At 41.9% G+C, this 140,088-nt stretch overlaps 1 protein-coding gene across 1 annotated transcript; it reads right to left on the bottom strand.

The window, feature by feature from the left end:
• Nucleotides 1-42,915: 42,915 nt before the first annotated feature.
• NDFIP1 (Nedd4 family interacting protein 1) lies at nt 42,916-87,812 on the bottom strand. Its single transcript, XM_019739096.2, has 8 exons — nt 87,316-87,812; nt 64,662-64,749; nt 60,111-60,241; nt 56,406-56,493; nt 55,393-55,517; nt 52,713-52,779; nt 49,741-49,846; nt 42,916-43,937 (listed from the first exon to the last, which is right to left on the bottom strand). Exons 1-7 carry the CDS (start codon nt 87,376-87,378, stop codon nt 49,743-49,745), a joined length of 666 nt encoding a protein of 221 aa, XP_019594655.1. The 5' UTR covers nt 87,379-87,812; the 3' UTR covers nt 42,916-43,937; nt 49,741-49,742.
• Nucleotides 87,813-140,088: the final 52,276 nt, after the last annotated feature.

The raw sequence follows: 140,088 nt of genomic DNA, 5'->3' as shown, positions 1-140,088 counted from the left end.
GTGGTTGGAATGCCAACAGAAAAAAAGAGACGGGAGAGAACACCTGAAGGCTACACAGAGGACAGGAAAGTAAGAGGCTGGGATGGGGGTGGCCCCAAAGGGGCGGCTGTCCCCTGAGCCTGGGGACATGGTCCGAGAGGCCTCTTCAGTGGACTAGGCACTCTTTTCAGGCACTCTTTTCTTTTCATTTTTTAAAAAATATATCTTATTGAGGAATATTAGGGAACAGTGTGTTTCTCCAGGGCCCATCAGCTCCAAGTCGTTGTCCTTCAATCTAGCTGAGGAGGGCACAGCTCAGCTCCAAGTCCAGTCTCCATTTTCAATCTTCAGTTGTTGGGGGGGGGGCGCAGCCGACCATCCCTTGTGGGAATCGAACCGGCAACCTTGTTGTTGACAGCCCACACTCTAACCAACTGAGCCATTTGGCCGCCCCTCCGGGGCTCAGTGGCAGCTCGTTGTCTTCAGTCTAATTGTGGAGGGCGCAGCTCACGGCTCATGTGGGAATCGAACCGGCAACCCTGTTGTTCAGAGCTTGCGCTCTAACAAACAGACCGCCCCAGTGGATTAGGCACTCTTGACATGCACCATCTATTTGTTTCTCTCTTTTGAAAACTAGTTGAAACTGTTGTTCTTGAGTAAACCCCGCAGAGGTCTGTGGTGCCATCCTCAGAGAGAGAGCTCCCTCTGGTTCCATGGGAACGTTTTTGGGAGAAACATCTTTTGAAAAATTGTGCCAGCTTGCTATTTAACATCAGTATTGAATAAACGGAGAGGGACCTGCTCCTAAACTCCCTGAAGGAAGTCCTGGCATTACGACGGGACATTATCACTGCCCATGACCTCTGCCCAGGAGAGGGTACAAAAGGGACTGCAACATCCTTCCCTCAGGCCAGACTCACTGCCAGCAGAAGCCCAGGGTGCTCCCCTATGTCTCAGGAGCAAAGGGCCAGACCAGTGTGGTGCAGCGTCATGGTGCTGTTAATTATGCAAAATAGAAAATAAATGGACACCAGAATAACCCTTTGACCGTCTCCATATACCCTGGAGTGTCCTGCATACCTACTTCATTGCTTAGAGACTAATACAGATGGGGACCTGCTTTATCTTTTTTGTTTGCTTTCAATTGTACTTGAATCCAGACGAACTCAAAGTCCTCTCGACACTCCTCCCCCAGTTCCGATCCCCTTCCAGAGGTAACCACGGTCAGTGTTTATCTTTCAAATCTGTCTCTATGCGTGCACGCACCTATATGTGCACAGATGGAAATAATTTTTGTGGAAGTATTTTTTAGAACATATGTCCATAATGCCCTGAAACTTGCACTGTTCACACATCCATGTGTCTTGGAAATCTTTCCCTCAAAGCAGAGTGGTGGCTTTGTAATGCAGCAATTTGGCAAGGCTGAAGCACGTTCCTGCGTGTTTCCAGTTAGGGTGGGCCAAGAGGCATTTTGCTGAGACTTGAAGGGCAGATGTGATGCAGCAACCTTGTTCCCTTTTACTCTCGAAAGGTGAGAGCAATGTCGCCGGGTGCTCTTGTGGGCGCCGCATAGCGCCCTTTCTCTCCTGACCTGCAGCTGCTCTGCCTTCCCTGTGTCCTCTTTCAGCTCCTCCATCTCCTGGGCCTGGTCAGCTTCCTGTCAACAAGTTGGAGGCAGGGAGGCTGACAGGGGTGTCAGTGGGCTCCAGCTGGCCCTCACTCCCCTGCTTTACCGACATCACGCTTCTCTACCCGCCTGCCCTGTGAACGTCAAGCGCCAGCCACAGAGGAGAAGACAACAGCCTCACAAAGACTGTCCAACCAGCTCTCCCAATGCTGTGAAGTCAAATCCCCATCACACACACACACACACACACACACACAAACACACACACACACGTTGTACTTCCTACCGTGTTTCCCCAAAACTAAGACCTAGCTGGACAATCAGCTCTAATGCGTCTTTTGGAGCAAAAATTAATATAAGACCCGGTATTATATTGTATTGTATCGTATCATATCATATCATATCATATCATATCATATCATATCATATCATATCATATCATATCATATCATATCATATCATATATCATAGACCCGGTCTTATAGCAAAATAAGACCGGGTCTTATATTATTTTTGCTCCAAAAGCTGCATTAGCGCTGATTGTCCGGCTACGTCCTATTTTCGGGGAAACACGGTAGTGCTTCCTCCTAATTGAGCTGATAAGAACATCTGACTATATTCTTCATTCTTCTTAACTACCGTGAAATGCCAGTGTTATTTAACTCTTCCCCTATTGAAGGACCTTTGGGAAGTTCCCCTTTGTCACTCTTATATAAGAAAACACCCTTGTTCGTGGCTTTTTTGTTTTTTAACTCACATCTGTGATTATTTATCCAGGACAGAGAAATGAATGATTCCACAGGTTGGCACATGTCACGTTTTAGCAGGTAAGTCCCGATTGCAGGAAGGCCCCCTTGGCCCGGAACCCACATAGGTAGGGAGTACTGACATGGCTTTAGTATGTGCAGTAGGTTTAGTCTCCTCCCCAACAAGGATACAAAAACATTGGCAGCACTTGACCAGTCAGGATGAGCACCTTCCTGGAGTTCACAGTGTGGCTGATATTAATATGTACCCAACATGGGAATCCCAGACCACACAGTGTGCCTAGAAAAGGGTTAAGGCACGTAGTAAGTAAGTGGGTAGGTTGGCTTATTGGTCTCGATTCTCTACTGGCCTATTGTAGTGGCACATATCCCTGCCTTTCCATGATTTTACGCAGGGCAGAATATGCCTTTCCATCCTTGACATTGGGCGTGGCCTTGAGATTTACATTCAGCAATTAGCCATTTCAAATGTGAAGTGAGCAGAAACTTGAAATATGGTTGTGCAGTTGGGCTTGACTTGCTTTTTGGCCATGAAAAGAATGTGCCTCAGATACCTGCTGATCCAAGGTGGATAAGAGACATGTGCCACACACTTGGACTCAGCCCAAAGCCTGGAGCCAAGACCAATAGAGCCTGGCTCAGGTCAGCTGAACCCCTGTGGCGCAGACACAGCGCAGAATCACACATTTGGTACCATGTCTCTTTAGTCTCCTTCCATTTAGAACAGGACCTCAGCCTTCACAACCCTGACACTTTTGAAGATTACAGGTCCGTTATTTCATAGAATGTCTTTCAATTTGGGTCCCTATGATTAGATTCTGGTTATACATCTTTGGCAAAAATATCAGAGAAGTGAGGCTGTGTTCTTATCAGTGGTACATTATTCCAATTTGTCCCCTTGCTGATGATGTTTGCTTTGATCATTGGATTAATGTGATGTCTGCCAGACTTCGCTGGAAAGTCACTGTTTTCCTCCTTTTAAATGAAAAATATCTTAGGGAGAGAATATTTGAAACTACATACATACTAATTAATTTATATTAGTATGGAGTAATGGTTTCCTGATTTAGTCAGTAGGTAATAAATCCATCACTATCATTATTTATTTTGATGTTTAAGTTGTCCCAGATTTGGCCAGTAGGAGCCCCTTCAAGCGGGCTTCTGTGTCCAAGTGACATTTCCCCATCATTTTTTTGAGCACATTGTTGCTTTTTAGCACAAGATTTTCCAGGCTTTTCTTGCACTTTCCGTGCCCTAATCTAGAAATTAGCCATTTCTCCAAGGAGCCCTAGCTCCTACTAGTGGAAAATTATATTTAGAAGCCATGATTTGGGTACTAGGTATGTTCATTGCTGTTGAGGTATCACCATTCCTGGATCCGCAGTGGTCAGAGATAGTGGACATTTACATGTGTCTATCTGTCTATCTGGCTACCTACCTACCCGCTTGTCATCTACCTATCTGTATTGAAAGCCATGAGTTCTGACAGGTATCTCCAATTCCAGTGCAACACTGCAAGGTTCATTTAAGTTTTATTTTTCACCACAATTGTAACTCTCTTCTCTGACTGAAAAATCTGGCTCTCATTAGTCCTAATATATTTACTTATGTGGTCACTCTCCCGGATGTCACCAATCTGCTGTCACCATCCTTTCCCCAGACACCCATCTTACCCTCTGCCTCCTGTGTCAGGACAACTGTCACTCACATGGGCATGTTCCTCACTCTGCCTGGACTCTGACCCTTCATGCCCAGCCCCCCACCCCCCGTGTAGATTCCTTCATTACACTATTTGGACTGTGCTACCCCATACCAGGCCTCTTCTCCCAGTGGTCACATTCCTCTCCCACCCAGGTTCTGTCTTCCCATCTTCCCACATGAGGGCACCCCCTATACCACCTAGACACCTTCACGCTTCAAATGCTCTGGCCTCCCTCCTTTTTGGATGCCTTCTCGTTCCTTTGGGTTCTGACTCACGCCAGATAGTCTTTCTACATACATACCCTTCTTACCCCATTCAGGGTCCAACCTCATTCTGAACCAGGGCAGCTCTCCCCAGATGCACCACGTGCCTGCCATGCTTTGTCCCACCTAATGGCTTTAGGACCAATCTGTTCAAGAAGGGATTAGAAAACACAGGAAGGGAGGGGAGGGACAGGGAGGGGAAAGGAGGAAAAGGGAGGGAAGGGGCCTCTGCCCATTGGGCTGCTGGGTGAAGAACAGACCGGAGGGAGGAGGCAGGATTAGAAGGAAGGAGACCAGCTGAGAGGGTGTTGCAATAATCCAACCGAGGTAATGGAGACTCCACAGCAGTGGGGCTGCTGAGAAATGGGCAGGTTCTAGATATATTCTGAAGATAAAGCCAATAAGATGTGCTGATGAAATAGCTGGGAATTTAACCAAGGATCACTTATGTTTCCTATTGCTTAATCAAGGCTCTCTGGTTGCAAGAAATAGAAATCAACTCAAACTAGTTTAAGTAAAGAGGATGAATGTATAAGGATTCAGGTGTATCTGTCAGGACCCACAGGCAGGAAGAGCAGCCAGGCCTCCTGAAGAACAGATGCCAGGACCTGGAGACCATCCGCGGCTGGACAAAGCGCCCTGCACCTCTAACTACCTCTAGGGCAACATGGCCATCGTCAATGCTGCTCTCCGCACATCTACTCCATTCTCCTCTGTTGGCAGACCTCCTTCCTCTGTCTTCCGTGCATGTGCCAGAAGATGAGATGACGATCCACCGCTCCTGTTTTACATGCCCTGCTCACAAGACTAGTGGAAACCAACTAGTGTCTGGTCCCCAGTCCCAAATCCCCAGGAGACAGAATCTGAGTGAATCCAGCATGAGTCAGCAGTTCACCTCTTATATATAGCCAGGGGAACAGGCTTCCGTAGGACAAACCTGGCTCCTGGGCCATTTCTTGATGGTGGAGGAGGCACTCTTTAGGGACTAAGGGTCAATGGGCAGGGAAGACACATCCCAAAAGTGTGACCTATTCATCTATCCAATGCAAAGGATTATATAGCCATTGTGAAGTACACAAACACAACAGGACACAACCCATATCTTCAAGCCAACAATCTTGGAAGGGAGCTAAGTAAGATATGAAACAGTAACAAAATGATTCAATGGCACCTAGCGTATAGTAAGCATTCAATATATATTAGCCATTATTATAGCCACTCACCCCCCCAGCCCAAAATACTGATTCAAGACCACAAGGGTTATGTGGCAGGAACTCCAAGAAGCAATGGTGGCCTTCAGAAATGGACAAACCCTACCTATGACCAGGTTCTAATCAGCAGCATCTCAGTCCCCAGGACAGAGGCTAGTGGGGGTAAGGGGAGGAGGGAAATTCGTGGTTATATTACAGCGGACATGACAGGCCCAGCAGAGGGCCGGGGAGCTGTGGTGTCCTCTGATTCTGCAGGCAGTGGGCGTCTACAAGTCCCTGGACTCCCTCACCACTGATTTATGGCTTGTGCAGTCAGCAAATTTATACCCTCTCTGGCTTTGTTTTTATAGTATTGCTTCTCCAAGGGCTGGCTTCATACCTCAGACATATAAATCTGTTAGAGGGTGGTATATAGCCCAAGAGGTCTTTCCCAGGTGGGCAAGATTTTGTTCTCTTCTATAGATTCTTTCAGAGCTCACCCAACCCCCACCCCACACACACACACACTTGCATTCAGGCTGTCTTTATTATTAGAAAAGCCAACCCAGTCTACCGTTCCAGTGTAGCCACCCAATTGTTGTCTACAGGCTTGGAGAGTCAATTCGATTTGCTAATTTTGCTAATACCACCTGCTCTAGTTAATTCTATCATCTCTAAGACCTTGGCTAAAGGGGCTACATAACAACAAAACAGAGGCGGAATCCTCCTGTTACAACTAATTCCAGTTGTCATTCAGATCTTACATGGCTAGAATCCTATTTGCAGTCTAAAGCAATATGGCGCTAGGGCAACAAAAGGAAGTGTCATGCAAATTCTTGAAATTCCTGTTAATTTCCCTTCACCTCTTCCTTTCAGAGTGGAGTTTGGTTGGGGGAGAGCTGTAGTGTTTGATATAGGGATGGGTAAGAAGGGCGTTTTTTACTTCTTAAGGCTAAACAGACCCTGCCCTACCTCCACACCAAGCTGCACGACCCCATCCCTTCCTCAGGAACAATTAGCTTCTGTCAGAGGTAGGAGAGGACCTGTTGGATCAGAGCAATAAAGCACTGTGATCCTGGGCTCTCCGCCAACCATGGAAATTGTTCTGTCCCACAGGCTCCCTCTCTGATCCAGGGACCAAAGATTTGTTCACAAGAAAATACTAAGATAATATGAGTTCCTTATTTTCCTCTACATGGTTCAATCTAGACCAGCACTGTCCAGAGAGGGTTCCACACAACATTAATCCCATGAAATGCTCATTAAAAAATATGTTTGGGCAATACTATCCACAATAGTCCCATCCTGGGATTAATACAGTGGCGTGTACTGTGAAAGAGGTAAGAAGTCCACTAGTTAAGCCTGGTTGATTTGTTAAACCTATTTGACCATGGGACACACATCTCCTGCCATTGCTCCTTCTTTAGTAACATCGGCTCTAAGGACCCATTTCAGGAAATGGTAAACTTGTCCAGGTAGTATTGAATTTGGGAGTCACCACATGTGGCACCATAAAATACTGACATCTTTAGGTCCATCCATGAACCAGGGACATTTTGCACCTGAAAAATGTGGCTCTCTCATATGAAGGTGGCCTCTGCAGCTCAAAAACAAACAAAAAAAAAACACACACAAGAATTTGAAACATGAAATGATTAAAAAAAATGTTTTAAATCAACATAAGCCTACCTATCTAAAGTGAAAGTCGAACTCAACAAGCCAAACAAGATCAAACAAACATGGTGAAAATCTGGAAGACAAAAAGAATCTAAAATTATCTCAAACTCAACAATGTCTACCATGACCTTTTTTTTTTCCCCCCCTTTTTTTAAGGAGGTGTAGCTTACAGTGGCCCATGCTGGGATCGAACCGGCAATCTTGGTGCTACCAGCACTGCATTCTAACCAACTGAGCTAACCAGCCACCCCCTACCATAACCTTCTTTTATTAGCCCAACTCATTTTGGCCTACTCAATAATTTAAGCTCTTTAAGCTTCAGTTTACCTGCCCACGCTATAGGCTTGTTGTGAGGCTCAGAACACAGTGTCTATACAGACACTTATAATATATACTGCAAAACTTGAGACCCCAGATGTTAAGGATGACTCTTATGTTTTGGTTTTCTGAGGTTCCTGTGGCTTTGAACAAAACCATTGATGCCAAGCATTCCTATCACCCAAAACGGGGCACTAAGTCCCCAAAGTGGGATCTGAAAGGGGGTTGTCAAAAATGACTTCACAACCCTTGGCTAACATCCACGTTAAAGGCATCAAAGGAAAAGACTGAAGAAGTTAGAAATGATCGTTTCTGTGGAGAAAATTATTGGTGTGCTGAGGCACCTCTCACTCCTGTTGGCCATAAGACAGCTGTGAGGTTGGAGTTAGGAAAACAAATAGAATGCATAGGAAGGAAAAGAGAAGCCTACGCTTGCTGTCCAAAGGATTGTGGAGAAAAGATGGCAAGCAGAAGAATCCAGAGGTAGACTTGTAACTCCCAATTTTCACTCTGAGAGGTGCTAGCGGCTAGATCACTGAGGAGAATGCGGGGAGCAGAGAAGGTTCTTGCCCTGCTTCTGATGTGGCCTCCGGAAGGGTTACCAACACAGCACGAGGCTGAGGAGAACAGTGGGCCAAGCGGTGTAGCCCCGAGGAAAGGTCTGGGTTCCCACTGTAGCCTTCCTCAGTTCCTGTGGGTGGGTGGGTGGGTGGCACACAGAGTTAAGAGCCAGAGGCTGAGGGTGGAACTCCCGCCAGGGACCAAGATGGAAGGCGAAGCAGAGACAGGAGGATTCACCAAGGGGAAAACAAGTCAGCAAGGATGTCCTGTCAGAAGCTGTCTGAGCTGAGGAGGAATCGACCCAGACGTACAGCGGATGCCAGGAGGGCTCAGGGACAGGGCTAAGCAAGTCCTCTGACACCAATCTGCTCACACCCAAGACCAAGCAGAAGGACAGAGGGACCTTTGCCCCAGACTGTGAATTCTCCCACACCCCTTGCCACACACCCTCTCAGATCAGGGAGAAGAGAGCGAGTGAAACCTCAAGAGACTGTCTGAAAGATCAGACTCCATTGTAAGTTGCACTGGACGGCACTGCCTGTTGTCCCTGCCTCCCAGTACACAGAGGTGAGGTGGGGCTTCTAAAGCCTTAAATAAAAACGTTATACTTTCTCTGCACATGTGAGAGAGGCGTGAACAAAATTTATGGCCCTACTACAAACTAATGAAGGGTTTATTTTTTATTAAATAATGATGTTACATCTTAGTGGAACACAAATCCAGCTCAGTAGGAAGAACCTGTCGACCCAGAATCAGGAATTATTGCTCACTTTAAAAAATACTTTTAGTTCATAAGAAATTCCCAAAGGCTGGATTGGTGGCTTCACGGTGCCAGATGGGCAGTGGTTTTCCACAGAGCCTAAGGTGTGGGCACGGGACTCAGAAGGGCCCGGTGTGGAAGCCCCAACTTCGTGGCCTCGGGCTGCTAACTTCTCTCTCTTGAGGCCAAGCGCTCGCCTGTGAAATGAGTGTGACGCTCAGCCCTACCTCACAGGGCTCTTTTGAGGGCAAGCTTAGAAGGCCTTGGGACAGGGCCTGACCCCTGTGCTCGGCAATTATTATTTCTGCTCATCAGTAAGTGAGGATTATTACCAGTATTATCATTTCCACATCTTTCTGTTTGCTGCATTGTAAGGGACTGCAGAGTGATTGATTTGTTTTTCTGAAACACAGCAGAACTTTTATGTCTAAAATAATGCTGTTCATTCATAGACATCTCCATGGGACTGAGACCCACATGAGGGGCACTGAGTAGTTGTCACAACAGCGCCCAGGCCCATTCCCCCAGGACTGCACCAAGCTACTCAAGGAAGGGGACTGGGCGCTATTCGTCACTTTATCCCCAGGACCCAACACAAGGCCTGGAACACAGAGGGGTACGTGACGTTCCCCAGAGGAGCCTTGCCCTTGTTTGAGATATTTTTTGGCCTGTTTTTTCAGAGGTGTCTTCAGGTTCTGAGCCAGCAGCTTTGGTACACCCTCCGTGGTGACAAGTCTTTAACTTTGAGGATGGGCTTTATTTTTGGAGACTGTGGGTCATTTGGAACCCAGACGGGCAACACGGCGAGGGGGAGCTTATCAAATAATGCTGAGTGAAACCAGTTATGGTCAGATGTGCTAGGAAGCGGTCCACGGTGCCAGCCCTGCGAGTGGGGGAGCGCTGTGGGAAGAGAACCCACAGAGGAGTATGAACCTCTGGAATCAGTGAGCATTCATCAGAGGTCAGCAGGTTAGCTGACTGGAGGTGAGGTCTGATGTGTTTAACTCTGTCGCTTTCACTCGGGGGCTGTAAAAGTCACTGTGGTGGAAAACTCTCATTGTTTTATTTTAAAGAATGAAAGAATAAGTTGTCATTCAGTAATGTGTATGTGGTACACTTCTCTATGAAAAAGGAATAGTGTAGGGACTGTCTCCGGCAGGACGCAATGGAGACTGGTCATAGGGACCCCCTCTGAAGTGGTGAGTGTGGGGGTGGGGAGGGCAGAGATCCAGGGGCAACAGACTTTTCCCAGAGAGCATTTTGTACCTTTTAGATTTTATACTGTTTGCATGCTACTGCCTATTAAACAACTAACAGCAACAAAGCAGGAGGAAGTAGTAGCATTCCTTTCCTCTACAATAAATATTTAACCTGAGTTTTCTCTAAAAAACAAAAACAAAAAAGTAAACAATAAAAGGATTAACAGGAGGCGGGTGACCCCATGGGGCCTGTTAGCACATCCCAGGGCCGTTCACCTTGCCTGGCAAAGAGGGACATTTCACGTCTCCAAACTGTTTAGGTTTGTGGTTGAAGAGAACACCGGGGGGTACCAAAAAAAATGTATACAGGTGGACTCCTTGGTCAACTTGGCTCAAGCCGTAGTTCGCCGTAATCAGAAGTGTCTAGACGCTGATGGTAACCACTTTGAGCACCTCTTGCCATTGCAGAAGTCAAACGTGACTTGTATTCATCTTTTGTTATTGGTATCTATTGAGTATTACAATTTGAATAGTTTTTTCCTTTCTTAAAGTGTGTATACATTTTTTTGGCACCCTCTGTATATACCCCTGACCTAAAGCTGCACAGATAATTTGTAATAAAGAGAATCAATTTTACGAATACGAATCCTGTAACTGACTTTTGAAAGGAGCACTGGATCTCCACTAGCTCCTGCCCTCCCTTCTTGGTCTTTTCACCACTCAGACACTTTCCCTTATGGCAAGAGGGCCGAGAAGGGGTCACATTTAGCCTCTTACTTACCCACTTGGTGAAGGTGGATGAACAGACTATAGCGGTGACCACAGTCCGGCTTTTGGGTCACTGCTAATTGTTCTTGGACTGTCTGCAGTTGTTTGCTTGCTGCTGCTGCTGCTGCTGCTGCTGCTGATCCCGCAATGAAATGAATTAGCATTACGTGAAAATGGGTTGGATCCCCAGATTTTATATCCTAAATGAATGACTATGTGAGGTGCACCATGGAGGACCCAGGGACAGGGACTTTTGACCTTGACATCCCAATGTTGTTCCTTCTGCCTTCAGGAAACTGCTCCCAGGATTTGTTTGAGGTCCACCCCTCCTCCATGCTCAAGGTGAGGTTCCAAAACACAGGCCTGTGGAGGACACACATTGCCAGATTCCCAGGGACACAGGGCTTGAATCAGGGATGGGAAAGCAGCCCCATGGGAGCCGGAGCCCATGAACCGCAGAGGCCTTTGCTGGGAACGCAGACAGGCCTTCTCTTGGGCTTCACTCGAGCCCCCAAGGACGAGGAGCCACATGTCACCACCATCTTGCTCACAAGGTCTGAGGACAGGAGATCCGAGAGACAGAGTCCAGGGTTGACAAATGTCATCTCTGAGCCCTGAATCCAATCTATTCCCATCTCCACCCCAGACATCCTAGTATATGATCCAATAAATACCTTTTGTGTTTTTCCTGCTTAAGCCAGCGTGTGGATTGGCTTTTAAGTCTCTTACAATGAGCGTGTCCTATCTGACCTGATAATGTGCAAAGTACAGGAGACTGAAACTTAGATCCAAAGCTGGAAAAGCAGGGAGCCAACCTGGACCAGCGAGTGGCTTTCACTTAAACCCCAAATCCTCTGTCAAATCATCATTGCCTATATTCTCTCATCTCCCTTTTGTGGGAAAATGGGAATACAAGAGGGAAAAAGCCTGAAAAGCATGTTAATGGGAGGACGTTAAATGGAGGTTTTCCTCCTGATTTCCCTACCTGTTCGTGGGTACTCCCTCCTCATTCCTAATCAGGCTTTTTCAGCCCTGCCCCTGGGCTCGGAGTTCAGAGCTGGCCTCAGGATTCTAGTGAACGGCAGAACACTCACTTACTGGGAGTTTCAGGGTCCTCTGAAAACCTTTCCAAGTAAGTAATGAGCCTGAAGATAGTACAAGGTTAATGATTTGCTCAGCAACACGGCGAAAGCCTTCTCTCAAAGGTAGGTGGGCAGGCAGCGGAGCAGTTTGACAAGGCCCTGATTCAGAGTCGTCATGGGCTGTATTTGCTCCCCCTGGCCCCCAGACCACCTCCCTCTTTCTTTGATGGCGCCAGAGGTACAGGAAATTCATGGGCATCTCCCCAGATTGAACTCTCCAGTATAAAGAAGAATGAAATATTACAAAGATGCTCAATACCACTACTCATAAGAAAAACAAGATTTCATGTTCACCCATTGGGTTGACAAAGATGAAACCAACACTGGTGAGGGGACAGAGAAATGGGTACTCTTGTTCCTCACGGAGCAAAGTGTGTGTTCGTACAGCTTTGTCAATGGCAACTTTGCAGTAGCTCCAATCGGAAATGTGTACTTTTACATTTTTCTTTTCAAATTACAGTTGACATACAGTATTAGATTAGCTTCAGGTGTACAACATAGTGGTTACACATTTATATATACCTTACGACGTGATCACCCCAATAAGTCTAGGACCCATCAGACACCATATATAGTTCTCACAATATTATTGAGTTACTACAATATTATTGACTATATTCCCTATGCTGTACTTTACATTCCCATGACTATTTCTATAACTGGTCATCTGTACTTCTTAATCCCTTTCATCTTTTTCACCCATTACCCCCAACCCCTCCCTTCTGGAAACGTGCCTATCTTTTGACCTAACAACTCCCTTCTCAGAATTAACCTACAAAAAAACACTCCCATCTATTTACAAAGATATATGAAGAATAAGGATACACACACATATTTATATTTATATATTTATGGGAGCCAGTCTCCAAAAATGGTCCCCAGCAATTCCCCTGCTCCCTGTACAGGCACACATGCTGCTCCCACATCGAGAGGTAGAGCTTGAATCTGGGCTTGGCCCGTGACTGGAATTGATCAATAGTAGACAGCAGAAGTGACATTATAGAACCCAGCCCCCTGTTGTGAGAAACCCAAGCCACAGGTAGAGACCAGTTAGAGGGGAGCCAAGGATCTTCTGGTGACAGCCTCAGCTCAGCTCCCAGCCACTAGTCAGCACCAGGAGCTAGCCATGCGAGTACATTTCGGACCTTCCATCTTTGCCAACACCACTGGCAGAAGAACCAGTCAGTAGAAACACGAGAACTAATAAACTGTTGTTCTAAGCCACTAAGTTTTGAGGGCTTTGTTCCTCAGCAATAGATAACAGAAACAATATTCATTGTCATCTTGTAGGAAATAGAGAAAAACTAGAAACAAATTAAAAAGCCATCAATAGGAGAATGGTTACCTAAGTTATGGTCTAGCCATACTGTGCAGCCATTAAGAAGACTGAAGTAAATCTGAATGTAATGACACAGAAAGGCCCCCAAGGCAGGTTAATGAAAGCAAATTTCAGAACAATATGCCTAGTATAATTGCATGGGAAATATTGATTATTTAGATAAATGCATACACACCAAACCATTAATAGTAGTTACTTCCAGAAGAAAGATGGGTTTGGGGAACAAAAAAAGAATGCAGAAACTTCTAGTTTTTTTTATTTCTGCACTTGTTTGATTTTTTTTTTTTTTTTTGCAATGAGTATGTACTCATTCATTTTATAATCTAATAAGAGATGACAAATAGATTTCTAAGCCTTTTCAACTCAGTCCACTGACCTGAGAATTTAGGATGAACCTAGTTTCATGTTAGCTGTCATTTCACTTGAGCACCTGTGACAAACCAGGCAACCCACATAGTATTTCTAATTTTCACAACAACCCAAGCATGTGGGCATGATTTCTCCAATTTCAGAATGTGGAAACTCAGGTTCAGAAGGGATAGGTATCTTTCCAAATGTCACCCAACTGAATGGCAGGACCCGTGTTTGAACCCAGGGGGTCCTACGCCAAAGCCCATATGCCCTTCCAGGTAAGACCGGGCCCTACCCAAGGAGCTGAAGGTCTGCCTGGGGGGAAGGACACGCACAGATGAGAAGCACTGCTGGATGAAGAAACTGCACTCGTGGACCCGGGTTTAGATCCCAGCTGCACCGCTGACCAGCTGTGAGGCTATGGACAAGTGACAGCCACTTGTGTCTCAGTGAACCACAGAACAAGCATTTATTGGGGACCGCCTAGCTGCTAAGCACTGCTCATGCCAGGTCCCCAGCACCTCAGGTGGGAAATCCCTGCCTTCCGGGAGCTCGTGATATAATATGGGAGTCAGACATGAAACAAGTGACCAAATAAATACATAATGTGACCACAAAGACTGATAAAAGCTCCGAAAAGGAAATACAGAAATGCCTCAATTTCCATGTATGTCAGGTGGGATGCCAGTGGTACCAACTTCCTAAGGACTCTTGTGCTGAGCCAATAAAACATTTCATGTGAAATGCTTAGTGCCAAGCTGAGTGCATAGTGAATTCCAATAAATGGGAATATTAACAATATTAATAACAATTTGCTAAATTGTGTGTGTACAGGCTGTGATAAAGCATTTTTTTAAGGATACGTGACAAATATGTGTTAAATGAATACAACAAAGAGGCAACCCATCAGGGCTAGAACAATCATGGAGGACTTCCCAGAGGAGGTGCCACAGGAGCCTGTGCTCAAAGCCCGACCAAGCTTTGTTTGCAAGACAGGCCTCCACCCTGCTTGGGAGGCCCTGGAGTGGCCAAAGACAAAGCAGAGGCAAGGCGAACATGCCCACCACCCTGCTAATGTGGTTAGTTAGGGCTTATCACAGAGTGGAGCGGGGCCTGACACTTTGTGGGGGCTGAGAAACCAGACTCAGAACAGGCCTACTGCTGCCACCACTGGGAGGGCGGTGGGGGTGGGGGCGCAGGAAGGCCTGGGGGAGCACCAGGTTATTTGTTATGGGGTGAAGAGGAAGCTATAAGTGGTCCTCTGTCCTCCATTAACAGCAGGATGGAGTCAGGCTGGAGCCACCGGCTGCGGAATCAGCCTTGTTTTTTAAACACACATGGCTGGCCTAGGCCTTTTAACCCCCAAACACCCCAGGGTTCCTGCAGGAAGAAAACAGTAGCCTTTGGTCTAGAAACTCTACAGCTGGGGTGTAGCTTAGGGCATTTCTGTTCAGCTCCGAAACAAACAGAAGATAAGAATATTGTGATAAAAGGGACTGTGCTCTTATAATGGATTATTCAAAGTCAGGGCGTCTGGGCTGGTTATAATTTGTATTTGAGACTCCGCACTGCATATCCTCAAAGCTAAGAGCAAATAATAAAAATGGATTACTCTTGTCTGCAAAGCCATACGAACTATTTATTTCTACCTCATCCACTCTTCTGAGTGTCCCCCTCCCATCACCAGAAGCCACCTGAAAATATGAGATCTAGAAGTGCTTAGACTCACCCATGTCCATTGTGAACCTCACCCCCTACCATATTCTGCTAGGACTTTTACCACAGCACTCTTTGGTGAGCCGAGGAAGTGATTAGGGCAGTGATTCCCAACTTTTTGGAGGATTCCCAGACTCCTTGGGAATGCATGTGTGCACACCAGGCAGAACCGCACAGCATCGAGGGGTCTACGACTCCTCCACACGCCCCCCAAGCACATTCAAAGGCTCCAAAGATCCCAGGTTGTGTCCCTCTCAGATCAGACCGACTGGTAAGCTTCCTTCTAGCTCTCATTCTGTAACTGCTTTAATTCCATTCTATATATGAGATAATCCTTAACAACCAGAGTCTAATTACAGAAACATTTCAGTGGCTCAGAAACTGAAGCTCAAGTGAGCAGGAGAACTGTTACCACCAGGGTATTCATCAGGCAGGGCCCTGGACAGCAGGTCTGAACCCAACTCTCACCCATGACACTGGGAGGGGTCTCTAGGACCCTAAGGCTCAACAGGATTCCCAACTGCCTCATCAGACCCGCTACTAAGCTGAGGACCAACCAATGAGAAGGCGGAGCCCTTCCCTCGTCCCCAGGGTCACCATCCTCTCATGTGGCCTCAACCCCACACTCCAGGACAGGGGTCAGTAAAGCCATGTGACTGAGCAGAGGCAGCCTGAGAGTCCAGTCCAGATTGGTTTGGGACCCAGACTTCAGAGAAAGGTCAGAAAGTGAACATACGTATACTAGTCACCATGACAAAGAACAAAGGTCTGGAGCCGAGTCTCATCCCAATCCAGCTGACCATTGATGGGGGTTATTTTTCCCAGAGCCTTCAGTGTTTATATTAACCCAAAGTCGGGGTTCCATGCTACCAGCCCTTGCTACACAAGGACCATCCCAGACCTGACAGAAAGCAAGGAGCAAGGCCAAACCACTGCCCCAAAGGCAGTCCCTTTAGAAACCAGAGCGATCAGGACAACGTACCTAATGGAGGCTGGGGGATTAGGACGCATAAGCCTTTGGTCAGGCTCAATGGGAGCAAGCCAGCCCCAAAATACGGGAATGATTACTAACAGACGATGTCCCAACCTTACACATGTTCCACATCCACAAACTGGAAAAAATGCCGAATTAAATATGAAACAGGAAATGGAGATAAAGAGCTGTGCACACAAACACACACACACACAGACTCTTCTAGTTAGCACAGGGATGAAAGCCAGTGGTGGCGATTTTTAATTAGAAAGGAGGACTAATAGCCGGCTCCGAAGGCCAAGGCATCCATCTCTGAAGCACCAAGCCAGACTTAACCCCTGCATCTCCAGGGTGGGTGCCTTGCTACTAGCCGCACTAGTAGAGAAAGCTCTACTGGCCACACTGCTAGAGAAAGCTCACCAGAATTTTCTGAGCCTGGTTTGGTTAATTGAAGAATCATTAAGAAACAGAAGGCGGGAAGGAGGGGAAGGCAGAGGAGGTGAGGAGAGGGAGGGGCAGGGAGGGGAGGAGAGGGGGTCAAGGAGAAGGGAGGGTTACCCCTCCAGCAGGATAGTGCATGCGTAAAGGCATCTGAAGACAGAGAAATGGGTTCAACTCCCAGCTCTTCTATTTACCAGCTATGTGACCATTCTCTTGGTCTCCATTTTTCTTGTCTGTGAAATGAGGATGATGGTACAAACTTGGTGGGGTTGTTGTGAGGATTAAAGGAGACGATGTAGGAAAAAGCACTTGTTTGCCTGGAACATTATAAGCATTCAAGCATGATGGCTACCGCTACTATGAAATTAGTTTCATTATTACTCTTCAGTCTCCTTCTCAACATGTCTGAGGCAGCCGTTTCCTCCAATGAAATACGAGGGGATAAACTTCCTTCTGAAGAGACTGATTTCAAGTGTGTGTGGAGTGAGGGGAGAGTAAGCAGTTGCTCTTCCATAACAGAATGAAACACCACCACCCCATGCCCAACTGACAGTAAAATGTGACTTCTTGCATAGGAGAATCCAACAGGCTGTTCTTTAGGGAAATACCTCACCCCTACAGAGAGAGAGAACTGTAAAATAGGAGCAGAGGCCCCTTCGCCCCCCAGCCTTTCCCACCCATCACACCCCAGTCCCTGAGTAGCATTTGATTCCAGCGTGGACAATTCCATAGGTCCATGGGTTTTCCACCTTTCTCTTTACAACTCTATTTGACAAGGAAAAAGCTCTTCATATTTCAAAGATCATTTAAACAGCTAGTGCACAGAAGACTGCCAGGCACGTAGTAGGTGCTCAACAAATACCTGTTGGGTGGCCAGATGGACACATACAATGGTCCCCACAATGATTACTCTTGAGGCACTCACACGCCCATGGAAAAGACACATAGAAAGAAACTGGTTCCCCCCTTCGCCAAATTGCCAGGGATAGTGTAACAAAACGCAGATGAACTGTGGCCTCCAAATACATTTCTGATTATGAGGTTAGTTTTGGAAAGAATTGAAGTTTTTTTCTCTCCACTTTCTGCCTCTCATCACCTTTACCCACATAACCTTTTTTGTTTGTTTGTTTTATAATTTTGTCTTTATTCTTTTTTAATTTAATTTTTTTTTTATTGGGGAATTTTGGGAAACAATGTTTTTCCAGGACCCATCAGCTCCAAGTCAAGTTGCTGTTTTTTCAATCTAGTTGTGGAGGGCGCAGCTCACAGTGGCCCATGCGGGGATCGAACCGGCGACCTTGGTGTTATGAGCACTGCGCTCTAACCACTTAGCAACGTGGCCGCCCTACCCACATATTCTTCCTAAGACATTGGACCTACAATCTGACATAGCAGGTTGACAATAAATATTGGTGGAATAAAAAATAATTAATAAATGCATCTCCTGATGTCGAGAGCCACACCACCGGCCTGATGCAATTGTCAGAAAGATGGCAGCAGAGCCCCAAGCAAGGCAGCCGCATGCGTTTCCTTCCCTTAGCGTCTTGTACCAGATTGTATCTTCCTAAACGAAATCACAAGGCCAGACCTGCTGTGGGAGTGGAGCTTTGCCAGCTCACTCCAGTGACTCAAGCCATATGTTTTGGAAAAGAACAGCTCACCTTTATTAGTAGTAGTAGAAACTGGGCCAGTAATTTACATTTTGTGAGCACTTCTAGGACAGACACATGCGAGTTGATTTCCCTCCAGTACATACTTTAATTCTCACAACAACTCTATGAAGTAGGTTATATTACCCCCATTATACAGATAAATAAACTATGGCTGAGAGAAGTGAAATAACTTGCCCAAGGCTGCTCAGAGTCAGTCTGTGAGACTCCAGAGGGCTTTCTATCTCACCCTGAGCACTGACTGTCCAGCCTGCACCAGTTCTCAAACCCACCTAACTGCGTCCATTCCTCAAATACCTCAGACGTTTGTTGAAACACTTTCCTTGGCCTGGAAAGCCCTTCCCACGTTGCTCACACGGAATGCCTCCCTCATTCTCCAAGACCGTGTCCCATGCTGCTCCTTTCTGAAGCCTCCCCCAGCCGGCCCCCCCACAGCCAAGGCGGAACCACCGCTCCTTCTCTGTGTCATCAGTTCCGAGCATTGTACCACAAACCCACTGCACTGATGGGGAGGGTCAGGATCCAGTGCCCCTGTACCTCCAGCACGCACCTAGCACGGTCACCTGCCCGCCACACAGCAGGGACACAATCGATGTCCTATAACTGTAAAATTGAGCACATCCTTCCTTGAATAACAAAATAGAAAAGTACAGTCACTACCACATAACACAGTTTCGGTCGACGACAGTGGTCCCATAAGATTACAATGAAGCTGAAACAATTCCTATCACCTGCCGACATCGGAGGCGTCGTGAGCTCTTAGCACGACACACTACTCAGCTGTTTGTGGTGCAGCTGGTGTGAACAAAGCTGCTGCACTGCCAGGCATATAAAAGTACAGCACGTACAATTCTGTACAGTACAGCATACTTGGGAATGATAATAAATGACTGTGTTCCTGGTTTACGGATTTCCTATACTATACGTATTATTTTAGAGTGTACTCTTTCTACCTATAAAATTATTTTTGCTGTACAACAGTACACCGTGTTACACCGGCGGCAGCCTCATATATCTCTTGTTTACCGCGTCTCCTGGTTGCATCATTTTCTCTTGTCCTTGATTTAATCTCGTGTTGTTTAATAAGTTTAGAGTAGTCTAAGCATACACTGTTTATAAAGTCCACAGTTGTGTACAGAAATGTTCTAGGCCTTCACATTCACTCGCTCCCCAACTCACCCAGAGCCACTTCCAGTCCAGCCAGCTCCATTCATGGTAAGTGACCTGTACAGGTACCGTGTTTTATCTTTTATACTGTATTTTTACGGTACCTGTTCTATGATTACATATATTTAGATACACAAGTATTTGCCATTGTGTTACAACTGCCTGCAGCGTTCAGCAGAGCACATGCTGTACAGGTTTGTAGCCTAGGACCTGGGCTATATACCACGTAGTCTTGGTATGTCGCAGGCTGTACCATCGAGGGTTTTGGAAGGACGTACTCTGATGTTTGCACAAGATCACCTAGTGACGCATTTCTCAGAATCTATCCCCATCGATAAGTAGTGCATGACTGTAAACCCCCAACTCATTCTGGGATATGCCTCTCTGGTCCCCTGTCTGCTCCCCAGGAAGTGACTGACCAATGGGGTGGGGACAGAAAAAAAGACAAGAATTAGGCTGAGTCTCGTCAAACAGCCCTGGACAGGGGTCCAGGCTCAGAAAGAGCCAGCGGTGGCCTTCCCATCTTTCCTCAGCAGCCATTGTGATGGGCAAGGAGCTGGTCCAGCTCAGATGGTTCAAGGCCATTTGGGCTTTGGGTCGTCATAGCCCTGACCCCACAGACAAGGCCTGCAGAATGCCACTCCTGCATTCTTCTGTGGGCCTGCACAATCTCTGGCCTCCTTCTCTCTGCGGGTTCTCCACGATCTCATTACCGTTGTCACAAGGGAGCCAGGAAAACAAGTTACCTCCCTGGCTTATCTTCAAGTCCAAGGGCTTTCTCTTCATCAGAACAGGAGGCCATTCCTCCGGAGGTCCCAGCTTTTCTTACCTTTCTTATCTCTTATCAGAGAATTCTGAGCAGACGGAAGAAGAGGCAAAGAGGAAAGGAAAATCTTCCCATTGAGAAACTTGTAAAGGGCTGGGCCCAGGGCCACTGAAAGAGGCAAGGGGGCTTCTTCCTTGATGGAAGAGGGGTGGTGGTGTGGGTGGGCTCTGCTCCTTGTCTTCCAGCAACAGAATGAATGAAAAGACCTCTGGAAATCCCTTCTCGCTCCCAAAATCTATGTTCTTTCCCGAGACTGGTCACAGTCCTTATGTGTAGGGTGGCCATAATTTATGGTCCAAACCAAGATACTTTTTAAAAGGAAAGGGGTCAGACAGGCATAAACTTGGCATGCCCCAGGCAAAGCAGGAGGTCTAATGTTGCTACCTACAGAGTTGAGGTCAGGGAAGCTTCCTCAAAGTTCAAATTTACGTAGCTCCAAGCTGGTAACATGTTCAAACTGTTCCAAAAGATAAGACCACTTCCCAAAGAGATTTTGTCAAGCCACTTCTCTGAGTAACATAAGATACCTGATAAATCATAATGTGATCTATCTTTTGCCTCACATCCTCTGGTTTCTCCTGTAGATGCTTTGCACAGAGGTACACGCCCGAGGCCTTCTCTGAGTGGAGCAGACACTCCCAGAGGAGACGAGATAACACTAAGTGGCCTGTTCTACTGAATAGTTCCCATCAGTGCCCTTCTGAGGGGTGGGGGATCAGGGGAGTTTGGGGGTGGAGGGGAGACAGGGTCTTTAACCAACTTTCCCAGGTCAGAAAGGGGAGGGAGTCTATCCACCAATCACCCAGTAGAGCTTCTTTGTGTAGCATTCTTTGAGGTACCCCACATGGCCCAGGGGGTGAGAGATGGAGTGAAGGGATGGTACTTCCCTTCACTGTCCTTTCTCCAGGCCAGAACGTGGGCCTAGCCCGGCTCCCCTGCCTTCCTGTCCTCTGGCTCTGCTGTAGGAACACGCTTCAGCCCAGGGGTCGCTTTGGGCTCACACTGTTCTCTACTGCACGTTCTATGTGTATATGTCTTTCCTCCCAAACGAGACAGGGAGCCCCTTAGGGGTGCCTCCTCTGGGGTTAGCCTGAGAACGAAGCCCACAGACAATGCTCCGTAAATATTAGGTGAATGATGGATTGCTACCCATTTGGCCCATTATTAATCATGTGAAGAAGAGCAAAAGGAAGGACTCGAAATATTTGGCCACTCAGGAAAAGGCTAGTGAAATCCATAACCTCCCACAGCAGAGAGCCAGGATAGAGAACCCCTGGGGAAAAATAAGCCTACCCCCACTCACAAGGCCCTCCAGCTAATTCCAAAAATGGAGCCAACACAGGAGCTGGAAGTGAACCTTGCTGTTCTCTCCACCCCTCTGCCCTCCCACTCCCCCCAGGTTACACAACAACACGAATGTACTTAATACCACCGAACTCTACACTTAAAATGGTAAAAATGATTAAATTTTATATGTATACTTTACCACAATAAAAAAACTTCGGTGGTGGGTGTTCATTATACTATTACTATTCTTTCTACTTTTCTGTTAGTTTGAAACTTTTCAAAATAAAGACTTTTTAAAAAGACTAATAAACACCGTTCTGGTCACCTGGTCTTTTCTCCTACGTACACCCTAAGTCTTTCAAAAAGCGAATAGGAGGCAAAGTTTCCCCCCCACCCCCCAATCCTCCTTTTCTCTTAAAAGTAAACCTTAAGGACCTTTCTGGACCTCCACAGAGTTTGGCTCAGAGCAGAACGGAGAAAGTCGGTTCTAGAAAGAGCCAATGCCTGATGAAACAAGACACAGAGACTCAGACCCTGGAGTCCTGAGAAGCCACACCTATGCTGAATGCTTATTGCAGCCAGTCACAATTCTAAGGCAGCTCTCCAGATTCCATGAGGTCAGTATGGTGATCCACTCCTACAGCTAGGGCAACAGCCTCAGAGAGGTTAAGAAACTTGCCCAAAGCAGCTCAGGTGATGTGCGATAGATTATAAACAGACATTTCAGAAAGCAGAGCCCGAGTTGATCCGCCCAGGAAACTTTTCTGCCTCTTCCCCTAAAAAGACTCTAGGGTTATAATCTCCAAACATATCAGTATCCACCCCGTTCCTGCAGGGTTCAAGTCTGGTTGGTCAATTGAAAAGTACTGTGACCACCACTTAACCATGAACTCTGAACTGGGTGAGGTTCGTGAAGGTGCCAGAGGTAGAAACTGGTCTCTGGCCTAAAAGCACTTCCAATCCGTTTGTAAAGACAACATGACATAATTAGAAAGAATAACATACTAGACTGTATGGCACCTACACCAACACTACCTTTCGCACCTGGTTCCTCCTGCTACTCTACTTGTCACTCTGCACCGAGGGTCCCCTACCTCTGCAGTGTAGCGACTATGGGCTCCTTAAGCTACGATGCTGCTGGCGCAGAGAGGGTGTGGGCCATACTGAATGCAGGTAGGAAAGAGAGTGACTCAGTGTGCAGACATCATCCAATCCTCCACCTTATCTGCCCGGCTGGGTCCTGGGGACCAGCCACACTACTGTCCTACTCCCCTCTACCCTCCCCACACCCCAATCATTCTGAAATCCTCTAGTTGGCCCAGTTTCTCTTGATTTCCTCCCCAGCTGTGGAGGGGGATGCTGTTGCTTTTGACAGAGCCTTGTGCACAGGTACTAAGGGCTCTGCTGGAACTAAAGGCGCCCGCCAGGCCTTGAGCCCCACCTGGCTATTCCATCCTTAGGCGGTGGGTACCTTGTCAGTGCTAGTCCCTATTTCCCCCAGCCCCTGGCTTCTAGGCCGTCCAGTTTTCTCCATCGGTGATGGGAACTCACTAGGCAGATGAGATCCACTGCCTTCAATCCAGCCCAGAGAGCTGGGCAGGGGAGCAGAGAGAGCATAGGAGGCCCCCCCCCCCACACACACCCACAAATCAAGATAAAGCCTTGTTTGTCTTAGCCGTGTTGCTAAGATTATTTCCTGGGTCAGGCCTGGCTCCCTCAGCAAGTCCTCTGGGCTCTGGCAGGACAACAGCATAACACACAGCTGGGCCCCAAGGACATGGGTTTCCCCAAGAGTCCCAAGTAGGCAAATAACCCCACACAGATCTGGTGCAACTGTCTTTCTGCTGAGGGGGTAGGTGGCCAAATTGGAATCTTAGCAATAGTAGCCACTCCCAAGGAAATATCCCTCCCCCATCGTCTGTGCCTCTGTGGGCTGGAATTTCATATTCAGTGTGGGCTGGTGGCTCAGTGCCACATTTTGCTCCCTCCTTCCCGGGGATGGCACTGAAGATGCATGATTTCCAGGCTCCCACGTGGCTGTAATGACTCCACAGTATTCTTCACTCTACGCTATTCACTGACACAGTTTTTAGATCCTACAACACGCATAATGCCGAGCACATTCGCTTTCAAGGTCTTTTTTCATTTTGGTCAATCAGGTCAAAATCATTAGTATCACAGGCAGAATTTGAAGTCTGAAAATTCTGTCCCTGTTTGTTTTTAAAGCTATACTGCAAACTTTGGAAGGCATACTCAAATTTTAGATTGAACAATTCTGAAGTTACATATTTATATTCACTCAAGATATTTGAATTAAGAAATTCAGTTCAAAATAGTAAACATTTGAAGTTGTCTCCTACCCCAAGATACAAACACTCAATGTAGCCCTATTAGTCCTGATTCCTGTTGTGACAAATTCATACAAAACCTTTCTGACAGGATGCTTCCAAGACCCGCCCTCTCCCTCTGCCCCAACCCCAGCTTTTTGTGAAGCACGTTGTCTAAATACCACTGAACAATGGCATTTTTTACAAGAGCTTAGTTTGTCCTGTTAACTGTGATTAAGTTATGTATATAAACCCTCCTGGGTATAAAGTTTTTGTAAATGCTTCATAATGAGGTAGTGGAGCACCCTGGTTTAGGGGCAGGTTCTGGAATCAGACCTGGGATGGAGTCCCAGCTCCACCTTCCCAGCTGTAGGGCCTTGTGTAGGCTCCTGGCCCATGGGGATGGTAACAGACACCAGCCGGACACATAGTAGGTGCTCGGTACACACTCACTGCTCATTTTGTTCTGTTTGTCCTGACTTTGCAGTTTTCCCTAATTGCAATCCCCTGCAGCAAATGTCACAGATAGAACACATGGGGGGAACACAGAGATAAGCAGTCTGCATAACCTCAGGGGGCCAAGTTCAGCTAACTATATCTTAGCATCACAACCCTCAGTCTAGCATGGACCCAGCACTTGAGCCCAGAGGACCACAGACACCCAGGAAAGGAGTGAAGACCTCCTGTCCTTTAAAGCTCTCATGCAGTTCTATATTTCACTGCCCTCAGCAAACCACCACCCTCCCTCCCAAGACACGTCATCCTGGATTAACCTCCTTGGCTTCTGCAGCTCACATCTCCTCAGCACCAGGGAGGGACCTGCTTGGCCCTGACCCCGGGGTTGCTCTGGTTGTCCTCAAGGTACGAGGGGCACGGCTCACCCAGTGACGGTCCAACTGTCTCTGAGAAACCCAAAGTCTCCTTCCTCTCTAAGTGGAGGTAGGTGATGCTGAGCTTACCTGGGCAGGCTCAAACCAGCTGACACCCGCCCTTTCAACGAAAAACCCAATGGTCAGGATGTTTCCGCAACATAGCTTAATGGGGGGCGGGAAGGGATGGGAATTGGGTCACAACCTAAACATTCAATAGCAGGAGATGATTAAAGTAAATTATGGTACAATCAGGTGATGGAATAGATTCAGCCACTTAAAATGAGGTGAAGCAAGACTATGACAACAGATGCTCGAGACAGATCGAAATAAAAAGCAGGCTAAAAATAGTTTGCACAGTGTAATGCAGTTTGAAAATTTTTTTTTGAACTTTTCCCATGCATATGTGTTGATATATTTTACACCTGGATACACGTGCATGCACCAAAAACAGACTGGAAGACGATGCACCAAAATGTTCGCAGGGGCAACTGCTGTGTGGTAGCATTAAGGGTAATGATTTCATTCTTTGTTTTGCTTATCAAAAGCATTTTCAATAACGGCCATGCATTACTTTTGGAAAGAGGAAAAAATTAACTTTAAAAGAACGTTAAGAATTGCCTCACCTCTAGTCTTTCTGGTTGAGTCACATCTTACAGAGAGAAGAGACGAAGGCCCAGGGCACCAACGAGCTCCCAAACTCCGTTCCACTGACATTCCTTCTCAGTGGGAGAGAATGAGTTTCTCCACAGCGGGCCCATCTCAGGGCCAGGATGGTCCTGGCAGGAGTCACTTTCTAACACGTCCTGACATGTGTTTCCAGTAACGCTCTTTGTGGCCGCTTTCTTCTCTTATCGCTCCTCTGTGACCTTTGCTGGTTACAGACTCACTGGCTGGAGCCAGGTGGATTTGTTTGATTTCTGTTGATGGTTATTAGGAAGAGGAAGTGCCAGAAGGGATTACCTCAAGTTTAAACCTATTTCCAGCAGAGTCCCGGGGCCTTTAATTACACATCTTGGGTCTGTTTGGTAAAGAAGTGGTCAAAGATGTGCTTTTTATCTCCCTTGGAATCTCCTGTGACTGGCAGCATTCCATCTGTGCCTGGTGTTCCTGTAAATTCGACCCACAGGCTCCCAGTGGAAGGAGGGGAGAACGGAATTATGAAGTTGAAAGATGGCGACAGACATTTTTGAAAGTACCATACCTGCCAGTCCTTGGTCAGGCCAAGCCATTTTGGGGGACAGACAGTAGAGGAAGACTAGGAACCACACCCCCAAGAGCTGAAATTCTGTTTTCGGGACCAGAACTGCTGCGGTTCCCAGAGGAGTCTCCCAGGTCAGCTACTGCTGACCCACAAGGATGAGGACGGTCAGAATGCAAAATGCCCAGTGCAATCCAAGAGCAGACTTTCCTTTTTTTTTCTTTCTTCTTTACAGATTTTTTTTTTTCACATCTTAGTACAGGCATTCCTCAGAGATATTGCAGGTTGGGTTCCAGACCGCTGCAATAAAGTGAGCCTTCCGGCAAAATGAGCCTTGAGGTAAAGCAAGTCTTGCAGTAAAGCGAGACTTGACGTAAAACGAGACTTGCAGTAAAGCAGTCATAATCTTTTTGCTGATGGAGGGTCTTGCCTTCAACTTTTAACACACGCAACATCTGCGAAGCGCAAGAAAGCTAAGCGCACTGAAAAGAAGCATGGCGGTACTGAAGCAGTAACAAGCAGAATCGCCATGGACAGGCAATCAGCATCTGGGATGCTGGAGATGCCAGAGCAGCTGTGGGGCAGACAGACACCACTTTTCTGCTACAGGCGGCCTAGTCAGAGATGTGAAGGCCAGTCCTCAAAAAGAAACTTTCCCGCTTGCTAATTTCTTCAGGCCGGTGAAAGAAGACAGACTCCAGGAACTCAACCCCCACCCCACCACCACCACCACCACCACCACCACCACCACCACCACCACCACCACCGTACAAGTATGCTGCTATCCTCTCTTACTTGACAGACAGTTAGCAGGATTGCCAAGTATAAAGTTGCAAAAGGCCCAAGACTGGGAAGTTTAACATGTAAAATGCAACTTTACGGGGGGTAAAAAGGAGGGTGCTCAGTTACTGAGGGTCTTAGCATATTTGGGGTATTACAGCTATGTCAGGAAGTGAGGAATTATTCTTTAGCTGCTTGTATTAAAGACACAGCAATGTAAATCAGATGCAAACACAATTTCAGACCATAGCACTTCGGATTTCCCTTTAATTTATGTCCCAGAGAGGATGGAATTTAGGGAGGAACATTTAGTTAGAAAGAAAATGGGAACAAATAGAGTTATTAGAGGCCTCTTTCAGCCTAAACTGGGACCCCTTACCACTCAAATTCTGCCTCTGGCAGTTATTTCTTCCATCACCCCAGTACCCCACAATTCTCTTCAGCAGGAACACACAGTGACTGAGTACAGATTCTTGCCCCAGTCCCCGGAACCCTCCAACCCCTTCAAGACAAGCTAAGTAATATTCTTTTTCTTGGTACCACTTTCTCATGACAGTAGTGAAAACAGGCCCTGAAAGATACAGAGGGTGGTCTCCACCAGGAGAGCGGCGGCGTCTCTGGAATCAGCCCAGCCCCCTGACAGGCTCCCAGCACCACCCAGAGGCAGCCCAGGCGTGGGCAGGAAAGACTGCCTGGGGTGGGGGGGTCTAAAGGCTATTGTAGTTCACCCCCCGTTTTGCTGCAATAGAGACATGCAGCCTTTACATCTCATCATAACTGCGCAAAGTACAGTCAGTACCCATCCACTGATGGTACCTTAAATGATGTTAGGTGGGGCGTAACCCTTTCCATTTGAAGGGTTATGTAGTTATTTCAGTGTGAATTCAAGAAAAAGGAAACCAGCACATCAATGGTTATTTCATGAATGAGGCTAAGTAATAACAAATCTAATGATATTAAATAATAAAAATTTTAATTAAATAGTAATCTAATAATATAGGTGGTATATAAGTAGGGAAATAATTTCATGAAGCTGATTTTTATTTATTTTTATTTATTTTATTTATTTTAAGGAGGGTGCAGCTCACAGTGGCCCTTGTGGGGATTGAACCGGCAACCTTGATGTTATCAGCACCACGCTCCAATCAACTGAGCTAACCGGCCACCCCATGAAGCTGATTTTTAGATGGCTAAAATTTGGGACAATTCTGTGCCAGTTAAGCAAATTAACCAATGTCCATTAAAAGCTCGAAAAAGTATGTTAAAACATTAGAGACAGCCTTCCATGGTGCTGAGAGCTATGGAATTAGAAAGCCCAGGTTCAGATGCTAGCTTTATACTTAACTCTGTGACCTTGGACAAATCATAACTCTTTAAACTTCAGTTTCTCCATCTGTAAAATAAAAATTCCTATCTCCTAAGACTGTTCTTAGAATGAAATGAGGTAATACTCATAAAGTACTTAGCACAGCACCCGGCATAGAGCAAGTGTTTAGACAGTAGGAGCGATGAGTATAGACTCGTTCTAAAGCAGGCTACCCACCTACCTGTCCTGAAAACTTCCTTCCAGGAAGATGCAGCCCAAAGAGTACAGGAGCATTTAGCCCTGTGGGTCATGTGGGCGTGGATCCACTCCCAGAAAACTATGCGTGCAGGCACACTTGCAAACACCAAAATTGCATAGTTTTAAGGTGTTCCAGTTGACACCTCCTTTAACCATGTCCTCAGCTGACTACCTGGTAAACTAAGAGGGAGCCAGGATACCAAGAGGTATCTCCATCCCAGAAAGGCCTGCATCAGCCCACTTTCTGGATGCATTCCTAACCCAGACTTCGGTTCTCTCTGGGTGCCTCTTAACACACAGGCCACCACAGCTTTATTCTCTACGTGGGCAGAATGCAAATATGGTCTCGAGGACCCAGACACACCACTTCACTCAGTGACTGGCTTGTTCTCCCTGCCCTATCTTGGGACAGTTCAGCCTGGCCTTGCAATTTTTAACTCAGTGCTGATGGCGCTGGGTAAACTCAAGGGACTAGCAATGTACCTGGGAAACCATGGGCCCCGATAAGCTGCTGATATGGTGTGCCTGTGCTTCCGCCGGTTCTATTTAAACACTGATAGACCCTTGAGCAAACAAGAAACCTTTTGTGCTCTGAGCATCCACAACTGCCATCCGGAGTCCATTCTAGACGCGGCCAAGGCTCAGGGTAGGCGGAGTGGGGGTGGGAGAGAGGCAAACCTTTCCTGTACTTTATCAGATAAACGCACACAGGTAGGACCAAGCTGATCTTCAGTCCTGGGGCTCCGAATCTTTGTCCCTGGCTCCTGCCCCACCTCACAGAGATCTCGTAACAATTGAGACTGAGAAAATGTTTTCTAGAAAATTCACTGCAGTTCCTTGAAGCGCTAGTTCAAGCCATGACCCACCCACATCACACTGGTAGTAAGAAGTGAATGACTCAGCTCACAGAGAAGCACGGAGAGGAAGCTGGTGAGTTTACCTGCATGCACTAATGTAAACCGAAAAGGGAGTCAAGGTCAAGCCCACAGAAACTCCCAGAAAATCAGATTGCTATGAAGCCAGAGGACAGGGGTTGTTTCTTTTAACCATTCCGAGTTTGGGTTTATTTAGGAAATAGCATTTGTAACGTTAAGAGTTTTGAATGTGAATTTCTTTCTTGAATACTAAGTGGATTAGAGCGGTGTGGGCAGCATCTGGGAACTCCGCTACAAATGCAGAACCTTGAGCTGCCGACGAGACCTCCTAAAGCCGAATCTACATTTGAACAAGATTCCCAGGCAATTCAAATGCATGCTACGTTTTGAGAAGTACTGGTTAGAGAGTTGTAAAGCTCCTGGAAAGGCGTATGAAAGGATAATAAGAAATTGTAGATTGTTTCCTTTCAGGTTTGCAACAGATCTTAACCTACATGTCGAGTATAAAAAAAGTAAAGTTCAATTTAAAAGAATGAGACTAATAATAATAGACCTGTTAATATAACAAATTTTATTTTCAGTAATCAGTCCTCAAATCTAAATAAAGAAATATTTCTCATGAATAGCTCAATATACATGACATCAGTACGGCAGCTTCAAACACCCTTTGACATGAAAACAGGCTATTCTTAGAAGTCTAAAGACGACAGGAAGGGTCACAGCTGTACACATTAGTGGTATTTTAAGAGATTAAAAAAGTACTCCAGATTTAGCACTATTGACAGAAGGCAGATTTTACTAAATCAGAGCTGAAATGTTTCCATAATCAACATGGATTTTACCTTAGGGAAAAATAAAAGGGTAGGGGAGGAGGAAGAAGTATTGGTTAGTGGTGGTCAAGATTTGGATGCTTGCTCTATGCACTGTGACCCTCCCCAAGTTACTGGACTTCTCTAAGCCAGCTCCCTCAGCATAAAATGAGGACAACAGCACTTTTGCTCTTGAATTATTAGGTTGGTGCAAAAGTAATTGTGGTTTAAGAGGTTAAAAATTGCAAAAACCGCAATTACGTATGCACCACCCTAATATTACAGGGTTAAAGATATTATGCATGAAAAGCACTATAACAGCATTTGGACACAGTAAGTGCTGAATAAATGTAAGCTATTAATAAGAATTTAGTATTGAAATACTGTCTCAAGATGTCATTCTGTGTAATTTGAGAGTGAAGACACCAGGATCTTGTTCTGTGGGTGCAGGGTAGCTCTACAAGCCTGCAGAAACCACTTCAATGGAGCAGTAGCTTGAAAGATTCCTATCTTCATCCAGTCCTGCCTCATTGGCTTAGAGGGGAAATAAAAAACCCTGTAGTGCAAGCTGGGGAGGCTGAGGCCAAGGTCAAAGGCCAGGCCAGGTGGGGTGGCACAGCAGTGAGAGGAGGGCATGAGCCCACTTCATGGAGAATATGCAAGGACCAGAGACCATCTCAGGCAGCTGTGTTAGCGCGAATATTCTGTGCCTCTAGGCCAGAATCCCCCATTCCTACCTCCAATGAAGGGGAGTTGGCAGACCTGAAGCCCTGGGGGAAGAGAAAGGAGTAAGTTAAAAATGGACCAAGAAGGGGCAGGAAAATACAAAGAGGGAATGGAAACAGGTGCACAATGGGAGGGGCAGGTGTTGTATCACTGCTAACACGTCATGCTATGACAACACAAACCAAACTTACCATTCAGATTTACCATTCAAGGGGTAAACAAGTTAACTGCTCTGAGCCTCCTTTTTAAAAGTATAAAATGAGGCTAATATCACTACCCACCTCAAAGGTTTGGCACAATGATTAAATGAGGTATGTGTATAAAGAATGAAGCAGGGTACTTAGCACACAGTAAATGCTCCATCAGTGGTACCCAATGCTTTATCCATCTACAGTGGGCATCTGCAACAAAACAATTAATACACATATTTACTGTCAGGTTAATCCCTGGGATCAAGGAATTTGATGTGAATTTGAGATCAACAGAGAAATTGGGTCTCTTTTGGACACCTATCAATGAAAGACAAAGTTAAAGCCTTTGTTATTAACTGTTACAAAAGCCTAGTCATTCTCCTTAGCAGCAGCATTAGTAGTTGCTTTAAAAAATACTATCTTTTTTTTTTTTTTTTAAGATTTTTTTTTTTTTTTATTGGGGAAGGGGAACAGGACTTTATTGGGGAACAGTGTGTACTTCCAGGATTTTTTTCAACCTCAAGTTGTCCTTTCAATCTTCGTTGTGGAGGGTGCCGTTCAGCTTCAAGTTGTTGTCCTTTCAGTCTTAGTTGTGGAGGGCGCAGCTCAGCTCCAGGTCCAGTTGCCATTACTAGTTGCAGGGGGCACAGCCCACCATCCCTTGCAGGACTCGAGGAATTGAACTGGCAACCTTGTGGTTGAGAGCCGTGTTCCAACCAACTGAGCCATCCAGGAGCTCAGTGGCAGCTCAGCTCAAGGTGCCGTGTTCAATCTTAGTTGCAGGGGACAGAGCCCACCATCCCTTGCGGGACTCGAGGAATTGAACTGGCAACCTTGTGGTTGAGAGCCCACTGGCCCATGTGGGAATCGAACCGGCAGCCTTCGGAGTTAGGAGCATGGAGCTCTAACCGCCTGAGCCACCGGGCCGGCCCCCAAAATACTATCATTTTAAGATTCATTAAAAGTAGTTGAAGAGCAGGAAAATGTAAGATAGTCTCCCGTGTAACAAAAGACTGAAAAAATGTAATGTCTGACATCAGCAGAATGGCTTTTATAAGAGACCTCATCTCACCAGACTACTGGTAAGCGAGTACCGTACTATGTATGTAACAGGATAACTTCATAAAAACAAGACTGAAAAGAACAACAGTTGATTTTGGTGGGTAGTGGGATTAGAGGTAACTTTTAGATTTGTTGGTTATTTTTGCAAAATCAAACCCCTTAGAACATGTATGATGTTCTAAGTTTCAGGTACAATGCAGAGATCAGTTGGGGTGTTCACGTAGGGCAGTGATTTTAAAACCTTTTCTTTTTTTTGACTGCAGAACTGTTTTTGGGTTTTTTTTGGCCAATAAAACCTTATTGAGACCCCAATATATGAATCAGATAAAATGCTGCTTTTATTGAGCAAATTCATTCATATGTTCATTTTTAATCCTTGATCCACTTAGGTCTGTAAATGAAAGCACAAATAACTACATAGGTTGAATACACATTTGAATAAAGACATTTTATTATGTTTTTAATGATTAAATTTATTTTTAGAAGATAAACTCCAATTAAAAGCTTACAGAATCCTAGTGTATCTTGGAAGGTAGTTCAGAGCCATCGAGAGGATTATGAAAATTGGGGCCAGTCAATAGCCAGGTGCTTTTCCATACACACCCCAGGGTTCATGCACAGTGTGGAAGGACAGCAAGCAGAGGACACCCCAACATCTTCTGTTTAATGACCAAACCAAACTAACACAGAGGGACATGGAGAGAGAAAAGGCGAGCTTGGCGACACTGTGACAAAGGCCACATCTGTGAAAAGCCTCACAGACCCCCAATAAAAGGAGAAAACAGGCAAGTCATACCTGGCAGGCTTGAATTTGCGGGATGAAGCCACAGACACACAGGCTGGGAATATCTACCTAGGAGACGTTTTCAGGCATGTGACCTGGAGGGCTTCAGGAAGGAAAATAAAGCCTGTGATTTTCTTTTTGGGTGGGGCCAAGTGGGATGGTGATGGAAGGCAGAAAGTAGTAACTAGAATTGACTTGGGCCAGAGTTGAGGAGAAAGGAAAGGGAGAGGTAGCCACTGAGAAAACGGCTCTCTCTGCAGTCATAGAAAAGAGATGCGTAGGCATCTAGGCCAGGAAAAGGCAGAGAAGTAGAATTACCTAAGAAGTACCAGAAACTTAGTTAGGTTGGCATAGAGGATATGTGAAGAAATCGCAAAGAATTGAAAGCAAGTGCGGAAAGAAACAAGGCAAAGCATGAGAAGTTCAAAGGATGCTTTGAAGACCTAACTCCACAAAAACTAGTGTACAGCAGATTCTGTAATATAATACAAATGGCCCAAGAAAAAAGGAGGCTAGAAAGTGAGCCTATAGGACTCAGGAAAGGAAATGAGAATCAGAGTTGATTGGATTTATAGTGTTTCAATGTGATGAGTGTCAAAAAATTATTTGTCAGGGGGAGGAGGGAGGTTTTGTTTACTTGATGGTAAAGAACGCGTAATAATCTCTTTTATAGTAACCTATGGGGATCAGACGAACATGTATGTGAATATAAGGTCCCATGTAAACGCATGATGGTATTACCAGGAAAGCAAGAGGAAGTCATATTCTCATCAGGGCTGCAGGAATTTAGGAGGAAGAGTGGTATGATTTACCAGGGATGGTCTAATGACAGCCTTTAGGAAAGAAGGAATGAGGCAAGGCAGAACTTAGGAGAGCGACATGGTCCTGAGAAGGAAATGAATGCCCTTGGTTTGAATTACAGTCTGCGCTTCTCATGTCCTACCCTTGGATCCAATGCTATAGTTGGTTGGAGAGTTGCAAAGAGCTGTCTTCCATTGCCAGACACTTTACCTCCATTATTCTCTTTGGAACTAAAGACAGGCCAGTGAAAAAATATTCTAGTTCACAGATTAGGAAACCAGAACTTGGGTAGTGTATGCGAATGGCCTAAGATCACACAGCTGGTAAGAGAGGAGCGAGTGTCCAAGGCCTGGCCTAGTGGACGGACTGTGTGTTCCTCTCTCCCCTGTGCAGCTGCTATTCTAGGTCCCAGTCCTGCAGCACCGGGAAAAACTGCCTCCTCCCCTCTCCTAGACCCCTCGAGGTGGCTTCCCCAGGTGGCAGTACTGTTTCCTTCCTTGAAGGGTAACTGGGTTTATGAAGATCTCTAGGGCCCTTCTGGTGCAAACTAGAGGCAGATAATCATAACTTGCAAAGTGTAAAAAGCTTCTTCCGCCACTACACAAATAAGGCAGAGAAAAGGATGGAGTATTAAGATTCCTTGGATAGAAAAGCACTGTCTTCTGTCCTGCCCAACCCTCTCCCTAGAGCAGAACCTCCTCGTGTGGCCAGGGTCTGTCTTGTACAAATGTTGCATATGCTATAGGCAGCACACGGCCATACACATCATAACCGGCTAAAAAATGAATCTTTATTAAACAGAGGCCTAAAACAACTATATGCAAGAAGCCAGAGCACTTCAGCTACGCAAGATGAATGAATTCCTAGCAATCTACTGTACAGCACAGTACCCACAGGTAACAATACTGTTCTGTGTACTTAAACATTTGCTAAGAGGGTAGATCTTACTCGTATGCTGTGGTCTTATCACACACACAAAAAGATAATAATAAAGAAGGTGGGAGGAAACTTTGGGAGGTGATAGATATGTTTGTGGTGAAACCATCACCGTATATTTATCTCCAAAGTCATCAAGTTGTATACATTAAATATGTACAGGTTTTGTACGTCAGTTATAGCTCAAAAAAGTGGTGTAAAGCAAGTATTAGGGTGGTGCAAAAGTAATTGAAGTTTTTGCAATTTTGAACGTTTTGAATCTCGATGACTTTTGCACCAAGCTAAGAAAAAGAAAAAAGCAAGAGCACAAGTATTTCTAACAACAGAAACTTTTCAAAAGTAGAAGTTCGTCACTCTTAACACAGGTGATTTTCCAAATTTCATCTTAAGTCCTTCTGAGGGGAATAAAATACTGTAGATGGAGGTGAAGCCGAGGAACTTGGAATCTGAAGATGTAGGGAAGGTGTCTTGGCTTCTCTTCAGCTGTCTGATGTCACCAAGGCAGTGCTCTCAAGGACCAGCTTGGATAAACTTATGACCTCTGTTTGGCTCTGTGTTCCTAAAAAATTTATGGGAAGGTCACTAATAAACTAAGTGTGTAAATGCTCCACCATCTAGTTAAAAAATAATAACCTAACTGCTACCGGAGCTGACTTACGCTACATATTTTCTGCAAAACACATTTATTTACCTTTCTTTCTAATAAAATACACCCGGCAATAAATAAAAAGCAGTAAAAGTATCCATGGCTTGCTATTAAAACTTGATATGTTTTTAACGACGATTTTTAGTATACTGGTTTTGGATGGATCAGGTATTACTTAAAAATAAGCAGCCAATGTGGACATGATTGAGACTGGCACTAAGGTACAAACAAAATAATTTGTCCTAAGTACAGTGTCTGTACTCAGAGAATTTAAATGTCTCTCCCTGAAAGATCGGATTGCACTTTAAAATGGTCCATATACTTTTACCAATGAGTCACTTGTATAAAAATGCCGCCATAAAACACATTAGTCTTTTTGTTTTTTTAAAGCTTAAACTACAGTCTAGTTAGTTCATCACACTCTTACATAAATGCTACAGGGGAGGGTGAAAGAGTCTTTGGAATTTCAGGGACTTTTTTCTTTCTTTTTTGTAAAGAAAACCTCTCGAGAGGGTATCCAACCACTTCGGGGAGACATAATCGTATGTAAAGAAAGGTGACCTGAATAAAAGAGGAATTTAAAAAATATCCTTAGTCACTCTTTAAATTTATTCTTCAATTTAGGCCAGTCCTCTTTTATAGGGAGCTCCTAGCAATTAGCCGGCAATCTTATCCTGCGAGTCTAAAGGATTAAAGCAGGAGCACACAACAAAAGGAAACGATTTGCTATCCTCTCCCGTCCTCCTTTCTTAACAAATCAGACTTCATTTCCTCCAGGGCCCTTCTTACCTACCTAATCTTCTTCCTTCTATCCATGGTCTCTTAGGGGAAGGATTCTTTTTTTTTTTTTTTTATTAAATTTATTGGGGTGACAATTGTTAGTAAAATTACATAGATTTCAGGTGTACAATTCTGTATTACATCATCTATAAATCCCATTGTGTGTTCATCACCCAGAGTCAGTTCTCCTTAGGAGAAGGATTCTTAAAGATAATATTAGGGACCGCCACTGAAATAAAATTCCTTCAGAATATACAAGGGTTTGAAAATGGCTTTGGAAACTACAGGGTGGATTTTTGTTTTCTTATTTTGGAATTCTGAGCCAAGTGTGACTTCTTTTTGCTCATTGGCTCTCAAAAAAAATGTAGCAATAGGTAATAAGCCACCCAAGTTAGGTTTACCATAGTTTAGACACACTCCTTTCCCTCTCGCAGACTACTGAGGACTGCTCCCGAAGGTCACCACATTAAAGGGTGCCTGGCCTGGGAACAGCAGACGTGACATCTGTCGCACTTACTGTCCCATCTGTCACTGACATGGGCCACATATAAACCTCTAGAGCTCTTTAAGGGCTTGCTAATTCCATGCCTTTCCCTTTACCCTTAAACCAGTCCAAACAAGGAGAAGCTACCCTATTTCTAAAGACCTCCAAGGAAGAGTCCACAATCACTCTTACCCAAATATTTAGAAATTAATTTCCCCACTGCCTTTCCCCACTGCTGTGCGTACACATTCCTTCTCACAGTCCTGGCATAAAGAGGGAAATATTGTAGCCATGAACTTTGAGAAGACCTACATGAAGACAAAATAATTCTTCATTTTACCCAACAATCAAGTATTTTAATGAAAAACTAACTCACAATTTTACATATAGGTATACATGGTCTGCAAGTTTCTTCTATACAACCTTCTTCTATGGAGTGAAGATTTGGAATGAGTACTTATTATCCTTTTTTGGAAGCTCTGCAGAACTGCTGCAGGAACCAAGTCTGACCATTTATATACCTCTACAGGATGGGTGTTAGAAAAACATTAAAAAGTTTGACTTTAATACCTAAATCTGGGGAACTGCTAAGTCAGAGAAGGGCTTAAGGCCAGAAATATGTGGGAGACCTAGTACAGATTAAACCCCATTTCACACATATACCTCAGTATAAACATACTTAACTACCCCAAGCAAGGCTTTTCTCATCACATGACCACGGGCACACACATCTAAGGCTTGAGTCACTGAGACCTAGAAAAACATGGCCTGCTAATTTTTAGGACACCAGTGCCTTCTCTTTCTTTTTTCTTTCTTTCTCTCTTTCCCTCCTCCCTCCCTTTCCTCTTTCTATTTTTAACAATACAATACCAAATGATGCTAGTAATAAAAGTGTGGGTGAAAATATTGATCTATCCAGTGGCTCACTTATTAATGTATCTGCAATACCAGTTAACATATAAACTGGAAATAAATCATGCATGTAAAAATCCTCAGTGTTGATAACCAGAGGGGGAAAAAACATTAAAATGACCACAATGACATCTAAACCCAGTGACTGCCAAATACAGCCTGTGAAATGTTGTCAAAATAAAGACGTGGAATCAGGAAGCAGATGGCAAAATTCTTTCTAAAACCTCATTTAAGGGAACATTTTAGGCATTCCTGACTGTTGTGCAAATGAAAAGATGGATGTTTCATCAAGTGTAACTCTAGCCGAGTTATGATAATAGGTTGCTCCAATGTTCTCCACTTGGCTCAGGAAGTAACTGGCTTAAACGGGGGAAGCAGCTCTCAGTAGGGGACATAATGCAAACCCTAACATGCAAGGTGAAAAATCACTGCGGCTCAGGATGAATTCCAGAAGTCAGGCTGGGCTTCATAGTCAGAACGCAGCCCTTCTTTAGTTCTATAGTTCAGCTGATGTTTTGTGTCAAAAAATCACCTTCTCTACTTGATTCTTTTTAGGTTTTTGACCCATTTTCTTGTTTCCCAGGCTGCATATACCACTCGTGACCCTTCCCAAAAACTAATGCCTAACAAAGAATACAGTCTTGTCAGAGCTCCAGCACTAATCTTTGTCCGACTTGAAGGAAACCATTTTTCTCAGTTTTAGTGTCTGTAAACTTAGTGTCTGTAAACCTGCAATCACATAGGGATGAGGGAAAGTTTTTGAAACATTTCATTTCCACCATAAACGATAAAAACCAATTACTTTTAGAGCAGGATGAACAACGTACAAAGCAGGGTTGGAAGATGTCTATTTCACACAGCTGCATGCATCACAATTTCTGACCTGGATGGAAACCTGCATAAATGCAAGAGAATTCTCTATATTTAATATATTCTCTATTCAGGTTTAAAAGTTTTACATCTTACGGAATTCACCAGTTGATGAACTTAAAAATTAAAACTCTCAAAATCAGAAAACATGCTCTTTGGTAAAGAAAAGAAAAAATGGGCATTTAAGGAAAAACAGATATCAACCCAAAACTTGAGTAATACCTATTCTGCAAATGACAAATTCTGAGACTAACTAGAGATCTGAGGGGATCAAAATGCAACGCAGTAGATGGACTATTTCAAATTTTATAGACTTGTAACCTGTCCTCAGGAGTACAGCTCTCCATTCATAGATTTGCCATAAGAACTGGTCTTTGTATAGGCTATCAAGTTGTAGGTAATACATGAACTGGGTTATGAAACAGCCTCATTTTAGAATGGGGATGGTATAAAAATCAGTTTCCGTCACTATCTTTTCCTCTGGAAAACCTCTTCATCTCAACCTACATTTACTGTCCCCTTCGAGAATTCCTGGTGTATTTCTGACATGTCCTCCACTTTCGTAGCAGCGCCCTAATCAGGGGCTACCTGTCAACGAGCACTTTCTGAGGGTGTTCTAAATGAGTACAGCTATACACAGACACAAAAGCACACAGGTATATGCAAAAGGGAAAGCTAAACCACGAGTACTTTAGTGTTGCTTTAATAAATGCTTTCACTCAATCCACCTTATCTATGTAACAGACTATAAACACTACTTAGGCTTAAAAATATGCAAAACAAGATTTTTTAAAATGCACAAACCGTCTAGGGAAACATGTTTTACATTTTGTGACACTCTTCACCATCCCTCAAATCATCTTCAGAAAGCCTGAAAAGGTGAAAACCGAAAAAGCTGAAAAACACCAGCAGAACCGGAAAATTAACTATATGTGTGTGTATATATATATATATGTATATATATATATATATACATATATATATACACACACATACATATATATATATACATACATATATACACACACACATAGTTATAGTTAACTATATATAAATATAAATATTTAAATAGTTTTATGTATGTACATATGTGTGTATATACATATATATACACATATATATATACACATACATAAATACATATATATATTAGTTAACTATATATAAAGTTAAACTATTTTGCACGTGATTTACCTGGATTCATCATTGCAGTTTCACCAAGAACCAGATTCGGGTAATAGAAGCCACAATTACTTTTTCATAAAACATTCCCTCACACCTTACATAAATGTACAGTTCTATTATTGGCATGTTTTGAGAGTTATTTATTAGTATTTATTAGAATCAGAGCTAAGTGATTTTTCAATACCTACTATGCCAACCCTTATAATGGCCGGACATCGGACATTGGGTAGAGGTGGGAGGGCTGGATTGAAAGCTAAGGCCATGCTCCATTCCATTCGAAGGGTATGTTTTTGTTGATTCTCACTCCAGAACCCTGTTGCCTCAGGCAACCACTTAATTGAATAAGCATTTCTATTGGCCCTGAAACTCCTTTGCAGTAGTTATTTCTTCCTTTAAATATAAACACTTTATAGCTAAGGGGAGCATATCCTAGTGTCAGAATATAGCAAAGGTCATTTCATCTGTGCTACTAATGACTCATGATGGTCCACAGCTCAAGTCAGATAACTTACACTTACCAAGAATGCAAAAAAAGAAAAAAAAAACACCAAAAACATTGGAATATCATTCGCTCACTAAAAATCTTGTTTCTTTAAAACTCTAAACAAAATTGATCCCATTAGTATATTCATTCTTAACATTTTTTAACATGTAAATTTTAATAACACCTTTTATTCTCACACAAAGCAATCTGATTTTCTGGAAAAGATAAATGGCTATAGAGAATCCTTTAAACATAGTTTATATAATTCCAAATGGTAACAAGAGACATGAAGGACCTCTGTAGTCAAGGAGCCCTTGTTGTTCCTTAGCTAGGAGGGTCAAAGCCAGTTTATTTCATGACCTTGGACAAATAACAGTGGTTCCTCAATATCCCCTTTCAAATAATTTATTTTAAAGACCCACCCTCTTTCTTAGAGGGTTATTTTTTTTTAATTGGGGAAGGGGAACAGGACTTTATTGGGGAACAGTGTGTACTTCCAGCACTTTTTTCCAAGTCAAGTTGCTGTCCTTTCAATCTTAGTTGTGGAGGGCGCAGCTCAGCTCCAGGTCCAGTTGCCGTTGCCAGTTGCAGGGGGCGCAGCCCACCATCCCTTGTGGAAATCAAACCAGCAACCTTGTGGTTGGAGAGCCCGCGCTCCAACCAACTGAGCCATCAAGCTCAGTGGCAGCTCAGTTCAAGGTGCCGTGTTCAATCTTAGTTGCTGGGGGCACTGCCCACCATCACCAACATCCTTGCGGGACTCGAGGAGTTGAACCGGCAACCTTGTGGTTCAGAGCCCTCTTGCCCATGTGGGAATCAAACCGGCAGCCTTCAGAGTTAGGAGCATGGAACTCCAACCGTTTGAGCCACCAGGCCGGCCCTTAGAGGTTATTCTTAATAATGAACCTACTGGGCCAGCTCGGTGGCTCAGGTGGTTGGAGTTCCATGCTCCTAACTCCGAAGGTTGCCGGTTAGATTCCCACATGGGCCAGTGGGCTCTCAACCACAAGGTTACTGGTTCAACTCCTCAAGTCCTGCAAGGGATGGTGGGCAGCGCCCCCTGCAACTAAGATTGAACATGGCACCTTGAGCTGAGCTGCCGCTGAGCTCCCGGATGGCTCAGTGGGAATGTGTCCTCTCAACCACAAGGTTGCCGGTTCGCCTCCTCGACTCCCCTCCCGCAAGGGATGGTGGGCTGTGCCCCCTGCAATTAGCAACGGCAACTGGACCTGGGGCTGAGCTGCGCCCTCCACAACTAAGACTGAAAGGACAACAATTTGAAGCTGAACGGCACCCTCCACAACTAAGATTGAAAGGACAACAACTTGACTTGGAAAAAAGTCCTGGAAGTACACACTGTTCCCCAATAAAGTCTTGTTCCCCTTCCCCAATTAAATCTTTAAAAAAACAAACAAACAAACAAACAAATAAACAAACAAACAAACAAACAAAACTTTACAGGATTTAAAAAAAACCTCAATTACCTAAACTTGGGTTTAAAATTTAAAACAGTGGGAACTGTAAGATGTAAAATTAAAAATAAAAATCTTTAAAAAGAAAAAATAATAATGAACCTACTAAAGGGAGACAGAATGAGAGAAAAATGGAAAGTAACAGTGCCGTATAAACATTTCCACCCTGAACAGTAAGGACTCTAGGTGACCTACGGTACCAACTTCATGCATCTGAAGAGACTTTAATTTTTAGAACATTTAAAAGAAAAAAAATATCCTCCTGACTCTTAAAGCATATCAAACTATAGGTTTACATTTCACAAAGTCTTACAGATGGCCAAATATGTAGAAATAGGAATTCCAAATATTTCAGTTCTCTGAATATACAGAACCAAATAAGGCACAAGGACCTAAAGAATAAACACAAAACGAGTCTACAATGTTTGCGTTAACGTGATTTAGGGCCCTTCTATTTTGACCTGTAAGATAATTTAAATAGTTCTCTCTGATGCACATGTCCACATTTATTCAGCCTGTTAGAGACACATTCATTATGAAACGGATTATAGGCTATACACTCGTCCAAACTCTATTGTTGGTATAATCGAAATCAAAATTTTAATATCTTCAGAGACTTTCGTGAAACCCATTTATCTATAGCAAAATATAACTTTTGAACAAGAACATACTATCCTATTACTTACAATAATTAATAAACTAGTTAGAATGATCATTGATATGTCAGTCCAGGAGGCTCTCAATTTCCTTGTTTGGCTTTCAAACAACCTACGTTTCTGTGCATTACACACGGACACCCCTACACAGACTTGCTGTGCTGATCCCAGATGCTCACGTGCAACAGATAAACACGTGCAGCTGTCACACCACGCTAGTGCGAGTTTGTGTAGTTATTTGACCATTTTGCTGCATTTTTTCTTTATACATTATTTAAGTGGAAAAGGGGAAAAAAATCAAATGGCTGATATTTTAAGAACCATTGGTCTCTAAATTTAACACAACTGAGACAAAAACAGCAATCAGGAGGAGTGAGGAATCTTTAGCCTCAACTCGGTGCTCACAGGACTTACACCAGTTAGCTGTGTTCAACTGAAAGGGCAAATGCAAGGGACATGCAGAAAATATTGGAAATAAATTATCTAAGATTGAAGCATAATTGGGAATTCCAGAATGATTTAACATCTCTACCACTCCTCCCTATTTTATTCCATTATCTTTTGCAGAACCAATTTTCACATACATTTTTAGGAATGCATTAAGTATGATATGAAAGAAGAGAAATTCTCGTGCCAAAAAAGAAGAAAAAAATTGGCTCAAGACCAATTTTTTTATAGTTACTGAATGAACTTTATAGTATGAATGAAGATTCGAAAAAATTGCCTTATCAAACAACAAATGCAAACCAAGAAATTAAACACTAATCTACAGCAAAAGTTGCTACACAAGAGACGTTTATTAATGTTCTGTTGTATTTACAGTTTTAACATAGCAAACCAAGGTGAATTACCACTTGGCAGAAAGCACATCATTCTACATTTATAACGCATCAGTTTCTGCTAACACATCATAAAAGCAAGTAGTACAGTATGTTAGGGATCATCTCAAAAGTGCCAAGCTAATTCTTTCTTTGCCCCTAGTAGCTAAACCCCTCCCTACTCCTAACCCCTGGCCTAATCATCAGGAGATAGAAAAGAAAAAGAAAAAGGGACAGGGACTTGAATCATACAGAAAGTGTCAAAACTGCATTTTAGTAATTAAGCTGCATTTGTCCTTGTCCTTTCTATTTTGTACAGAGACAACACCTTTACACAACAAACAATGGATACTGCAAATTTAGAATACAGACTACAAAAAAATTAATGCTTATTATTTACCAATTAAGAACATATTCTTGACCACACCTTAAATGTATTTTGCACTATGGTTTTGCTTCCAAGTGCTCACAGTACAACTGAATACATTTCTAAATTGTAACAGCAAATATGAATTATGTGCAGAAATTCAGTCATAACAAAAGTTTTAACTTTTGAGAAAACCCCTTTAAAATGGCCAGCGTTATACATATCTTACACTAAAATATTTAATTCCAAATTCATTTGAGATGGAGGATGAGTAAAGCAAGACTGCCCCCTACTGACTACAGGGACAAGGCTCATGCGATTTAAAATGACTACAAACAATAGATAAGGCGTTATTAATACATCACAGACTTGATTGAGAGCTTTTTCAAACATTAACCACTAATGATTCCATGATTACAGAATTCTGCATTAACTATTAAAATTTTACACCTAGCAACAAAGAGAGAGAAATGATCTTTTTCAACAGTACTTTATTTTTTTTTAAAGCAGGTGATTATTCCTCTGTGTTCTGCATCTTGATTCACTTCCTGCAGGTGTTCTCTTGCTTCTTGAGAGAGAATTCATAAACGCAGGAAGGCCTTTGCCAGAAAACATCTGCCAGAGAAGGATATTGAATATTGAAACTCTAGTTAGCTTATTTTGGCTGAAAGAAGGATGTGGTCACAAAAGAAGGCAGGATGTTTAGAGACACAAGAAGTCCATTTTAACACAGTTTTAAGATTACTATACACTGACATCATAACATCAAAATTTCTTGAAGTTATCAAAGACTCTAGAACTAGAAAGAACTTAAATGCTTTCTTTAAGACCCATGAGGTTAGGGGTCTCTCTCTCTCTCTCTCTCTCTCTCTCTCTCTCTCTCTCTCTCTCTCTCTCCAAACCTCCTAACAAAAGAACAGAATGCAAACAGCACTTCCGTCATCATCATCACCACCGTGCACTTACCCTCAACAGCAACGACTGAAATTTGGGGATAAAGAGACAGTACGATCCAAGCACACAGGTCATTTTCCTAATACACCTGAGCTGTTTACCCTGCCAATTCTGCCCGATTTCATGCGAGGAAAATTTCCAGTAAGGATACCAGTGATGTCATACTGTACTTACAGCGTGGCATAGTTAAAAAATGACTCTAAACTCACAGGCATCACAAATACTTTTTTTAATCAATTAGGAAAAAAAGGCAATATATTTTGGGGCACTTATCTCTGGGGGAAAAAAATATCTGTAGCCCCAAACTAATTTTTAAAAAGGGAAGTACAGGATTAAAATAAATGCTCTAACAATAATGTCCCTATGTTTTGTTAAATGTAGTTTTCACCCAATACTTTGAGGCATTTCTATACCAGCATAATAAATTGTTTTGGTTCTCATGGAAATAACAGGAAAAAGTACAAGTAACTAAACAAATGCTAAAGAGATACAGTACTTAACAAATATTTATTGAGAAACTACTCTGCTACTCCGCACCAAATGAGAGTTGGATGGACACATGTATAGCCCTTTAGCTTATTTTTCCATCTTTCCAAATTACTGTAAAACCCACAACCAGCCCTTTTATATCTTTTCTGATTAGACAACTGCGTGAGTCTTTAAAAGGCTTACAAAATGCAGAGAAGCTACAACATTGGAGGAAATAAACACATTCTTTTTAAAACTGTTAGTATTTTTCCAAATTCCAAATTCAGTTGGTGTTTTGATTTGAAGTAAACCAATGATATGATACCAACACAAGTGCAACTATTCTTTAGATTGAGAGGCCTCAAAATGTACAAGGACAAAAACGCAATATATAAGGAACTCTAAAAGCCAAAAAGAAGCAAAAAGAATACTGGTAGACCAATGTCAAATGGAGGTTTTCGCAATGAGCCTGAACTCAACAGAAACCTAAATAACTTTAGTTTTATCAATTTCTATTAATAGATAAAAACTAATGTAATAATTACTATTAGGTCAAAACACTAGGGTTTAAAAGAACGTATCATATGATCCAGATAACTAACTGGCCGCTTTCCTTAGTTCCTGCTGCTTCCACAGAAGTTAATTAGTTTTTCACATAACCCCCAAAGTCATAGTCAGCCAACAAAAATTAAAGATCCACTAAGAGGACCCAGGTAGGTTACTAACGGGTGATCTCAATCTCCAGACCAACTCCAAGTGAAAACTGCTTGAGAGTTGCTCACTGCTCTCTAAGACCTGGAGGCCTGTTTAGATCAACTTAACTCTCAAGTTGTTGCAAAAACAAGGGTGGAACACGAACTGGAAGACAGACAGGTTTTAGGGACCATGTACGTCATTACTAAACTGTAGATCCTATCCTATCACTTCAGGAACAACAGGAATCCAACAGCCTACAGATCACTTAATTCCAAGAGAAAGACAACCATTTCTTCTTGGGCACTATGTGATTTTTTTTTTTAAGCAAAAATTCCATGGAAACATTTTTGTCTTGTTACTTTGTAACAAGAGTCCAACAAATCAAACTTTAACTCATGGAGAATTTTCTTTAGTAAGAGAGGTACTAAAGAGGAGGGAGAAGATTATAGAAAGGGAGAAATGAAAGCATTTCTCATCATATGGAAAAAGTCTGATGGCATACATAGCTCCCCAGGTCACAACAGTCACTTACTACAAAGGGCCCTCTCTAGCTCACTAATGCCAGGACTTACAAACTCTCTCTCACCTTCTATTTCAGATGTGGTTAAAATAACAGAATTTAAAATCGAGCAAGCTTCATATATACAAGTGCTTTTGGAATAGTGTTAGATCCCATTTAACTGTGTGACCACCTACTACTGGAGCTAACCACTCAATTACCTGGCAGCACCAGAGGAAATGATAATCCATAAAAATTTATTTTCCCGTTAACTGGTAAATAAGAAAAAGTATGAATACCTTACATTTTTCACCATTTCAGATAAAGATGTTTCTAAAAGGTACCTGTTTCTTTTTCAACAACATAAAAGGAGTATTTTGTTTTTTCTGCTTCGTCAGTCATACTTCTCCTGATGCCACTGTGCCCACCTCTAGTAGTTCCTTCTAGTTTTGCTTACTGTGGGATAGGAAACCAAATTTCCTTTTTTAAGCTTAAATGGGTTTCAAAAGGAACCTGAGCTGCCCCTGTGACAGTGTTCGGCTTGTAACAGCTACTTTGGCTGATTAGAAAGAGGCCTTTTGGCGTCATTTCAAGGTTTGTTTCAAGGTGTGTACTCTGTTTTGGGTAGCCTGAACAGAAAAGTCACTATGCTTATACCTTTTTCCAGTAAAATGCTAGATCTTAGTACAGCCTAGGAATTGAGTTGTTATTCTGATACAGCAAAGTTATTTTAAAAATTTCCTACCCAGTGTCTTTCTGGCAAAAAGTAAGCCTACAGCTGACATTTAACTAGTGACATCTCCATTAAATAAAGTAAGAAGTCCCAATGAAAAACAATAAAATCTTCATACTTTACATGATATTTCTGTAGTACATCTTTAAACTTAATTAAACTAAATTTCCTCTGAACTAAAGAAAACATTCCGTCCGGACAGTTCTTACCCTGCCTATGGACAAAAGAACTTCAGTCTCATGGGATATTATGGCTTATCCCCTCTGGGGATACTGAAAATTAGTAAGGAAGTCATTAGAATTCTAAATGCTGCTCTAAGCCCCCAAACCTTTCATTTAGAGCTCTGAATCCTCTGGGCATGTCAGGAATGATTTCAAATCAACTAGAATAGCAAAGTCAGACAGAAAAGCAAAGAAACCCTCCTCTGCCCTCCAATGGGGGAAGCTCACAGACTCTGATTTCCTGAGAACTCCTAAAGCACCATAAGGCTCCTGACTCCAAAACGCAGAGACAAGCAGATCTGTAATTTCCCTTCACAACTCCAACAGCTTTATTACTAAGGACTGCCTAGTTCAAATCATAACCCTAAAGATGCTTTTCTTTACATTTAGGATACTCCCATAAAACATCTCATGGAGTTTAGAAAATTAAAACAAAACAATAATGAATTTTATAAACAAAAAAACCCTCACTAAAGTCCTTAATGATTCAGAAAACCTTGAGTTCAGGGTTTCTCTCCACCTGGTTATTTGTTACGTATTAGAAGCAAGATGAAGAAGATGTGTAATCCCCTAATAAAGATGGAAATTTCTCTCTAACAGAAGAATGAAGAGAATAGACAGAGGTGTGACCTCAGACCATTTAGAAAGCTACCTTTCAACTAGACTTATAGAAAATATTATTTTAAAACAAGGAAGGAATCTGTCCCCTTAGTATATTTTGGGCACCAATGGATTAGGGGAAATCTGTAGGTGATTTCAGCGCCCTCTGCAAGAAGGCAAACTGTGGCAATCCCAAAGAATCAACTTTTGAATCTGTGGTAGGTAAGAGTTAAACCTAAGGCTCACAAGTAACTATAAATTATAATCAGACATGGAGAGGAAAAAAAGATGACAATGATAATTGCATAAACCTGCACAGAACATCTGATAAGCCTCCTAAAGTTAGGATGTCTTAGACACAAAGAAAGACCCATCACAGGCATTAGGACCTTGGCCAGCGGGTCAGTATCCATCAGTGTCCAGTCTTTGCAACCTATTTAAAATTCAGGACATGCTACACACTTTTAAACACGCAATAAACATTACCTTTCTTTTGAAAAAAAATCATAAACACGAATGGTACTCTTAATGACTAAAATTTTCTTTCAAATAAAAGTACATATTCTCTTGAAGAAACCAACTTTATAACCAACACAAGACTGAGTCCTTTGTATGCTTTAACCTTCATAAAAAATGCATTATGAATCCACTCCACCCTGCACGTAGGCGAGCTTATCTATCACTAAAGCCTACTGTTACCTGCATAACTACATTTAACTATACATGCAAAGTGCTTAACACAGCATCTGATATATGGGAAAGTTGATAAATGTTATTATTATACCATGCTTGAAAAAAATTTTGTTACATTCAAGAAGTTCTCATCATGTTATTCTGTTGCTTAAAAACCTTCAATGCTGCCCCACCACCTGGCAAATTAAATATGGTAGATACTTTCTTGTTGAGAAACACACATTCTAAGACCTACATGAATCCGTAAACTGAGAAGTCCACTCTTAGCATATTACCTGCATAAACTATGATAACCCAACAGTGAATACACAACAAACTGATGTTCACATGGGGTTAGCCTTGCACTGAGCCAACCGTCCCTGGGCTGAAAGGGCTACTCTACAAATTCTACTGACCCCATTGTAAGTGGCCTTAGTACTCAAGATATTTGAGAACACTGTCTCAACCTGGCTTTCCAGCCTTCACCTTCAATACTCCTTATGCTACAATCAAACTGCTGTCCTTGAGCAAGCACCACACTCCCATGCCTGTATTTCCGCTCTCCACTCTGCCTCAAGTGATTCTGAAATTCTTCCCCACACCATCCAACTCTCACTAGTAGAAATTCTGCCTACGTTTCTGGTTTATCTCACTTCCTACACCCTTTACAAAGCCCTGCCTGAGGCTTTTGATTGGCCTGGCCCCCAGGTGTTGCTGAAGATACCTAGGGGCCACGCCAGGACTGATTCACTCAACAGTCAAGGAACGAAGAGTGAAGTCCAAGAAGGCCTATCAGACCTTGTTGCCAGAAAGGCTGCTCTCCGGTACCCTTTCCCAAGACTCCCTAGCTCTTCTTTTTCGCAGCTACTGATGGAAGATGGAGTCAGCCTCTGGGGAAGACCACATGTGAATGAAAGGTGAGCCTCGGCAGGGCTTGTCCTCCGGTTCTAGGCTGGGAAAAAGCCCCTTTCTCCTCTTCCTTTCCTTGGGTTTGATCCTCGTAGCACCAGCGCGGTAACATCAGGGTGTGACCCTGAAGCAAAGCACCAGAAAGCCTCCCTGACTGTAAGAAATGGAAACCTTGGTGGGCTTGTTAGCAGCCCAGGTAAAAGGAGCTCCTAAAGGATCCCATGGTATCTTCAACTCGGGGTTTCGGGGCCCCATATAATCAGAGCTGAGTGACTAGGCCTCAAAGGCTCCTTCTCGACACTGCCCTCTGGAACTGGCATGACAGTAAGCAGTGACTTTGGGATTTAGGATTCAAAGATCTAAAACCCCAATTCCCAGCCAAATATCCTAGCTCCCTGAAGACTACTAAGACCCCGTCTTCTCTGCATTGTCAGAATATGAGGTAACGTTTTCTCCTACGGCAGTTTTTTCTAACTTACCTTTTTCCACAGCTTTTTGTAGAAACACCCTCAAAACCCGAAACTGCTGAAGGCAAGGACTGCGGCTTCCTTACCTTTTCTATATCCCCTACCCACAGGAGCAATGCTCTACTCTAAACCTGAACAGAAACCTGCAATGCATCACAAGATACACTGGGACTAGAATACATTTTCTTTCCTTTAATACCTTTAATAAATAAAGAGAACTCTGGTCCTGGGGAGATTTGAGAAAGTTTCTGGCATCTTCCGAACTTTTGCATAATTGATAAATCCTCTGAGAAACAGGAGAAAACCTAATTAAAAAAAAAAGAAAAGTTAAAAATGAATTTATAATATCTACATTAAGTCCTCCCCAAAAATACCCCTCTAGGTAGTACTACTTCATCGTTTTTCTGCTAAAAGCCATCGAAACACGAGCAATTTCCTCCAAAATTTCCAAGTTTTCCATTTCTCAGTAAGCAAACAATCTCAAGAACCAAATAAAAGTCTCTTTTGCATATTCAGAATCTAATTGGTCTAAAAAGGAAATAAAAAAATAAGATGGGGCCAAACATTCACATTTGGAAGCCTCATTGAGAAGCACTATCAAAACCCTCCTTCTGAGTTCCAAAAAAGTATTCCAAGAGAATTAACTCCAAAAAAGAGAGATCATAAACTGCTTTTCTCAAGTGAAAACGAGTTTCATCTTTTCCTGTCATGGGATCCTTCCCCCGTTGACAGTACAGAATGTTGTCCACTAGATGTCAGGACCTCCTCACCTATTACACAGCAGTAATCTTCTCAACATTCAACTCCTTTTCTTCAGTCTTAAGAACTACATACAAACAGGGGCCTTTGCCATTTATTCACCAGGCAGGTAAAGGAGTAAGACTGATTTTGCACGGCTACACCAGAATCCATACATTCCCTGCAGTCTGCACCTCTTGGGAGAGACAGCTGGAAGGTGACGTGCCCCTCCAATGGCGGTTCAGACGCTCCGGCCTCCTCCTTCAGAGTCGGTCCCTGAGTCTTAGACACATTTTTTTTAAACACCTTTATGGAGATATAATTTACATACCATAAAGTTCACCCATTTAATGTGTATGATTCACTGGCCTTTAGTATAGTTATGGAGTTGTACAACCAAAACCGTAATTAATTTTAGAACGTTTCATCACCCCTAAAAAAATGTGTACCCAATAGCAGTCACTCCCCATTAGCCTGCTCCCCCTCTCCCCAGCCCTAGGAAACCACTTCTTCTGGACACATTTTACCATATACTTAGTGGTAGAAAACTCTTTGTGCTCAGAACGGAGTTTTGGCAGTAACCAAGACTCATTAGCACTGGGCTCAGTGAACACCACTGTTTGGCACCAAAAGCAACAGGACTACAGAGCAGGGGTCACCCCCTCAAGTGCTGGGTGCTGGGATCCTAGTGAACTAGAGCGCACATAACCTGTATGGAGGGGGCAGCTACAAGTCAGCTCCAGTCAAAAGGTGGGTGCCATGTGGGAGTGTAAGCCAGTTTTGCTAGATATTCCAATTTTTAAGAAAAGTAAAAATATCAGATATTTTATGTGTAGACTCTTGATTTTTTAAATGATGGCAACTAATAACAAATATTCTGAAAATAACTGTAGAACAAACAAACCACAACTTACAGGCTCGATGTAGCTTATGAGCTGCCAGTTTAAGAACTCTGGACCTTGTAGGAAAAACTCCCCAAAAATTGGTTCTCTCCACAAGAGAAGTTCCAAAAATGACCCAAACATTGGGTCCAAATAAACTAAGTACACATCCAAAGCCTCACCATTTTTTTCCTTACTAGTAAGCAGTAAGATAGCAAGAATGATCAATTATAAAGAATTATAAATTTATGTCCCATGAAACTTTAATATAGGTAGAAAATCAGTCCATTACATTTCTTTAAACTATCTATGCTGTCAACAATCACCTGAAAATATGCTTAATGGTTCTTCTTTGATCCATGCAGGATTTGCTTGGACTTTAGGCTTACGGGAAGAGGAGGGGGTCAGCCTTTCTCTTAAAGACACAGTTTGAGAATAAGCAACCAAAGGACTTCCTGCAAAGTAACTCTCCTGTAGGTCATTTTTATTAATAAGCTCCTCAATAATCAAAGGACGGGGGGAAATCACTACTTCTCTTTCCTTAGAATTCCAGTGACTAACAGCAGAGTAGATGATGCTAGTGGGGCGGTGAGGGATGGCATGATGGATGACTTGCACTTTTTAAATAAAACTGAGGGTCAGCAATGCATGGCTCTGTCACCCTCGGTGAAAAAGGTAGGTCCTGACGTATTAAGTACCTGTTGGGCATGAAGCTGTACTGTGCTACCCAGACCCATTAACAGCACTGCCATCGAGGATCTTCATTAAGGAGGCAACAAAAGGCCCAAAATAGGAGATAGAAAAAAGTGATGTCACAGAAGCAGAGCAATAGCTACAGAGTAGCCCTGCTATTATTGTAGAGAAATGATGTTCATTCATCTCAATGTTCATCTTTGCTTTAAAATGTCTTGGAAGAAAAGATTTTAAAATAAATATTTAGAGCGAAAAATACAATCTTAAGATCAACAACCTGAAATGTCTGACATTAAAAAAAAACACAGCCTCTTTCCCATCACAAAATAATTCTTATTCTCACTAATAATGAACTAAAGAATTCTGGAAACCCAATAGTGGTTCTTCCAGAAGTTATGTTTAGCAAGGCTATATATTTTCTGTTTTCTACTGACAGATTCAGCTGAAGATGGGACACATACACTCATGAGTAGCTCAATTGATTACAAGAAGCCTATAAGCAACTTGGGGTTGTGAACTCTCTGTGGTAATAACTCACAAGGAGAAAAAAAACCTACAGGCTATAAAGTCATCTTATGAATATGTCCTACTGGGACACACTGGGAACCTGAGAAGTGTATATGATTAGGTTAGGAAAAACCTACCACCACTAAGAGGCATTTTATTAACATGCATGTTATTCTCATGGTGATAGCAGCCTAATCTTTGAGAGAAATATTTTTAAAATTATACTTATTGCTGACTAATATATTACCATATAGTAATGTATGTAAGCAAGGTGAGGGTTTACTAAAAGTAATTTTACTTCTAAAATTTAACATAATCTTTTCTCTCCTTTGTCCATGCTAAAAGCACTTACCTAAAACCAGGAACACCCACCACAGCCAATACTGACCGTCAAAGTATCCAGGGAAATAGGTGGAAAACTGAAAAATAAAGCAAAACATTTCACAGCAGCTTAGCAGATATGATTTCCCATTTTAACATAAGGGCACACAAAACGCAAGACTTTATTTTGTACACGAAGGCTGTCATTTAGCTCTTATAATAACATTTTTTAAATAAGTGAACGTATTTCATATGTTACTGTTTGGAAATGCTTATGACACATGCAAATGTATTTTCTTCCATGAAAAAGCAATCTTGAAGTATGATAACATTCAGCTTTATAGATTACTTGTTTTGAAAGTACTCAAATCTGGTGGTTTTTTTTTTAATTTTATTAGTTTCAGGTGCACAAGACAAAGCAATACTTAGACGTTTATCATTTATATCCCTCACACTGTGTGAACCCCCCCTTCCTCCATCCACTATCCCTCTGACATTGCACAGAGCCATTAAATTTCCACTGTCTCTATTCCTAATGCTGTACTCCACTTCCTGTAACCATATACATACATATATACATATGCATATATATATGTATATATATATATATATATACACACACATATAAAATCAGTTGGCATTCATTATTGTTCAGCTTCAGGTGTACAGTGCAGAGATCAGGTCAAATCTGTTTTTTAAATCTTTATTTTTGGCCCACATAAGATTGGTCCTTCTAGAAATGTTCCCCCCGTTTTTCCTTCCGCCTCCCACCCCCACTCCAGTTCAAGCCTTTTGTTTCTCAGTCTAGTTGTGTAGGACACAGCTCCCTGGCCCACGCTGGTATTAGGAGCCTTGCGCTCCCTCCGGCTGAGGCAGTCGGTTGCCAGCAGTCAGTCGGCCGTTCACAGCAGCTCATGGCAGCTCTTGCCAGCCACACCAACCTCCGCTCATGGCAGCTCTTGCCAGCCACACCAACCTCCGGCTGCTCATGGGAGAGGGAGAGCTGTTGTTTACAATCTTAGCTGTGGAGGGCGCAGCTCACTGGCCCATGTGGGAATTGAACTGCGGCCTCGTTAGGAGCACGGCACTCCAACCACCTGAGCCACTGGGCTGGCCCCTAGAAATGTGTTTTGATGATGCTTTTGCTTTGCTTACCCAGTGCCCAAACCAACTATCTGACCTCCTTTCTAATAAGCCCTGCGTCTCCAGCCATGCCTTGACCTTGGTAGCTTTCTCATGTTCATCATGATTATCCCATCTTTTGCCAGGGACTGGCACACGATGTTATTCTGGTCAATGGGAACTGAGGGCTAAGAAGGTTTCCTTGCTCTTAAAGAGAAAGGGAAAGAAGAAATAGTTCCTTCTCTTCTGTTGAGCAACCACTGTGTTTCTGATGTGCTGAGCTGCCCTGACCCTCGGGGAGCAGCAGCTATACCAGCATCCTGGGCAGAAACGTCCGTTTCTCTGATGACGTCAAGGAAACACTGATTTAACTAACCTCCATGTCAGGACTTATTTTCATAAGCATAAATTTTTCCCACTGTTTTCTACGCCAGTTTGAACTAAGTTTTCTGTTACTTGCAGACAAAACCATCCTAACTGATACAAGTTGATTCATTAAATTCAATTTTAAAATTTAGTCAATTCACTCAAAATTTTAGTTTAAAAAGATTGGTAACTAATTTTATCTGTTTTCTATTGGGGGCTTTGGTGTCTAAGAGTTTAATATAGTTTGAGCATTAAAATATAATGTCTTATTTCTTAATAACAATTAAGATTTAGAGAAGGAATGAAAAACTTCTTTAGGGCTTGGGTTATTAACCTAAAGTTCATGTTTTAGATGAGTATATACTTTAACTACCTGGGGGAAAGGCCCATAATTTTTATCAGATTCTCAAAGGAACTTGGAATCCCAAAAAATATTAACAAATTCTTTAGAACAAGTAAGTTTGAAAAAACTCCAGTGGTCAGTTAACACGCATTAATTAGTTAATAATGCCCATTTATGATGAATACATTGTTTTCATCTAGAAAGCTGACAATAACAATAAACTTATCTGAACTCAGAGGGTACTTGAAGAGACTAGATATTTTATAACTTTAAATTATTTCATGCAATTTTAACCGGTAACTTCCAAATAAATACCCGAAGATATCGCTAATTTACTTTACAGATAAGGTTCCTGATGGAGTAGCATTTGTTAAACACTTTTAACTCCCCAAAACATTTTGGCATAACCAGTGATGCTACTGATAACCAATCGCAGAAGGGAGGGAGGAAGAGAACAAGGAAGAAAGGGAGGAAACGGGGAGAAGAGAGCGAAGGAGGGAAGAAGATAAACTAAAACTTTAGAAGAAGTAATGAGAGGTGATATCCTTCTTTTTATTATAAAAACAATGAATTTCAGAACAAACACATATATTATCATTTAAGAAACATTAAAAACAGAGAAAGCAGGCGGTGAACAACTTATAGGATAGATGTCCCTGGATCACCAATATTCACTAGATTTAACTACAAAACTTGTTTGCATGAATCAATTGCAACTGATTAGGTTCAACTTTGTGAAACAAGCACAAAGGTTTGAAAATAATTTTAAATGCTGACATAATGCAAAAAAAGCAAACAGAAAAAAAAAAAAATCAAACACTCAAAGTTATTCTACTCATTATTTCTCTACAGAGTCTATCTTTTCTGGTGTACAACTTACCCTGACAATCAGGATCCACTTAATGAGAGAGAGACCAAATCCTGAAATGGCCCCATACCTTCCTGCAGCTGAAGTGGTCAGGCAAAAAGACAGGAAAAACCCAATCCAGTTAAAGAGGAATGCCACTGTAAAAGCAGAGAGATAAAAAAGACGTCAGATGTCCTGTTACCCAAGAAGCAAGAGTGCCTTCTCCACTTGCTCCTGCTTAAACGACTTTCCCAAGGATAAAAGCCGGCCCCGCCCACCCTCCACCACCCTTACCCCTCCTCCCCAAAGCAAACAAGAAAACATCCTCTCTGAGTATCAGGTGTTACACTACTGTCTACTGCTGCTCACTTTCAAAAATGCCTTAACATTCACCAAACTGTGTACTTATGACTTTACTGTACGTTACACTTTAGTGAATAAATGTCTTGAACATTACATCAGTGCTCCCAAACAATCTGACTCAAGTCATTCATCCTCCTACTTTTATGAATTTTGATAGTTTACTTAACATCACCTCTAAAAGCACTGCGTTTCTTTATATCTTTTCAATACCACAAATAATAGAAATGGTGGCTCACTTCTAAGTGAGGCGCATGGAAAGATAAATGCAAAATAACATCAAGGGAGAAAAATCACGCTGACTTTCATCTGCTAGAAAATAGAAGCTTCCAAAACAAAGTTCATCAGACAAAGGCATTTAATTCCTATCCTACAGGGTCAGGTATGAGTAGAAAGAAGCACAAGAAAGGGGACCTGCAGACCTGAAAGATGAGGCTTACACAGCTCATGTAAAAATGCGACATCTCCATAACTGCTTTAATTGTATTTTCCATAGATACTCATAGAAGATGAAGAAAAGGGATATTAAGATAAAAGTGTACTACGCTCTGTCATCTCAGTAAAAGGTACCAAACAAATATAATGTTATTAAAATATTAGTTCAACTAGTTATTTTAATTCCATTCACCCATAATCCAAAGCACTCTGGTTTGTGGGAAGTGGCTCTGCTATGAGGATATACTTACTGAAAAAAGTTAACATAAAGATCCCATCATTTCCTATCCTCAGCTGGTCAGCATCATCAAAATCATCCCGACCCACAAAATCCTCATCCTAAACGAAAAGAAAAAGAAGGTAAATTCACAATGAATTAATTCTAGGCAAAGGAAAACAGAGAAAGGGACATAAGTAGTACCAAGGGGAAATGTACTGCTTTGGCTCAATTTAAAACTATGAACATTAAGGCTCAGTATACGCTAAAAATTTTTATTTTGTACCTGAAACCTTTATGACGTTATAAACCAATGTTACCTCAATAAAGGTAAATTTTTAAAAAGACCTAAATTTGTTTTTAATTTCATTGTCTAAAGGTAAAAGATAAAATTAAAGAAAAAACAAATCTTTCTTCTATCGCCATAGTTTTCTACATGAAAGATTTTCATTTTTTAATCCAAGTTTTTAACAATACACTTCAAATATTATAAAGTTCATAAAGTTCATATATATATATCCATACATATGTGAATTCATACATACTTATATAATATATAATATACATATTTTACATATGTGACATATTTATATATAATTTTCTCCTTCATATATATGTATATATATTCCAGAATTTAAGCCAAATGTGTAAGTAAATTTTCTCCTTCATATATATGAATATATATATGAATATATATGAATATATATATTCATATATATGAAGGAGAAAATTTACTTACACATTTGGCTTAACTTCTAGAATGTCAATAATCCAGGCCCTGTTTAGGGCCCAGCATACCAGTAACCCAGGGCCTAGTAAGGAGATACAATTGAGTGGCTCAAGTATTTTATGAGACTGACCTAGGGAAAGGGACAGCGTGACCATACATGAAGCGTCTCTGGGGCAGCCCACTGCTCAACTCCATCACCATTTGTTTATATTGGTATACAGGTCTGAAACAATCTCACTTCCAATTTTATTGGCAGACAGGATCCCTTCCATCCTAACTTGAAAATATAACCTTCCAAGTCTAGAAAGAACATGATCTTGACCAACACTGACAACCAACATATTGTAGCCTACCTTTTCAACTTATGTAAATATGTTGAAAAATAAATGAACATATGCTTAAAAGTAAAAGCGACAGACCTGTACAATCCAATGAGGGTTCCTCAAATTAAATCAAACAAAAAAAATTCAGGGCAATCAATACTTGCCCTACACAGAAAAGGGCCTTAGAAATCCCTAACAAGCTGTTAACAGTGCTTTCCTTGGGGAACAGGAACTAGAGAAAATGGGTAGTGGTAGCTTCCACTTCTAACTTAACACATTTCCTCTACTGTTTGAAAGTTTTAAAAGAATGTGTTTGTTTTATATATTTAAAAATACTAAATACATAGTATTCTGAATTCATATTAGCAGGATAAATAATTCTTTGCCAAATTAGAAACTAATTCTTTTTTTCCATAATTACTCAAAGATAATACTACAAAAACACATGGAAGTAATTTCTAATACAGATGGTCCTCAACTTACGATGGTTTGACTTACCAGTTTTTTTCAACTTAACGGTGGTGCCAAAGTGATACACACCAACAGAAGCTGGCTAAGCTAAGCTAAGCTATAATGTTAATAGGTTAAGTGTATTAAATGTAGTTTCAATTTACAATATTATCAATCTTCAATGGTTATGGGGATGTAACCCCATTGAAAATCAAGGAGCATCTGGAATATTGCAAATGCCTTCTAACTGGTGTCCATACTACTGGGACTCCTCCTACAAACTGTTGCCGGCTAATGTTTCTAAAACACCATACTTGTCTTATTATAGCTTCTCAAAAACCTTTGAAGATTCTGTGTGACCTGCAAATTAAGTCTAAATGCTTCAGCCTAGCATTCAGGAGATTGCTACAACCTCCAGTTCTGGTCACAAACTTTAACTTTGTCTCAAGCAAAACCAATCACTACATGCACAGAATCTGCCCTGCACCTAGATGAATTCTCACCACCTTTCTGGGCTTTTCCCTCTGAATGTTCTTATCATCCATTAAAATTTGGGGCCCATTTCAAATCCCATCTTCCCCAAGATCACATAGTAAAAAGTCAGTTTTTATTGCTCACTGATCCTGTGCTGCCTAGATATGCGTGTTTGCGGGCCTTTTCCCCAGCTGGATTTTAAGCTCTTGTATGGCAGGAACATTGTCTTATACAAAGCTTCCTACCTATCCATTGCAAAATACATAGACTGTACATTGTATAAACAAGTGCTCTACATAGGTTTGCTAAATCATACAGAACCCTTTAAGATGTTCCTAAATACATACACTTGTCAAACAAAAGTATTCTAAAGAGTTCTGGGATTAGTGAGAGCTAATCTCCTGGTCTCCTTCCATGGAACAGTTGCCATATATTTCAACAGGTCTAGAGAGTACATACAAGGACTTTGGAGTCTAGACTATCTGGGTTTGGCTCTCACCTGTGCTACTTATTAGCTATATGACTTTGGGCAAATTACTTAATCTCTCTGGGACTCAGTTTTTGCATCTATAAAATGGGGATAATATAATCCTCACCCTGTGAGGTTACTGTGAAGATCAGAAATATATAAAAATACTACTATATAAATACTACTATATAAATACTACTATATACCAAAAAATACTACATAAATACTACTATATACCAAACATAGGACCAACCCTGTTGTTTGCTTCCAATACATAGTATTTATATTGAAACTGTTTTGCCCTGAGACAGTAAGCTCTATGTGGGTCCTTAGTTTCCCCTGGCACCTATAAAAACTGAATCCACATCATCATGTAAAATCAGCCTAGACTGCACTTACAAACTACTATGTCTGCCAAGCAGTGGTTTTAGGAGCCCCAGTCCTAAAGGTGTGGCCTGTAAACAGTTTGCGGCTCTAAGGCCTGAACGTCTGGGACCTGTGCCATTGCACTGCCCAGATTGAGCTTCTGTTCTTTCTTATTTTTCACTCTAGTTTTCTACAGGGACTAGAGTCTGGAGCCCTGGTCACCCCACATTCCTGAGACTGGATCCTGCTCCCCATTCTCCCAAGATCTGGCCCAAGGCCCTACTTGTATCTGCTTCAACCTGGATGAATATTTAAACCACATCTACATTATTTACAGGTCTGACATCAAGAACTAAGAATGCCCCAAAAAATCTCCAGCTCCTTTTCATCATACCCCACCCCCAACTTCCACGAATTAACATCAGGGCAGATGGGATCTGAATTCACTATGCCCCCACAGATGGCATAATCTGCTGGAGGCACAGGGGGTCATCTACATGATTGTGAGGACCCTTTTATGGGTTTCATTCTGTAAAGTTGTACTTATTCCTTGCATAGGTCTCCCTAACAGCTAGCTACCTAACGCTGAAATATTCAGTGTGCAGAATCAAGGCGAAGCCAGTGTATTTCCTAAACCAGCTCCTGCTCCAAGGCATTTCAGCCCCGCCAGGAGACTGGAGAAGTGGTGGTAGCAATAAAGATATAGGGATAATAAGCAGGCTTGACTGGTGATTTTCTGCTCATTTGTACCTTCTACCTCATCATTTTTAGGAACATGAGTTTATTGTCCCAAAAGAAAATGTGCTTGTTATTTAAAAAAAACTAGTTGGACTTTTACCATCCTAAGTAATAAATCAAAAGTGGGTAATGAAAATAACTTAATTCCCATAAAGCAGCCACCCAGTAAACACAGTAAATTAGACTTACTCTTCCGGGAACCAAAGGGATAGTAGCTTCAGCCTTGGTTCTCTCGGCTTCATCATAACTGGGCAGTGTTGTAGCCACATTGTAAGATGGGGGCTTTGGGAACCCAGACTCGTCTTTGTAGTCAAAATACGCTGAAAAATAAAAAGGAAGCCACAATTATCTGATGATTAGCTGACTTGAGGGAAAAAAGGGTTTCCACTAACTGGCAAACAAAAACCAGGCATTCCTCTAACAGACATATAATTGAATCAAAAGATGTATACAGATGAGTAGGAGAGGGAATGATTTTTTAAATTTACCCACTTTTCAATCATTTAAATTCCAGACTCACTTTGCCTTCCCAAGTGCTTTAGTACATTTTTCTCAATTGTTATGTAGTGTGTTCACAAAGGCATTTAATATTAATTGTGGCATAAGGAACACACTTAAACTAAAAATACTTCACCTGTGTGTGTGTGTGTAAATCTGGTGGAAGCCATGGCTTCCTCCCATTTACAAACATGAAAATCAACTTTAAAAAAAGTTAAAACTCATTTCTCACAGGTTTGTTTGGGTACTTTGAGTCTTTGATCTATCGATTCAATACAATCCCAACTAAAATTCCAGCAGGGTTTTTGTTTGTTTTATAAAACTTGACAAACTGATTCTAAAATGTACACGGAACTAAAAAAGGTAAAAAAGAACCAAAGTAATCTTAAAGAACAAAAAGGCTGAAGGACCTACAATACCAGATATCAAGATTATAAAGCTCCACAATTAAAACAGTAGGGCTCAGGCACAAAGATCAATAGACAAAAGGACAGAATATTGAGTCCAGAAACACATATATGGTCACCAATTTTGACAAAGGTGACGCTGTGGTGCAGAGGAGAAAGAATGTTTTTTTTTCAATAAATGGTACAGGACCAACTGAATATCCATATGGAAAAAGAACTTAATCTTAACTGCTACCTCACATTATACAGAAAAAACAACTCCAGGTGGAATGCAGATCTAAATGACAAAAATAAAATATCAAACTTTTAGAAAAAAATATAGGAAAATGTGTTATTGAACTAAAGCTGCTGCCACCTAATACAATTTAAGGAACATGGTTTTTTTCCATGTTAGAATAACCATTGAACATACATACACACACATATATACACACATATACATATACAGACATGCATATGTATATATTACAAAACATTCCCCATATAATTTCTGATAAAACTTTTTACTTTTAATCAAATCATACTAAAGTCATATCACAAATTGAAATGTACAATTGTGAATTAGCCCACAGCCATAGTAATTCTGAATACATGAATAAAACGGGTACCTACTACATTAAGTTGGGGGTGGGGGGTAAAAACACTTTTATTTCCCTACTTCAAAAGATTTTTTTAAATGAGATACATCAATATAGATACCTCATATAATTTTGATTTCCATGAAAAGTTTAATGACAATCTTTTCAAGTTTATTTAGTACATTCAAAACAAAAAAAAATCCAATTTGTTGGATTGTTTAAATGTATACGTCACAATTAAAATAGGTAAAATAAGTGTACAAAATAATGACTTGTGCTTTTTTCCATCTACCCATGTGTGTGCCATTCTGTTTCTAACCCTTTTTCTCATATATGGGCTAATAAGTATACACAACTCAACAATTATCCAAAACAAAATAAGCCATGTTAATTTAACAACAAAGGGGGAAAGGGCTGTTTAAGCTAGTTTAGAGGTTTCCTTTAAAAATAGTAAAAATGGAAAACTCCAGTTTATAAATAATAAAAAAATTAATGGTCTTGAGTAACTTATGATCTCTAAAACCATACTTCCTTGACACTTCACTTACCTGAAACTCAAGAGCTCAGTAGAGACCCAGGAAGTTAAGTTTGGGGTTTTTTTTTATTTTGCTTTGTTTTGTTAAAGCCTCCACATAGTCAGGTTGTTACCGAACCCAAGTTAATGTGCCTGACACTTTGAAAGGCCAAAACTCAAAACATCAGCGTTTCAAATAAGGAGACGTTTACTGATCAAGAAGGTGCCAACCAAGAAGACGGGAAACTTAACGGTGCCTCAAATTCATCTTGTTCACTGGACTAGATTGAGGGTTTTTAAGGAGCTGGGGGAACAGGTACGCGGAAGTGCTAGTGACAAGCTGTAATTGGAAGACCATAAATGGGTAAGGGGTGTCAGCACTGGATCTTCCTGGACAACAGACCCTTGACTTCTGAAAGGGTTCCAGTGTTCAAGTTCTGGTTATGTCCCAGTCCTTTGGTTCCGTGTGTGGGGTGGGGGGGGTGCAGTGAAGTCAAAGTTCTCTCTTCTGCACATGCTTCAGCTACATTGCATGTGGTTTTTGTCTATTATCTCTGAAGAGCAACTCAGTGGATTGTTCAACAGAATAGGATCATTTTGAGCTGGTTGGTTCTGCAGTTACAAGATGAAATACCACAAAACCCAAAGACTATTCAAGAGAGTTCTTCAGGCCTTATAACTAGAAAGTTTACCTTTACCTTTATACCCAATCTGAAGAAATTTTGTTACTTGCTGTTGAGGCCCACAGCAAAATTAACAAAAATAAGAGAGAAAGCGGTAAAAGACCTCAGGCTGACAGCAACAGGAGATACCATCTGACAGCAAGGAGGAAATTTGATGCTTGAGTCAAAAAGTTCTATAGATCTTAATGAATAAAAGCATCACTATAGTATAGAACAGAATACCTACCGGAGAATGTTTCTGACTATAACCCCTAAATCATAAAGAAAAATTTAAACAAAGAATATGAAATGTAAGTGAATAGGGAGAGCAGTGTTTGAGAAAAATTTCTATCTAAAATGGTTATAAATTTTTATAATGACAGAAAGTAGAAACTCAGATAGTCAGGAAAAATTACCTCCTATAAATATAAAGGACTTTTATCATTAATAAAACAGGAGTCCAATTTCTTATTAATTGGTTGGAATTTTCACTGAAAGTAGTTAATGGAAAACTAGTACTTATAGTCTGGGCAGAGATGAGTAAGTAAGGCATGGCACTGCAATTCTTTCCCAAATCTTGGTGTTCTTAATTTAATTCCACAAAACACCCTAGAATTCTTCCAAAACCTTAACTTGGCATTCTTAGTTTCAGATGCTTATAAATAAAAGAATCTTACCTAATACAAGGAGACCAAGTTCAGAATTTGAAGCCAGAGTGGAAGTGAGAAACTTTCTGACCTATGTTCCTCCTAATTATAATGGGAGACTCAGGGCCACAGAGACTACCAATAGATTAAATCTCACATCAACTGACAATAGCTGCCTGAAGTGCTGTGTTGAAAAGGATTCTGACGGGGATGTGTTTGGAATGAATGCTGTCTTCATCCTGCATATCTACCCTGGGAGTACGTTGCGTTCAGTTGTGGCACCGTGGGCCCTGTACTTGCCACTCTGCCACAGTTCTGTTTTAGAGAATATGGAAGAGATTTCATCAAAACTGGTCAACTTTCAGCAATTAAAGCAGAACTGGTTACCAGGAAGCTCTAGTTACCAAAAGTCCTCAACTACTGAGATTTTCTTCTCCCCCATCGCTTCTACACATACCATGTTTCCCAAAGACAAGACCTAGCTGGACCATCAGCTCTAGTGCATCTTTTGGAGCCAAAATTAATATAACACCCAGTATTATGTTATTATTGTTATATTGTATTATATTATATCCAATATTATGTATTATATTATATTATATATTATATTATATAATATATTAGACTCATTATTATATTATATTACATTATATTATATATTATATTATATTATACCTGGTATTATATTATACCCAATATCATATCATATCATATCATATCATATCATATCATATCATATCATACCTGGTCTTATATTATATTAAAGTAAGACCAGGTCTTATATTAATTTTTGCTCCAAAAGACGCATTAGAACTGATTGCCCGGCTAGGTCTTATTTTTGGGGAAACATGGTACACATGAAAATTAAAAGGATAATCTGGCATAAGATGGGTAGACTTAAGGTTAATTAAGGGGTTTAAATATGAGGAACACTTAAACTATCAGGGATGGAACGAAAGAGCTGGGGGACTTCTAATCTTTTTTAATTAAGAATTTACTATCATAAAAGAAATCTAACATAAAAGACTAAAAAAAAATTTTTTCAAACAAAGAATAGAAAAAAAGAAATCTAACATACTACATATTCCAGGTTATAGGTACTAAAGTCACAAAGAGCAGAACAGCTAATGAGGAAACTACAAAAAGAACAAAAATTAGGTGATCACCTAGTTCCTGGATGTCTACTTCCTTTATATAACATTAAGACTTTTTTATGGAACTAAAAAAGTCACACCGAAATGGGATTTTACCCATGTTTTTCAGAACAGTAACATGAGTTGTTTTTTCACCTCAGACTACAAACTAAAAATAATGTCAAAGACAACTTAAGGAAAGCTGAAGCTAAGGCAGACACCAATAAGCACATACCAGACCAAAGCCTAGGGCTAAGAGCATTTCCAGAGTTCAGCAGCCACCTCGGCCGCCGCTGCCTACCTGCACTCTCTGCAGAGATGCTGCTGTAAGGTGGAGGAGCGTCACCTGCAGCCTGCTCCGGCTCCCCGGGCTCTTCCTCATTCTGCAACTAAATAAAAAATTCACATTTTAATGCAAGTATAAAGACAGAAGAGAACCAGAAAACTAGAATAACCTTTCTGGAAAGCTATTTGGCAATGTGTCTCAAGCCTTAAAATGTGCAAATCCTTTACAAAGTATTCTACTCCCAGGCACTTATCCTAAGGAAATAAACAAAAAGGCAAAACGGTAGATATAAATGCTACTGCAGCAAAAATTAGTAACAACCTAAACTCCAATCACAGGAAACATTAAATAAAATACAGTTCATCTCACAAGACTAAGCAGCCACAAAAATGAAAATGAAGAAAACTTGATGACGCAAACAGATATATATCTATGCTGCACTGTAACATGAAAAAAGCTAAATTTACCAAACAGTATACATTATATAATTTGGTTTTGATAGACAGATATATAATGGAAAGAAGGTCCAAAATGATAGACACCTACAGTTTTACTGTTTATCTCCAGGTGATGCAATCATAAAGGATTTTTCTTGTTATTTATACGTATGTTCTAATTTTTTGTAATGAACATTTATCACTTGTATAATTTTTAAGTCAGAAAAATAATCTAATAATAATCTGTTATGGCAAAGATAAATTACAGGAAACTAAGGTTTACCATTATATTCAGTTTGTGCATAGAAATTAGATCTTAATTCAGACATTTAAGAAAACATAAAATTTTTCCTGATTCTACTTATAACCTATCAACACATCTCTCTTCCTTATCTCGGCAACTTTCTCATTGGCCAAATCTACAGCTCCTGTTACTTTAAATAACTCACACTAAAAGTGTGTCTTCCTGCCATCACCAGTCTGGATAGTCTACCCAACTCATTCATCTTCATAGAACAACAGCATTTGATTTAATTTTTCCAAGGTGACAACAGACTACAGCTCATTTAAATGATGAATCGGCTAAGAATGGGAGTCTGTCTGTAAAGTAATAACAGAGTATTTACCAGTGTATGTGACAGGGGTCTGGGTCCCCCCTGTGTACAATCATGATATATATATAGAGTCAACTAAGCCACTTGTAAAAAACACACACTCTAAACCAACTGCTACAAACTCTCTTGAATTGAACGAAAAAAACAGAGAGCCTGACCTGTCACAACGTGAAGTACAACTCCCTAATTCATTCCATTTTAACCAGCCACCGCAGTCTGCAATCCCTATGCTATTCAAAATTGGAAGCCAGCAAAACTTTTCTGATTACTACTACAAAGCATTCTGTTTAAGATAAATTCCTGTGCCACATTTTCATCACGATCTATCATCTGGTCACAGTTTTTTAAACTCTTGTAATCTAATGTTAAACTGAAAGGACTCCCAAAATAATTGTTTTGTAACCTAAGATGAATTTCCCTTTTAAAGGAAGGCTATGGGCAAGATAGCTATAGTAAAGCCAGTGTTCCTGGGACATCGAATCAGTCAGTAGAGTTCCTGGGGCCATGGTTCACCTGGAATACTATTATCATTATCTGAAGCTCTAGGCAGGGTTTTCTCAGCCTACTCCCACCTCACCATTCTTGTGCCCTGGGAACATCGCAAAAAGAAGAGTCTAGGGCAAAAACAGAGGCAAATACAGACTTTTCAAGGATGTTGCCTTAATATACTGCAGCTAGTAATGTTCTTTTTAAACCTAGGAATACTCTTTACACCTGTTTTTATATTTCCTGAGCTTGGTGAAATACTCATATTGCCTCTGCATAATTTAGGTTTTAGAAAGGAAGTGTGACAATTCTAAGAAATATAGAGGTCCAAAGAACAAAGAGGTCATATATGCCAGTATCTACAAGATAGGTTGCCTGTTTCCTAGCAACCTGGAAATAAGCAATTTGATCATCCCACATCAGGGTAACAGATAACAGAGCAAAGAAATTCCAACCATCTCAGAAACCCCCATTTTCTCTTTGGTGAGCAAAAAAGAAACATTTCTGGGTGACGTTTTTTGCTCCATTAAAATTCACCACTTCAGCATCATGTACTAATATTATTTCCAACTGAAAACAAAAACAACAAAAAATACCCACTCTGACTACGGAAACTACACATACTGAGAAGACCCCAGGACCTCACTGTACAGGCTTCCCAGTGCTGGCTTGTTTTCTAGTGTTTCCCCAAAAATAAGACCTAGCCGGACAATCAGCTCTAACGCATCCATCTTTCGGAGCAAACATTAATATACAACCCAGTTTTATTTTACTATAATATAAAACCAAGTCTTATCTAAAATAATATAAGACTTGGTCTTATATTAATTTTTCCTCCACAAGACGCATTAGAGCTGACTGTCCGGCTAGGTCTTATTTCCGGGGAAACAGGGTGTGATGCTGGTGATAAGTTTACGCTCCATCAAGAAAGGTATTTAAAATAAAACATTACAATGTGGGAGGAAAAGAGGCAATCACCTTCAAAGAAGTATTTAGTGACCACCATCTGCGTGAGTAACTGGCTACACAACAGAATCCCTAAGTATACACCTTTTTACACTTTGGGGGCATCTACAGCCATCAGTTAGGCTCTGCCAGCCAAACAAGTCAGGCACACGACTAAGCGGAGACACATGCACTGGACCTGGAGTGGGGCTTATCTGTAAGGCTAATAAAATGGTTACTTGGTTCCACAATGTATTTTTAAGGTCCCCTTTCCCGTCCCTGAGAACCCTTCCTGTGCAGTCCTCCTTGCCACATCCCTAGGGCTGCGGGATCTTCAGGCTCTGTCCTGAGGCTCCCTCAGAAGATAAGCACCACTGTCACCTTGGGGCTGGCATTAGAAAGCGACTCAGTCTCTTCTAGGTGTCACGTGGATCAGTGGAAGCCTGAGCGCAGCCTACCTGTCACAGCGTCCTGGTTGTAGGGGAGACCTGGTTGTTGGGGAGACAGTGAGCGGAAGGTTTGGAAAGTGGTGGGACCTTCTGCTCCCTCCCTGCACTGTGCTGTTGGGCGGTGGGGGCAGTGAGGGGGGAATCATTTGATTGTGTAACTGACAGATAATAAATACCTGTTGGGGGCTGGATTCTTTCCTGCCACGTAATTTTTTTTTTCAACAATGTCTATCCATTTTACTTATCTCTAAATATGTAAAAATGGTATTTTTTCCAAAAAGAATTATGCAGTTACCTATGCATGCCACATAAAGTCCTGAGTTAAGTACAAAACTACCTGTATCCCCATTGCTGAGATAGGAATAACCCAACCGTCTGACAATTCAGGTGGCCTTCTCTTTAGCACACCCCAGACGGTGCCTCGCTCCCACTTTCCTGACGCTCCTCTCTGTACTCCAAGCGGACTCTGTCATGGCTCCCCAGAAAAACCCTAAAACTCGTCCATGTTCCCACTTTAGATACATCACGATCTTCTGGGGTGCCTCTTGGCCTTGATCACTCTCGATATATATTTTTTAATATTTACCTGCACACAGGTGCTAATAATGTATTGTAGATTTAGCCTGTGAAATACAGCACATCTAAAATAAAGGGTGTTTTCCTTACTACAATCCTCTGTACCCTATCTGTACTGCTGCTATTAGAAATAAATATGGTGTTTTAGCTAAATAACAGTTTAAAGGAACTCCCATTAGAAATTATTCATGGCTCTAGTTCTACTAGAAGCAAACTTGAATTTAACAAGTTTAAAGACATTTATACGCTATGGGTTTAAATTTTGAGTTCCCACCCCAGCTAGAAGACTTCATCACTAAGCTCCCCTAAGTAATTCTAAAGATACCTTTCATTTAGAAATGAGCTGTTTTTAAGCAATTGCAGAGCCAGGGCTAGGATTAGGCCTAAGTAAGGAAAAACATTTACAACTGTACCGAAGGCAGTACCTTAAGGCACTTAAAAGTCATTCTTGGATTCTATTGACTAAGAATGGGAAAACAACAACAAACACTACCAAACAACAAAAACAAACCCCCCCACAAATTCTTATACACAAGAAGAGGTTTCAAAACATACTGCGTAATTCACACAAAAACAAGTATGTGGAAAACAATGTTGACCTATCCAATGATTCCATGAAGTTACAAGTATGTGTATACCACTCATTATTTTCTTCTTGGTTGAGCCCAATTTTAACAGCAAGAAAATGCTTTTAAGTTCTAAATCCCGTTTTTAAATTGTTAATAATAAGTCTCAAAATCCTGAATCAATACCTAAACTCTAGCTGCTTTAAATGTTATTTACCACTTCTAATTTTAGAGTTAATTTCTAAAACTTTTACCTTAAAATGCAATTCTTAAACCTCTCATTACCAACCCACTACTTCTGCATACTCTTTAAATCCTACCAAATGAGACAGTATACTTATCAGAAAGTAAACAAGCACACTTCTTTAGGTAAACAACTGAGTATGCTATTTTACTCTGTCGTTCAGAAGAAACAGCCCACGTTAGTGAGGCTGTAATTTCTCTATTATATATAGATGGTAGACTTTTAATTGTACATTGACTGTAAATTGTGTTATTCTAACATCACCAAAATTCTTTACATCAAGAACAGTTCTCTATTATGTTGTTATTAGGGGATGAAACTTAAAATAAGTTAAGTAATTCTGACAAAGCGATACTGAACAATAGAAAGACAATCTAATTTTTTAAAGGGCAAAAAATGCAACAGAAGATATACAAATGGCCAGTATACACAAGATGTTCAACATCATTAGTCATCAGAGAAATGCCAATCAAAACCATGAGATACCACTTCACACCCATTGGTATGGCCATAAAAAATTAAAAAGGGAAATAACAAGAGCTGTTGAGTATGTAGAGAAATTGGAACCCTTGTACATCACTGGTGGAAATGGAAAGTGATGCAGCCACTGTAGGAAAGCTTGGGAATTCCTCCAAAAAAAGTTAAACATAGAGTTACAAAAAGATCCTGCACTTCCATTCCTTATATCCAAAAAAACTGAAAACATACTTGCACAGAAAAACATGTACATGAATGTTCATAACAGCATTATTTATAATAGCGAAAATGTTCAACGAATGAATGGATAAACAAAATACGATATAACTCATCTTATCCAAATAGAATGAAGTACTGACACATGCCATCACACAGATGAAACTTGAAATCATTTTGCTAAGCAAAAGAAGCCAGTCACAAAGGACCACATATTGCATGATTCCGTTTACATAAAATATCCAGAAAAGGCATCCAATGGAGACAGAAAGTAGGTTAGTGGTTGCCAGATGCTGAGGAAGGGAAGAAGGGGGAGTGACTGACTGCTATATCACACGCAAATATACTGTGATTCAAGCTTCCCATTCCCTCCACTGCCTTTTCTTCTGCCACAGCCCGTAACAACCTTCCTCCTGGACAGTCAGAAATTTGAATATTTCACTCAATGAAATTTTACCAGGCACTACTACTACAACAAGCCAGAAACACACCAATTTTTGACTTTTTCCCCTTAATGTTCCTGAACGAACACTTCCATTTTTTTCATTAATTTACTAGACAGACTGATTGTTACTTTAAGCCATAATACGATTTAGGCTGTTAATTTTGGATGTTAAAAATGTAATTTGATAAGATTTGTTAAATGATGCATTATATGTAATTGTTAGGATCAACATATGTCAACAAGGACAAATAATTTTTTCGTTAAATCTATTGACAGAAGCACTATTCCTATACACCATTATACTGAAATACCAGAGGAAGTCGTTTCTTAGGTGCATGTGACAATGACCAACCAGGCAAACCTCATTTGCTAGTGAGTGGTTATCCTGGGAGAGGGGCAACTGGAAGGGCACCCGAAGGGAGCTTTGAGTGCTGGTAATGCTGGTTCTTGGTCTGGGTACTAGTTAAATGTGTTTTCAGCTTGTGAAAATGTATACTGAGCTGTACATGTATAATCTGTGTATGTTTCTGTATGTAAATCATACTTCATTAACAATTCTGGAAGGGGAGAAAAAGAGCCTGTCAGAGGATTTGTGCTGTAGACTGTGGGCCATCTGCAGACGGGGACCTTTGCGTGATTTATTGCTGCATGATTCACCCAGCACGTCACAGCGAGTGGCACAGCACGGATACCTCATCAGCACATGTTGACTGAAGCAGGCGCGGATGTGGAACTCTAACAGAATCCTACCCGAAGAAATGGTAGCTACCTCAATACCATCTTAACGTACCAGGTCACATGAAGGCACAGGCAGATGACTATCACATCTGTGGAAGGGACAGTGATGATGGCTCCGTGAGTAATCAGAGCCTTAGCACAAGGAACACAGAAAACATGGGGAGAACCGAGGAGAAACAGGGCTTTATCAAGCAATGAAGGCAAAAGCATCTTACTGACTGCTCTAAAAGCAAGGTCTGAGAAACAAAAAACTTTCACAAAAAGATTGCTATAACCTGAGTTGTAGATTTACAGGTGCTTCATTTATTTTCATGCTTCGTAAGGTCCTTTTGTGTGTATCCAGTATTTCATAATAAAAATGAAAAGATTATGGTTCTATAATTCCCAATTTTAAAAAGAAATGGTAACAAAAGCACAAGAAACCTAAAGAAGACGCCATCCAACCTTTCTCTCTTTCGAAATAAAAAATGTTTAACATTTAATATTTAACCGGTAACAGTACAACACTTAGCACAGAGTACTGGATACAAATAGGTGTTTTAGTAAATGTTTGTGGTACATATGAAGGAAAATTGGTATTTTGATCACACTGTAATACCTAGAATATTTTTCTTCTCCTAAGAACAATTAAAAAAAGGAATATTCTACACTAGAAAGACAGTGAAGTCAAATGTACAGATAGACAGTGACAGACATGCCTCCAACCCAGGCACGTGTGCTGGTGGCAGCCTGCTTGGCCAGCCCAGAAGCTACCAGAATTCGCGCTCCGGCTGTGAAGTTCCAAAACTATGCTTGATGATCTGATGAGCACTACGACGACCGAAGTAGAATATACGAGGGCTGAGAATATGGCAAGGAAAAGGCACTCTACTGAAGAGGGCCTGCCTTAATTTAGGCCTAGTCATGAGGTGCCCTTCTCCTGCAAGAACAATGAGAGCCGAGACGGAAATGCATTAAGCATTTCCTATCTTTCCCTCCACCCCTTCATCACAGAATGTTCCACTATGCAGGTGTTTAACTGCTAGATTAATTTAACACCACTCAAAGAACATGACAGGCCGTGACCTGTGTGGGGTCTGAGGACACAGCAAGGAATGTGACTGCTGTTTCTGACCTCAGTAAGTCTGCAGTTTAGCAAAAAAAGTTGTAATCAAAAGAAGTAATGACAATTATAATGTTCTAGTTAAAGATTAAACACACACATTTGCCTTTTATCCTTTCCAAAACTATCTTAAATGTAAATGTTAGTCAAGTTTTGTTAATTTTAAGGCAAAAAACAAAAACTAAAAAAACACTAACTACAAAGACAAGTACCGAGAGAGGAAGCAGAAATAAAATCCTGAAAGCTAGAAACTGGGTGACAGGTGGCAACTAATACAGCAGACCCAAGAAAAAGGAATCTTAAACCAGAAAACAGAAAAGCAACCTGTCTCACACTATACCCCCAAAATGCTCAAGAACTGATGGCACCAGGTACTGGCAGGAGTGAAAATGAGATTTAAAAGCAGAAAGATCTCCCCCTCCCCCCCCCCCCAAAAAAAAAGCAGAAAGAAAGGTTGGAGACAGTTACACACAGCTCCCAAACTCTCCATTAGAAGACTAGAGGTTTATTCTCTGGAGAGAATAAAGCAAAGAGTTCTGGACTGGAGACATACGAGTTTAGGAGAAAGGGTAGCATATCAGACAAAAGTGCTTGAGATGAGAGATTTATGTACTAGATGTTGAGATCTCCCAGACTTCTTCCCCCCATCAGCTCCCAGGATACCAGCAACCAGGCCTTTTCTCTGGGGAAACTGACCAGCCAGAGAGAAAAGATCTAAAGACACTGTTATTCAAAGAAACAGTCTAGTCAGGTCACACTATGTATGATGCAGGCTTCAGGGAAAAGCATTCTGAGCAGCTTCCAAACTGCATTACAGACCACGCACACACTCTTAACCACGCAGCAAAGATCACCATACACCAAAAGAAAGCTTGTAACATAAAAGGTCATAGAAGACCAAAGCAAAGAGAGCAAATGCAACACAGAGGAAACAACCATGCAGGAAGATGAAAACTTAAAAAAGAAAGAAAATACTTTCAATACTCTCAGAGAAACAGGAGAAAAAATTAGAACCATAAAAAAAGGACAGGTAGTTTTTTTCTTTTTTAAAATAAGACGGGGAACAACTACAGAAGAGTTTCTGAAAATTGTAAGTGGCAACAGAAATTAAAATTTTATCAGGGGCGGCACAGTGGCTCAGGCAGTTGGCACTCCATGCTCCTAATGCCAAAGGCTGCCAGTTTGATTCCCACATGGGCCAGTGGGCTCTCAACCAACCACAAGGCTGCCGGTTCAACTCTTCGAGTCCTGCAAGGGATGGTGGGCTCTGCCCCCTGCAACTAACAACCACAACTGGACCTGGAGCTGAACGGCACCCTCCACAACTACTATGGAAAGGACAACTTGACTTGGAAAAAATCCTGGAAGTACACACTGTTCCCCAATAAAGTCCTGTTTCCCTTCCCCAATAAAACCTTTAAAAAAAAAATTTATCAGTTGATAGAGAAAATCTCATAGAAAATAGAGAGAAAGACATGGAAAATATAAGAGATTAAAAATATTTAAAGAATCAGTACATGAAGTCCAAGATCCAATGAGAGAAAGGAAAAAAATATCAAAGCAAAAAGAAAAAAATCAAATATGTACTTTTAAAAAATTTCCCAGAACCAACAGACACGAGCTTTCAGACCAACTGAGTACCTGGCACAATGGATGAAAACAAATCCACAGAAAGATACAACATAGTGAAATTTAAGAACACTGGGGAGAAAAGGAGGCTCCTAAAAGCTGAGAGTGAGCGAGACACCCCACATCTAAGAATCAGACATCATAATTGGCTTTAGGCTTCCTAACAGCAACAGTGGAACCTAGAAGGCAATGGAGCAAATGCCTTCAGAATTCTAAAGGAAAATATTTCCAATGCAGAAGTCTAACTAACTATGAAGATTTTTTTTTAAAGATTCTTAGATGTCCAAAGTCTTAAAAAAAAAAAAAAAAGTTAACCTCCCATGCATTCTTCCACAGAAAGATACTGGAAGTGTGTTCCATGAAAATGAGGATGTAAACCAAGGGAGAAAGATGTGACGGTAGGAAAGGCACTTCAATTAAAATGACTGGGAATGCAAATCCCTAGGATGACAACTAAATAGCAAGCCTTGAGAGCAGTATCTAGGAGTCAAGAGGCCAAGAAAGATCTCCACCCCCATTAAATGAAGTCAAGGAAATACCTGATGTGTTTGAACATATCAAAACTATTAAGATTATTGTGTGAGTCTGACGATGAATTATTGATCACTATTGGCAAATTTATGACAGGTACACAGAAAATTAACCAAATAAAAAATTAATTTTAGGGAAAAATAAGTACTGTTCAAGCAAATTAAAGTAACCACAATACACTACACATCTCAGCTGTGAACAGTGTTTATTACTTTCAATTATTGTGAATGCTGAATATTGATTTAACCATACTATGGATATAACTGTATTAGAAAAATGGAGAAACAGGACGTGTGAGTACTGCAGTTGTGGGAGGGTGGGAAAAGAGAGCTAAAATCCTTACATCTCATACTGGTATGTCAATTTTTAAAATCCTAAAAACTGAGAAATTAAGCAGCAGCACACTATAAATGTCATTTAGCTACAAGGATAATAGCAAAATAGCAAAAGAAACAATTAAAAGAGCTAAGGAGGGCCGGCCCGGTGCCTCAGGCGGTTGGAGCTCTGTGTTCCTAACTCCGAAGGCTGCTGGTTCAATTCCCACATGGGCCAGTGGGCTCTCAACCACAAGGTTGCCAATTCAATTCCTTGAGTCCCTCAAGGGATGGTGGGCTCTGCCCCCTGCAACTAAGATTGAACACGGCTCCTTGAGCTGAGCTGCCGCTGAGCTCCCGGATGGCTCAGTTGGTTGGAGCACATCCTCTCAACCACAAGGTTGCCGGTTGGACTCCCACAAGGGATGGTGGGCTGTGCCCCCTGCAACTAGCAACGGCAACTGGACCTGGAGCTGAGCTGCGCCCTCCACAACTAAGACTGAAAGGACAACAACTTGAAGCTGAGCTGCACCTTCCACAACTAAGATGGAAAGGACAACAACTTGACTTGGAAAAAAGTCCTGGAAGTACACACTGTTCCCCAATAAAGTCCTGTTCCCCTTCCCCCCAAAAAAAATGTAATTACAAAACATGTCACAAAAGGGGAATCTCATGCGCCGGGGAGGTACTCACACTCACCTTAGGACAGCCCGCTTAAACTAAGATGAGGGACTAGAAGGAAGGGGGCCTTCCAGGAAGAGGAAATAGAGGGGAGGCCTCCAGACCAGACAGCATGATGCATTCTAGGAACTGGAACGAGGTGCCCATGGGAAACAAACAAATCACAGGAGTTTACCCTCCCCCCAAATCTCCGCCTCCCTTATGTACATCTTACCCATTCTTCAAGGCCAGGCTCGGTTCATCTTCTCAGAAGCTTCCCAGAAGTGTCAGGAAACAGGTGATCTCTTCCACCTCAAAATGATGCCTTTTATCTATTATCCCATTCTCTAAATTATCTACTATCTCATTCTCTGAATTAATATTTTATCAGTATCATAATACATTCTCATTGATTAGAGTCACTCAATGGGTATTTAAGGAATAGTTACTACATGTATAAAATTGTGCAAGGTGCTATCAAGTAACAGAAGGGTGGGGGGGAAAGGGGAGGAAAAGAGGGAAAAAGAACAAACAAAGCAGCAGCAGTCCACAGGTGCTTAGACAACTTTCAACCAGCAGAACTGAGGCGCATCTTCGTGCATTCCATATGGTATTTAAACACGCAAGGAGGCACTTCATATATGCCACTCATTAATTTAACTACCAATGGCTCATAACATAAAAAAATTTTGATGAATGATTTTGAATTGACCTTTTTTTTTTTTAAGATTTTATTGGGGGAGGGGAACAGGACTTTATTGGGGAACAGTGTGTACTTCCAGGACTTTTTTCCAAGTCAAGTTGTTGTCCTTTCAATCTTAGTTGTGGAGGGCGCAGCTCTGCTCCAGGTCCAGTTCCCGTTTCTAGTTGTAGGGGGCCCAGCCCACCATCCCTTGTGGGACTCGAACCAGCAACCTTGTAGTTGAGAGGATGCGCTCCAACCAACAGAGCCATTCCGGAGCTCAGTGGCAGCTCAGCTCAAGGTACTGTGTTCAATCTTAGTTGCAGGGGGCGCTGCCCACCGTCCCTTGAGGGACTCGAGGAGATGAACTGGCGACCTTGTGGTTGAGAGCCCACTGGCCCATGTGGGAATCGAAACCGGCAGCCTTCGGAGTTAGGAGCACGGAGCTCTAACCACCTGAGCCCCCGGGCCAGCCAATAGCTTGACATTTTTAAAACAAAGAGACAAATTTTGAAAAAACCAAACCCAAAAAATTGCATTCTATACATATTCTAAGACAAGCATAAAAGTAACATCTTTATAATAATGAAGACAGCACAGAGGGATTTTTTAAAAATACTTTTTTCTTCTTGGTTACAAAATGTATAAATTCACAAGAAGAGGGGGTGGCGTGGTTAGAGCAGGAGCTCTCAACAAGGTTGCTGGTTCAATTCCCCCATGGGATGGTGGGCTGCGCCCCCTGCAACTAAAGATTAAAAAATGGCGACTGGACTTGGATCTGAGCTGCGCCCTCCACAATTAGATTGAAGGAAAATGACTTGGAGCTGATGGGCCCTGGAAAAACACACTGTTCCCCAATAAAAATTAAAAAAAAAAATTCACAAGAAAACTTGATAAAAATATAGAGAAGAAAATAAAACCACCATAATCCCATCTTTCAGATATCCTTCCAGCCTTTGGGGGAAATACAAATAATCTTATACCCTTTCCACTCAGTACATGGTGGAATTTTCCTTCATCATTAAATATCCTTTTGTAATATCACTGTAGTATTTGAAAATCAGTCTATATTTTTTAAAGGGAAAAAAACTTTATTTCTCAGAAATAATTACAGCATTAAGTGGGACAGCAAAATAATAATTTAAGCAACCTGTTAAGAGAAATACAAAATCAATGAATTCATCTCATTAATTGTTGAAATCCTTTTAAAAACAATTACAGAGTCTCACTTAAAATATTTTCATTGAAATGTGAAGTTTTAAACTTATAATGGCATTTGGATTACATTAAACTGATCTATGGAGAAAATGAAAGATACGTTAACCTTCCAAACAATAGTAGATGCTAATATAAGCCAATGATTAGTTTTCATGCCTAACAATTAATTTATTTTCTCCCTCTCTACTCAGCTAGTCATTTTGGCCAGGGCTGAATTGTGGTAAGATGGCCAGAAAGCTCACAAGACCACATAACTGGGATCACCTCAATTTGATAAATCAGTCACCTAAAATGAAACTGGACCACCTGTGGCCTACCCTCACATGCATGGCTGAGTAGAATGGATTGCAAAGCACACTTTAAAATACTGTACCTGAAAACGCAACTCAGTGACACAAGGACAAAAGTGTTGAAAATAATCTTCTATCAACTTTCAATTATGTGTAAGATCTCCAAGGCTGCAGATAATTCTCAAATCATACTTCTTATGCTGTTTCTATAGTAACATGAGCAAACCTTCTAAACTTCTGAAAATGCAACTACTAAAAGCAATAAATAAGAATACTAGAAATCAAAGAGCCAGCTTCTTTAAAAAAAAGCTTAACTTTCGAAATCAGTATTTTCTTGTTTTTTAAAGATTGTTTTATTGTGAACCTAAAGTTGACCTAAAAATAGTTTGTTTAAAAAATTAAAAAATGATTAATTTTTCTGATTTCTAAAAGCATTATCAATTTTCTGCTATGATATACACAATGTTGTTTGAAGCTTACCAAAAGGTTAAGACTTACAAACAGAATGTTTTTACGACTTACTGCAAAATTACAAAACAGTATTCTGTACATCAGTGACTCATTCTTTTAAAGTATACTATTAGGGAGATATTTTCGGTCTGTTTCAACCATGCGTAATTTTTTTTCTTTTGGCATAAACTCACCCATCTGTAATTATTGACATCACTTTTAAAAATAATTATTCATCATGAAAGAAATTTGCTAAATCATCACTAGAATACTGTTTCGTTGGAGCAAAGCCACCAACTTCTATACACACATACGCACACACGCTCACACAAAATCAATTATAAAGCTGCAAGGAGTCAAAATTGTCTAGTCCAACTACTTCATATTACAAAAGAAGAAAACGAAGGCTAAAAGGAGGTTCCAGTTCTTGCCCAAAGTCACACTACACTTAACTTCATGACAGAAGCCAACTGTTACTGATTAAATGCTTTAATAAAGTCCTTTTATGTTCTCCTGAATCAGTCTCTACTTAGACAAGGTCCAAGGCAAACCTTCCAGATACTGAAGTCTACATTACAAGCTTCAAAAGCTGCTTATTAACACAAACTTATATGAAAAGTTTGGATGCTGTAACATAAAACTCTTAGAAGTTTCAAAATACAAGAACACTATATTCCTGAGTCCCTAGTCTACAAAATGTAATGCAGACAAAGTAAATTAAAAATAATTGAATAACAAAGTAAATAGCATAAGCACTGACTTCTATAAAGAAAGGATTGTGGTGGTTAAAGGGACTTCGATTTTACCCGTAGTTTACAATTTTTAAAGAATTGTATTCGTTGTTAATCAAATCTTAATGTTTAAGGTGAATGTGGGCAATACATGTACTTGTTCTTGCAATTTTCCGTAAGTTCAAAATTATTTCCAAACAAAACATTTAAAAAATTTTTTTAAAGCAAAACATATTAATAGAAAAATTGGAAAATAAAAAGGAAGAACTCACTCCTACCATTTTCCTTAAAAAGTATAGTTTAAAATGCCAAAAAAAAAAAAGGGACTACATTTGTAAAAACCTATAGAACTTTACAGCACAAACTGTAATTTTTGCAAAATTAAAGAAAAAAAACATTTAGGTGGCTGCTGGTTCTCAGGAGGGTAGGCAGAATGTGACAAAACAGTCTAACTGTATTATAAATGTATGAAACCACCCCACTGAAGAGGGTAGGGAAAAAAGGTGCTGACCTAGGTAACTTTGGAAATGAGTGAGTCAGTATGACTAAAAGCAAAAAAAACTGTACATATAGCCTGTCTTCCACTTAATCAAACTGATTCCCACAGGGGTGTGGATTAACAATTCTGATACCGCCACACATTTATATTAGAACTGAAGAATTAAGCAAATGGATAGCAGGTGTTGGGAGCCAGTTTTCTCACTGTTGGAGTGGGAGTTTACAGATAAGAGAGGGGAGGAAGCTAGAGTGATCCATGTAGCAATAGATTAGAGTTGTTAGTTTAATATACATACAGATAGTTACATATAGATGTTTACAGATACATATACACACATATATTTCTTTACTCTGTCAGCTTAGAAGGCCTAGAAGCAATGAATGACACTCTAATAGCAATGAGCACATCTTGGTTTCTACTGTCCTCTAATAAAAGGAACCAGGGCTCCTTGGAGAAATGGCTGATTCTAGGATGGTACAGAAATATTCATGATGAGCGTAGTACCAAAAAGTAAGAAAGTGCTTTAAAAAAAAAAACACCCACAATGATGGAGCTATGTCAAAGGGACACAGGTGCCAAATGAGAGTTCCCAATGGCCAAAACTGGAATAATTTGAGCAACAAAATAAAGTAGCATTGGATTGTAACCCAAATAAAATAAATGAATCCATACTGATATCACTGAATAAATAAATTCATGGAGAAAAGACAAATGTCTCATGCAGAAAAACCCCACATTAATTTACATAGATTCTCTGCCCTCATTGAGGTGTAGAGCATACTCTCCAATCCTTAAGTGAGCATTGCGCATAGTGACCTCCTTCCAAAGTGCGCAATATGCAAAGAGGAGTGGGGAGGGGAGTAACTTTACAGCAGAGAAACCTGACAAACACTACTTCAACCAGATGATCAAGGTCAACATGGACAGTGACAGGTCATGCTGAGAGTGTGCGTTCTTTTTTTTCAAATGTGTTTTTCCAGGACCCATCAGCTCCAAGTCAAGCAGTTGTTTCAATCTAGTTGTGGAGGGTGCAGTTCACAGTAGCCCACGCGAGGATGGAACCGGCAACCTTGTTAAGAGCACCGCGCTACGGCCACCCCAGTAGTATGCATTCTTGATATAATGTGATGGGAATGGCACTCTACCTCTACAGTCCTCCTCCCCAAGATACACAACCTCAGTCTAATCAGGAGAAAAGCATCAAACAAATCCCAGTTGAGGGACATTCTATAAATATCTGACCCTTACTCCTGAAAACTGTGAAGATCATCAATAACGAAAATTTGAGAAACTATCACACCCGAGAGGAACCTAAAAAGACACAATGACCAAATGTAAAATAGTAACCTGTATGGGATCCTGGACAGAAAAAGGAGGTTAGATAAGAACTGAAAATCTGAATAAAGTTTGGACTTTAGTTAATAATAATGTATCAATACTGGTTCATTAATTATCAACAAATGTACCACAGGAATGTAAGATGGTAATAGGGGAAACTGGGTGTGCAATATATAGAAACTGTAAAATCTTCTCAATGTTTTTGAAAATCTACAAACATTACAAAAAGTCAAGTTATTTTAAAAACTAAAAATTAAAAAAAATATTTTTTTAAGAAAAAGAAAAATAAGCAAAAAGCCTGAAGAACGCACACCAAACTTGAGTTAAAGGAAATCGAGTTTTCCTTTCCAAAGTTACTGTTTGACTCTAATATATTTAGAATGTATCTGTGTAATAATGTATAACAAGAAATGTTTAATTATAAATGCCACATTTAAGCACTGTAGGACAAAAATTAAACTTATTAAACAGCACCCACTCCCTAAACCGTTGTATTTCTATTCATAAACTATCCTATCTCCAGAGAGACCTACAAATCACATTCAAGCCTGTGATTAACTACTAACTGATATCATTGCAGTATACAAATTTTTTTTTTTTAAATCTGTCAAAGATTATACTAAATTGCTGGGGCGGGGGGAGGTACATAAATATACCTATGAAACGAACAACTTTAATCAGTAAGGAAATATTCCACCAGGAACGTTTAAATTCTATCAGTATTTAGAATTTTTAATATAAATTGCATTTTTCAGAAAAAAATTAGCCAGCCTAATTGTAACAGCAGGATGTGCTGCTAAATAATGTCTGATAACATTCGCTTGGTGAAGGCAACAATACAGACTGTACTTCTATCTAGACAGCCACTAGAAGCAATTATAACTGGGGTTCGTAAATAAAAAAATTACAATTGGAAAATGTAAATTTGACACATAATATTTACCAATTGCCTCCCATACTGGCAAAAATGACTTGAGAGTAAAAGATAAGACCATCAAGCTGATTTACAGCATTAATCTCTAATTAAAGTGTCAAAAGCTGCTTTATCTAAATGGCCATCATCACTATCACTATAAGAATATGATTCCACTAAACAGTTGTACTTCTTCAAAGATAACAGAAGAATAAATCATTAAGAAACCAAAGTATTTTAAAGCCCTAAGAACAAATAAATCAGATGTCACCAGAATCTCTTCAAGCCTTCCTCTTTTTATTAATAAAAATACAAAAATCACTCTCAAGGTATGATTTACTTCATAATACAATTTAATATAATGTGCTATAATTGGTGTCTAGAACAAAGTAATTTGAAGTTATGTGAAACTAATGGGTGGCTTCAGTTTAGATGATGCCAGGATTTCCTAGGGTATCTCAACTAACTGCACCTTGATTTCTACTCAAAACAGGGAGTTCTGCCCTATTTCCAGAGCAAAGACAGAATGATTAAAACAATTAAATCTCCCCTAATAAGTAGTCGCTAGTAGGACCAGACAAGAAAATAAGAATGGATCAAAAGCAGTCCATCACTGCTACAAAAACACAAAGTATACATAGCTTACCAAGTGTGAAATACAAACGGTAGTTGCAGACATTCACAAACCCTGTTTCCCTATTCGTAATAGATTATAAAAGTGCTCTCGTGATATATTTCTCATGTGACAATATCTGCCTAAGACATCATACCACTATTTTTAGAGTTATACACAGAAATACTTATGGATGAAATGTTATTTCTAGGATTTACTTCAAAATGGTAGAGTATAAATGAAACGAGATTAGCCATTTGTTGATAATTGTTAAAGCTGAGTGATGGATGCATAAGGTTTGTTATACTATATTTTGTATATATTTAAATTTTCATAGTAAAATTGAAAATGCAAATAAATATTAAAAAATTACTACAACAAAAAGCAAACAACCCAATTCAAAAATGGGACAAGGAGTTGAATACATATTTCCCCAAAGATACATAAATGGCCAATAAGTGCATTAAAAAGATGCTCAATATCACTGACCATTAGGGAAATGCAAACCAAAAACATGATGATACTACTTCACACCCATTAAGATGGCTTTATCAAAAAGCAAACAGAAAATAACAAGTGTTCATGACTATGTAAAAAAATGGGAGCCCTGCCCCCTGCAACTAAGATTGAACACGGCACCTCGAGCTGAGCTGCTGCTGAGCTCCCGGATGGCTCAGTTGCTTGGAGCACGTCCTCTCAACCACAAGGTTGCCGGTTAGACTCCCACAAAGGATGGTGGGCTGCGCCCCCTGCAACTAGCAACGGCAACTGGACCTGGAGCTGAGCTGCGCCCTCCACAACTAAGATTGAAAGGACAACAACTTGACTTGGAAAAAAGTCCTGGAAGTACACACTGTTCCCCAATAAAGTCCTGTTCCCCTTAAAAAAAAAAAATTGGAGCCCTTAGGCATTGCTGGTGGGAATGTAAAATGGTGCACTGCTGTGGAAAACAGTATGGCAGGGTCTCAAAAAATTAAAAATAGCATTACCATATAAACCAGCAACTCCACTTCTGAGTAGATAGCCCAAAGAATTTAAAGAGACTCAAGAGGTACTTGTATGCCCATGTTCACAGCAGCACTATTCACAATGGTCAAAAGATGAAACCACCAGGCCGGCCCAGTGGCTCAGGCAGTTAGAGCCCCATGCTCCTAACTCCGAAGGCTGCCTGTTTGATTCCCACATGGGCCAGTGGGCTCTCAACCACAAGGTTGCCAGTTCAACTCCTCCAGTCCTGCAAGGGATGGTGGGCTCCGCCCCCTGCAACTAAGATTGAACACGGCTCCTTGAGCTGAGCTGCCTCTGAGCTCCCAGATGGCTCAGTTGGTTGGAGCGTGTCCTCTCAACCACAAGGTTGCTGGTTCAACTCCCGCAAGGGATGGTGGGCTGTGCCCCCTGCAACTAGCAACGGCAACTGGACCTGGAGCTGAACTGCGCCCTCCACAACTAAGATTAAAAGGACAACAACCTGACTTGGAAAAAAAAAAAGGCCCGGAAGTACACACTGTTCCCCAATGAAGTCCTGTTCCCCTTCCCCAATAAAATCTTAAAAAAAAAAAAAAAAAAAAGATGAAACCACCGCAAGTGTTGTCCATCAACAGATAAATGGATAAACAAAATGTGGTGTGTGTGTGTGTGGACAAGCACGCACAAAATGGAATATTATTCAGCCTTAAAATGCAAGTAAATTTTGACACATGCTACAATATGGATCAACCTTGAGGACATTATACTAAATGAAATAACCAGTGACAAAAGAACAAATACTATATGATTTCATACATATGAGGTACTTAATCAAATTCATAGACAGAAAATGTAATGGGGTCTGTCAGTGGTGGGAGGAGGGGGAAGTGGGGAGTTACTACTTAACGCGCTGCAGTTGAGGAAGATGAAAAAGTTCTGGAAATGGATGGTGGTGATGACTGCCCAGCAATGTGAATATTTAATGCCACTGAACCGACTGTACACTTAAAAATGGTTAAAATGGCAAATTATATAGGTATGTATATATATTTACCACAATTTAAAATTTTTTGAAGAAATAATTCTACCCACCTTCTCAATACTTTTATAAGTTTTCTTTGATCATTGGTCATATAAGCCACAAATACAGCAAAATAACCTTAAAATCTTGAAATAACATTGTAAGAGGCATTCCATGATATAACTACAATGACTTGAAACTACAAAAATTAAACCACACGGGCAATATTCAGCCCTTGCTCCAGGATCCTGACTTTATCTGAACATGAATATGGTTTTGGCCTACCAGAGATGAAATTCTTTCCCTTCCTCCACAACCTAAGAGAATTTATCCAAAAAGGTATCATTCCCAAAGTGCTCCACAATATCATCAAACCCCAAGAGAAACTATTAGTGACGCTCTCAAGTGGGCAACTTCTTTTGCAGGCAATGAGTCAAGTCTAAAACTAAACAATCTGCAGTCAACTTTTAAGCCTATATGGCCGCGTCATAATTGCCCACTTATACTGGATTCAAATCCAAATATCTCAAAACACTTCAGGAAGTATTTGGCAACATTAATGATACAGGCAACCTATTCCAGCGAGGCAAAGTGGACTCTGAATGAGTGAACAAGAATAAATGTCCTCAGTGAGAGTACCACATAACATGTTTCTCAACACTGGGCCTACCTAGACCTTTCTCAAACAGTGCTTCCAAATGTTTGGATACACTATCTCAGTTTCAAAATGCAAAAGGGGAAAAAAATAATAAAGCTGCAAGAAAGCCATAAGCCCAGCCTTTCTGTGTAGTCTGTCACAATGCTCAGTTCAAGTTGTGCACATACTGCATTACCAATAAAAAGACCTTAAGGACAAAACTGTGTTTGCCTTTATGAATGAATAATACAGTTTTCATTACATTTACTTCAACAGAAGACCAGCTCCATTTGATTAACCAGATCAAATAGAAGTCAGAACGCCCTTTTGTGACAACCAGAGTATCGTCCTCCTTATCAAGTTGCTTGGATAATTCACCAACATTCTATAATTCAAAAGCCTTTTAAATATGCATATTCTCTGACTCAGCATTTCCACATCTGGAAATTTATACTAAGGAAAGAGATGAAGATGTGTGTAAAAGTAACTTCCGTGAATGAAAAAAAATTACAAACATCCTTAGTGACCAAAATGGGCAAGTAGATAAATTATGATTCAGCCATGCAATTACATGCAATGCAGACATAAAAATGTGAACCCATCTTATTATATAGCTATATTGTGTGTCTTGCTACATACATGAGCGTGAATACACATGCAAATTTGTGAATGCACATGTCTGCGAACATGAGATACATGGGCACAGAGGCACATAGTGCAAGTATAATCAGGCCCATGAAATTGATTGTGTGCAAAGATGTGTCTGTATATGTATGTCTGGGGGCATAAATATCTGCCAATGCATATGCCTATATTTGGACTGTGAGCCTGTGTTTTAAGTAGATGTGTATTTATCCTTGTAATCACTACTTAGAAGCTGCGACCTTGAGCAAGTTACTGAGCCTCTCGGAGTCTTGACTTTGTCTTCTATACAATAATACCAAACCCTGCCTCCTAGGGCTTTTGTGAGGATTAAATGAAATAATGGATATAAAGCACTTAGTACCGTCATTGGTGCACATTAATGCTCAATCAATATTAGCTTTCCTTATCTGTCACTTGTATACGGACCTATACCTGTGAATATTTACACAGCTATAAGTCCACACAGATACACATCAAAATATTAACTTTGATTATTTTTGGGTTATAGGATTTTGTTGTTGGGGTTTTTTTTTGCGGGGGGGCTTTCATATTTTCCAATTTTTCTAGGAAAATTATTTTTTTCCACTTGTTTTGAAGCCTATTTTTTCAAAATAATGATTTTAAAATAAAGATGACCTGTCCTTGACATACCTCAATTCTGCATATTTAAAGCTATTAAATACTATACCAAGGAATGCATGATTTTGATACTCCACCAAATTTTTTTGTATTCTAGCAGTATGTGAGCATTACCTAATAGCTCAAGAAGATGGCAGTACAAAGAAGCTACAGCTTTTGACTTGTTTGCCTTATCCAAGGCAGGATGAAAGAAATGAATTAAATCACACTATGGGGTACAGGTGATTTTAAAACACCCTGGTGGCAGTTAAGTGACAACTGTCATTCATATTTTATTAAAGCAGGGAGGAACACAGAGCCTTGCCCAAGGTCATACAAAAAAGCATATGCCAGATCCCAGGCTGTGAGAGATCTAAAGACTAGACTGCATTGCCACAATTTGGGCATGTTTATGAAACCAAGAAGCTAAATTCTTAACCAGTCATTTCAAGAGTCCGGCTGGAGGAGGGAGGAAATTACAACACACAGAGCTGGTAACAGCAACAAAACAGTAACTGGCTGCACCACGGTTAATTCAGACATGTTAATCGTATTGTTTTTTCCTTATTTGTAAAATATAAAACTGTAGATCATTATGATTGAACAGTTCATTTTACAGAAGCACGACTGACAATTTATGCAAATTATACCGAAAGCATTTGAAACACGACAAAACGCAAGCAATTAATTGCGGTCCCAATCAACGTCATTTACTACTTGGCTCGAGTCCCACAATTACGATGTGCTAGATTAAATACCTCTAAAACCCCTGCAGAAGATCTCTGAATTTCCGAGGGAAACCCGGCTACAAACAGTGGCGAGTGAAACAAGCAGCTCTTTTCCCTAGGGCCTCAATTTATAAATCACACCCTAGATAATAATCCAATCATCCCCTATACATTTCCTCCCCAGCTATGCTATTAAATCTCTTTGAACGTCATTTCCAAGCTATTAAAACACACGCCAAGGAACACGCCCTGCAGCCTTCAACGTAGCCCGACATTTTGGGGCATCAGCAATTAAATATCCCCTTTTCCAAATTTACTGCAAAATGCGGGCTTGTCTCACGTCTCATTTTTGACTTTTGTCTGAAAACGAAGGCGAGGGGGATGGGTTTCGACACACAGACGAAGCTCTGAAACCCTGAGTAATCGCATCTCGCTGCGGGGAGCTGTCGGCGGCAGCAGCAGCAGCAATTTTAATCTTTTCTCTCCATCTAGTTTCCTTTTCCATTTCATGCTTGCCCCCCCTTTTTTTTTCTTTCCAAAGACATCAAACCAAAGGTGGAAAAAGGAAAACCGAATGTCCCCAGGTCGACGCCTCCTGAGGGTCGCGGGTTCTGACTCGGGGACCCACCCGTCGTGGGAAATGCTGGAAACGCGGCCGGGCAGAGGTTTTTCCACCACCCGAGGTCGCGGAGAGACCTGCCCGGCCCGCGGCGGCCTCGAATCCGAGCCCCGGGCCTGACCGGCCCGTCCAGGCCCAGCGCGGCCTGCCCAGCCGCGGCGCCCCATTAGCCACAGGCCGGGCCCACAAGGACCGAAGTGGCCGGCAGGTAGGGCAGGGTCAGGGTCTGGGGTCCGAGGCCCCGGCCCGGGGCGGGCCCCGGCGTTGCTCACCTGCTGATACCCGCTGCCGCAGGCCGGCTCGACCGCAGCCAGCGCCGCCAACGCCAACGCCATGGCGCAGCCGGCCGCAGGGAACAGGCAGGACGACGCGGCGAGCGAGCTGGAGGGGCGCGGGCGCCGCGGCACAGGAGCGCTGGGAGCCCGAGGGAGACGCGCCTCGGGTGGGTCTCGATGGCCGCCGCCGCCGCTTCCAGGCAAGCCGCTCTCCTCGGGCTGTAAGCGCAGCCGCGGCCAAGGCTCAGACACGGCCCCTGGGGAGGAGGCGGGGACGACGACGACGACTACGGCGACGCTGCGCCGCTGCCCCGCCCCCGACTCGCACCGCCCGACCGGGCCCGGCCTCGCCCCGAGCTGCAGCCGGGGTGGGGTCTGCCCCGCCTCCCGCGTCTCCCAGGCTGAAGCGTAGGATTCGCGTCCACTGAAAACGAATTACTCACAGGCCACCACCGAGAAGGCGACATTGGTGATCAGCCCTTCGCGCCTCAAGCACTGAGTTTTCCCTACGTGGTCTAGCTAACCCTCATCACACACCCCTGACTCTGTCCACAGCCTTATTTCAGAGGTTGTTGATCCTGGTATCTGGCTGCAGAAGGCCAGTTCTTACCTCTCCCTTCTTAGTCAGCCATCCTCCTCCATCAGAGGTCAGTCAGCAACAGGGCAGAGGCCAAATCCCATCCAGTGACTGGAAAGTATATGAAATTCAGATTTCAGTGTCCATAAATTAAGTTTTACTGGAACACAACTGCTCCCATTTGTTTAGCATGACTTGCAAACAAACCCTAAATTACTTGCTATCTGGCCCTTTACAGAAAAAGTTTGCTGACCCTAAATCCCCGAAAACTTCTTAGCTCTCAGAGCCTATTTAGGGTGGGTGATAATAGCATCCTCATTTTTATGCAGTCCTTTAGTGTTTTAACAGCCTCATCTGTGGCTATAGACAACGATCTTTTCTGAACCAAAGCTCTCTGAAGAGCTGACATGAAAGGCAAACTTCAGAGTTATCCAAGAGCTTTCCAGGTTGGAAGAACTGAAAGGAGGCAGATGTAACTGCTATGTAGGAGATAATTATTACTGTTTCACAGATGAGGAAATTATGCCTGAAGAGACTAAGTATTTGACCCAAGAGCACAGGGCTAGTAAGTGGTAAAGCTAGAATGGAAACCCATTAAGCCAGTTTTTTAAACCATTATCATGCAATTAAATTATAAACTTTATAGACAAAAGTATTTGTCTTTTAAATATTTTGATATCTCCCACAGCATCTTGCACAGTATAGTTTATCTAGCAGGCATTTGAGGTGTCTTGTTTCTTTGTTACATCCAGCCATCTGGGATTGCTTCTACCCACAGGTCCAACACAGAAGAAAACTTGATCTTTGAGGCTTGTTGCAATTATTCTTGATTGCCTTTCCAAGTTGGTAGTCTAGGGTTGGCATTAATATGATTATTGGTTTAGCTTCTAATTTTCTAGTTTAGTTAACTACGAATTCTAAAGGACAGCTGTGTTTGTAATCTACCCTGAGGTTTCTGTATATAAGAGCCAATTGTAATCAACATAAATTATAGATATGTATCTTCCTTGCTTTGAGTTCTCTACCAGTATCCTACGTTTTGTCCCTATTTCCAAGCCCTAGCTTCACGCATTTATAGCCTGGGAGAGTGAACAAATCCAGCAACATGCCAATCTGAGAGTTTCAAAGTGGTACGCTCCTTACTCTGTGCCTCAGTTGTTGTTTTTAACCCAGAAAAAAACAAAAAACTTTAAAATAAAAGTAAAAAAGTGATAAGGTACAGTGAATCATCCCAAACATAATGTGGTCTTATATAAAGAAAAAAAAAGTCTAATTTGAAAAAAATTTAAATCTTATCAATAAAGAGTAGAAATTCAGAATTTTTTGCCCATATTTTCTAAACTTACATGTAAGAAGGAATAAAAAAGATGTCACATATGGCTGTTGGAACCACAGCTACCATCTTTATGCATGTCTGCAGCACTGTGACTTTTGTGGAAAAGAATTTGCTATCCTTCCCATCTACTTCTTTCCAAAATTACTTTCTCCCTCAACAGCTATACTTTCCCTGCATGTGGTCATAAATATTTATCACAATATAAATACTGGGTTTTCTCACAGGAAAATTTCCCCTGTAAAGAAAAAAAGTTGACCCCAGTTTCCAACCTCCCTTTCCTACTCCTTTTCTTATGCCCTAAACCAAAATGTTTTGTGTGAAGAGTAAAGACAGGTCGTTTTTTTTTTTCTCTGTGTTCCCCCAAATTCTTTAGTAAGTTGAGGTGATTTGCATTGATTCAATGGATGGATAAATAGGGAGATTGAGAAACTGAGTCACCACTGCATAAGGTCTCCAGCTGGCAAGCAAATTGCACAGGGAAGGGAAAAACTGAATTTCTGACTCATGGATCCATGCCTGCTGCAAGCCGAGCAGACAGAGAAGATAATCCAAGGCCGTAAAAATTGCACTCTTTGGCTTCATCTCGAGATGTTGTCAAGAGAGTTTCCACAGAGAAAGTTATTAATTTCAGATTGCTGCACTTAGAAACTTATTTCCCCACAGAATAACAGTAATACTTTCCATGTGCAATACTTTTTATGTGAATTGCTGATTCTGAATCATCCATCCTGAGAGAGAGGAAAAATATTATGGACAAGTGAGAGCACAGCTCATGTCTGTTTCCCTTTATTCCCCCAGTTTAGATAAAACCTCTCCTCCAGGATAAATGTGGTCTTCTGTCTTTCACATCCACCTGAGACCTGTCCTAGCTAGCACTGAGCTCAATGGGTAAACAAGAAGGGTTTGTTAAATTTTAAATAAAGTCTCATGGGTCTAATATCTCATTTCAGGCCTTAAATGTCTTCAGCTAATCCTTTCCTTTTCTTTCTTTCCCTTCCTTTCCTTTTCCTTTCCTTTCATTCTTTTCTTTTCTTCCCCAGGTAATCTTTACAGGCTCAAGTAAACCATGCAGTTTCATTTCTACAGACTTACTACTTCTTTTTATTCTCACTACATTACTGAGTTTCATTAAGGGCAAAAGGTAATATCTTCATACTACAAATGAAGGTATTACCCACTGATAATTACCACTATCTATGAAGCAGCTTCTGATGCTCCATACATCATCTCCTTAATCCTCATGACAAATTCATTCTGCAGATGAAGAGATTAAAGAAATGTATATCCCTTGCTCAGCTAGTGAGTGGTGGAACCACAATTCAAACTCAGATGCGTCTGACTACAAAACTTGATCTCTACTCTGGGTGTGGAGGGAAATACAAAATACAAAATGATCGGGTCCTCCCTTGGGGGTCTTCACAATGAAACAGAGAAGATATTCAAGACTTTTTTAATATAAAAACTGCAAGTTGATTACAGCTGTGTTGAGCTATATTAACTAATGCTGAAGGTGGTGAAGAAAATTATGTGACCAAGTGGGATAACCAGGTAAGGATTGAGGAGAAAGGGTTTTGAATGAGAGAAAGGTTTTATTGTAATGGGAGGAGGAGAAGCCATCCAAGTCAGGAGTATGCGTGTACAAAAATCTCAGAACAGGGGTCAGCAAACTTTTATGCAAAAGGACAAATAGTAAATATTTTGGACTCTATGGGCCACAAGCTTTCTGTCACAATGCCTCCACTTTGCCATGGTATCGTAAACACAGCTATAGACAATACCAAACAACTTGGCATGGCTGTGTTCTAATAAAACTTTATTTATGGACACTGAAATTTGAATTTCCTGTCATCGTCACATGTCATAAAATATTATTTTTCTTTTGATTTTTTTTTTTTTAACTATTTAAAAATGTAAAAACTCTCCAATCATCCAAAACAGGCAATGGGCTAGATTTGGCTCCCAGGCAGTAGTCTGCCAACCTCTTAGCTTAGTAGCAGGACAAAAAAAGTTTATGTGCTAAGAGCCTGAGTAAGAAACTGAAACCACAGAGTAATGCAGAAGGCCTAATGGAGAGGGAAGGGAAAGAGAGAGGAAGATGGGAATTTATAAAAGATCTTAAAACATAAATGGCTTGTGCAAAAATGTAACTGAAAGGAAAAGGATTACCGGAGTAGGAACTCAACATGGACTCCTGATTCCTTGGTTTATATTTTTGCCACTGGACACAATTGATTCATTCATTCAACAAATATTAATTTAGCACCAATATGTGCAAGCACTGTGGCCTTATGCCTAGAACCTAAAACTATAAAACATTTATTCTCTAAAATGAAATTAAGAAATAATAGGGGTGGTTATTTATTTTAGTTGCATATCGTAAGTTTTGGCATGTTATTTCTTTTTTTATTTTTATTTTTCGTACCTTATTTATTTATTTGGCATGTTATTTATTTATTTTCATTCATCTCAAAGTATTTTCTGACTTCCTTTGTGATTTCTTCTTCATGACTGATTGGTTATTTAGCAGTGTGTGGTTTAATTTCCACATCTATAAACTTCCCAGATTCCTTTGTTATTGATTTCTAATTTCATTCCATTATGGTTAGAGAACATTCGTTGTATTGTTTCAATCCTTTTAAATTTATTAAGGTTTGCTTTATGCCCCAGCATGTGGTCTAGCCTGGATAATCTTCCATGTCCGCTAGAGAAGAAGGTATATTTTGCTGTTGTTGGTGAGGTGTTCTATAGGTGTCTATTAGGTTTAGTTGGGTTATAGTGTAATTCAAGTCTTCTATTTCCATGTTCATCTTTTGCCTAGTTGTTCTAGCCATGATTGAAAATGGATTGTTGAAATCTCCAACTACTATTGTTAACTTATCTATTTATCCCTTCAATTGTGTCTGTTTTTGCTTCATATGTTTTAGTGCTCTATTGTTAGGTACATACATATTTATAGCATTTACTTATTTTACATAGTGTCTTTACCCAAAAGAAATTTAGTGTTTACAGGATTGCAAGAAATCATAGATTAGAAGTAGATAAGAAAGTAAAGCAAAACAAGAGCAGCACATGAAATAGACTTTACCTTCTCATTCTCTGTTGTCTCCATGGGAACAGAGCCTGGCACACAGTGAGCCCTTATAGGATCGAAATAACATCAGGAATGAGGTTAACACAAAAATGAAGTTAGACATGTTACAAATGCACCGTGAATTTGGTGTGCAATTAAAGTGGTGAGTAGGGAAAGCGCTTCACTCCAACCCTTAGGTTGATTCATGAGGTAAGAAAAGGGTTTCTCACATTTCCCAGGATAGTAGTTTTCTTACTGTGTTTAGGGAGTATCATAAGAAACACAATTACACAAAGGAAATACTAAAGCTGGGAGCTCTGCACTGCGGGTGGTGTGTCAAGAGAGAAACAATGTGTGTTAATTATGACGCAGGGGGCCCCCACTGGAAGAAGCTGATGTTGGCTCCAACTCAGCAGCAGCTTGAGGGCCTGCAGGCTGGTTCCTGCAGGTCTTCAGGGAACTCGGCCTGGGTGACTTGGAGTAGGCCTCAGGCAAAGTAGAAGAGAATCTCCAGTTCTAAGTAAGATTACATAAGGACCAGGGAATAATGCCTTCCTTTTTACGCAGTGTTGAAATCCTGGCCAAATTATTCAGGAACTCCTCCCTAACACTATCCTGTGTGGGGCTCATCACCACATCTTCAGTAACTAAAGCCCACAGATTGGAAGACAGGTCCCCTTCCTCCAAAGCAGATCACAAAACCCTCAGATTTCAATTTTAAGTGCCCCCCTGCTAAGTGGCTGAATGGAAGCTGTTCTGGGCTCTTGAAACACCCAACATCCTCTTGCCTTGTCTTTTCTTTACCTGTTAAGCCAGTGTCCCTCCATAAGCAAACATGGTCAGTATACTAGTCTGCAAGTCATCCAGAACACCAGCTTCAATTCCACTGATTTTTCTCCCCAGAAAAAGTTTTAAGGCACATCTTTAATTGTTGACTGCCCTAACAAAGGTGCTCTGATGTCACTGGCCCCGGAACACTACTTTAATAACTCAGTAAGTGTATCAAGCATTTGCTTTATGCCAGGGACTATGCCAAGCAATTTATATTTATTATCTGTTTTTACCACTCACAATAAACATGTGGGGTAGAGTCTATTTCTCTATTCTATGGACAGGGAATAAGTCGCATGGAGGCTAATTATCTTGCTTGTGTCTGTGAGTCATAGAAAATTAGGGCTGAGAGTGATGTAGGAAATGTCTGTGTGTGCGGGGACCGTGGTCTCGCGAAACCAAAGAATGGAAGCAACAAACCAGAGAGGCAAGAAGTTGCAAAAGAGGATAGTTTATTAAAGCAAAGAGTTGCAGCTCTCAAGCGAAAGGGGGTCCCCAACTAAGGCAAAAGGCTCTTATTCTTATATTTTCCTTTGCCTGTTTGGAGAAGGGAGCTGGCGCCTTCTAATAGAATTTGTCTATCAGATTTGCTGTGTTTGTCCATCCTAAAGGGATTAACAAAATAACCCATTTCTGTCTATCAGGTCTGCTCTGTTTGTCCAGGCCCAAAGGGACTTACGAGATAACTTATTAACCTCAGGGCGCAGTTACATTTTTGTCCTGAAGTGAATGAGTTATTTCAGAACCTGGAGTTTCAGGTTATGGTTGCCTTTGTTTATTCCACCAGGGACTTTCCTGTCTACCTAACAACATGCTAACTAACCTGTCTCAAAAGGGCTTTAGAGATCATTTGATGATCCTTCACTTTATAGATGAGGAAACTGAGCTCAGAGAGGTTAAGTCATGTGCCTATAATCACACAGCCAGGAAGAGGCAAGAGCTGATACCTAACACAAGTTTCCTTCCACATCACCCTGGTCTCCTGGTCTCTGTGAGTCTGTGAACCAGCCATTTATGATTTGAGGATTTGTGCCATGCCCAAGTGTGCTGCCCTCATGCAACTAAGCTATGATTCAAAATGGGGTGGGTATTGTGCTCTCTCTGCATCAGATTAATGATGTCAAACTGCATGACTCAGAACACTCAGAATCACTCTGGCCCTTACAACTTTCCCCACAAGGAAACCCACCAGGTGCTTGGTTACCTTTTGAGTTTTTCGTGGGTGGCAGAGAATACATCTAAAAATAGATCTGTCCCCAGCTCTCCCAGAAGAGGTTTGCAGCCTAAAAATGTCATACCCTTCTTCCTTCCAAAACCCAGACATCACTTCCTGGAGTAAAGCCCTTCCTTCCCAACTCAGCAGCTGCATAAAGAGAAGCCTTACTCCCCCCTGGAGCTTAGAATTTCTTCTTGAGGAAGGAGAGAAGTGTTCCTGACCAGCAGGAAAGACCTCTTAAATGGCTTCAGCAAAAATTGCTCTTCTAAAAATGGCTGACTTCAAGGAAGGAGGTGTGGTTCTCTGGCCTAGGCTTTTACCTCCTGAAAATCAACTAACTGGGACAATGTATGTAAAAGTGCTTTGTAAACTGCAAATACCCAGAGTTTTCATGTATCTCTGCATGTGTCCCCTGCATCTTCAAAATAGCGAGCAGAAGGGATGACTTTCTTGTGATACCTCTGGTGACACAGATTTTCCAGCTGGCAGAGACCCAGGAAGTTTTCCCGGCCTGGGCTTTCCATGGGTAACTCCTTGTGTGCTGAGATGAAATTAAAACCACTGCAAAAAGCAATTCTGAGGCTGGGCTCATGCCTGCTAATATGGGGTGCAGGTGCCAGAATGAGTCAGAATGAGTTTCAATCAGCCAACAGCATTGAGGAGACAGAGAGAGAGAGCCTTGTTCAGCTCTGGGAGGACCTCCCAATTGAGTCTCTGCCACTGTGTTAACCTGGAGTTGTTCTTAAGAGGAAGACATGTTTGCTACTTTCTTGCCAAGGGGCATGTGATGCTTGAGCTCCCAGGAACACCCTGTCATGTTAGAAGTGTTCCCAGTTCTTTTACTTTATTCATGCATTCATCCATTCAATAAATAGATATTTAATTCTTACTCCAGGGGCAGCTTTGAAAAAACGCCTCCATTTTCTGCCCACATTCAAAGCCCACACACCGTGAGCATAGCTTGAAGGTAAACTGGTTTTAACTACAAAAAGTAAAGATGAGCCTATTTCCATTGCATCCACTCCCTGCCACCCACCTTGCCCTTCGCCATAAACTAGAGGTCACTTTGGGGATATTTTCTGTTCCTGGGAACTGTTGTGCTCCTGGAAAGATTTTCAGAATGTCATTATACTCTTTGTATAGTAATTTTGTTTTTACAGTATTTATTGGGCACTCTTGTGCTTAGCTCCACAAGCGATCCTGAGGGAATATAAAAGCAATAACAGTAATAATAACAACAACAAGAACAGTAAGTGTAAGATGTGCCTGGGCTTTAGGTACTTAACAATGGCATCGTCAAGTGAAGGTGAATACACAAAATAGTTAATGCCCAAAGGCAGGGGCCAGGTATACGACTCACGCTACCTATCCTCTGCCCTGGAGGGATTGCACTAATCCATCACAACACCCACTGAGGGCAGATGCCACTAAGACTCCTTCTCAACTGGTGCTCTGAGCAGTCACTGCAGTTGTATAGAGTTGGCAGGTAAAATACAATCCATCCGTCTCCTCTTTCCATCCATGTATTTTTGACCAAATTCAACAGAAGTTCAGGAAAGGAAAAAATGACCATATGCTGTGGAGTGGTTGGGAAAGATGCCACAGGGGAGGTTAATTTTAGCATCATCTTGAAGGATCGATCAAATTTGGGTAGAGTGGATAAATACTAGAAAACAGGAGGGAGGAAGAATAGTATTTGCTGTTTGTTTTGCATTTTAAAATATGTAGTCAAATCTATGTCTCTCTTTTTTAAAAATGACTTCTGGCTTTAATATGGGGAGGTCTTCCTCACTCTCAAGGTTATGAAAAAACATGCACCAATATTTTCTTCTAATACTTTTATGGTTTTCTTTTTTACATGAATATATTTGATCAAGTTGCAATTTATTTTAGGGTAAGGAATATGGTAGGAATCCAGTTTTTTTTAAAAAATGGCTACCTAAATCTCATACCATTTGTTGAATAATCATTTAAAAAGTCTCCTTTATCATATACAAAATCTCCATATATACTTGTACTTATTTCTGGATCCCTGATTATTTTTCACTCCTCTGTTCATACATGGTATTAGAAGTCCTGCTTTTTAGAAAACTCAGTTCACAAAAACCTCAACATACAAATTGATAAACTAAAGAAAGGATACTTTAGGCTGCAGATAGCAAGCTGCCCTAATTGCTCCAGAAATGAGTCAACTTTTTTAAAGTTTAAATTTATGCATATCTTTTTAAATATCAGCTTTATTGACATGTAATTCTCCTGCCACACAATTCACCGATTTAAAATGTACAATTCAGTAGTTTTTATTATATTTGCAATGTGCAGCTGTCATCATAATCAATATTAGAACATTTTCATCACCCCCAAAAGAAACCCTGCATTCATTAGCAGTCACTTCCCATTTCCTCCCAACCCACTGCAGCCTAGGCAACCACCAATCTACTTTTTGTCTGTATAGATTTGCCTATTCTGGACAGTTCATATAAATGAAATCATACAGTACATGGCCTTTTGTATCTCACTTCTTTCACTTAGCATAATGTTTTCAAAGTTCATCCATAATTTAACACGTCTCTGTACCTTGCTTTTTTTCTAAATTGAGATATGATTTCTATAACATGAAATCAACTATTTAAAAGTGTACAGTTCAGTGGAATTTAGTACCTTCATTATTTTGTGCAACCATTACCTCCATCTAGTTCTAAAATGTTTTCATCACCCCAAAAGGAAACCTGCACTCAATCAGCAGTCATTCCCTATTTCTCCCCCACCCGCAGCCCCTGGCAACCACTAATCAACTTTCTGTCTCTATGGATCTGCCTAGTCTGAACATTTCATAGAAATAGAATCATACAGTATGTGACCTTTTGTGTCTGGCTTCTTTCACTTAGCACATGTACAATTGTCAAAGTTCAACCGTATTAGAGCATGTGTAACCATATTTCATTTCTGTTTTATTGTTGAATATTCCACGGTATAGATACACCACACATTCATCAGTTGATGGACATTTTGGTCATTTCAACTTTCTGGCTATTATGAATAATGTTGCTATGAACATCCAGGTACACATTTTGCGTGAACTATACACTTCTTTGAAAAGGAGCATTATCTTTTGCATAAAGTCACATACTTTGCAACACCAGTCCTGTGAGCCACTTTCCAAAGTTTATTTGCTCATAGCCTTGTTTCTTTAAAGCCAAATGTGATTTCATTCGTGGAAGCCTGAATCCTGTCAGTCTATGCTCATTTGAACCACCCTTAAGTAAAGTCCATTAAGAAATTAATTAAGAAACTGCGATCCGGTGTGAGTAGGTGGGTGCTCAAAAGGGTCCAGGAATAACGATGGAGGTGGGGCTGCAGTACAATGAACTGCAAAGACACTAGTCACACTTTTTAAGTTCCTTTCTTTGCAAGAAGAGGATCCAGGTAATTCCTTCCATTCATTTATGGGCTAGAGGTTCAAGTTTTAGACTAGCTTAAACATTTAATAGGTTTTGCCTATTAATCCTGCCATTAACAGGATTACTGGAGACAAGGTTCAATGCAAGAAATCAAAAGCAAAACAAAGACAGACATAGTTTTTTAACAGGCCTGATTCCCCCAGTAGACTCTTTAAGTTCTCGAGAACAAGGACTGCTTCTTGTTTGTGGTAGGTAGACAATAAATGTAATGTATTTGTTAAATAAAATAAAATTCTAGCCTTTGCCCCCCCACACCCCCTCCCACCCTATTGTTTATGCTCCTCCACAGACCCCAGCCTCACCAAGTTCTAAGGCAGATTCTCAAATGATGATTTCTCTGAGACAGGCTAGTTGGAAGAGTGTCTTTGGTTTTGGGAGCAAGGGAGGGGGTAGCATCAACAGTAGAAAACCAAATGATCCTATTCAGTCATGTCCTTCATCTGCCAATTATGAAAGAAAAGTAATTTCTTCATACTTTAGAGGTTGTACTAAGAAGCAATAACAAACAAACAAAGAGTTTACATGCTAAATCAAATTGATTCGACCTAATCCCACAGGTGGCTATGGAGGTGAGCAGTCCCAGCACTGTAAGATTCTAGACCTCCTCCCAGGGCTCTCTGACCCCTCAGTGTTATCTCACTGCAGCTCTGGGAGGAACAGAATAAGCCAACCATTCCATGCTGCTGTTTTAAGCACCGTGTTGGATTTTTCGATGCTGGCAGCAGACATTGGGCTTTGTGCTAGAAGTACCTTCATGGACCGGACAGCCATGTGCTCCCTCAGACCCATTGGAGACAAACTGCAGAGAGGTCCAAAATGCCCCTGTGAGAAAAAGCCTCTTTGCACCTCATTAGTTAAACCTTGGCAGACATGACAGGCCAGAGGTGACATGTTCCATCTGTAAGTGCCCCGAATCCCACAGAAGTCTTAGCCCTGACTAGAAAGTGGCGGTTGTGGATGTGCGGTTGGTAACCAGTTCAGATGTTCCCTCCTCTGAGGGGATTGCCCTGGCGCCTCACAAAGCCCTTGAGACCCTAAAGATGACTTTGCTGTTGGTGTCAGCCATCACAGCGCCCTAGTCCTGCCTACCTCTTAGCCACAGAAGCTCACTAAGGGTGAGGGGTGCCAAGGCCACCATCTGCAAGGGTGGCAGTGGTCTTTTTGATTAGCTGACAGTTTTTCTCTGGTTTTAGCTCCTATTCTGATGAAATGATTGTGATTTTCACCCTGTCCCAGAGCAAACAAAGCTGTGACTTGTTTCCCAGTGTTCTTTGCTAATTTCATGCACCATCACGTTTCGTGTTCTCTCATGTTTCCATTAGACCTTGTTTCCCCCTCTGGGATGTTAGAACATTGTGGGGAACACATTGTGATGTATTGGCATGCTGGGGGGTGGGGGAGGCCAAAACTAACCTGAGGAGAACTTGTCCCTTGGCGACACCCACCCACACGAAGCTTGCTCCCCAGACTTCCCACCTGCACACCCGGGGCAGCCACAGCTAAACTTGGAAATGCTGTCTGGGTTCTTCTCAACTGCACTCCAGGCAGCCAGGACCCACTGAACTGAATTGGCCCTATTTAGCAGTCCTGCTTGGTTTAGTACAATAATTGAAAAAGAAAAAATAAATCGGTCCCCTAAACTGGATTCAGTTACACTGTTGTTCAGATCGTGTTCCCCATACATGGAGTGCTGTTACATTAATTTTCCCAACCTCAAAATTCTATAAGGTGAGAGAGAAGACCCCTTGTTCCTTTGAGGGGGAAGGAAATCTCTCTGAAAATATCTTTTTAAAAAAAAGTCTTAATGTTTATGAAGCATGGAGAAGTACAGAGAAGAAAACATTTAATGGCCCGTGTTCTTATTGCCCAGATCACTCCTGTTGATATAATATTTACAACAACAATTCCAATATGCACTACAGCTGCTGAGTCCACTGAAGCCGCCATGCTTTCCTATCACCAAGGTGCCTTGAGAGTAGGAGCATTTTTTAATACATGTGTAAGTTTTGAAATGTTAAACAGTAAAGTATACAATAACAAGTGATAGCTTCTCTTCCTGCCCCTCCTAATGGTAAAAATTATTAATTAGTAATAGTTTGTTATGAGTCCTTCCAGAAAAAGTATGTGTCTGTACGGACACACACACACACACACACACATACACACACTCTGTTTAAATTTACCCAAAAAAGGGAGAAAGACTGCTTTATATTAGGTTCTACAACTTGCTTTTTTCTTACTAAATAATATATCTTGGCATTCTTTTCTGATCTATCTCATTCATTTTATCAGTGCGTGGTTTTCCAAAATATGATGTACCATAATATATTTAATCAGTACCCCATTAAGGGCAAAACATCTGTTAAAGGCGTCAGTGGGGCCCTTGGCAGTTGATAACGCTACTCATCCATAAGAGCGGAGGGACCCCTATTTCATTCATTCACTCAAAATCCTGCAGATCCAAAGATGATTCCACTTGGTCCACACATCTGGCAAATATAAGTACAAAGCAAAGCATCCGCAGAGCCGGGGGGGGGGGGGGGCTGTGGTTTGAAAAAAGTCATTTGTGATGCATTAGAATTAAGATCGCTTGCAACGATCCTAAGCAGTAAACACTGACAGTCCGAGAAGGCTGGGTCACGTGACGGGGCCAGGTGGTATCACCCTGGATGACGTCAGCGCAGCACTGCTTCATACAGAGACTTCAGATTAACAATGTGTCAGAAGATTTACGGCACTGAAAAGGCTTTATTTTATTCATAATGGTATACTCATTATGGCTGCTGACTCCACTAAATCAGACACGCTTTCCTATCACCAAGGTACCTTGAGAGTAAAGCCATCTTGATATACATTTTTATATTTAAAAATTCGCCAGGAAAAGAGACCTTTGCTTTTTCCAGTTCTAACTCTGCCAGGGAATTGGGGTAATCGATTCAGGTAAAATTGAAACTAGCCTCATTTGACCACTTAACTCTGTGTCCTAGGCATGTCGCCTAACCATTCTAAGCCTATAAAGTGGAGATAATGATGCTTACCCCATAGGGTTGTTGGGATGATTAGCTGGGACAATTTTTGTCTACAGGAAAACATATGGTATGTTTCCACTTGTAGATTTAAACACATATCAAATATGTTAATCTGCAAAAAGAGATGTCTGGAAAGATGTTTACCAAAAGGTTAACCTTGGTTTTCTTGGGGATTTGGGTTTCTGAAGATTTTTTTTCTTAGCTTTTTTTCCCACACTACTTAGGTTTGTTTGTTTTGGGAATTTAATTTTTTTTCCCCACGATGATTAGGAATGATTTTTACAAAAAACATAAAGCCATTTCAAAATTAGATAATGCATATAAAGAAAATCATACACAGTAAGTGCTCCATCAATGGTAAATGTGATTACTGTGAAAACCTATCATGAAAAGATGGCTCGTTCGATCCCACAAAATCACCAGTTACTATATTTAAGACCCACAAAGCCCAATCCTTAAGAATATGGGCTTTGAAATCAGAGTCCCGGATTTAAATCCAAGTTCTATATTTTCTTCTTCCCTCTCAATCTTTTTAGCTGCTACATCTTGAGCAAAATACTTCACTAGTTATAGCCTTGGTCCCTACATCTGTAAAATAAAATGCTTTTCCCTTCATCCAGTCACCCAAATCCTATACAGCCTTCGGATCTTTCAGTGTTTCCAGCTATTCTGACCACACTGAATTCCTAGAGTTCTTGCGACCTTGTCACTCTTTAGGGCCCGGGATACAACAATAGATCCTAGTCATGGCCAACACAGCTAATTCTCTACACAGTGTCTATGCTTCCCGTTCTCTTTACCAACAAACTTGGATTTTATGCAGGGCAGGAATGTGCCCAATTAAAAATTCTCACCTCCCGGACTTCCTTGCAGTTAGGGGTGGCCACGTGATTCAGTTTGACCAATGACATATAAGGAGTATTCTTACATATTACAAGGGACTTCCAAGAAAATCGTTGTATCCCTGATCAGAAGGGAGAGATGCAGCTGACATATGCTCTTTGCCTTTAACTCTTTCCACTATTTCTGTCTGAAGCAAGAAAATGATACTTAAAGGGGCAGCAGCCAACTTTGTAACGATGAGTATAAGAGCCACCTACTAAGAATGACAGAGAAGAAAATCAGGAAGACACCAGGTCCTTGATGACTTCATGGAGATGCTATAAAAATCCTGGACCACATACCTTAGACTTCATGTTACATGAGAAAAATAAACCTTTAATAGGTGAAGCCACTGTTAGAATCCAGTTACATGCAGCCAAATACAGTCCCAAAAGAATAGGGTTGCTGTGCAGATTCAGATAATGTTTGTCAGCCACTTAGCCCAGGGATAACTTAATAAATATTTGTTGATGAGTTCTAATTTTCTTCCTAGTAAGAAGGAATTAGGAATTGAAAATTAGTCACAGAGCATGGACTCTAATAGAAAGTTAAGAACTTTATTTATTCATTTGTAAAGTTCTTCAAATTATGCACACAAGAAGCTTTTTACAAATATTTGATAAATAGATATAATCCTAACAAATGTTTATTGAATGCCTACAATGTGCCAGGCATGGTTCTAAATTGTGGAAATACAGCAATGAACAAGACAGACAATGTTCCTGCTCCTATGGTACTTTCATTTTAGAAGGAGCAGCAGGAGCTGAACAATAAGCAAATAGACAAATAAATAAGATGTTGTCATGCAAATGAAAGAGGATGGTATGATAGAGCTCCTTGGGGAGGGTATTTAGTGGAGGCCTCTTGGAGGTGGTGACATTGAAGGTAAGACCTGATCCATCACATAAGAAGGAGCCAACTCTTGCAAAGGTCTGGGGGAAGAACACTGCAGGCCGAGGGAGGCTTGTCAAAGCCCTTTGGTGGCTTGGTGAGTTTGGTGTTATGGAGGAATAGTTTTCCTGAAGTCACCAAAGGTTTGCATTTGCAAACACAGACAGGAACGCATACACAATGCAAATCCACATTTCATGTGGCCTGAAACTGATACAATGTGAGGGACCCTCTTTAAGAAAAATAAGGGATGGCTGGATGGCTCAGTTGGTTAGAGCACAAGCTCTGAACAACAAGGTTCCCGGTCGATTCCCACATGGGCCAGTGAGCTGTGCCCTCCACAACCAGAATGAAGGCAACGAGCTGTCGCTGAGCTTCTGGAGGGGTGGCCGGATAGCCCAGGTGGTTAGAGCATGAGCTCTCAACAACAAGGTTGCCAGTTCAATTTCCACATGGGATAGTGGGCTGCGCCCCCCTGCAACTAAAGATTGAAAGCGGCGACTAGACTTGGAGCTGAGCTGTACCTTCCACAACTACACTGAAGGACAACGACTTGGAACTGATGGGCCCTGGAGAAACACACTGTTCCCCAGTAAAATTAAAAAAAAAAAGAAAGATAATCATTAAAAGAAAAAAGTTAATTTAAAAAAAAAAGAAAAGAAAAATAAGACAAAAATGCAAATATAAAAATGGGGCTTTGGAAGGGCCTTTGCAAATGAGAGGATCTGAAGCTTAAGCTTCATGAACTTCATGGAAAATCTATTCCTGTTTAGACCTGAGGTTATAAAGAGAAGTAGTTTTTTGTTGTTGTTGTTGTTTTAAAGACTTTATTGGGGAAGGGGAACAGAACTTTATTGGGGAACAGTGTGTACTTCCAGGACGTTTTTCCAAGTTGTTGTCCTTTCAATCTTAGTTGTGGAGGGTGCCGTTCAGCTTCAAGTTGTTGTCCTTTCAGTCTTAGTTGTGGAGGGCGCAGCTCAGCTCCAGGTCCAGTTGTCATTGCTAGTTGCAGGGGGCGCAGCCCACCATCCCTGGCAGGAACTCCTGGCAACTTTGGTTGAGAGGACGCATTCCAACAAACTGAGCCATACGGGAGCTCAGTGGCAGCTCAGCTCAAGGTACCGTGTTCAATCTCAGTTGCAGGGGGCGCTGCCCACCATCCCTTGCGGGACTCGAGGAATTGAACCGGCAACCTTGTGGTTGAGAGCCCACTGGCCCATGCGGGAATCGAACCGGCAGCCTTCGGAGTTAGGAGCATGGAGCTCTAACCGCCTGAGCCACTGGGCTGGCCCCCAAGAGGAGTAGTTTTGAAGTATGAATCATTCAGACTCTTTCGGTAGTCAGAAACCCATATGAGTGAGATGAAGTGATAAAAGTTGACATTTATGATACGCATCCAGGACATCTCACAGGACCCAAGGATGAGAATCTAGCTCGGCGAAATACATACTGCAACCAGAGACTCAAACATCTGCAGGACTCCCCATGTTTCATCGCTTCCTTGCTGAACCTACACATGTGCTTCATTTCTCATCTTTCTCGTGGCAGATCAGCTCCATCTGCTTTTCTGACCGTGGAGCAGAACACCCTGGCCACCCAGACCACTCCAGTTTACGAGTTATAGCTCTAAGCACCAGCTCCCAGTCCAACTTCCCAAGGAAGAATTCTGATTGACAGACTTGAGTCAGGTATCCATCCTTGGGTCAAAAACCAGCACCATGGCAACTGGGAGGGCACGCCAACCTTGAGATCAGAACACAGGCGGTCACCTGTAAAGGGAATTACTGCGAGCCAGGGAGCAAACTGAAGAGGTGTCTGCCTCACATGTGAGTCTCTGACTGCAGAGCAGCACCATCCCATAGAAAAATAATGTGAACCACAAACATGAGCCACAAATGTCACTTACATTTTTTTGCAGACACATTAAAGAAATATAAAGAAACAGATGAGGTTAATTTTACTGACATATTCTGCCCAATAGATCCAAAATATGATTACTCTAACATGTAGTCAACCCCAAAATAGTTTACATTCTGTTTTATATGTAAGTCTTTGAGACCCAGTGTGTGTTTTACACTTAAAGCGCATCTCAGTTCAGACTAGCCCCATTTCAAGTACTCAACAGCCACGCGTGCCTAGTGGTTACCAGAGTGGACATGCGGGTCTGGAATTCTTGGCTGAGAGATCTGGCTGATGCTCCCACTTGTGTATGTCACAGCAGGCCTAAGTCTGCAGTGATCAAACATAATGTTCTCTTGCCTGATACAGTTGTTATTACTGCACGTCTGCTCTTGGGCTCAGATAAATGTGCAGGATGAATCAACACTGGCTTGCAGAGTACGTACAGCCCAAGCACATTTGCTGCCAAATTGCAATTATAGAGTTCTTTCTTTGATGGATTTGGAGTTCATGTCTTTCTGCTTCCTTTATTCCAGAAACGAAATTAAAGCCACTCACTCACACACACATACAAGGCCCACAGAAACCTGCAGCTCTACCAGCAAATCGTTCAGCCTTGGTGGGAAGGTCATTAGACCGGTTTTATACAGAGCCCATAAAGCATCAGGAAAACAGATAAATGTCAGAATCTTGGTTGCTCAATGCACTTCAGCTCAGCCTCCCAAAGGTAATAAGTGCATCTCTCCAAAGTGTGTCTGCTTTCCCTTCAATTTGCTGCATCCAGGTAAATAAATAAGTTCTACAAGGCATACTCCTTTTTTTCATTAGATATACATTTCCCCCCAAGTTTTAGCCAACACAGATGTATATAGGTCAGTTCTACTCCATTGCACTTTGGGAGCCTGCTTTCTATTCTTTCTATACATTCTTCAGGTGAGGTTTTTTGGGAAGATCAGATGTGATTGGTTTAGGAGTCTCATATTTTTCTGTCTGGAGGCAATGTGTAACGGTTGCCTAATAATTTGATAGCTATTATATATCAGACACCTATTATGTGCCAGGCAATGTGCTTACAGACATTCTGTCATTTAAGTGTTGCAACAACACAGGTGTGTACTATTATTAACACTCCTGTTTCACGGAAGAAGAAATGGAGGTTTGAGAAAGGTTAAGTGACTTGCCTAAAGTCATATGGCCACTAAGCAACAAAACCAAGGGTTGAACCCAAGTTGCTGGACTCTGAAGCTTTAGTTGGTGATGTCTACACGGCAATTTGGCATAATTTCTGAACTAGAAAGCCATCAGGTGTCACTTCCAGGGGGCAGCACTTTCACCAGAGAGCTTCTTGGGGGAGGGTGTCTGAGAAGAGAGGACAGTCAGAATGAAGTCATGGGTGGCAAAATGTAGCTCCTCTTATGTGGGAAAATTAAAGACAGATGTGCAAATGCCTGGGGAGGGGACAGTTGACCAATCCTGGCAAAGAAGAACAGGACTCCCGTCTGCCACTGTTGTGAACCAGCTCTGACCTTATTCAGGGATCTTGCACAAACCACCCGACTCTCAGTGATGTAAAGATAATGGCTGTGTCAGGCCTCCCTGAGGACCTATTTGGATTAACTAGTTAATGGTTATATAGTAATTTGAATCGGCAAAGAGCCCAATAAAATCTCCACCCAGCCCTTTTTAGCGCAGAACTGAGCCCCTGTTAATGACAAATATTAAAGGAAGATCAAGCCCTCTTCAGTTTTATTGCTTTAATTGAGCCTTTTGGCAGTACTAGGCCAGACAATAATAGCATGACCACATTAATTAGCCAACTTGACTCTGAGAGACAACACCAGTAATGTTCTTAGAACTTGAATTTAATGTTGGTAACCTCAGGTGGAGGGTAAGCAGTGGATAAATACTTGTTGAATGACTAAATGCCAGAATTCGAGTTTTACTCAAGCACTTCTTATGTGCCAGACAGTGAGTTATTAGGTTGGTGCAAAAGTAATTGCAGTTGAAAATAATTGCAAAAACCGCAATTACTTTTGCACCACCCTAATACTAATATCAGGCTTTAAAAAGCCACCTCTCTGATGTCAATATTTTGCCTGGAGATTGGGGATGTTACTGCATCACTCTGAATGTGGATTTCTCCATCAGTGAATGTACAACCAGCAGAAAAGCAAACTTTCGAACAATGCTACTTGACACCAAACTAGCAAATAATTTCCCATTGCAAGGAAAAATGGAAAATCCAACAATACTTCCCTTGGCAGGGTGGACCTGGAAGACAGAACTCTCTATTTCCCAAGCACAGTGTAAACAACAGAATTTTCAGGAGCAATTCTGATAACAAAAATAAATTTTAAAATATGCAGAATATTGTCATCCTTCAAAGGACCACATCTACTCAGACTTCCACAAGGCAAGAGTAAGTGAATTCCTAGAAAGAGGTAAAAGTCACAGAACCACACACACCCCCAAATCTTAACTGTTTGGAAAAATGTGAAATGGGCAAGTGTCCAGAGAAATAACGAAGCAATTGTCCAGCTGGTTTCAAAAGTGGGTAGACCCTGTTAATCATTTAATGCCTTACCTCCTGCGACATGAACACAAAGGAAGTCATTGCCAGGTTACAGTATTTTCGCAAACCATAATTTATTCATTCATTCTTTTGTTTATTCATCTAACATAAATTCAGGGCCTACTATATACCAGACACATTTCTAGGCATCAGTGAAGCACAAACAAAAAAAGACCCCCTGCCGTCCTAGAATTTACAATTTAGTAACTACTTTCAATTCACCAATAGAAGCCAAGTACATTTCAGTGTGTTGTTGAACAAAATGAAATAGCCTTTTGGGCTGGTATTCAGAGTTTCTTGTGTCGATTCATTCTCTCAGCAAATATTTACTGGGTAACTACTGGGCTACTCTGGAGCAATACACTGTGTGTGAAGACAGGGATTGTGCTTTCAAGGAGCTCACTGTTTAGCTGGAAACATAAAGCGTTGATAGAAAAAACAATACTACAAGGCATTAAATGCCATGACCAAGGCAGACAGAATGCTGTGAAAATTCAGAGAAATTCAGCTTCATGGAGGTAACTAGGTGGTGTTTGAATCAGGATTTAAAGGATTTAGTATGACTTGCACATTAAATGAGGGGGGGAGGGCAAAGCATACCAGGATAAAAATCTGTAACTGATTTTATTTTCTAATATACAAGCTGGTAAAACAAGGTTATGAAAGCTGCTGTGTGGCCTGAATGTGTCCCCCTCAAAATTCCTAAACTGAAGCTCTAATCCCCAGTGAGATGGTATTTGGAGGTGGGGCCTTTGGGAAGTAAAAGTAATAGGTCATGAAATTAGTGCCCTTATAGGAGTAACGAGAGCGATTTCTCTCTCCAAACCTGCTTTAAAACTTCTTTATCCAAATGAAGTTTTAGAGCAGCTACTGTCCCCAGTTCAATTAAACATTCAAGATCAACCTACAATGAAAAGTCAAAAGAGTGGAAAATTGTTTCAAAATGTTTCATCATACATGCCCACTGTGGACTGCTGGAGGTGTCATACTGCAAATAATTCTGAGGCTGTATTAAGGTCGCAGGAAAGGACTGTGATCGATTAGTGATGTCTGCCACAGGCACAGGATTCAGATGTGGTGGTTGATTTATTTGCCATTCCTGCAGTCAGGTCAGATATCTGCATTGTCCAAGGAGGAATGCTCCATCATAAAGGTTTTTAAACTCTTTTAGCAACAGAAGGCTTTGTACCAATGAAATCTTACTCAACATTCCAAAATTGTATAGAGTGAAGCTGTCCTTGTTGAAACAGGGTAGTGAGAGGTCTAGAGTACAGCTCACCGTCCTCTTCACGTGTCATGTGGCAGCCGGAGCACAGTCTGAAAATTCACTGTTTTATGCGACTGTTGCTTTCCGTGTTACAAAAAGAAGAGCGTTTAATAACTTGTTCGCATTAAGTTCCACATGAGAGAAGATAATCAGCATTTTACAGATGCAGAAACTGAGGTCCAAAGAGATTAAGTGTGAAGTCCCACGCTCAGGACAGATGGTAAATGATGAAGTGAAAAACCAGAGGCTAGGCCTCCTCCCTCTTACTTGGGGGTCGCATGTCTCTAACTCTGCAGCTCCATCAGAGTTTGTCCATGCACTGAACACTGGGAACTTCTGAAGAAGAGAGCTGAGGTGGGTTGAAATAAACTCAAGGAAAAAGCAGGGAGTCCTGTCCCTCTGTCTGAAACTCTGCCTCACTCTGCCTTCACCTGCATATCATTTCACACAAGCCCCACTGTCAGTGACACATTAGAGGCCTGCAATCCTGAGCAGCTCAGGGCTCCTGCACAGACTCAAGTTTCCTTCTCACTTCAGGAGCTATGGCAACCTGAGCATGCCCCCTGCTCCTCTTTCCCCAGCTACGCCTAACAGCCTGTCATCGCTGCCTGAACTGTAGCATGGGGTGGAGCTGCAAAGGGCCGACACAGGGTGTCCACAGTGAGACCCTACATGAGGCCTTTACAAATTATGAAGCACTTCTATTGCCTCACCAAGCCCACCCCCGTCATCATCACTATCATCACTTCTAGCCTGGACCACGGCGGCCGCTGCCTCCCCTCCCACCTCTTCTCCCCTCGTCCACTCTGGTCTCACCCTGATGCCTTCCATTTTCCACACTGCAGGCAGACATCTTCTAACAGTGCACATCTGATCGGGTCACTCCTCTGCTTAAAACCCTTCAACAGCTTCCCATGGTTAGTACCCTTGGGAAGAGCACCTACTTGTGAGGAAGTGTGTGTGTGCACACGCGCACGTGCAAGCACATACATTTTTGCAAAGGAGGGTGTATAGTATTTTTAAACTGTCACATTAGTACAGGCTCCATTTGATACACAGAAGGACGAATTTATTTATTTATGTATGTATTTTTATTTAGGTCCTGCCTCATTCCACAAAGGACTTGGAGTGGCTGTGTATGTAAATGTTTCCTGGGCAGGCAACAACAGCAAGCTTTCTCAGCTATGTTTTGAGAATTTTAACTGTGGTATAACCAACTACAATGTACAACAATAATAAATGAGTGTTTTATTATCCTAAAACTCCTGAAAGGAAACTAAGGGACGAAATGCCTGCAGAGGTACTCTGTCACAGCATCAGCAGGATTTCCGGGTCACTGAAAGGGCGTCCTGAGGTGCATGAGGAGAAGCTGAGTTATAACCTAAGACAGTAGCCTATGTGTCAATACCATCTTAGCAGTGACACGTAGGTCCCTAAGTCAGGGGAACTTCCCCCAACCAGGCCCTTAGAATTTAGAAAAGGGCGCTTTCTGATAGTTTTCCCTTGCTGGTCCAATTTTATTTTTAATTTTTTAAAGAAAGTACTTATTTTAAAATGGCAACATACAACCTTTTGAAATTCCAAAGGTGCAAGAATACCTGTAATAAAGGCTCCGTCCCATCTCTATCTTTCAGCCATCCTGTTGCCCTCTCAGAAGCAGTGTTATGAGTTCCTAGAAATAGTCTAGGCATACCTACTTCTGCATGTTCGCAGTTTTTATTTTTATTCACATCGTGGAATTCGATTCGCAATGTCCGGTGCCTTGCTTTTTTCCCCACCTTGCTTTTTCAGTCAACGGTTTATCTTGAGGCCCAGCTTTATTCCATGTGACTGTCACAAAGCACTGTCATGGGGCTGGATGTGTGTGATTCCTCATGGGCATGAGGGAGGTGGTAGCAGCCAAACTAAAACTGTCTGAGGTGGGGCTGGGGAGCTGGGCCCCTATTTCCTCAGGTGACCTCGGAGCTCATTATCTGAGTGAGGGCAGCTCAGGGGCCAGCAAGGCAGTGAGGCCAACCTGGGGTCAGACCATCAGCACCAGCCTACCTCTGCACATCGCTCAGGGACACTTGTTTATTTTTAGAGCTATTTATTCATTTTTAATGAACCAGGAAACATACAAATATATTCCTGCTGGGAAAAAAATACAATCGAAGGGGGCTGGCCTGGTGGCTTAGGCGGTTAGAGCGCCATGCTTCTAACTCTGAAGGCCACATGGGCCTTCGATTCCCACATGGGCCAGTGGGCTCTCAATCACAAAGTTGCCAGTTCAACTCCTCGAGTCCCACAAGGGATGGTGGGCAGTGCCCCCTGCAACTAAACATTGAACACAGCACCTTGAGCTGAGCTGCCACTGAGCTCCCAGATGGCTCAGTTGGTTGGAGCGCAGGCTCTCAACCACAAGGTTGCCGGTTCAATTCCTCGAGTCCCGCAAGGGATGGTGGGCTATGTCCCCTGCAACTAGCAATAGCAACTGGACCTGGAGCTGAGCTGCACCCTCCACAACTAAGACTGAAAGGACAACTTGACTTGGGGAAAAAAGTCCTGGAAGTACACACTGTTCCCCAATAAAGTCCTGTTCCCCTTCCCCAATAAAATCTTAAAAAAAAAAAAAAAAAAAAAGCAATTGAAGTAAAAGCCTGTTTGACTCCATAAACCCACATCCACTCTACCTAGGAGTATCCACTGCAGCCAAATTTGGTACTTTGTACATTTTGAGTCTTTGGTTTTGTGGGAGGTTGTTTTTGTTCTGTTTTCCTACACAAGGTCATACTCTATGGAATCTACTTGTTTTTCTCATTTAACATTTTGTCTTAGCATTATTTCCATTTCAGGGTAGGTGGATGTGCTCGTTCTTTGTAACCACCACGCTATGATTCCATGGTACGGATACGCCATTTTTTATATAAGGATTTCCCTCTTGATGAACACTTAGATTGATCCTAATTTTTTGTTATTATACCCAGGGCTGTATGTGAAAACTATGCACAGGTAAAGTAATTTCTCGAAAAATAGAGAAGGATTTCTGAGGTAAAGGCTATGCACATTTAAAAATTTTTTTGGTTTTTTTTCACATTTAAAATTTTAAGATACTCCCAAATTACCCTCCAAAAGGGAAGTTCAGGAGTCTCCACTAGGCAGTGATATAGTAAGTTGTACAGGACGGTTGTGTTAGCGTTGGAGATTGTGATCTAAAACTGAAGTAGTATTCATGAGCAAAAAGCGGCATGCAAAGCCACAGGGTGCTGCAAACTCTAAAAAAATAAATAAAGCACCGCTTGCGCCGTCAAGGATGGGGGCGGAGACGGGCCAGCATAAAGCCCCCTCCTCACTCTTCCCTCCTCCAGGTTCCACTCCTAGTCTCTGGGTCCCTCCTATTCTCTGGTTTAATAAAGCAATATGGACACATGGGAGAGAGAGAGAGAGGACTTCAGATGGAGCCATGCAGAATAAAAATGGATATTTGCTCTAACACAGACTTCGGGGGGCTGCCGTCAACATACCTTTTGAGCAAACAGTTGATGGCTAATTGTACTGACCCAGACAGAATTTTCCATTCCACTGGGCCTCTTTCTGGAAATGCCCTGCTCCTTGGTTTGTGATATAATAAAACCATGAGTAGTCTGATTTCCCCAAGTCTTCCAGCCTTCAGGCATTACCCTTTCCTTTAATATCCAAATAAAATGGCTTCTTTTTCCATTTCACAACCTATGGCAAGGCCAGGTCCCTCCCTAAGATTTCTGTGGGCTGCTTATGTCCTCCTGGTCACTTCCTGTCCCTGTCCTGTTCTTGAATGTGCTATCGGCCTCTCTGTTCTCACCTCTCTGCCCATGCTCATCACCACCACTATTCTTTCTTTGTTCTCCCAAATACCAAAGAGTTTACTGAGGTTTGTGGGTAAACGAGAGGGGTCATAGCACACTGTAGAGCAGGAGACACATTACAGTGAATACCAGGCCACACTCTTCTGAAAATCTCCTTGACCACTGTACACTGTACGCTGAACTTCTCATGGCAACTTGCCAGGTCACCTCCTCTCTCCCAAGGGCCCTCTGTCATCTCTCCAAATCTCTTCTAATTCCACTGTCTGGGGAACAGCTCCTCAATTCATATTGCTTTATTCTTATTTGGCCCAACATTTTAACTTTCTTGGTCTTGCAGAGTGGTGAACAGGCTCCATCTGTTCAAATCTTGGCTCTGCTACTTGCTTCCTGTGTGACCTTGGGCAAATTACTTAGCCTCTCTGAGCTCCAGTTTCTTAATATGTAGCAGGAGTGACATTAGAATGTATTGAAAGCATTTAGCACAGTACCTGGTACATTAGTTCCTATCATGTCCATGAGGATATCACTTCTCATGGTGGGAAATTACCTATCAAGGTGTTTACCTCTCAAAAGAGCAGTTACTACCCTAAGTGAGTTCTGCCACCACGCTAGGACATTTTGCTTTTAAAGTAATTATTTCTTCCTTGTGACTGTGTTGTAAGGAAGCTTCCTTCCTGCTTAACTCCTCAGAAATGCTGCTTATGAAATGCTTTAGTTCTCAGGGGTTTCATGATAAACATGACAAGAGGCTCTGGGACAAAGTAAATGAGCTCCATCCAGGCCACAGAGCTGAGATTCACTGCAATTGCCCCCTCTTCTCACTCTGCTATCACCCCACCCTTCACAGATGGCACCTCCACCCACTCAGGCCTTCAAATTGGACACTTGGGAGTCATTTCTGAGTCCACCTTTCCCGTACCCCCCTCCCTCAGTCCCCAGCAAGCCCTGTTGTGTTTACCTGCAAATTATCTGCACCATCACCTCCCCAGGCCGGGCCACCATCAGCTCCCACCTGGGCCACTGCAACAGTCTCCTTGCTTTCATCTTGCCTCCCTACAATCCATCATCTAACAGGCTAGCAGAGTCATTTAAAAACATAAATCGCATCATTTCCCAATCCTGCTAAAACCCTGCCAGTGCTTCCTATTGCCTTTAGAGTAACAGCCAGGCTGCGTGCAAGGCCAAGAGGGCTCTGCCTGACCCGCCTGCTGCTTCTCCAGCTCCATCTTCTGCTGCCCTCACAACTCACCTCCTTTCTCCCCCTCCCAACGCCAGGCCCCAGCCGCCTGAGCCTTTGCACTGGCTCTTCCCTGGAACATTCCTCTCACAACAGCAACTCCAGTGGCTCCTTTTCAGCTTGCCAGTTTCAGCACAGAAAGACCTTCCCTGGCACCCACTCTCATCGCCCTCCCCCCCAATTTCTCTGGATCACACCGCCCGGTTATTACCTCCCCTCTCTCTCCATCCATGTTTACTGTCTGCTCCCCACAAAGCAGTGAGCTCCGTGGAGGTAGGCGCTGTCTGTCTTGTTCGCTGTTCTGTCCCCAGCAGCCTGCACGTAGGCACACAGCATATACTTGTTGAATGAATGAACAAGGAAACAAATTAATACATCAAGGAAAATGAAGAGGAAACGTCCAGGAGAACGTGCGATCGGAGGAGAGACTCCAAAGGAGCCACGTCTCCATAGAGGAGCCTGGTGCACCATGGTGAGACAGAGGCAGATCAGCCAGGAGTGACAGCCCTGAGGTCCCGAGGCCTCCCCGTGGCCTTCTGAAATGGCAGAGGGAACATCTCCAGTCACTCAGAAATGCTTTGACCACCGCAGCCAAAGGGCAGAGCTGCTGCCTCCAATGCTGATTTCCACACAGCTGCTGCCTTCTTGCTCCCACCAGAGAGCACCAGTTGTCATAGCAACAGAGGCCTGCGCCAGAGTCCAAATAGGGAGGTGTGCATCTCCCAGCGCTTCATCTGGGGAGAGAGAGGGGCAGGAGCGGGGAGTCGGTCCACAGGTGTGCCCCTTGCACTGTCTGCCTCTGGCCTGTCCTAGTCTCTGAGCAGAGCACCCTCTTCCGCCCGCCCCCCTCACTGAACATCTGAGGAAGCACTCCAGAGACTTCGCCTGTTTCCTCTCTCCTGCTGTGGAAGGAGAGGGGCCCGATGGCCTCATCTTTGTATCCTGTCCAGGCCCATGGATTGGCCAGAAGAACAAAGGAGAAGGGTCCTCTGATGGCTCACAGCTCTCAGGGCTGCCTTAAGAATGTTTTCTTTTTAAATACTACTCTGTTAGTCTAACTGGTCACCTCCTGGAGTTTTGGAGTCTCTGTTGGCTGTCTTTTTGGTCCTTCTAAATTTTGCAAAACCTGGCTTTTGCTCCCCAGAAGCTAAGAGCCCTTTGAGGAAGCTGCTGTGAAACAGTCTGTGTCATTTGTCAAAACAATGACCATAGGATCTAGCACTCACTGAGTGAATGTGTGGCACACAGCACTTCTCTCAACCCTTACAACTACCTGGAAAAGGAATTTGTCATCCCTTTTTCCATGGAAAGAAATAGGCTCCATAGTTCCTGGGGTCACGGAGCTGCTAAGAGGCCAAGCTGCCTTCTGAACACTGCACTCTCAGACTGGGAAACCCACGCCATGGCCACTGTTCCACATTGGGAGGCACAAACAGCTACAGGGAATGACACATTTAGCTTCTCCAGCCCCAGCCAGCCCCTTGGGTCCTCCCGTGGCAATGGTGGCCAGCAATTGTTGGCTCTGACCCCATGCCGCATCACCCCCACAGGGAGCCGACAGCAACCGGCTCAGAGAGAGAACAAAGGCAGCTCTTTTAGCCTCTTCTTTAGAAACCTTGACTCCTCACTGCATAAGCAGCCCCTCGGATTGGTTGCTACCATGGCAACTGGTTACCCATCTCTGTCCAATTATGTCAACCCAGACCACAGGGCCTCCTGTCCATTTCCTGTCCAAGCACCCAGCCTGCCTGCGGCCCATCTGACCTCCGGGCAGCTTTGAATGCCTCTGCTTTCTAATTAGAGCTGCTTCTCATTTCCCTGGTCCTGCCAAAATCTTTCTCATCTACATGGAGCTTCTCCTCCCAATAGCCTATGTGTCACGCCAGGGCCCCCTGCTCTTTATCTGTGGTTTATGAAGCACTGGTTTTGAATCCAAGTTTGTCCCCAGTATACTCACACACCAACATGGGCAGATACCTTGGACACATAAATTTTGAACACCTGGGACTTAGTATCTGGCACCAAGATCTTTCTGCTGCAATTGTGATCTCGTTGGGGGTCTGCAGTGCCCTAATTTCAAGCTGGGTTTCTTCGTTCATGTACTCATTCAATGATTAATGAGCACCTACTATGTTCTAGGTTGTAGGGATACTATGTTAAACAAGACAGAATGGAACTTTATATTTTCCTGGGGGTGGGTGATAAAAGTCAACAGGTAAATAAACAAATACAAAGAACTTTGGACAGTGGTAGTGTGACGATAAAGGCACTCCAATCCTCACCTAAGTTCCCCAGAGCAAGAGGTATACAGATGACGGGGATGAGGAGATGGTGCATGGTGTCCAGGGGCCACTCTTGGATGCAAGTGGCAGAGACCAGACTTAGGGGAAAAGGTTCTTTAGGCAGTGACACACCTGGAGGCCTGAGGTCCAGAAGTCATCAGGGCCCCCTCACCATCTTATCCCTCTCTAGGGCCATCAACTTCCTTTCTTCTCCTTGCTGTTGACCCTATGAGTTTTACTTTCCACAGCCTCGGTCATGAAAGACAGCCTGATCTCAAGCATTCCTCCATTCCAAGACCAAAACTCCAAAAGAAGACACATATTGGCCCAGATCAGAGGTTCCCAGGCCTGGAATAATGAGCGAAGGCCAAGGTTGGATCAGAGCACTAATAAGGAGTCTCCCTAGCTCTGGTTAGCTCCCTGTGGTTGGGGAAGGCAGGTATCCCGGGGTCCAGACCACCTCTACACAGTGAGACCCATCCACTGTGTGTCGCCACTCCCTCACCATCACCCCACCCTACCCTACTCCTGCTTTGCCACTTTTATGGTTTCCCTTCTGTGCCTCAGAGGCAATTTTGTGGCTGGTGCCTCAGTTCAGTCCCAATTCTTTTTTTTTTTTTAAAGATTTTATTGGGGAAGGGGAACAGGACTTTATTGGGGAACAATGGTCAAATTGTTGTCCTTTCAATCTTAGTTGTGGGGGGTTCTGTTCAGCTTCAAGTTGTTGTTCTTTCAGTCTTAGTTGTGGAGGGCGCAGCTCAGCTCCAGGTCCAGTTGCCGCTGCTAGTTGCAGGGGGCACAGCCCACCATCCCTTGTGGGAGTCGAACCGGCAACCTTGTGGTTGAGAGGACAGGCTCCAACCAACTGAGCCATCCGGGAGCTCAGCGGCAGCTCAGCTCAAGGTGCCGTGTTCAATCTTAGTTGCAGGGGGCAGAGCCCACCATCCCTTGCGGGACTCGAGGAATTGAACTGGCAACCTGGTTGAGAGCCCACTGGCCCATGTGGGAATCGAACCTGCAGCCTTCGGAGTTAGGAGCACGGAGCTCTAACCGCCTGAGACACCGGGCCGGCCCCAGTCCCAATTCTTAAGGTAACCCTCTGCTCTGGGGGCTTCTCTTCCTGCCTCACCTGTGTCACCCTCATGTGGAGTCCCACCCACTCCACACATGACCCCAAGTCACCACCAACACCAGCTGTTGTGTATAGCAGGTTTTACTGAAAGTCTAGGAGGTGACAAATAGGGAACACCCTGTAGCTCAGAACAAGACCAATTTGAAATCCAATCATAAATCAATTCTCATTGTCTTCTATCCTTAGTGTTCAGATTAAGGATATCACATTATTTCCTTCCCTCCTTGACCTCTCCCCTAGAACTCACAGCAGGCACCCTGAAATTCCTTGTTACTTTTTAATGCAGAAGTATTCAGCTTTCTACCTCTACTCAGATCAGGTTCCTGGGCCCACGCTGGCATATCTAAAGATACATTAAAGTGCTTTGCTAAACACATTATATATTTGCCAAAGAGTCTTCAATCTGAATCTGCAAAGAAGAGGAAAAGCATTGATACTGAAGTTACTGCTTTAACTTATCCACTGTCCAATTCTTAGGGCTCCCCGCCCCACCAACCAGGGCAAGGACAGGAGGTGGGGGTGGAGAGGTTTATGCACAGACTCTGGTTTGGCCCCAGGATAAGGTGCTGTCCACCTCAGTGCTGAGCTCTTGCAAGGGTGACTGGGAAACCTAGCAGGTGGTTTAGCCCATTACGTCGCCTTTGAGGTTAGATGGCGTCCAATGTTTGGATCCCTTAGACTTCCTTTGAGGGATGGGCTCAGAGGTCACAAAAGAGTCCAACACTTTGAGGGTGACACAGAGGAGGAATGAACAGCTCCCAAACTGTAGGGGTCAGCAAGGGACACAAGATCTAATACAGAGAAGACAAAGAGTAACACGGACCCTCTGTCCCATTGTCAGTTATATTTTCTAGCTGAAAAAGTTCAAGTCCGTGCTTATATTTCTAAGGCCTGCCCTTTTCACTCTCAGTGCTGTGGGGACCAGCAAATGCTAGAATTCTAACCAAGTTGCCTCCTATAAATCTCCCTATCGGAGATTCAAGGATGACAGCCATCTAGAAAGCTGTGCCCTTACAGGTTTCCCGCTGCCTGAAGCTATTTCTGTGAACAATCAGAGCCCTCTTTGTGGCATTGAAAAATCACATAGGGCACTCATGCACGGTTCTAATGTCTTGCCTTAGAGGCCATTTTTAATCTTCTAGAGGGAGGAGAGGCAGGGATGGGGAGACCAGCTGCCCATTCTGCTTCTGTCCTCTTCTTCCCAATTATGAGTAGAGTTACCAAAATCTTGGTGCTTATTCCTTCAAAGTCTGGTTCCTTCTCATTAACTCAGATTTCCTGGAGCCTGGACCTATGAATGAACTCCTTCTGACTTGTGGTCTGAGCAAACTATTGATGCAAATGCATTTGACTTTGAAGCTAGGGGCTAGGCTACATGGTCGTTGAGATCCGTTCCCCTTCTCACAAGAGGGAAGTAACAGGGTTAGTGGCATGAGGACGGGCCAGGAACCAGGTAACTTTGGGGATCTAGTCCTAGTTCTGATGAAGCTTAACTGAGCAAATCACTTGTATCTCAGGGCCTTGGCTTTCCTCCTCTGTTAAATGCATGGTTTGACAGGGGCAGTTTTATAACCCCAGGCTATTCATCTCCACCTTCATACGATTTGTCACATCTCTGTATCATCTGGACTGTTATATACTTAATTTTTTTAATTGAATTATTTTTTAACTTGGCTTCATGCTAAGCAATATATCCATGAAGTCACATATTTAATGTGCTAGTTTTATTATTCCTACTATGCGCTAAAACATATTCATCTGCATAATCCTTGAAACCATGCTGGGTGCCACACACAGTTACCACTCTTTGAGAAACACTGGATTACAGCATCACTTCAATTCCCAAATGTCTTCACCCCATTGTGAAATTCTAATAATCCCCAAATGAAAAGCAACTTCATAATATATATATATATATATAAATGTATATATAATAATATATATATTATTCCTGAGCCAACAACCAGCATGACCTTGAGGAGTTTGCCAACCGTGCCCTCTGCTCTTCCCTCAGAAGACCTCAGCGTTCCACGTGGTCTACCGAAGGCCTCAGTCCCAAACTGCCCCAGGCCTGCACCTGTGGCCCAGTGGGAAAGGGTTGGCCACTCCCCACCCGCCAAGTGACTGAATGGTTGGCCTTTCATCCTAAGCAATCCCAAGGTTAGATCAAGTCTTTGTCAGGTTTGCAGCTCTGATTCCCTAATCCTCCATTGCTTCCTGGAACTATTTGGATGACACAATCCAAGAGACTCAAGGGGATCCTTGGCTGTGAACGCTCTTCTCTGATAAGAAATAGGCAAGTGAGAGAGAGGAGAGTTGGGCACCTCAGCTGGCGAGGGGAAACAGAAGGAGTCATCCTGAGGAAAGACGGATGCCTGCATGACAGTACAAAAACTGAAAACTACCAGGTTAATGGCCAAGGTTGACCTTTTGTTACCTCAGGTATTCTCAAACCTGGCTGATCATCAGAATCACTTGACTTGAAGGGTTTTCAAAAATAAATGTAACGAAGTGGCACATGTGTACAATGGAATACTACTCAGCCATAAAACAGGACAAAATACTGCCGTTTGCAACAACATGGATGGATCTTGAGAGTATCATGCTGAGCAAAATAAATCCGCTAGAAAAGGACAAGAATCATATGATTTCACTCATATGTGGGATGTAAAACAGAAAGCAACCAATGAAAAAACAAAACAAACAAACTCACAGACACAGATAACAGTATGGTGGTTATCAGAAGGGAAGAGAGGTGGGGGAAAGTTGAAGAGGGTAAAAGGGGGTCAGATATATGGTGACAGAAGAAGACTAGACTTTGGGTGGTGAGCACACAATGCAATATACAGAGGGTGTATTATAAAATGGTATACTTGACACTTATATGATGTTATTAACCAATGTCACCCCAATAAATTAAATAACTAAATAAACAAACGTAAACATATCCCTATGAATTATGCAACAATTCCACTCCTAGGCATTTACCCATGATAAATGACAACACAGCTATATCAGATGTATTCATAATAGCCAAAAACAACCCTAAAAGGTGAAGAGAGAAACAAATTGAGGTATAGCTATACAGTGGAATACTACTAAGCGATAAAAAGAGTGAACTGTTGATATGATACATGCAATAACATGGATGAATCCCAAAAACACTATCAGAAGCAAAAGAAACCACACTGATATGACATTGTAGAACAGGCAAAACTCATCTATGGTGATAGAAATCAGAGTAGTGGTTGTTTACACAGGATGGGGATTGATTTAACTTTCTGGGGCCATGGAAACATTCTATATTCAAACATTTGTCAAAATTCACACAAGTATACTCTGAAGATCTGTGCATTGCACTGTAGGTAAATATTACCTAAATTTAAAAAACAAAAGTAAAAAATATATCCTCTGGCCCCATCCCATTCCTACCGAATTGGTATCTCCAGAAGTAGAATCTGAAATTTAATAGTTAAAAAACTCCCCAGGTACTTCTGACACACAGCCAGGTTTGGGAAACTTTGGCTCCTAAGTAAGCCTTGGCTGACTCTCGTATTTACCCGGTTTGGGGACGTGAGAGGGCTGCTACTAGAAAGAACGACCATAATAACAGCTATTGTTTATTGAACACTTATTCTGTTTTCAAAGTCTTCCAATAACCCAGTAAACCAGGTATCTTTTTTCCATTTTCCAGATTAAAAAACAAAACAAAACTGAGAGCAAGACACTTGCCCAAATCACACAGCTGGTAAGTAACAAAACTGCTTAGCCCACGTCTTCCTTACTACAAATACCTCATTCTTTCCATGGTTCATTCGTTCGCTCGTTCATTCATTCATTCATTCATTCATTCAAACAATCAAAAACAAATACGTATTGTGTGCCTTCTCTGGGCCCTGCCCTCTGCTGGGCATTATGCCACACCAGCCTCCCTGAGAAGACTAAGGAGGGAGATATTTGTAAGGCAGCATTTACCTTTGCTTTGTAGACACGCGGAGGAAAAAGGATCCCAGGCCTCTTTTGATTTTAATTATTCAGGTGGTTTGGGGAAAGGCAGGAGGTTTACGGTTCTATAAGTATAACTAAAGGAAGCCTCTGTTGCTTACTTTGGGAACTTTCCAGAAGCTAACACCAATAGCAAGTCATGGTAAAAATGGGTTAAAATCATTATCGGATTATGAATAATTCACAAGGCACCCCCTGTTACCCATTACATTTTGTTCTACATAATTGCTTCCTGGAAATCTGCTCCCAGTGCAGAGAATTGGGAGTGTGCATGAAATTGAATATTTCTGCCCTTGACAAGTAAATTTAAACAGAATTGTGAATTAGTTTCAGCCCACTGCTGCCTATCCCCTTTGAGTTGATAAGACTGGTCCTTTACCTGAGAAAAATAACTGAGCAAGCAAAACAGGGTCTAGCTCCTTGGAAAGGGAGGTCAGCCCCAGTTCCTATCCATACCTGGCAGTGTCCAAGGGTTCTAAATACTGCGGAGGATTCGGGGTGGATGGGCGATGAGAGGAGAGATGTCTGGGGAAGAATTAGAGTCAAACCACAAAACGTACCCTGGATGGTACAGGATAATAAAAGTAATATTTTTTCTTTTCAATTGAGATGTAATTCACATACCAAAAATTCAACCCTTTTAATGGATACAAGTCACTTTACCCCAGCACCTGGCAACCATTAATCTACTTCTGTTTGCCTTTTATGGGCATTTCACATAAATGGAATCATGCAATGTGTTGCCTTTTGTGACTGGCTCCTTTCACTTAGCATCATAATTTTAAAGTTCATCCATGATGTAGTGTGTATCAGAACTTAATTTATTTTTATTGTTGAATAATACTCCATTGTATGGACATACCATATTGTGTTGATCCATTCATCAGTTAATGGAAATTGGGTTGTTTCCCTTTTTTGGCTATTACGAATAACATTCACATACAGGTTTTGTGTGAACATATGTTTTCAGTTCTCTTGGGTATATACCTAGGAGTGGCATGGCTGGGTAATAAGGTAACATCTGTTCAATTTTTTGAGGAAGTGTCAAACTTTTTTTTTTGACACTTTGGCTGTTTTCCACAGTGGCTGCACCATCTTACATTCCCACCGGCAATGAACGAGGGTTCTGCCCTTCTCTAGCAATTCCTCCTTTCTCTTAGCAATACTCTTGCTTTATCTTCCTTGTCAAAATGTATCTGTTCTTTGTACTATTTACAGTTAATCTACATTACTGGCTTCATGTGTCATCCCTCTGGATAAGACATTCACAATTTAAGAAGAGCTTCCTGGAAATACACGAATACATTATTCAGGACACTTGAACTCAAATTCAAACTGTCTGAAGCAAAAAGAGGATTTATTTACTTATGCAGCTGGGAAGATAGTAGGGTAGCTTACAGACTCTAAGAAAGAATTATGGGAACCAAGACTTCAAGGTGAATCTCTTGCCTCTCACTCTTACCACCTCCACCTTTCTGAATCCCCTCATTTCTTGTTTCTTTGGGGCCCTCTTCCCACAAAACTCTCTCCATCTCTCATTTCTGTAGCCTCCGCTTGGCCTCATTCCATGTCAGGTTCTTCCCAAGTGCAAGAATATGGCCGCCAGCAGTTTAGACTTACATCCTCCCCGCTTCGTAACCCCAGGGGTAGTGTTAGATCTAGGGACAGGAACTCTCTCTGTCCCAGCATCAGGTACGTCATGCCCATACCTGGATCAATCACGTGTCCAGGCAAATGAAGTCTAATGTTTGGCCCCCACAGCCACATTTGTGGCCAGATCAGAAGAAGGGGAATGAACATACAAGGGGAGGTGGTGGCAGGGACACGCTGGGCAACTGAAAATAATCACTAAAGACCTTAATTCAAAGGATAAGAGTGTTAGAGATTTTCAACATCACAGAAAACAGAAGGAAATTGTGAGGCAGGAGGGAACTGAAAACAACCCCACAGCTTACTCTCAGTCTGGAGCCAGCCCTGCTCTGGACAGTTTCCTGGGGTAACAGAAGATACGGAGTCCCTGGTAACCCAACAGGCACTTCGCAGATTATAGGGCAATACACATGACCGCCGCATACTCCCTGGTGACTGCCTCCTTAGTCATTTCACTCTGTGTGCAATTTCACCTTTTCCAAATGAGTGGAACAGAATCTTTTTTAGAAAATAGAGAACAACTTCAGTAATTGAAAGCATTTTCTATTTTACTCTCAGTGGGTTCCCAAATCTGAGAAGGACTCTCAAGGGACTTCCAAAATGTCTCAAACACGGTTAAATGGCTACGTATTAGAGCCCAAATGTTAAAAAGAAGAAAATGAGCTGAATCCTCAGATGTCAGAGCTGGAGGAGCCTGTGGGACTGCCTGGCCTCCCCACACATTTTACAGAGGGAGCAACTGAGGGCCAGAGCTGCAAGGGGCTTGTGTGGCCACGCAGATAAGTGGCAGAGCCAGCACGCAGCCCAGCTCTCCCAGCCCACTTCCCTTCTTGACCAGGCTTCTTGTCTGCATGCTTCCTGCTGAGCACAGACTTAGATTTAAAAAAATACAGCTCCAGACATATAGTAAAGGCATCAGACAGACGTGCTGAATGGATATGAACACTTTCCAGTTTTAACTCACTCCGTGGGCATTGTAGGAACCTAATCTACGCCGTGGGGAGGGTTTCTTGCTGAAATCAGCACTGTTCGTGCCATAATCTAGCTGTGGGTCACAAGCTGCACAGGAAGCATCTTAATGAGATTTCTCTGAGTGAGAGAGGAGAGCTCTTGAGGGCGAAGAACAGAAAGAGGTGCAGACATCTTGGAACTGAAAGATAGAGCTAAAATGAACAGATTATGTTCTGACAGCGTGCAATGTTCTGTGCGCAGTACAAAGACGTTTCAGCCAGCCTCTCCTTGCACCCAGAAGAGGAGAATACATCTGGGGCATATTTTAGAGTTTATTTTCTTCTTCACACTAATTTGGAAGAGCACTTTACGCGAAGAGTTTAGTTCTTGTTTGTCTTATAAATTGCAAATATTTCTCTCCAGCTTTCATTTGCTTTTTAACTTGTTTTTCTCTCTCGCAGTATTTAATTTTCATATGTGATCATATCAATCATTTATTTTGTTGCCTAAGCTTTGATGTCATGATTCAATAGACTTCTCTACTTCAAGTTTTTTTTTGAACCAGAGAAAACAATTTATTATAAAACCACTGCACCTTCCCTTAAATGCTCAAGTTTGCCATAGCTTGAATGTGACAGAATGAACAGTTGCCCCCAAACCCTTCCTACTTCAATTTTCATCTGAATTTTCTTCCAATATTTTTGTACTTTTGTACACTTAAATATTTAAATTATCTGGAATGTATTTGGGTGTAAAATGTGAGGTAGGGATCTAAGTTTTTGTAGTTTTGGGTTTTTGTTTTTGTTTTCTCTAAATGGTTAATCAGTTACCACAATAACTCTTATTGACTAGTAAGTCTCTTCACTCCCAGTAATGTTTTACAGAGGTTCAGAGTAGGAGGAGGATGTATACTGGGTTATGGTTGTTGTTGTTGTTTTAAAATATGTGCATAAAGCCATGACAATTCCCTTTAAATGGTGGAATTTAATTCCCTTCCTCTTGAGTATCAACTGGACTTAGTAACTTCTAGTGAATGCCTAAGAGTAACGGCATTGATTAAATTATAGCACATCCGTTAAATGGAATATTATTTAGCTTCTAAAAACGATGCTATAGATGAATATTCATAGATATGGACACATGATCATGATCAATTCTCAGAAAAAAATTATTGTAGTATGATGCCATTTTTGTCAGTATACATATTGTTAAATGTATGGATAGAAATTTATCAAATGTTAACAGTAATTGAGATGATTTTTTCTTATTGTCTTCGTTTTGTCTATGTGTATGTTCTACAGATCTTCTAGGTGGGTGTCTGCTACCATGTAAAGAGGGGAAAAATGTAAGAATTATTTTCATTTCAAAACTTGACTGCCCCCCTACTAGACTGGCCAAAATCAAAAGGACTGACAATACCAAGTGTTAGTCAGGATGTGGAGCAACTGGGACCCTCACCCATGGCTGATGGGAGTGTAAATTGTAACAACCACTCTGGAAAACTGCTGGTAGTATCACCAAAACAAAACATACATCTACCCCATGACCCAGCAGTTCCTTTCCTGGTGTCCACCAGTAGAAATGAGTGTATATGTACATACACCAAAGTACATATACAAAATCATTCAGTAGAGCCTTATTAACAACCCAACACTGGAAAAACACCAGTGCTCATCAGCAACAGAATTGGGTAAACTCAGTTGGTACCACAGAATACTACAGAACGGTGAAAAAGAACAAATGACTACAACATGCTATAACGTGGATGACTTTCACAGATTTAATGTTGAGTGAAAAAAGCCTGGTATGAAAAAGTACATACTATGTAATTCCACTTACAGGAAGGTCAAGAACAGGACAAGTGAATCTATGATGACAGAGATCAGAATGGTATTGATGGGAAAGGAACATGAGGGAGACTTCAGGGTGCTGGAATGTTCTACACCATGGACAAAGTTCTGCATTGTCCAAAACAAATAGAATGCAAGCTGCACATGTAATTTAAAGTTTCTCAGCAGCCTTTTAGCTAGGAAAAGGCTTATTTAAAAAGCTAAAAAGAAACAGGTGAAATTAATGTTAATGATATAGTTTCATTTAATGCAATATACCCCAAATATTGTCATTTGGATATTTCATCACTATTTTAAAACGATCAATAATATGTGTCCTTTTTTGTTTGTTTGTTTTTTGTATTAAATTGTCAAGAGTGTATTTTACACTTGTAGCACATCTCAATTCCAACCAGCCACACTGCGATCACTCAATAGCCCCACGTGGCTGGTAGCTACCGCACTGAACAGCACGGGACTGCACCTAGAGCTGAGTGGGGGCTTCATGGCTGTATACTTACATAAAAGTTCATCAAGCCGTACATTTAAGATATAAAAGCTATTCCTCGAGAAAATACATATTTTTAACTTTTAAATAAACCTTTTTAATAAAGAGGGTTAGGAGACATATCAAGCAAAGAAAAGCAGCCTGTGAGTTTTCAGCTCAGCTGACCAGCCCTCTCTGGGACAGAGGACACTATCCCAAGGTCACACCTCACTACACTACACTACTGCCTGCACTACAGAGGCTTGACCCCAGGTGTGGTGGAGCAGGGTGCAACCAGCTCCACAAAAAGAACAGACACTTGGGGAGAACATCGTGTTTCCCCGAAAATAAGACCTACCCCCAAAGTAAGCCCGTTAAGATCATCAGCCAGACGGATGCATTTAGTACATTATGATGATGTTCCAGAAGAAGATGACATGACTGTATTTGAATAAATGTAGATTGTTGTATATGAAAAAATAAGACATCCCCTGAAAAAACGCCCTAATGCGTCTTTTGGAGCAAAAATTAATATAAGATCCAGTCTTAGTTTCGGGGAAATACGGTATAAGACCCAGTCTTATTTTCGGGGAAACATGGTAATTGGAGTGTGAAGTGATTCTAAAAGTTTAAACACAGCGCCTTCTAACTGGGTTTGTCCCCAGTTCAAGAGAAAGCTCAGGTGAGATCTCGACCCACTGCCAAGAAGGTCCCCACGGCCACAGTTGACCCTTGTTCCCCTGAAGCCTCAGAGAATCCACCCCCATTTACTCTGAGCCCCATAATTTAAGCTAGTGTTCCCAAGGTGGGTATACATATCTGATGATTTCAGTAGTATATCTTCCTGGAAAAATGTGTATCTAAGTCCTTTGTTCATTTTTGAATTTGAGTTGGGTTTTTTGTTACTGTTCTTGAGTTGTAGCAAAGGTGCTTTATATGCATTTATTCCTTTCTTCCCACAATGCCCTAGAGTCTCCTCTTAACCACCCCACCCCATCCCCAGCCAGGCACAGACGGGTTCAGGCCCTGCCTCCTCTGCAGGCATCACCAAGGCAGACCAGACTGACAAACGAAACCTGGAACAGTAGTAGCTAGAGACAAGAAATGAAAGCAGAAAGGAGGGAGTGGACGGTCAGCCAAGGGGATAAACAAACAGGCTCCAACTCTCTCAATACAGTCCATACTGAATATAGTACAAAATCTCAGTGCCTCAAATCCAAATGTGAAGTGGTTCATGTGAATTCCATCCTTGAACTTTACAAGGGGACTGGGCCTTCGCACATTCTAGGAGCACTGTCCCTGCCCCCTCCAACGTGGGACAGCAGCAGACAAGACCAGAAGAAATAAGAAAAAGAGTGAGGGGCCTGGAAAGATGTTAGGTCCTGTGCAAGCAGCCTCCTGGGAGCAGCAACGTGTCTGGGGGGAGAAGCAGGAAGAGTGATGTCTCCCCCATCACATTCTCCGGAGGTGGAGTCTCACTCAGCCCAACAGTGTGATAAGTAAGTTGGTGTTGATAAGACAAGTGTAGCCAGCATGAAGAGCTGTGCAGGGATGACCTGTGAGAGCAAACTCAGGAAACTCCCTAAAAAGGCCACCATCCACGAAGCATTTTTTAAACATACTTCCTACCCTGTCGGTGACTCCAGCCCGGGTCCAGGGTCCTTCCCGTGTTAGAATAAGACTATAGCTCTTTCCTTCAGGAAATATGCTAAATGCAGGTTCACTGGCACCATCTTCAAAAATACCACCTCAGTGGGCCTGAGGTGGAGCCCAGGAACCTGCAGTTTGACCCACCTGCCCACGATGCCAGATGATCATGGCTGGAGCTGCCGCTCTGAGCCCCTCTGGCTCCTCCCAGCAGGGAGACTTCCCTGGGCTTCCATCACAGTGGGACAGCCATCGCAGTCTCCATCCCCGTCTTTCCCCAAATTCCTCCCAAATTCCTGAGATTATGAACAGGGGAGAGGTGGCTTTTTTACCTCATGACAACAGGGTTCTTCCCTTCCCCAAAGAATTTGCTAAGAGATGCTTGTATTATTTTAGGCACATGCCTTTATGTGTTTGTTTGCCCATTAAGAGCGTGTGGGAGAAGTCTGGCAGATGGCATTCAGGGGAGAGCATTTTAGAGCTTTAGCAAACTGAACATCACCGAGCAGTGAAGATAAAATGAAAATCACAAGCTAACGTCACAGAGACCATAGGATTTACATACTTTTCAAGAACACTCCTGTTTGTAACTGTTATGACTCATGAGACTCATGAGCCAGGCCCTGTGCTGAGTGCTTCCTTCACTACTTCATTAAAAATATATTTACATATGAACAAGTATATAAATAAACAAGTGCAAAAATATAATCAGAGGCTGCCTTTACAGATGACTGCAGGTCAGGCAAGCAGTGTCGCCTTGTGGTTTAGCACATGAGCTCTAGACAGCCTCATGTTCAAGCCCTGGGCGTCAGTCATTAACTGTATTACCTTAGCAAGGAACAGCCCCTGGCCTCAGCTTCCGCATTTGTCAAATAAGAAAGCACGTACCTCACAGGGCTGCTCTACTGATTAAATGAGATGGTACATGCAAAGCTTCTAGCACAGCCCCTGCTTATAGAAAAACAGCTACCGTATTTCCCTGAAAATAAGACCTAGTTGGACCATTAGCTCTAATGCATCTTTTGGAGCAAAAATTAATATAAGACCCAGTCTTATTTTACTATAATGTAAGACCTGGTCTTTAATATAATATAATATAATATAATATAATATAATATAATATAATATAATATAATATAATATATATAATATAATATAACATAATATAATATAATATGACCAGGTCTTATATTAGTTTTTGCTCCAAAAGATGCAGTAGAGCTGATGGTCCGGCTAGGTCTTATTTTCGGGGAAACACGGTAATGAGTGTTTTTAATGGTTGTTATTATCATTATTGCTGCCAGAGTAGAGTGTGAGTTCCCTGTCCTGAAGTAGGGTGAATTGAATCTATAGCCACTTCTGACTTCACATATCCCCACGAAGATCCAGAGGGATCCAGGGGACAGTTGCCAAGCCAGCATAGTCAGGCCAGCAGGTGGTATCCAGAGCTGGGAGCAACCTGTCTCCAACATTCATGCTGGGGGACTCTCCCCGCACAGACAACATGTCTCAGAAACTTCGGAGACTTACAAAATAGGTGTGATGTCACTTTAAGAATTAAATGAGGTTGTAGCTAGATAGTGCCTGATAGGCAGCAAATATTCAATCATTATTAGGCATTATTATTATCTATAATTTTATATTTGCTGCAATGTCTCTAAAAACATGTCCTCATTAATAATTACCATTAACCGAACACCCCTCCAAGAGCCAGCTCTTGGGCCTGGATGCCAATCCTTTCCCCTTTTCCTGATGACAGCAGTCCACTTTCCTTTGGAGAACTTCACTCCTCCATCTCCTGATCCTGGCAGGGCTGCCAATCACAGTCCCTATTCCAGCTGCTGACAGTCCCGTTAAAGACTCATCAGCCAGAGGCCACCAGGATGGAACCTGCAGTCTCACAGAACCCGATTTCTTGACCTGAGGCAGGAGGCGGGGCATTCCAGAGGACCCATGGAAGGAGGGCAGCTCTCTCATAAATTTTGGGTTCCAGCTCGAGGATTCCAAGGAGGGTCTAAGCGAAGCAGGAATCACTTTTGGTCTGGCTGTTCTTTTGGACTCGGACTGAGTGCTGTCATAAGGTGAGGGCTGCTGAGAGGTTGGTTATCTCCAGTGATAGATGAGAATAGAAAAGTAGGCCTTTTTGTCTTTTGTCATAGTTCAGAAAGCAGTAGTCAAAGAGGGGTCCTCATGACATTTCACAGCTGCTGTATGACTTTGGGAGAAAGTCATTTATGTATGTGTTTGTTTAGGTACTTGTCCAGGTTTCCAGTTGGCTCTGCAGCTTGCTTCATCTTCTCTCTCCTACCAAACGGCTTTTTCCTATGTAAGTCCAAGCTTTCACTTTCCATCCCAGACCGGGTTTGGCTCTTACAGCCCCAATTGTGACTCTGCACAAAGACACCCTTCCTGCAGACACTGTAGTTAGTTATTTGCTAGAGACTGTCCTAATGAGAACTCCAACCTCATTGGCTGTGACATGAAGGAACCCCTTGAAGTTGTACAAAGCCCAACCTGCAATTACAGGCAGCACCCTGCCACACAAGCCCTGAGCTGGGGCAATTAGGCCCTGGGAGCTCTGCAGGGCACTCTCAGATGGGGCACAAAGGTCAGAGCAGGGTCACCGAAGCCCCAGCCCCAGGGAGGCAGAGTGACAAGCCACTGGTGCTGATAAGCCTGTCACTGCCTGGCCTCTTCCCTAACTCCCAGAGGACTGACTGTTTCCTTCTTTCATTCTGGGAGCTATCCCAGTCTTTTCCCAGTAATCCTTGTTAAATCAAGCCACTCCATTTCTGCTACTTGCCACCACAGGACCCTAAATGACATATCTCTTTCTGTAGACCCTGTGTTGGCTGCTGGGGACACAGAAATAAGACACACAGGCCCACCAGGATGTATTCACTGTCTACCTGTGATTAAAGGGAGAGATTATTCTCATGACAAAAAAGATTCTTCCCCTTTGCAAAATAATTCGCTCCTGGGTCCTCCCTTCCAACCCCTACCCCTCATTCTGTAAACTCCACGATGGCTCACCCTATCCCCAGTGCCTAGCCCACAATAAGCCCTCAACAGATTCACCGCATGAATAAATGAATGAATGGTATGATCATCTCCACTTCTACAGATAAGGAAACCGAACCTTAAAGAGGCTTATAACTAGGCTATGCACGTGCTATCAATAGAGACTCAAAACCACGGCAGCCTGTGTCTTCTCTCTGCTACACTACACTATTTCTTCTTTTCTTGGGGAGGAGAAAGCTAAGGTACCAAGGACAGATACTAATGTCAAAATATCACATTCCAATTTGGCAGTTCCTTTAAAGTTAAACCACAGAATTACCATATGACTCTGCAATTCCACTCATAGATATATACCCCAAAGAACTGAAAACAGGTACTCAAACAAATACATGAACACACACGTTCACAGCAGCCAAAAGGTGGAAACAGCCCAAATGTCTACCATTGAATGAATGGATAAACAAATATTGGCATATGCCTGCAAGCGAATGTTATCCAGCCATAAAAAGGAAGAAAGTACTGATACATGTTACAATGTGAATAAACCTCAAAAACATTATGCTTAAGTGAAATAAGTTGTCGCATCCCAGGTGACGAGGGTTGTGGGGAGCGAGGAGGGCGGCGCAGGGTTAAGAAAAGACAGTAGCCATGAACAGAGTTTAAGCGGGGCCAAGGGACTCCAGCCTCAAGAACTGAGCCCCAAAACCGGCCTACGCATTAGCTTTTATTAGTTAGGTGAGGAAGTAAAGGAGATAAAGCTTGTCAATCTCAAGATTTGTGAATCCCATACATTGTAATAGGAAACTGATTCAAGCCAGTCACCCTTGCCTGCAGGCAGCTGAACCATAAGTCTCAGGATGTATGTACTTCCCCAAAGGACAAAACCTATATGCACATGAATAGATGGAGAGCACATCACTGAGTCTCTCCCCCTGCAGGTTGTGGGAAGGAATGCAGCCACAGAGGCAGAGGCTCTCCTTGGGGGGGGGGGGCAGTGGGGGGCTGTGCCCACCTCTATGAACCTTGTGGGTTCTCGTGTTGGTCCCCACTCGACTGCGCCTGGCTTGAGTTGCCCCCCCAGCCCTGCCATGGGGAATCTTACCTGTCATTGACTAACCAGCCATCTTTCTGGGACCAAACAGGGAGACATAAGGTGCAAACACAAAGGTGTAGCAAAGACCCTGAAAGGATCCATCTCACAGACTCTCCTTTCTTTAGGGGCAGGTAGGAGGAGACAGATGGGTAGGCTGCTGCGTGGCAACAAGAAGTCAGACACAAAAGGTCACATATTGTATGATTCCATTTATATGAAATAGGTAAATTTCATATAATCAAAATAAGTAAATCCAGAGACAGGACACAGATTTAGTGGCTATCGGGGTTGGGCGAGGGGCAAGTGGAGAAACTGCTTCATGAGTAAGGGTTTTCCTTATGGAGTGATGAAAGTTTTGGAACTAAATTGAGGTGATGTTTTATATAACACCGTGAGTGCACTAAATGCCACTGAATTGTTCACTTTAAAATGGTTAATTCTGTCAGGTAAATTTCACCTCAATTTTTTAAAATCACATTCTAGGAGCTACACAGATACTCAGAAACACTGTATGTTCCCCCATGGCACCTCTTCCAGCTCCAGGCACACAGTAGGTAGGTAATGAATACTTGATGGTTGAATACTAGTTGGTTTTTAGGCTGTGCTGGAGAAGCCCTCTTTTGGAGGCAATATGATCAAATGGCTAGGAGTACAGACTCCTGGATCAGCCACTGACATCACCTTGGGTGAATTTCTAGACCTCTGTATGCATTTTTCTCATCAATCAAGTTGGAATAACTGTGCCTACCTCACAGAGTTACTCTAAGGACTAAGTGAGATTATAATGCATGCAAAGGACTTGAATGGTTCCCAGGACACAATAAACACTCAGTAACTATCAGCTGCTATGATGATGGTGATTATCTGCTACCAGGGGTTCCACTGCTCCCAACCCCTCTATTTTTAAAAGTTTTTGCTATATTCTCTCTCTGTAATACATTTTGTGCTTCAGAGATCTGTTTTTGTCAGTAAAGGAGCTATTATCCTCAAAGCAGACTGATTCCCAAGCGATGGACAGTCCGGAGGACCCTTCTTGGTTTTTATTTCCATCATCAGCAGAGAGCTCCCAGGAAGTGAACTCTACACTGAATAATTAGCGTGGTCCGATTCCTTTGACTGCTGTGCGGTTTAGCGCCTTTCCTGTGAGCTCACTTTCTTGGTCACTTGCTATGTGGGATAACATCACTCCCCTCCCAGACTTAGGTTATTTCCTGTGTTCTGCGATGCAGAGAAGACTTGACATATGGGGAACATTGCACACAGCTGGCCGGCCAGCCTCAGAAGTCCACCCTGGTGCAGAGGGTCACCAGACTCAGAAAACATCCTGTCCACCCCCACCGCCAACATCAAACCTCTGGTGCATGCCCAGGTCACACATTTGCCTTTTTAAAATCATTGTTTTCAAAAGACCACACTTGTTTAGTATAGGTAATGCATTCACAAAGGATAAAGAAATCAAACAGTACCAAAAGGAGATACTATGTGAAGGAAGACTTTCTGCTCCCTGCCCTTCAGGGTCCCAGACTTTCGGTTTCTCTTCCCAAAGAGATCAGCATGAGTGCTTCTTGAAAATCCTTCTAGAGATAGTCTATACACATGGGGACATATATTTATTCCTACCTCCAGGACTCCATGCACACGTTAGCACAAATGATACCACACATGGAGTTCTGCGTCTCACATTTCTTTTTAACCTAACTGTCTATCATGGTGGCCTTCACATTAGTTCACAGAACTCTATCTCCTTTTTAATGGATACATTATATTCCATTCTACAGGCACACAAAACTTTATCCAACCAGTTAACAATTGATGGATATTTAGGCTGTTTCCGATATTTTCCTTTAACAAGCAGGGTGATAATGAATGCCCTTCTAGAAGGAAATGAAAATCAGATTTCTTTCTGTTGGGGATGGGGCTTCCTCCGTATCCCCTCGCACTTTTCCCACAGAGGTGTCTGTAGACACAGGACATGTCCTATATTTTGTCCTGCATCCTGTATTGACTGTCAAGATGCCCTGAGTAATCAAATATATGGTGATGGAAGGAGAACTGACTCTGGGTGGTGAACACACAATGGGATTTATAGATGATGTAATACAGAATTGTACACCAGAAATCTATGTAATTTTACTAACAATTGTCACCCCAATATATTTGAAAAACAAATTTAAAAAAAAAAAGATGCCCTGAGTAGTTTGCATTCAGCTTTTTTCAATAAATTACAAAAATGCACCAGAGCAATTTTCCTCCACAGTGATTGGTACTTAAATCACTTAAATAGCAACACTAGCTGAAAAGCATTATCTCCACAAATAAAGATCTGACCAATCCCGTATGGTCTCCTGCAGGTTTGGCTGAGGGAAGTACAAAAGGGGAGACTGAGTGTTAAAGGTACCTCTTTTCATATTCAAAAAAGGAAAACACTGTTCTTTGGCCAAAGTCCCAAGTCATGAACTGTGACCACTGTTAGTTAATAAGAGATAACTTACGATTTTTGTTTTCAAAAATCAGCCAATCAGCACTACTCTCATCCCGGTCGGTAACTACTATGCTTCCGAAAGTGAGCAAATCCAGGGCAGCCCAAGTTTCTGAAAGCCAGCCAATCAGGGAGAGCCCCCCCTAGACAACAGCCAATCGGCAAGTGCGTCACTCCAGGCATGCTTAAAGTCAGCAAGTTAAAGGCAGCCTTCCTCCAGAGATACACTAACACAGCTAAAAGTCCTTACCCTAAATACTTCCTCTTCTGAAAGGCCACCAGCTCCAGCCAGGCTTCCCAAAACCTTACATCAAATCTGCTCTGGCTTTGTGTGGGGGGGAGACTTTGCCTTAAAAGTACACTTCTCACTTTCAGACAAACAGGAAGTTCAACTATTTTTGCATTAGGTGTTATGTTCAATTTAATGTTAGTTCGCAAATTTGAAGCCCTGTCAACAGTAATGAGTTTAGGTTTGTGAGTGACAGGTGCACTGTTGCAGCTGTGAGATTACCAAATTCAATCTCTTTGATGCTGCCGTGGTTTCTATTATCTAGTTTTTGTGTATATTTGAACCCCTAAATATTAAAAGCAAGCATAGATTTTGTGAACTTTCTGAGCAGTGGACATTTATTAAATGAGGAAAAGTTCCTTTCGAAGCTTTCTACAGTATGCAATTGTTTAACATTTAAAAAGGTGTAAAGTCAGATATAAACCAGCATATATTAACAGCTAAGCATATGAGATAATTTCCCCAACTAGTCCTAAGGAAAATGATAAACAATTTTTTATTGATTAAGAGAAATTCAGATTCAGAAGATAGAACAATCGCAGCAGGGATAGAATGACCTTCCACACTGTATACCATCATCAGTCTTTCAGCTCAAATAACTGAATGTACTACTACCGGAAGTGTTTTCTGCTTCCAAAGTTGCAAGCAAATTTTCAAATGCTAGGATGAAATCTACTTCCATAATAAAAATGTAATAGCTCCATTTATCATTACAGAGATTATCAAAGTTCTAAATGACTCACTTTTTATGGCATAACCACCATGCAAGTAATCCCAATGCAGAAACTTTTCCTTTGTGCAATGTATTTTTCTTGTGAAAAAGGCTTGCTCATAAGGCCATTACAAGTAGAATTCTTTCCAGATGAAACTTCAGAAACAGCAGCAAATTTTTGCAGAGACTTTGTTTTTAAAAGTTGATAATACACACACACACACACACACACACACACACACGCACACCAAAAACAAAGGGACACAGGAAACTTTTGGTGGTGACGGATATGTCTATTACCTTGATTGTGATGATAGTTCACAAGTGTCCATATATGTCCAAACTCATCAAATTATACATATTAAATACATGTAGTTTTTACATATAAAAAAGATTTAATGAGAAATTTCTTACTTCTTTTGTTGGGGATAATATAACTTTTGGTGGATGTTTGTGTCAGGGTACAAACTATGTTTATTCAAGTTGAAGCGAAGCATGCATAGCTCTACGGAAGGTGATGCTCGTCCTGTCCGTATTCTGTATCATGCTGTTCAGTAGTGTCTGATGTCTTTTCTGTTGAGACTGAAGAAAATGTCGTGCAATTGTTCTCCTACTTCAGCATTTAAACTGTTCTGACTGAGTCGTTTGGTGATTTTTGGGATTTTCTTGGCATTCAGTATTCTTCATTTCTCTCATGTTCAAAAACCATTGGCTCTCTTTAAAAAAACGCAGTTGAGAGAATCCTCCATTTATATGGAGCACCGATGTTATACTTCAATTCTGAAGAAAAGGACCCCAAAATTCTGGTTGAGTTTTGAAATAATGCATTGAAGGAAGTCTAGTTATTTCTTGTTCATAGTTTTCAATACCAGTTTAACAATAGGATTATGCAAATTGACAGAGGAGCAAACAACATTATTGAATTACTCCATTGCTTAAAGGAAATTGTTGACTATCTTAAAGAATTAATGAAAAGTTTATCACTTTGATTATCAAAGCTGTTCTTAAAAGGGACAACATTACGTATGAACAGGAAAATAAATTTTGGGCCAAAGTAGGTAATTATTGCTATGACTATCTTTTGAAATGGATTTCATCCATTGAAAAATTCAATTATTTTAGATGTCACTAAATACTCTTTCAGCACAGGAACGAGTGAAATCATCATGTGTAGCACTTGAAAAAAAAGGAATAAAAATCGATGACAGTGCTTCTTTTCATTAGTGGGCATTTTAAAAAGTCGTTGATCAAGAATTGCAATGTAATCCTGAAGAGTGGAAAAGCAAATTATGCTGTGAAAGATGGTATTATGTGCTTCAACCAATCAAAGTGGAAGAGCACTTCTCAGTGTTAATTTCATGCCAGTACATGTTCTATATACCGGTTCATGTTAATGCTGAGTGCAATCTCTCATGTTCAATGGCCAAGAGCAAAATAAATTGGATATGACCGTTGCAGAAACCATGTCAAAATGTAAATGGACATAGACTGTAACTTGGAGCGATTTTATAAGCAAATTCTGCAAAATGAAGAACTCTTAAGGAGAGCCAAATTACCTGGGGACTATAATGAAAGTGGTCTATAATTTAGGTACTTACAATTTTAGATAAACAACAAATACATTTTTAGAATAAGTAGGTGTCACGCAACATTTTTCTTTTATTTCAAAGTACATAATATGTATAGGCAATTAGAAATAATTCTAATTTAACTGGGTGCCCTAGGTTTTTATTTCTTAAATGTGGAAACACTACTTCCTCAGCCTCTGTACCTCCATACCTTTGATCGTCTCTGTCTGTCATGCCTCCCTCCTCTTCAGTGACCAAATCCGAATTCTCTTTCAAGGCCCATCTCAAAACCCTAGTAATAATAATAATGACCCCTCGTAACGGCTAGTCCTGTGCCAGGCACTGCTGTAAGTACCTTACATGTATTACATCATTTATTCCTTCCTGAGGTAATTATTCTTGGTAATAATAGTACATACTATAAGGAAGATAAGATTTTTCCTATTTTATGGGTGAAGCAATTTAGGCACAAAGATATTAAGTAACTTACCAGAAGTTACCCCATCAGTAAATGGCAGAGCTGGGATTCAAAGCCAGACAGTGTGGCTCTGGAGCCCATTCCTGGATTTGCCACCCACTCCTGTCTGGCTCTGCTCCGCGTGGCTCTTCAGGGCTCTGACCTGCTTTCCCACTTAATGTTTGAACCATACAATCGGGCAGTTTATTATATTGTGTTTCCCTTGGGAAGGAGCCTAAAATTACTAAATTTGTGCTCATTTTCCCCGTTTAAAAGGAATTCTGGATTAGCCAAGAGGTGGAGCAACCCCAGTGTCCATGGACAAATGAATGGATAAGCAAAATGTGGTGCATACATACAATGGAGTAAGTTTTCAGCCTTTAAAAGGAAGGAAGTTCTGCCATATGGATGAACCTTGAGGACATCATGCTAAGTGAAATAAGCCCGTCATAAGAAGACAACTACTGTATGATTCCCTGTATGCGAGGTATTTAGAGTAATCAAATTCACAGAGAAAGTAGAATGGTGGTTGCCAGAGGCTGGGAAAAGGAGGAAATGGAGGAGTTGTTGTCTAATGGGTATAGAATCTCAGCTTTTCAAGATGAAAAAATTCTGGAGATTGGTTGCACAACAGTGTGAATGTACGAGTCTTAACACTACTGAATTGTGCACTTAAAAATGGTTAAGATGGGGGTTAGCTCAGTTGGTTAGAGCATGATGCTCGTAACACCAGGGTTGCCAGTTCGATCCCCGCATGGGCCAGTGTGAGCTGCGCCCTCCACAACTAGATTGAAACAACTACTTGACTTGAAGCAGATGGGTCCTGGAAAAACACACTTAAATTAAACAAATTTTTTTTAAATGTGTTTTTTACCACAATTTAATATTTTGAAAAAGAAAAAAGGAATTCTGCCTTTGCCTTTTCAGCTTCTCCCCTCTCTTCTGCTCTCTAAGAAGCCAGTTTTGGGCAGTTTAATATCTGTGTTTTTGAGAGGAGAGGAAGAGAGAGACAAATGAGAAGTCAAACAAAGGCATTTGCACCGAAGAGGACTGAGAGAAATGAACTGTAAGAAAGAGGGGAATGCAGGTAAAGTGAAGAAGGGGCAAGGCAGGAACACGCCTAGGCTGGTTATGTGGGATAGGGTGTTGGGGCAAAGAAATGTTCAGTTTGCTTAGAATGAACGTGGAGAAAGGTTTCCTGGTGGCTGCAGTGACAGGACTGACGCAAGGAGGATTTTAAGAGGTGCTCTGAGTTCTAATTTGGATCCTCTTTGACATTATTCTAGAGACAGTAATAACAATTTTAATTGTTTTTGGTTGCTGCACTGTTTCTCTGAATATAACTCAGGTGAAAACAATAACATTAGGTTAAACTATGTGGAATTGCCGATATTTAAGTTTTTGACCCAGAAAAACGACAATGTCATATGGTTCAATCTAATAACTGATATTTATGGAGCTGTCACCATGTATCAGGCATAGTTCCAAATGTTTACCAGCATCGACTTATTTAATCCCCCCAACAACCCTATGCAGTCATAACTACTATCATCCCTATTTTATAACTGAGGAAACAGGCACAGAGAGGTTAGGAATGTGCTAATACGTGGTTGGCATGGAATCTGAACCCACTGGGCTCCAGAACCAATGCTCTGAAATATGTAGGGCTTTGGCTTTTACTTACAAGGCACTAAGCTAAGTGGTATGGGAAATGCAAAGATCAGAGAGATACAGTTATCATTAATGGAGGTAAGACATGGCCTCAGTGGAAGGTAGAAGACACCAAGTAACAGGAAGAAAGGCTCAGTGACAGCCGTGGCAGGAGATTCCACGAACATGGCGGAGGGCAGCACAATGTGGGAATGTGGGGGTGAGCAGTCGAGTGTCTCTGGTGGGTCAGATAACGCACCTCCAGGTACAAGGGAGAGAGATAAGGGTTGACTCCCCTGGCCACCATCCACTCCACTTGTGGAATTTTTCTATTGCTGCAGAACCATTTATTCCACAATTTAGCCACCTAAAAAAAAAGATTTTTACCTGATAGCTTTCGTGGTTCAGGAATTCAGGAGCAATTAAACTGAGGGATTCTAGTTCAGTGTCTCTCATGAGATTTCACTCAAGATACTAACCAGGCCTGCAGTCACCTGAAGGCTTTGACTGGGGCTAGAGGATCCACTTCCAAGATGGCTGACTCATGTGGCTATTGGAAGGAGATCTCATTTCCTTGCCAAGTGGGCCTCTCCACTTTTCTCAGAAAGTAAAGTATCTTCTCAGAAGCTATCCTTTTATTTCATTGGCTAGAACCAGGTTACCTGGCCACCCCCTAGGGGAGAAAAGCTGGAAGAGTAGTTGACTTTCCAGCTTCCACATTGGGAGCAGCAAGGGAGAAGGGAGCTGGTGACTGGCTGGTGGATTAATGTCTTCCATGATTACACAGCCTTGAACCAATCACGGCTGGAGGCATGGAGGCCTCTAATTGGTAGGGCCAGCTCCATCAAACCCATATGAACCCATGAACCAAGCCAGATTTGGGGGGCAAGGGAGGCAGGGTGTTTGTCCAAGGCAAAGGCATACCAGAGACTACAAAAACATCCATCCATAAAAGAGCTGCACATTGTTCCGCTGTAGGTATTAGCTCACAATTCTTTTACTAAACTTTAGTTCCAACACAAAAGGGTGACAAGATGGGTGTAGGTAATAGTTTAAACCCAGGCTTGGAGTGGAACGAGCATGAGGGGCGCAGGAGGTCAGGATAGAGAGCATTTCAGGGTTAGAGGATGGGCTGTAAGGAGGGTAGGAGGAAATAAGGGGTAATCGTGGCTACCTGTGAAGGCTAAGCGATGCTAATATTTCATTTAATACTCACAACAGCCATATGAGGTCAGTTTTACTGAATTTCCACCAAGTTCCTATGTTCCAGATAAGAAAATTGAGAACTAGAGAAGTTGAGTCATTTGCTTGAGTCACTCACTCTAGACCAGAATTCAAAACCAGGTCTTTCTGATTAGCTGCCAGGCGGATTCCAGAGCCTGAAGGCTTAAGAGACCTTGCAGTAGTTCCCTACAGAAAGGGAAAC

This window comes from Rhinolophus sinicus, linkage group LG10 (assembly GCF_036562045.2).
Source record: "Rhinolophus sinicus isolate RSC01 linkage group LG10, ASM3656204v1, whole genome shotgun sequence".
In the NCBI taxonomy this organism is placed as follows: domain Eukaryota; kingdom Metazoa; phylum Chordata; class Mammalia; order Chiroptera; family Rhinolophidae; genus Rhinolophus; species Rhinolophus sinicus.
Note: the sequence above shows the minus strand (reverse complement) of the source record. Positions and strands in the feature narration are given on the sequence as shown.

Coding starts and splice junctions, on each gene's coding strand:
- NDFIP1 (XM_019739096.2), bottom strand. CDS start 87,378: ATGGCGTTGGCGTTGGCGGCGCTGGCTGCGGTCGAGCCGGCCTGCGGC. Junction 64,750..87,315: donor GCGGCAGCGGGTATCAGCAG/GTGAGCAACGCC, acceptor TTTTTTATTTAG/TTGCAGAATGAGGAAGAGCC. Junction 49,847..52,712: donor GTGGGTGTTCCTGGTTTTAG/GTAAGTGCTTTT, acceptor TTTTTTAATTAG/GTTTTCTCCTGTTTCTCAGA.